This window comes from Pleuronectes platessa, chromosome 3 (genome assembly GCF_947347685.1).
Source record: "Pleuronectes platessa chromosome 3, fPlePla1.1, whole genome shotgun sequence".
Taxonomy (NCBI): Eukaryota; Metazoa; Chordata; class Actinopteri; order Pleuronectiformes; family Pleuronectidae; genus Pleuronectes; species Pleuronectes platessa.
Window position 1 is genome coordinate 26,552,058 of NC_070628.1, and position 144,179 is coordinate 26,696,236.

Genomic DNA, 144,179 nt, shown 5'->3' on the forward strand with positions numbered 1-144,179 from the left:
TGGTTTCCACTGTGAGTCCTGACGGAGGCACGGCATCAAGCGATGTGAAGAGGAAATGAAACCTTCTGACACTGACATCGAGGTGTTTGTTAGTGAGGTGGAGAGCGACTTAATGGGACAGCAGTGATGTCACTAATAAAGAAAATACACTGATACTCTGCCGCTGCTGCTGTGGATAACACAATGTGTGAGATCAGAAATCGCTAAACCCTAGCGTCCTCCTCATCCTTCCATTTACATGCACTAATCGTGTAGAACCCCGCACCGGTGTCACGGCAGTATTTATCTATTTAGAGCATCGGACCGATTCCCTCACTTGCACACATCGTGCACAGTGGCGGTTTTGGGCACGGGCGAACCGGGCAGCCGCCCGATGCGGCACCTTCTCATGTCACGTGGGGGGCGGCAGGAGCACTTGAAAAAAAAAAAAAAAGTCATCTGGCCAGTGAAGCGGTTTTCTATTATCTATTATATCACTGTGTGTGGAATTGGCAAATTGCGCCCCCTGCAACTGCAGCGCCCCAGTTCACCTCTGGGTCTCCCAAATGGAACGGACAAGGGGGGGATCCACTGTATAGAGCAGTGATTATCAAACTGTGTGGCGCACCCAATGTTTTAATGTCCGCATCTCTTTAACGGCGGAGCAGTAAACAAATCGCTGTTTCGCCGTAGACAGGGGTCTGCAACCCGCAGCTCTGAAGAGCAGCCCCTCTGCAGTGGCTTCCTGAACAGTGTTGTGTGTGTCGCGGACAGCACACACACAGGCGCCGGGGCTCCGCCCCCCGCTCCGCTCTCTCTCTCAGAGACACACATTTATTCATTATTCGTGTGCAAGTCGCTCCCAGCCACACATACAAACACACTCACAAGACCACGACGTTGCAATTACAACTTTATTAACATCACACACACTGTATCAGCAAACAAACACAACCATGGACAAGTTTCTGATTCGTAAAAGTCAGGCAACCGATGCGCCAGTTGCGAAGAAGCCAAAGCTTTGCAAATATGACGAGAGCTATTTGCAGTTTGGTTTCACCGTCACTGGCACGACTGAGCAACGTCCTCAGTGTTTTGTGCCAAGGTGCTGGCAAATGACAGCACCTCATGAGTCATTGAGTTCAGTCTCTTCATCGATGCAGAGTCCACATCGTGATACATCTGAATCGAGACATTTCCAGACCTCTAACTTCCTGTTTCATTCCCTAAATCACAATAAACCTAAATCACAACTACGACTCTATGATTAATGTGGAACGTGGTGAAACTGAAGCCTTTCAGGACCCTGAGTGCCAGAGTGTCTCCTTTGGCTCATTTTGCTGGTCCCAAGCCCGGATGAAGGAGGAGGGTTGGATGTAGAGCTAGCAATGCCGCCCCACTTAACAGTGCGGCGCACATCATCCTGCGGCGCACATCATCCTGCGGCTCACATCATCCTGCGGCGCAAATCATCCTGCGGAGCACATCATTGTGCGGTCATATCATCCTGTGGCGCACTTCATCCTTCAGCGCACATCATCTGCGGCACTTCATCCTGCAGCGCACATCATCCTGCAGTGCACATCATCGTGCAGCCCACGTCCTGTGGCGCACTTCATCCTTCGGCGCACATCACGGTGCAGCGCACTTCATCCTGCGGCGCATATCATCGTGCGGCGCACATCACCCTTCGGCGCACTTCATCCTGCCGCGCACATCATCCTGCGCCGCACATCATCACCGCACATCATCTTGCGGGGCAAATCATCCTGCAGCACACATCATCCTGGCGCACATCGTCCTGCAGCGCACATCATCCTGGGGCCACATCGGCGCACATGGCACGTCATCTTGCGGCGCACATCATCCTGGTTGCACTTCATCCTGCTGCGCACATCATCCTGGCGCACATCATCCTGCGGCGCACATCATCACCGCACATCATTGTGCGGCGCACATCATCCTGCAGTGCATATCATCACCGCACATCATCCTGCGGCGCACATCATCCTGGGGCGCACATCGGCGCACATCATTGTGCTGAGCACGTCCTGCAGCTCACATCATCTTCGTCCCGCAGTGCACATCCTCCTGCCGCACATCATCGTGCGGCGCACATCAAAGGAGGAGGGTTGGACCTAGAGCTAGAAGTTCCACCCTACATAACAGCCTTTTGATTAAATTTGATATTCTAACATTTAACAATACAGGACAAAATCTATTTATGTATGCGGGTCTAGATACAGCATTAAAGTCATGAAGTTATTTTGAGAAGTGATGGCCTATTTCAATGGCCAGATGAAAAAAAAAGAATCAACAGAAGAATACGGAAGCGTATTGCATTCACTTTTTTTATTTCACTGAGCTCTATGTGCGCTCTGCGCTCTCTGCGCTGTGCGCTCTCTGCGCTTTCTGTGCGCTTTGCGCTCTCTGCGCTCTGCGCTCTCTGCTCTCCGTGCTCTGCGCTCTCTCCTCTCCGCGCTCTGCGCTTCTCCGCTCTCCGCGCTCTGCGCTCTCTCCTCTCCGCGCTCTGCGCTCTCTGCACGCTTTGCGCTCTCTGCGCTCTCTGCGCTATCTGCGCAAAAAAAGCATAGTTCTGTGTTTCATTTATTTCAAAGTAGGCCTACACATGTATTGAGTTGTCCTCTTCATAAGAGTTTGGTGTTTTTTGTATAACAGTTAAATGTCAACCGTTTTTTTATTTTCGTTCTATAATTTAATAAATGCAACAAACTATAGTTTATATATATATTGTATAAATATATATATAACTTTATAATCTGTGTTATAAAATAAGGTTTGCGGCTCCAGATAGATTTAATTTGAGGGAAGAGGGGGCAAAATGGCTCTTTTGATATTAAAGGTTGCCTACCCCTGACCTATTGGAACGTTCACTAACATCTGCCTTCTAATTAACGGGACCTGACCACTCAGAGATGGCCCTCCACCCTCTCTTGTACTTGAACTGCCTCGGCCTTCAGGCGTGACTAGGGCTGGAGCCAACAACTGGAACATATACAGGTGGAGACCACTATGGTCTTCCACCACACTAATGCCCATTTCAGGGGATTCTGGAGGAAAAAAAGGCCTCCAATTATAAAAGCGCTCTGTGGCATAGGTGCCTTGACTCTCCATTGTGTTATGGCCTGAAGACGTCACTGACACTGACATCACGCCCTGCCTTCCTCCCTCAGTCTGGAGTGATGTGGAGGTCTGATTACCCAACACAGAGAATTCCTGGAGCCCAGTAACTTAAATAATAATTTGGTTGGTCACCTTAGCCTGAGAGATGAAAAGGCCACCTGTTTTATTTCTAACTTTTATTGTCACTACTGTTGGATATGAGTTAGTCAGGAAAGGGAAAATGCTGAGGCCTCCAAGCTGATTGGAAAATTTAATTGTTCCACCATGGAAATAAATTGTTAGTTCAATGAAAAAAAGCCCTGCCAACTCTAACATAACAATGCTCTTATGCTTCAGTACTTGTAACACAGAGGATTTGAGATGTGGCCTTGATAAATTTCTATTTCCTTCTTAGATTTCAATGAGTTGTAATTGCAGCTATTGGCCATTAGAGGTCTCTGCACATCCATTGAAAATGTTGTCAAGCCATAAAGTAGACTTTTTATTTTTCTGTTCAAACAGTATTTTTTTATGATCTACTCAGTTATTGATCCAATGTGGCATATCACTAAGATGCATGATCAATGGACCTCAGGCTCTTGATCACACTGATGGATTTGATTCTAGGACATCACAGTTACCTGGTATATGCTTTCAGCCTGGCCAGCCCACTACACACCCAACTTAATGGTGTCTTTGTTCTGTTCTCACTCGAGGAAGGTGACGTTTGCATCCTGATCCAATGAACAGCACACAACACAACGACCTTTTGCAGTGACCTGGATTGAATCTCAACCAAAGCAGCTGCTGCCACCTATTTCATGCTAAATCAGGGAATGGTGTATGACTTTGCTGCTATGGATTCACAATAGACCACATTCTCCATAAGCAAATTCTCCAGTCGATCATTATATGAACATACAATGACATGTGTAAGTATTTTTAATGAAACTTTTGAACTTTCACATTTGCTGTAGGGACAGACCTTGGTGTAAGCCATGAATTCAACTAGCATGCCCCTTGAAACATAATCCCCTTAATGCTATCATCCACCGCCATCGCTACTAAACCTCTTACATAATTAGGATGTGAGTATATTTAACTCTGAGAACTAAACCGAAGCTTATAGGCCACAGAAGTCCAGACATGTGAGATGACAAACAAAAAACTAATGTCCGGAACATATGAGCTGGAAAGATAATTTGTCAAAAACTTACTTAGGCTTATTAAAATGTGTTTTTCCTCTTTATTACCTCCACCAAGGATTACCCCAAAAGACCTGGATGGATAACCATGAAACATAGTAGAAGAAGAATGCAGTATAGGTCAGGAGTTAACCAACAAAATTTTTGTGCAGATCTGGATCAGGGGGCAGATCCAGGTTCTTCTTTCTATTCTGTCCCATTTATGGAGACAGAGTTTCTAGAAAATAATTTCAAAAGGATTCATTGATGTTATGCCACAAAAACGACATTAATGTGGATTGCTCTCGCTGTCATCGGGCTCCAGAAGATATTTGTCTTATATTTTTTGGTCTTGTCTCCACTAATTTTGCTTTTGGCAAGATATTTGTTTTATTTCCCGGCATATTGACTCTCCAACAAATCAAAGTAAAGTGATATAATTATTTGGAATATGCCACTTGCTAAATCACATATTCACAAATCTAAATATTGTAATAAGTCATTGATGATTACCTTTGACAATGAAATGAAATCAATGTAGGGAACAGTCATTTTTCTTAGAGGTACTCTGAGTTGTGCGACATTATAAATTATTACCATACTCCCCAGTGACCAGGCCTACTCATCAATCAATAACAAAATACCCCTGTGTAAGTGTGTGTATGCGCAGAGGCTTTGAATAAGCAGGATCAGTTCAAATCATCCCCATTTACTGTTAATGCACAATCTGATAGTGTATGTATCTGTTCTCCATTGCAAGATATCGAGCTTCTGCGGACAGGAAGACTGTAGGCATATGTTACCTCAGGCACAACAGACACTCAACACTGCACTGGAAACATGTGACAATCATCTGGTTTCGTTGAAAAAAACATAACAAATAATATTTGCATTGTGTCATATATGACTGCACTGGAATTCACATGAAATAGTTTGAAATAAATCCATAAAGGCTGCGAACAGAGGTCTACAGGTCTGATTTGACATGAATCATACCATTGCTCACTCTCCTCTGGTGTTCGTCATTCACCGAGCAGACGTGTTCTGTGAACGCAGCACTGCGCTGCTCTGAGAGGTAGAAAAGAACTGAGCTGTGGAAACTTGTGGAACTGGGGGAGGAGCGAGCGACGGCGTCACAGGCGCGAATACCCGGCGAGAGAGGAGGAGGTGACAGGCAGAGGGACTCAGTCCTCCTCCCGCGACACTGCTCCTGTGTTTGTGTGTACGATTACACGGTGAACGGTTCTGGATTTTCCGGTTATCCCTCTTACTATGCCAGTCATCGCCGGACTGTGAGCCTGCTTCGACGGTTGGCTTTGTAGCTACATGGCCAGCTAGCACGGCCACGCTAACTGTTGTTAGCAGCTGGCTTCATCTCTACACGGACCCGGCGAAGTGAAGAGCCGAGGAGCTGGAATGGCCAGAGTTCCCTCGGATACCTCTTTCAGAAGACAACGCGACTAAGCAGACGGAACAGATCCACATTTCTTTGGAGGTCCGAGTCACCGGTAAGCACGAGTTGTTCAATTTAGGTCAATTTAGCAGCGATCTGTAAAGTTAGCGCTAGCATGCTGGCTAGTCTCCGCTAGCCACTGTTGTGTAAGCTAACGTTAACAAGTCGGTGTGGCAAATGTTACTCACTAGGTGTTTGTGTTAAAACAGCAACAAGTGTTGGGATTTCCTTTCTAACTAGAAACGTAACACCTGCTGACAAAGTGTGATATTCCTCAGCTGTGGCTCAGCTCAGACTGTCACCACATCCTGTTCCATGGACACCATACCAGAACAGACCACAACAAATGCTAGAAATGAAAGCATTCAAAACATTGGCTGATATCTGCCGGGTCCAGTGGAAAGCGTGGTTAACCAATACTAACACAGACATTAAGCATAGACGTTGGAGAAGGATAAACCGATGTGATACTTTAATAGTTGTAGCCAATTACTTAGACTCGGAGAGACCCAGAAAGAGAGAGAGAGACTGCTGAATGGTGTGTTTGGAACCCTGTCATCCTCAGTCTCTTGATGAAGTAATTGTTTTGCTTTGACGTGTCTTTGTTGACGTTGCGGACAGATCCTGAAGCATGGCGGTAATTATGTGTTCATATATGTGTTGTTTAGTTATCAACACTGTGGCGACCTGTTTGTGTTCTGTCTGTGGATCCTACAGCCCGGTTATTATTAGTCCGCCTGCCCTGATCCCTCTCAAAGTAGTGCTGTGCCGGGACTAGGCTCACACCCCTCCTTGCAGCCTTGTTCCCACGGCATAGCAGTGTTTAGAAACGTGTATCAGCATGCTGACTGGAGATAAACTTCAAGCCAGAGGGTTTGCTTCATGAAAACACATGAACATTTGTCTTTTACAACTGGCACCTTTCAAACGACCAGAAGACTCCTTTCATTCTGCTTTCAGCTCAGATGCTTCGTTGGATCATTTCTTGTACGATTACATGAAGTGACTTGTATATACCTGTGACCTGAGCTCCTGCCGTGACTGTAGTTGGACTTAGTGGAATAAATCCCCAGTAGTTAGTAGTGAAATGCCTTTGCAGCGGGACAGTCCCTGATAAATGAGCATGTAGAACATTGAGATCCTCATCCATGGCTCCAAACACCCTCCTCGCTGCTCATCACTATTCATGCTTTTCTTGTTCTTAGGGCTGCTAGCCAACACACACACCCACACATACACCCCTGTGCCTGGCATCATACAAACATCAAGTCAGCCAAAACACACCTTTTATTAAATCACACACAGAGACTCCTATAATGGTGTAGTCCTGACACTCACTCACTCAGCAGCAGCACACAGATCTCGGGATGATGCCAAATTAAATGCAGCCCTAGATCAGGTTTGATTTATTACACAAAGATCATGACTCTTTCTTCTCTGATTGATTTATTCTTCAGGTTGTTGGTGTCAATCTAATCCCCATCATGGTGCAGAAGTACCAGTCCCCCGTGCGGGTGTACAAGCAACCCTTTGAGCTGGTGATGGAGGTAAGTGTCTCTACCTGTACACTGGTCAGCCCTGCATTGCACTCCATAGATTAGGAATGGGTGAGAATTGTCAAATGAATAAAAATCCAAACAATGACTCTAATTATTGTCTGCGAATGGTCAGTTTCTCAGTTATTAGCAAATGGTGTCTCTGCTTGCATCCTGATCACAGATGCAGCGTTATGTAATGCTGGTGGGTGGGCGCTTCAGGGGTCACCCTCAGAGGGTAGTCATTGAATTACACACCTTGCTTGTCATTTGTTCACATAATCAAAATGCTGTTGCTTAAGCTAGACTGCAGTGCAGGCAGTTTACTGCCAATGTTTCTGCATCTTCATTACACTGAGAGTGCTTTCTGAGCAGCTCTGTCAGCATACATTTTTGAATCAAATAAAACCGCCATCACAACTAAAGCGTTGAATTATAGGAACAGAGTTGAAGCTGATTTAGTGTGATCTGTGAACACACCGACCGTATCCGCATACTGGCAAGTGCTCTACTTGCTAGAGAGAGGTTATACCTCTACAATATACACCACTCTCTTATGTCATGTGGGTAACTCTTCACACACGCTGCCATGTGTTCTTAGCCCACCAGGCTCCAGTTGATCTTTTTTTTAAATAGAGTGTGAATTTGAATGTACCTATCTTTTTTCTTTGGTGTTTCTGTTAACATCTATGCTTTCTGTATGTGCATTTTTCCACTTATGTTAATTTTCATTTTGATGTCTGAGAAGCTGCACCGACTAAAAGCTTCAGAGGTTGCACATAGAGCACATAGAACACTTTGAGCCACTGATTCTCTGTCGGGTCACATCTGTGACATCTGTTTTATTTTTAACACTGAAGCTATAGCACATATACTAGGACCTATAATCAGGTCACACAGCAGATGGATGGTTTACTTGAAATGATTTGACCTCAGCTGCTTATTGTTGGTTATGTTGTGTTGGTGCATCCCTGCAGTCTTGGTCTTATTATGCAAACTAGGGATGGGCGTTCGATTAAATTGTCTTCGTCGATCGTCGGGAGAGTTAATGACGAATTTTCGATTAATCATTAATATTTTCAAGTTAAAAAATCCACTATTTATAAGCTACATTAAAATGCAGTGAAAAAAAAAAGCGTGTTTCCTCATTGAGATCTTTATTACAAGATGAACAAAATATGCGCTGCCGTAATCTTAAGCAGCGGAGCCGACAGCTAGAAGCCGGAGCTACCAAACACAACTGACCCCCGTTTTTTCCCCCTCTAAAATAAAATAATAATAATTTAAAAAAAGTAAAAACATAATGTTAAACAACAACTACAAATATATAATACTTAGGTCTGACAGGTTTTGCCAAATGTAACTCAAAACTATCAAACAAGGTACCGAGTCGAGAAAGCTTCATAAAAATAACCAGTAACTCACATACAACTTCAGCACCAGCCTACGGATTTGTGTTGAGAAAGATGAGCATGTTAACATGCTCTGGGATCAGACGCGAACGCAGCCTGGTGACCGTCAGTCCAGCCGCCGAAAAACCCGCTCTGAGGGGACTGACGTCGCCATGATACACAGGTAGCTCCGTGCTAACTTGGCTAGCCTGGCCGCGGCTCCGGTGTTTGCGCTCCCCTCGTCCGTGTCAGACAACGCAGGCTCCTCATCTCCCCCAGTCTCTGGGATAGCTTCGCAGTATTGGCAGTGAACCAAGTAATTTTTTAACTCAAAATGGTCCCATGCAACACTTCGCCGTGACCTCTTCATGTTTACTTTGGAAATGGAACTACACGATAACTCGCAGCCAGTCGCAGGTAACTGAGTAGGACTGTGGCGTTTTTTTCAAACACTGCCCCCCGTGGTCAAATGTGTAATTAGCGAATTTCTCGATGAAAAAATTATTTCATCGACGAAATTCTTAATGATCAATTAATCGATCGTCGATAAATTATGCCCATCCCTAATGCAAACTGTCTTTTAGTCAAACATTTGAACTAGCCAGAGGTCCATTATTTTTGTGCTGTTCCTTTCTCTGCTTCACTTGTTTAAATGACGTCAAATGAGGAAATTACTTATGTTACTTTTAGCTCTGCAGGTTCGAGACAGGTTCCGTTTTCTTTAATTGGAAATCAGCTTTGTACACCAGCCTGAAGGAGGGTGCAGAAGACTACATCTCCTTAGCACTGACTGGATTGAGCACTGGGCAAACTGATGGCTAGAAATAGAGGGCTGGTGCTGACACCTGGATCTACACATGAAGTCAAAGGGGGGAATATTAATAATACCAGGTCAGACCTGCATGGGCTTTATGGGTTAGAGTTACTTTTAAGAAAAACGACTGGAGTAGCTCTGAGTGCTTTAAACAAGGAAAGCAACAATACAGTGTAAGTCAGATTTTGTTGTAGAAATAAAGGTTTCCTTTGTATTGTATGACATAATGGGTGGGACACGAGCAACATGGTCAGAATCTATTGTAAAAAAATTACATTTTAGTTTTTTTTAAGCTGGGTTTGCGGCGTTCAGATTATTTCCCCCTTTTGTGACTTTCCTCTGCAGTGAGTGTTTCTGCAGACACTGCAGAGCAGACTTAATGGTGCGTCACAACCCTTGCTGGCTCTTTCTATTGAAAATCCAGTGAAATCTCTTCCCTCTCACTTCCTCTAAAGCAGGTCTTTCGTCATTGCAGCATAGCAATGTAACAACATCCTGCGTACTCGTTCTGTTTTGCTAAAAAGAACCAGCTGGTCATTTTGTAGAGTGGTTTAAAAGAAATGCACATGGCTATTTATGTGTAGTTCAACCATGTTATTTCTCTCTGCAGAGCCTCGGTCAGTGGTGTCTGAAATATCTGTCAGCAATGGCTTGTCCTTTTCGTCTGCTGGGGGATTATATTTTACATTTTGCTTTGAGGAATTTAGTGTTCTCGCTCTACTTGACTCTGTTGTTTGGATACTGTCAGTTCTTTTAAATACCAATTTATTCGGGTGAGGGTTAAATCCAAGGCTCTACATTCCTCCTTAAATGCATTCCTTTAGTCTAGATGAAATACAGCCTCTCCTGACTTTGCCTCAAGGAGCCACTCGGCTCATTGACAGGTGCAATCAAAGTATTTCAACCTCTCGTTAAAACTGCTGTGTCTTGCATGTGCGGTTACATAAGGCAGGCCAGGATCTCAGATCCCCTTCAGCTGTTTTTGTTCTGCAGTGTTTATTGTACCCACAATTGAAGATGTTATAATCTGTATTGTGGTTGCTAATAGCTATTTGGCAGATTTGACACTCTTCTTGTGAATTGAATTGAAAAGAGTCCAATGTGATAGTTTAACAATCTGTAAAAACAATTATGAAATAACTGCTTTAGAAAAGAATGTACTGATATAGCTCTGATTTAAATGACAATCAAGTTTGTGTTTAAGAATGTTACTTATCGTTGGGTATTGTAGTTTTCTAAGGATTTGGGCATATGGCTTTTGTGAAGTGCTTTTAGATTGCAACACTTATGAAGAGCTGTGCAAGTAATCTGAACAGGACTTGACTTGACTCTTAATTGAAGACTATATTTGATGATGTCTCACAAAGTGATTTATTGCAGAAACAATGTCAACTGAAGATTGACGCCTTCTCCTCAAAATACTGACAAGACACCAACGGTGCCAGAGTGAAAGACACCACGTCACCTTCAGTGTGTGCTCCTATAGGCAACTTCCTTTGTAGAACGACTGTATGTTAGAAAAGTAAACAACACAGCAACACTCTCATCCTTAACGACAGCTACAAGTGTAGTATTGAGTAGCTTGTTGCCTTCTTATCACTGCACAAAGTTGGCTTGTATTTGTTGAGGATCCCTTACTTTAGGCCCAGGAAGAGCAGTATTTTTTTAGTTTTGTTATATCACCTTCAGCCACAACGGTCCCTTGAGTCAACTGCGACATATCAATAACAGGAAATGTATTTGATGCTGTTGCTGCTGTTATCGCAGCAACTCAGTCTCAGAGCCCCTAGTCTATCCTTAGGGAGTCAGCGGAATGTCTAGAGAAAAACACATTACCCCCTCCTGTTGTTGTTTCAGGCCCAAAGGGACAGTTGCATCTGGCACATATCCAATAAAGAAGAATGACTTCAGTAGTCACCAGTGGAATAAAACCCTGACTGACCCTGTGATAGACACTAACTGCTAACTTCACGCTGTCATAGTTGATCTTGAAAGATAATGGCTTTCCCTAAAGTCCCCCAACTCTCAGATTAGCACAAATTCAACAGAGAGAGAGAGGGTATTAAGTGAGCCAAAGCTCAGCCCGCTCCTTGGAAACGTGCAGGTCTGTGGCTAATCCATGAGGACAAAGTGCTTCGGTCCTGCCCCTGTCCCAGTAGAGTTTCTAGGAAGGAACAGGATGTGCCATGCTAGCGTAATGCCACCATCAGGGAATGTTTCCTTCAAAATTTGATCCTCTATATCACACTCCAAGAAAGTGGTGGACTGAAACCTGTTGCTTATTTAAAAGCTAATTTACCTTTTCCACTCCCCCCAACTTTTGAGTAATAATGCCCAAAACTCCTTACCAAAATTAAGATGAGTGAATATATATGAGTGAGATCTTGCCTCCTGAAGATTTTTCATGAAAGGGTCATATGAGCAACTTCCCTGCCTGTGGCATTGTCTAGGCAGGTAAAGGACAGTATTAGAGTATAGCCAATCTATTAGTAAACACCTGTCTAGAATTTGAAGAAGTTAACAAAGTATAGCCATTCTACAGGGGTTTTTCATGACATAATCCAGTCAGATCTCCAAATGAATATTTGGAGACTGAGAAGGGCTTAGCCACATGCTAAGTTTGCACCGTATTGAGGATCATTTAAAATGCTTTAGGATCAGGACAGACGCACATTAAAGGTCCGGTCATCTTTTACCATGTCAGAATTCCTGTCTGGATGTCGTCACTCCGATTTCCCGTCAAACCGCGTTCACTTTACACTTTAACAATAAACATTAAATACACTTGAACACACAATACAATATGTACACAGCCAGGGCATCAGTATTAAAGTGAAAAATAGACAATGTATAGAAATAAAATTCTTTGATAAAGTATTTTGTAATTCGATAATAGTTTTCAGAATCAAATCTTGAGGTGCTTTGAGATTCCCAGACCTATTACATCAGTCAAAAATGGGTTTATAGTAAATCTCTTAACATTTCTGAAACGGCTAGTTCCATGCTTATGTAAAGCTTTTTTCCATTGAAATATGGCAACATCTTACTTTCCTGAATTTAGGCTGATCTTTTTTCAAAATACATAAGAAATGATAGAAAGCCAATGCTACTTAAGCAAAGACGAGAACTATCTGACTCTGTTGATTGTGACATCTTCTGTCTGCACACCATGTGGGAGTGGCTGCAGGGAATTTTTTCATTCTGAGCTTCCAATGTGCAAAACAGAAACATGAGCGTTTTATTGCAAAAAGCACACGTGCAGTAGATGCATATCTGTGATTGCCTGTCAGTAAGTTAGCTAACCAACACCGGCACCAAAACCTAACTGTTCAAGATATAAGTTGTCACATTGTTAATGCTACAAACATTAGAGTTTATGAAATTAGGTCAATCATACTTCAAACCTCAAACTTGATTGACTGTCAGGAGCACTAATTAACCATGTTCAGTCAGCCTAATCCCACAAGTAATCTGCACATGCATATGGTAAACATTTTTTTTTTGGGGGGGGGGTTTCTAGTTTGGTGCTGCAGTTCATATCCTGTGGTCTGTTAATTGTGTTATCTTTTGCCCCCTTATCTACTTAAAGTTCCTTGCTCATCCTCTAACTGTTTGTATGTGGGTCACCTGTAACAAGTTTGTCGAAGTGTCAGATTGCTAACACATTATTTTTGTGCCTATTTAGTGCAGCGCCAGCGTTTCTAAACGTGGCTCATCCCTCCTCTCCATGTCTAACCTGGCTCAGTGAAAAGCAGCCTTGCCAGGGTGACATCCTGTCCCACCATGTCCTGACCCACTTATGGCCAGGTCTGGTTAAGGCTTCGGCAGTCCAGTTCTCTAGCGCCTTACCATCACAGATTTACTATTTTAATCCGCCTGTGTCTCAGGCCGTGTCTAAAATTAAAAGTTTGATCCATCTGCCAATGAATGTAAAAATGTATGAAAGACACATGAGAGCTATTTTAATTCACATATTTCATTGATTTATTTTACTTAGCAAGTTTGTATGTGAAACTCACTCTTGTGTGGCACAACCAAGTCTTGAGTCCAGGGATGTTAGCCCATTAGGGGGCCATCCAGACTTCCAAAGTTCTCTCTCATCTCCTCTCTCTCGCTCTGAGCTCCAACTTTTATTCCAAATTCCTGTTTGCTCTGTGTCTATCGACGTATACAAAACAATATTGCAAGTTAATACAGATTAATTATGTTGTAGTGAAAGTCCACTGAAAAAGAACTAACCTATATTATGAGTCTGTAGCCGTGTGTGAGATAACATTTTGGGGCAGCCACATATAAGTGTATATCCCATTAGCGGTAGTCATGTTACTTTAGTCAGCCATGAAGTTGGTGCTGAGCTCAGGATAAGAGCTAAGTTAACCCAATTCTGACCTAAGAGAGTGAGGAGAGAGAGGTGTACTTAATGTATTCACAGGCTCACCAAAGCGTTGGATTAGATTAATGTTGTATATGTTACAGAACCACTGATAAGATACCGTTAATGTGCCGCCACATACTTACAGAATCTCTTAGCAGTTAGCCATAGCTCAACACAGTTTCCCCGGTTCTGAAAATGACATCATCTCATCTCTTGTGGCATACCATAGTGACAGTGAACAGTGAAAGGTCAGATAAAGAATTGTGAAAACTAGTGTCACAAGTATACTTACTCAAACATTACTGTATATGCCACTGTACATTATGTATATTGTATATTACACTATATCTGTATAGGAGAATAGAGCCTGTCTAATTCCACAGATACTCCCTTCTCTCTCCAAGCAGTACCCAAGGTAAGCTTATAGATAAAGGACCAACCAACAGTACATTGTTTTGTCTACGCTCATGGACTTTCATATCTAACTCAGTTACGCTGACAGAGAGACCCCATCTTTAACTCTTTTACATATTTCACCAGTGGAAAGACATGAGGACATAACGTGATTTAGGATTCATACTTTAGACTTAACTATTCAATAGAATGTGAACACCTACAGGTAACATAGATAGTGACAGCAATTCTAGCCATTCATGGATGTGCTGTTAGAATGGTTGACACAAGTAGAGGAAGATATACTGGGAAGCTGTGGGAGACATTCAGACTGTGGGGGTGACAATTGCTCATGTGACTCTGTTAGCGTTTGTATGTTGTTTCACCCTCTGGTCTCCTTGATGCATCCAGTCTACATTAAAACCTTCTGCATAAGACATCAGCTGCGACTTCCGGTTTGGTGAGCATGTGAGAGCGGTGTAGTCTCGGTCTCCCGTAACCCAACTTTGCAAAAACCCGAACTTTTCATATACCCTCAACGACCCAAGTAAGGACTGACGACCCATAAACCCTGTATAATACTGTGGAACCAGGAATAATGTCAAAAACAACGAAGCAGTCAAAGAAAAACGAAAATGAAGCTCCGAAGGCCTGCGCTAACACATGCTTAACTAGCATCGAAGATCTGCTGGAAAATCACAGAGCCAGCATGGCGATGGATCTTAAAAACTCCTTCGCTGCCCTGGAGTCAAGACTGGAGAAGATGCAGACCACTGTGGTAAATCATGGACAACGTATCAGCTCACTGGAAACCAGCGGCCTTCCAGAATCAATCGAGGGACCGGCACCCACTATGTTTTTCTCGAAGCTGCTGGTTGAACTACTCGGGGAGGAGATCTTAGATTCCCCTCCAGAGCTTGACCGGGCGCACAGGGCGCTAACTGCCAAGCCACAACCTGGATCGCGGCCGCGGCCGGTACTCATCCGCCTGCACCGCTACCGAATCAAGGATCTGATCATACGAGAGGCTCGCAAAAGAAGAGGAAAACTACAATATGAAGGAACTACTGTCCTGATCTTTGAAGACTACGCTCCAGAGGTGGTGGAAGAACGCGCAAAGTACCGGGCGGTGATGGCAGAATTGTACAACCTCGCTCTCAGGCCTGCACTACTCTTCCCGGCTCGCCTTCAGATTTCACTCAGCGATGGGGCGAGGAAGCGGTTCTCCTCCCCAGAGGAGGCTGCGGCGTTCGCCTCAAGATACAAACAGAGCCCGGGGCCTAACTAGCTTAGCCAGCCAGGCTATTCAGCTCCGGTAAGGCGTAAGATCACCGATAAGTATAATTCTGACCATTTATGCATAGCAGGCCAAAGGTATATGACTGTTGTTAAATCCTGTTTAATGACAATATGTGACTGAAGAGTATTTGCTCAGGGCTACTGATAGCCGATCATTGTGCTAGCCGGTGGCTAACGTGCCAGCTGTGTCTCTGCCTGGGGAACCAGGGGACTAAGCTGTCTCATTCAAAGACACTCTCTTGCAGTAAACTGAGTTAACTTTGCACTCGGACAATTTAATTTTTTGTAATTATTTTCACTCTATTTCATGTTTTACAGTTCTCATAATGATTATCTGGTTGTATGAGAACTAAATGTTCAGGAGTATACTGCAGAATTTTCTCTCTTTATTTACTTGAAACTGCAATTTCTACAGAGCCAGTAGTCTTTATTTAGATGTAGAAAAGCACAATAATTATAAGTTTTGACTAAGGTTGCGTTTAACTAAGCACAGGAGTTGGCCTGTTCTGCTTGGTTTCGAAGGCTTACTTAATATGGTAAGGGTAAATAATTATATTCAACACTGTACATGGGTCATAGTTCACTATGTAATAGCCCACATTCCACAGAATATTTTATTTTTTTATATGCTATCCACCTCATGTTGGGGGGGTATTCTGAAGTATTTTGTTAAAGGTTCAAAGGGATTATATAATACATTATAATACTTGTTCAGTTACGGGTTCTGAGATGATTCTTCGAGGAGAGATGCTTCAGAAAGGGAAGTATGAGCAAGTTAGTTTAGGAGTGGATGACATTCCTAGGGGCAGGGGGGGACATGGGAGGGAGCAAGAGCAGGAGACTAGGTCTCCTTGCAGATGGGGTTGGGGGGTGGGGGGAAGTGTGGGTAAAGAGACCTTTTTTGTGTGTTCAGTACTGACAAGCTTCACTGTTTTGTGGTTTATTAAGTTTTTGACATTATTTGTTATTATTTTACTCATCTCTTGCTGTCTGCGTCTTAGAATTGACCTGATACACTTTATACCTTTTGCTGTAATATGACTGGCTCACTAGATGGAGGGACCACCGGTGGGCAAGTGGTAAGGTTCACCTCTTTAAACACGGGGGGCTTAAATGCCGCATTAAAACGGACTAAGGTAATGACATATATCAAAAATCTGAATGCTGATGTGATTCTACTTCAAGAGACACACCTGCTAAAAACTGACCATAGAAAGTTGAACCGACCATGGATAGGACAAATCTTTCACTCTCAATTTAACTGCAAGACGAGAGGGACAGCCATATTAGTCAGGAAAAATGTTCAATTTACTTCCAGTAATATTATCACAGATCCAGAAGGACGTTATACAATTATCTCTGGTATGTTATACCAAAAGCCTGTAATATTGGCATCAATCTACGCCCCTAATTGGGATGACCAAAATTTCTTCAATTCAGTATTTTCTCTAATTCCTAATCTGGACTCTCATACTTTGATTTTTGGAGGGGATTTGAATTGTGTTATCGACCCAGTTCTTGACAGATCGAGCCACAGAATTATTCCGCCCTTAAAGATGTCACAAACCCTGTCTGCTATCATGGACCAGTTTGGCTATGTCGATCCCTGGAGATTTACGAACCCATCTTCTCGTCAATATTCCTTTTTCTCCCACGCCCATCGTTCTTTCTCCCGTATAGATTACTTCCTAGTGGATAAAACTCTTATCTCTTCTCTTATTGATGTTCAATACTTACCCATAACAGTTTCAGATCACTCAGCCTTAGTACTAGATCTCCGTTTCGACCTAAAACCCAAACATTTTAGAACCTGGCGTCTCGATCCTCTTTTACTTAGAGAAGAAAAATTTTGTAACCATATTTCTGACTCAATCTCAGTCTTCTGCGACACTAACAAAAATGAGGAAACCTCCCCATCATTGCTATGGGACACATTGAAGGCTTTTCTTAGAGGCAAGATAATTTCATATGCTTACTATGCAAATAAACAACGCAGAATGCGTAGGGAAGAACTAGACAGATTAATCGCAGACCTAGATAGATCGTTAGCAGTAACAAATACTCCGGACTTATATAAAGACAGACTTGGATTCAAGACAGAACTTGACTTGCTCCTTACAACAGACGCTGAACGACTACTTCTCCGTTCCTATGGATCACTATATGAACACGGCGACAAGGCTGGGCGTCTCCTTGCTCACCAGCTAAAGGCCAAACAAGCATCCAACCAAATCATTCAGATAAGAGATGAATCAGGCATGGTAGTGACCGACTCTATTAAAATGAATACCTCATTCAGTTTATTCTATCAACAACTGTATAAATCTGAATCCCCCGATGATGAAACCCATATAGACACTTTCTTTCAAAATCTAGATGTACCAAAAGTTTCGCGCTGGACGCTCCTTTAACACTCTCTGAGATTAAAGAAGCAATAAGCTCAATGAATAGTGGCAAATCACCGGGCCCTGACGGATATCCCGTTGACTTTTATAAACGGTTTTCTAATCAGCTAGCCCCTCTACTTTTGGAGATGTTTGACTATTCATACAGCCAGGGCTCTCTGCCACCCACCCTAATGCAAGCTTCCATTTCACTCATTTATAAAAAAGACAAGGACCCTCTAAACTGTGCATCATATGGGCCAATTTCACTACTACCTGTAGATGTGAAAATACTTTCGAAAATTTTAGCACGCCGTTTGGGGCCAATTATGCCTTCAGTCATCTCGGAGGACCAGACGGGGTTCATCAGCGGGAGGCACTCCTTTTCTAATGTCAGGAGACTTCTCGACATCATTCATACTCCATCCTCCTCTACAGATCCGGAGATGGTTATCTCACTTGATGCCGAGAAGGCCTTCGATAGAGTAGAATGGCCTTACCTTTTCTCTTCCTTGCAGCGATTCGGGTTTAGCGCACGTTTAGTGTCTTGGATCAAATTACTGTACTCATCCCCTCAGGCATTAGTATGCACAAACACACAGCGCTCCAATCCTTTCCCCCTCTTTCGTGGCACACGTCAAGGGTGCCCTCTCTCTCCACTGCTGTTTGCGCTTGCCATTGAGCCGTTGTCCATAGCATTGAAATCAGAAGGGGGATTGAAAGGAATAAGGAGACATGGAGAGGAACATAGGGTCTCATTGTATGCGGATGACCTACTCCTGTATGTAAGCGATCCCCTGTCAAGCCTTCCATCTATTCTCTCAATCCTGAACTCTTTTAGCATATTCTCCGGATATAAACTCAACATCTCCAAGAGTGAGTGGTTCCCAATAAACCAACTAGCTACAGAAATCCCAACTCATCTCATACCATTTAAGTCTTCTGTGGTTGGCATAAAATATCTAGGAATAATGATCACTCGATCTATGCGCACGCTGAAAGAACAAAACTTTTCGGTACTGACTGATGCAGTCAAACGGGATCTTCAGAGATGGAGCCGTTTGCAGCTGTCTTTAGCAGGTAGAGTGCAAACGGTAAAAATGAATATCTTGCCAAGGTACCTTTTACCTTTTTCAATGCTTACCAATCTACCTCCCCTGTTCACTTTTTAACCGTATCAATAGCATCATATCCACGTTCATTTGGGCAGGTAAACGAGCCAGAGCCAATAAATTCTTGCTCCAGAGGAGTAGATCGGAGGGTGGCCTAGGACTGCCCAATCTCCTTGGGTACTATTGGGCGGCTAATGCACAAAAGATTTTATTGTGGTTCACCTCTCCTCAACAGGGCTGGTGCCCATTGGAAGAGAGCTCATGTTCCACATCCCTTCAAGCACTAGTATGTAGTACCCTCCCCCTCTCTCTCACAAATTTCTCATCCAACCCCATTGTAATTAATACATTAAAAATCTGGACTCAAATCAGGAAACGGTTTGGATGGCTCTCCCTCCCTCAGGCTACACCTCTGCGTAATAACCACTTATTTATACCAGCCAAGATTGACTCCCGCTTTGCAACTCTAGAAAATAAAGGCCTGAGATGCCTGGGAAACTTGTACATGAACGAACTTTTTGCTAGTTTTAACCAACTATGTTTAACCTTCGGATTGGGTAATACAGACTTCTTTCGCTTCTTCCAACTTCGCGATTTTGCTCGAACCTACTCTTCTCAGTTTCCACAAGCCCCACCCCTCAGCGGCATGGATCTGGTTCTCCAGGCTAAGTCGTTGCCTAAGGGCCATGTCTCATATCTCTATAATCTCTTATCACCAACAAACGATTCATCTGTGAATAAGAGCAGGACCGGCTGGGAAACTGAGCTCCAGATAGGCATCTCCGATGCTCTTTGGAAAGGAGCGTTGAAAGCTGTTAACTCCTCTTCTAGCTGTGCCAGACTTTCTGTTATCCAATTTAAAGTACTTTTCAGGTTGCACTATAGCAAAGACAAACTCTTCAAACTTTACCCAGACAAGACATCTGAAATTTGTGATAGATGCTCTCAGACGCCATGCAATCTGACACATATGTTCTGATCATGCTCCAAGTTGGTAAATTATTGGCAATCAATCTTTAAAACTATCTCTGACATCCTAGGTATACCAGTTAGTCCTTCACCACAGATAGCTATTTTTGGAGTACCTCCGGATGAACTTGTAACCACATCCCTGCAGGAAAATGTTATAGCTTTTGCGTCCTTGATTGCACGTAGAAAAATTCTTCTCTTATGGAAATCTTCCCAGCCACCTTCCTTCAAATCCTGGCTACATGATTTATTATTTCTATTGAAACTGGAGAAAATCAAATTCAGCCTTAGAGGCCGCCCTGACAAGTTTTATTCGCACTGGAAATCACTCCTGGATTATGTCGATAAACTTCCTGCCACTGAAACGTCCCCCTGATCCTTTGTTCACACCTTGAATAGTCCGCCGACCCCCACCCCATTGGATATGACTCTTGGTACTCAATCTGACCCTGAATAATGGGCTGATCAGTTAAGCATGTAGAGACGCAGGCAGCAAACAACTTATATTACACCACCCTTCTTTATCTATTTTATGTTATTTTATTTATTTATTTTTATTACATTATTATTCTATTATTGTCATTGTTTATTATTTATTTATTTATCTTTTTCTGTATGTCGTGTTATCTAAAACTGATCTGGTATATTATGCTGTTGTTAAAATGTTTGAAGATCTCTGGGATGGGAGGGATGGGCATGGGGTTATACAAAATGGAAATGAAACTCTCTTTGATTGTACTGTCCACTGCAAATGTGAAATCAATAAAAATGTTTATAAAAAAAAAAAAAAAAAAAAAGACATCAGCTGCTGCCTGAGTTCTCCTTTCACCTGCTTCCAGAAAACTTCCATAACAGTAGTGATGAAAGTTATTAGGGAAGTAGGCCTATTTCAGCAACCGACCAATGGTCACTGACCTCATTTGTTGCAGGCTAACAATTTATCTAACATTAATTTGATTAATCCATAGATTTTGTGTTGTTGAGGTAATGTGTCCATTGAAAAATAGTGTGTTCAGGTTTAGTGTGCCTGCTCCAGTGACAAGTTTTACGATTTAGCGGTTCATGTTTGATTTTTTTCATCAGCTTTCCCAGTACTGTACCTGTCTATTCTGGTTCCGAAAATGTTTCAACCACTCTACTGAATGAATCTGTCAGAGCTGTGCCTGCAGTGACTGATTCACTTACTCAGCTAGATGCTTTCTGCTAAAAACAATGAAGAGTAACAGCCTTGGGCGAGGAGCTTATTGTCCGGTGTGTTGCTTTTAAAGGAGGACTGTACTGCCAGCACCACGTGACTTTGGGGGCCTGTGAGAAAGTTCTTTAGCGGATTTCATTCACCCATCACCAGTATATCCATTCAGTGTCTTTGCTGCTGCTGCAAGGTTGAGATGCTGCCCCAATAGCTCCCCTCCCCCACCCAGCTCTGCTCTGCAAGACACAGATGAATGTGTACGCACATACTCGCCCACAATGACCCTTTAGAGCATTTTAGCCTGCAATCATGCTGCAGTGGATAGTGACTCAGACCTATGCAGCAGCTATGTGACAGTCATAGGAACATGGGCAGTATATTGTAACAGTGTTAACATGTGTTTTTGTGTTTGCCATTGCATTTAGCTGCCAATACGTGGTAGCTAAATGCTAAATGCGTGGCGTATTTTCTGTTGGTTGACTTTCTTTCATTTCATCCTCAGCTTTAGTGTTTTGAAATGAGTAGCAAGATAACTTTGGTCTGAACTCTTTTAATACAGTTCTGTGTGAAGCTTTATTATCCTACCCTGTTTCTTATCTGTGTCTTTTCTCTTCCCATTTGTATGCATTCTCACATGCATACCATAGTCAAACACAGAAGCGTTCATTAATCTCTCAAGAGCAATGATCAGAAATCCCCAGGCGCTCTGTCCCTCTCTTCCCGCAGCTGTCAGTTGCAAGAAATCTGATGCTAGGGAAGTTTCAGCAGCATTTACTGTAAGCATCCAATTAGATCTTCATCACAGTTGATAAAATAACTGGACTTTGTATTAATGGTGTTGGAACAAGCAACACAACATGCTTTGCCAGCGGCTCTCTTTGGAGGAAGTCCTTAATGCTGCAGTTTTCCGTAACTTGTTGCTCATGAGGAACTACAGTAATTCATACTGTCATTCATTGTTTCAGCCGTTTTATGTAATAACCTGAGTTTAAGCTTTGACCGAGTAATGTCTTAGTAAGCCTTATAACAATGGAAATGTGTGTAATCCAGAATTTCTTGTTCTTACTCTGAGGACTTTTTGATGGTCGACAGATGGCCATCCTGCTGCCATCAGTTCCCTAATGTGCACACTTATCCAGTCATTTATACATAACCAAGTAGGCAAGCACTACAGTTAAGCATTTTGCACAGCCTACCAAATATTTAGGACTTGACATTTATATAAGGTCTGTGCATCATGCAGATTGTCCCCCTCCTCTCGAGGGAGGTCAGTGGAAGGAGAGAAGTGGGTGGTATGGCATGCAGAGACCAAAGGCTCTATTGTTGTCTTTTCAATCTGGAGATTGTTCTCTATCATATCCCACATCTAGTCTACACCTAAGCTCAAATGCTTTTGGAGCCGAGGGTGGAGAGACTTTGGCCAGTCTTGAGGTAGTGTTGCTATTACCCTCGTTGACCTCCGCCTGCTGCACCACTCCTCACCTAAGTTCTGGCTCACGTGTGAAAGGAAAACTGTGAGAAAGTCTGCTCCAAATTCTAGGGCTGCTCAATTAATCGAAATTTAATCGTGATTACGATTATGGGGTCAAACGATCTCCAAACTACTATAAGCGAGTTGAAACAATTATTCAGCATTTTTTTCGAAAGAGACGCGCATGCGCAATTCAGTCCTTCCCCCAAAGCATTCAGCGGCCCAGCTGACTAGCACTCACTCTCAAGCAGCTGTAAAGTGAAGGAGGCGAGTTGTGTGCGTGGTGATCGGCAGTTAAAAAAACAGCGCGAGTGGATAAGCAGGGAGGGCAGCAGCAGACCATGTAGCGGCCACGCCACGTACCGCTATTCTCAAGCGCGCTCCCGCCTGGCTGTTCAGACCGGTCACACCGGACCTGCATTTCTCCGCGCCGGTCATAGAGTGTTAGGGTTGCCATCATTAAGGGTTTGAATAACGGGGCACCAATATCCTGGTTTCACAATAAGACACGCAGCCGTCATCGGTGTTTACCGGAACCGGAAGTGATTACAAAAATAAAGCATAGACTTCAGAATAAGGGCACATATTAATAATCGTTTAAATAATCGTGATTTTGATCTTGTCCAAAATAATCTTGATTATGATTTTTTCCATAATCTAGCAGCCCTACCAAATTCCCTGGAGATCCTCTGCAGGACATGTCTGAAATGGCTATGGTAAATAAATCTCACAGAAAACCTTATTGGATCAAACCATGGTACTGCCAACTTTCTGTGGATCCTAAAATTTAATCACGGTTAAATTTTACTGATCAATAATGGATGTCAAGTAGACTCTCTAAATTGCACATAAATTTGCATTGTTACACAGCATATGCTCAAATATACAAACGACTCTAAATCTTCAAGGCACAGTCGCATACATTTTCACAATCTTCGAACACTGAAATAAAAGTATATAGCCAAGCTTTTGCAAGATAATTGTCATTTTGCAATTGAATGGGCAAGGAATAAATACCTAAATTAAAATAATTGCTGGGGTTTTTCTTGTTAGGTTTCCCGAGAAGATGCAGTAATGGTAAATACAATACAAGGAAATACAAATAAACGCATATCTTCACTTTTTCGTTTTGGCATCAAAGATGAGGGAGTTTCCATTATTATCTATCATCACCATTACCCTGATAAACCTGTCTGAAATGAAAACCTGATACTTCTCATGTAAAAAGATATTGCAACCACTTCACGCATGTGTTTTGTCCCATACTTTAATTTTGGATTTTGAGTTAGTTAGGAGCAAGACAGACTTCTCAGTAGCCTCCCTGCCTCCCCCCATTCATCATCAGTGACCTAGGTTGGAGTTTATAGCCTTGCTGTCAGAATTTATGTAAACGGATGCCAGCCAGGTTTTGTGCGTAAAGGCCGGTGCATGCTTCTGCGTTTTCACGGGCCCGCAAGCCCGCAAGCCCTTCCGTGCCCCTTACGTGCTTATGTATCTCTTCTTACGTGCGTCGCCCAATTTTTCTAACTAGACGGCAAAGCTCCGCAAGCCTCCCGCAGCCCGCAAGGATTTGATTGGTCTGCTAACTACATCCTTTCCGGAGTCGCATTTCCGGTTTCATGCCACATAATACTGGCAGAAACAACGAAAGATTTAGAAGAACGAATATGGACCAAATAGAAGAGCGGTTGGCAGAAGAGATCCGAAACTATGATCACTTGGATAACCTGTCACTGACTGGAGGATTTGTCCGCCAGAAAAAGGCTACGAGGAGCCGCAGTGGCTATGTAAATAAACAATCGACGAAGAAGAAAGAAGGCGTCTCTAAGGTCGTCTTCAGAAAAAAAACATTACTCCGCCTAGTGTTCTGGTGGGGAATTGCTTTATAAGATGCGCAGCGCTTGCGGAAGCTTGGGGAAGCATGAATGACAAAGAGTTCTGCGACACAGCTGCGTGAAAAGCCGCCGACGCAGTTGTAGAAGCATGGGCCGGCCTTCAGGCCATTATTGTCAGAAGTGGGTATTGTCTTAATGACAACCATCCTCAAAAGTTGTTGTGACTTTGATTGTCCACCACGCAGCACACTCGCATCCATTCAAGCCAAATAGTTGTGGTCATTCACATGGTCTACAATACCCAACATTGATCCAAATAGGTGACTGGCCAGCGTCTGATCTCAACCACTTTAGTGACGTCCTGAACAGGTCCCAGGATTGCCTGAGGAGGTATGTGGTAACTCATACTGATTTCTGTCAACTAACATTGGGTGAGTGACGTCATACCCTTATCAGTGGGCCTCACTCAGAGCCATGTTTTGTTTGTATGTGATGTCAACGCTGGTGTATAGTCATTAGTGTCATCCCTCTGGATTCTATTGCCCCTTTATCAGTGCGACTCATGTGTGAGACACAGAAAGGTCTTGAAAGGGTAGAAGGATAGTGTTTGTTTCTCAGGCAGCGCTTGCTTGCACATGCTGGTTATCCTTTTGTGTATTATACAGTTTTTGTATGCTCCTGGCTTCTGAGACAAAATGTCAGTCTCATTTGTGTGTCAGGCAAACAACAGGCACAGTTTGCTATTTACACATTACAATGAATGAACCCATGAATAGAACATCTCAACTCTTTACCATACTGCACTGTTAGTCATCTTCTTCCGTGAGTACTTAGATAACTCATCCATTTGCTGCATCCAGCCTTTGTGCACTCTGGGTGTTTTCGCCTCATCTCTAAGCATTCGTCATCAAATATCTTAATCTTAAGTGCACCCTACCAAAATGTTCCCATTTTCCCAGCCAGCAGGCTGTGGTCTCTATTACACAACAATTTTCATAAGCTCAAGAGACGTGATCCTACCACAGAGGAAGTGATGAGTGTTCTCCCCTCAGAGTTTTTCGGCTTCATCTAAGGAGACTGGCCTTTCTCTGACCTTCAGGTAGACTAGCTAAGCAAACAGCCCATTAAAGATCTAAGTAGTTCTGCTCCGTGTAACAAAAGCTGGTGGGATTTTATCCTTGGCTGTATTGAATTTCCTGTCAAGGCTTCATAAAACTTGTTTTATCAGAACATCTACGATCAAGTCTGTTGATGTCTTTCACAAGTTGCAGCTCGATCTATTTCTTGTGAACATCTGTAGATAATAACAACCATTTCATCAGATTGTGCATCAGTTGCTATGTTACAACAGCTTTGCCCGTGGGGTTTTCTTACTTTCCTACCAGGAAGAGGTACAGTTTTGTGTCAGCATATGTGCACTCTGGAGCCCTAAATGTACACATATAGTTAATGAGTCACGCACAAATATTCATATAAGCTAAGTATATGTACACACAAAGAGTGTGTACAACCTGTGTTGTACTAGCCATTGGGCCACTGGCAGAACCACTTGGCTCTCCTTTTCAGTCACGAAAAAAGAGAAAATTCGTTGGCCTTGTGTGACCCAAACAATTCTAATGACATTATTGTTAAAGGCCGGGAGCAGTGAATACAATTTATGATAGTTTTGCTACATGTTAGTGCTGTACATAAAATTGTATAGGAGATACTAATTCCTAGGAAGCAGCGTCAAAGCTCAGTGCAATTTCCTGTTTTTGTTAATGTTAATATGCATGTGTGACTACACATTTAAATGGCTCACATATCAGGTAGGAGGGCCCATGAGCAGAACTTGGTTTAAGGCCCTGAAGAACGTTTTTTGGGGTAGTTTTTCCTTACGCTTGTTGAGGGTTAAGGGCAAAGGATGTCACGCTGTATTAAGCCCTTTATGTGCTGTGTCCTAGTTAACTTTACCGGAATTTGTTTGCAGGTTTGTTATGCTTTAAGATCAAGATGGATAATGACTGGGCTGTCTGCCATCATTCCAGTAAATTAAAGGCGTATACGTGCATCTTGTAGTCCTTTGTATTCCGAAAGTGTTTTATGTATCCCCACGGAGCTACTGGATTTCCTGAATCTCCCTTCCTGAGCAGAAAAAGATCTAAGTTTCATACCTATGCCCTTATCCACACTGCCTGTGTTCCAAGGGGGAAATGTTTTCTGTGTAAGCAGGAAGGGTTTACGAAACCATGCATTGTTTTTGTATTTTCACTTATGTGACCCTGAAAAGCACGTAAAATCTCCAGCCATAATTCCATGACCATTACAAATGGATGACATGTTAAATGTGTCCTAACTTAGCTTATCATCATGGTGACCAGAAGACTCGGTTTTCCTGGTCTTTCTTATTCACGCACTGGGTTTTGAGCAAGTCTGGAAACTGGGAGTTTTTTTGGGTATATTTGCTTAAATTTTTTCAGTGGGCTGAAGTGTTCCAGCAAAGAGTTGAAGCAGGGGACAAATAATATTTATGTGATGGAGCTTGGTTACCATGGTGGTTGGCATTGATATGCTGTCAATGCTGTCTCCTTTTCGCAAAGACGGTCTAAATGAAAGGGCGGTGTCATGTATGCACATGATTGTTTGCTGTTAAAATTATGCTTTGGGCGCCGACTGAGAATTCCCATCTTGCATTGTTTAAATGAAAGATGGATGGAAACTGAACATCCTGGTGTCAGATTCATAGTGTATTGTTGTGCGGCTCTAGTTTTGTTTATTTTCAGCACACTTGACTTGTAATGCTGGATCCATTACCTGTTGTTGACTTCAATAGATTCAGCCGCAGGTTCAAGGGCTGTATCGCATCTTTGCAGTTATCTCTATGTAATATTGGGGAAAGTTAGTAAACAATGAAGAAAAAATAATTGTAAATTGTTATAAACTTCCACACTGTTTTCAAGAATACAGCCGTAGCATAGGTCAGTTTAGACTACTAATTATCTGGGTAAATACCAAATGACCTGGATATTGACAAAGTGTCATTTAAGTGACTTTAAGCTGTGTGTTTTGAGTAATGGCCGAGGACTTCAAAACATGATGACCGGTTCTCTGTAGTGTCAGACCACATGAATGTTAACATGACATACTGGAAAGATTAGCTTTCAAGGTATAACTAGATGCAACCGACCCCCGAAAAGTCGTAACTTTGTTACTTTGCTAAATTCAGTACAAGTCTGATGGTATGAAATCTGTATGATGGAGTGTATTATAATGATGATGGACCTACTTTCTCCATCATTGTTTTCAATTTTCAATATTACTATCATCTATTGTGCAAAAGTCTTATTATATATTTTCCTGATCGCAAGCATCAAATTCACACCAAAAAATGTTTGATTAATGTTTTGGTATCATAATGATTAAAGTGTTTTAGAGACTTTATTGGTGAAAGCTCATCAGTTGTGACCAGATTATGTCTTTGTGTTTAAAAAAAAAAAAAACAGCAGCAGCAGCATGCCCTTACTGACCTTCTGTGCACAAGGGACAGCTAAACATTGTGCTGTGTGTTTAGTCTGTTTTTCTCAAGCAAAACATTATTCTAGTTTTTTTGTTGTTCATATAGTGGTTGGTTATGACTGTTGCTCTATGCAAGTCTATTGTGTGAGTGAAAAGTAATGGTGTTTTTGACAGTACCTGGCATTCGTGGTTGTGTTTTTTTGTTGAGGTACGGTTGTTTTTAAAGGGTGAAACTAATGTTTACAGTCACTGCTGTTGTGCTGACGGAAGGACAAAGCCGGAACCACAGTGTTCCAGAGCATCAGGGCTGAAAAACAGTATTCACAATTCCCTCAGTGGACAGTAGGCAGCTGAGTGATTCAGTGGCCCTGGTAGTGTGGTATGCCAGGAGCTATGAACCCTACTGACTGCCTGATTGGACACAAAACAAACCTGTCTGAACCTACTCTCACGCTTGTTTCTTTATGTGAACATGTTCTGAATGTGGCAGGTTTATTCACACTAGTCGTACAAATGAACCATTTATATTGATAGTACATGCAAATTGGTCGGTAATTACAAATAGCTGCGATTAAGAGCAAATAATTGAATTTCAAGCCTCATCTTATTTCACACCCTCGCCTGTTCTCGTGGTTTTCACAGGACCTCAGACATATGGTGTGTCCTATGCTCCACAGAACACAGCACTTTTATCAGCAAGGTTCAGCTGACACTAATTCAGCCAACCGCAAAGGTCTTGTGAGAAGCACTCGTTCTTTCAGTTGGTCCTGCACAGTCTGTCTTCGCTCTTTGCACTTAAATCTCAATTGGCCCCCTCATTTTCAGGCATACTGTATATCTGCGGTCTATAAACCCGCTGATGAAGTGGTTGTATAGCAGCTGATAGCAATACACAATTTCCTACACGACTTCCTGTCTTCTTTTTCTTTCTATATTGATTGTCTTTGCTACCCTGATTTTATTTTAATGTAAAAATCATTCGCTCATGAATGCATTCCTTCACTTCCTGGAGACTCAAATTTCAGGGTTGATTGTCAAATGAGAAAACATGTTTTTTTACAGCGAGTTCACATAACGTAAGAGTCGCAGACCAGCTAAGTGTTATGACTACCTTTTATCACAAGCATCATTCAGTGTTTGAACTTGCCAGTTATGAAACCATGCCAGTCAGATCGAAGATGGGAGACTGGTGGCGATAAAAACAAAAGGGGAAAAAATAGGTGCTGCTGCACATTATACCAGCCACGACCTTGTTGCATAACTGCTGGCTGGCTGCTTTACAAGAGCCGAGTTTGCCTATGTTTTGCATTTGTGACAAAACGTAATTTAGAGACACACAGCTGAGCCTATAAGTTCTTCTACTTTGCAAAGGAGAGTTTGTTTGGTGTCTCACTTGTTTGGCTGCACTGTATTCAAAGATGTGTTCGTTATCAGTAAAGACCCATTGCAGTTATGTAGTTATGTGTTTTTATTTAACTCATTTACCCTGAACCTTCAGTAATTTTTATGGAAATAAAGCTAAGTTTAGTGGTGGAGCTATAGCCTGACTTATTTATATCCGCCGATATCCACATTACATAAAATAATCTCAATGATTCCTTAGATGTTGTTTTCAAGCCCTTTACGACAAAGAAAAAGTAATCGAGGCTAGATATTGTACATATTAACCATAATTTGTATCATAAATATAGAAAACAAGTTGAAAGTAAAAAGCTTTTATCAGACATTAACTTCGACATATCAGCCTGGCTTTACTGGAAATCTCGCCACACAAGAATTTTGTGTTGAGGGTTTAATAAAGTGTATGGTTCTCATTGGAAATGAGCAGCCACATGATGAAGTAAAGTCACCAGCCAGTTAGTTTTTTTTCTTCAACCAAACGTTTCCCCACAGAGTGTAAACTTATTACTACTGTGACTCTGAAGAGAGGATGGAAACTTTTATAAGACCCATTGTGTTAACTGACAATTCTCTTCCTCTTTCAGGCCTATGAGCGCAGATTCCCCACCTGTCACCTCATCCCCATGTTTGTGGCGAGTGACGTGTTGGTTGAGGAGACCAGCGAAGACGGTTCAACCAACAGAATTGAGCGCCGCTGTGCCCTGGACGTGGACGCTCCACGCCTGCTCAAACGGGTTTGCCATTTATTAGATTATGGGCATCTCATGTGCAGTGCCCTCATGGTTATTATGGTCCCCTCCTGCTTCAGAGGATCAAATCGTTTTTAACTACAACTGAAAACGATTAATTCGTTTTTTAATTTGTTCACAACCTTTCTTACACATACACAATAGGGGCTGCAATTGCGATTATTTTGAAAATCGAGTATTCATCAGGTAAAAAGACTAAAGCTACATTTGACCCTTTCCAGGAGTTTATTCGAAAAGCAACTTCATTTTCTGCTACAATTCTGTTTTTATATGTATTATAGACATCTGCAACTTAATTATGATGATAATTCCAGATTCAGTTATCTACAATTGAATTATGGCTATTCATAATCCAAGTTCAACGTATCTTTAATTTTCCTCAATTTATGATGCCTTAAACTAAGTTTGAACCTGTTGTATGTATATTATGTTGTATATGTCATGAACTTGAATTATGAATAGTCAGAATTCAATTGTAGATATCTAAAACTGGAATAAAAATATTAATTTAATGTTATTTTCTATAATATAATAATTCAACTGAATTGTAGATATCTATAATGATAAATAGGGAGTTTGCAGCTATAGTCTCTGAAGGTTTTAATGTAAAGTGATCCCACACTTTTGACGACTTGTCACTGCTGTGTCGAGAGCGATGCTCGTCTCTGCCATTTCTCAAATGTATATCCATAGAGGAGTCACATGAGCTAAACAAGGCACAGGATTGGCTCGTTTACTACCCCATCTCAGGAGGGATGTGTGTGTGCCAGGCATTATAACTGACCAGACGAATCGATTACCGAATGAGTTGCCAACTATTTTAATAATCGATTACAACTGATTTAAGTTAGTTTATTAGTTAGTTGTTGCAACCCTAATACACAATGTAATATATTTGGGTGTGTTCATTTTCAAGCTAATGTTAAAATGTTCTGCCTCATGTTAGTTTAGTGTCTTGTAACTTTTGTTGTTGTGTGTATGGTTTGCAGATCGCTGGTGTGGACTACGTCTATTTCAGCCAGAAAAACACTCTGAACAGAAAGGAGAGGACGCTGCACATTGAGTCCCATAATGAGACCTTCTCCAACAGGGTCATCATTCATGAGACCTGCTGTTATTCGGTCAGTAGAATACATTCCACCACAAATCTTGTAACACATGTGTGTGAGTTTGTTTTTTTAAAGCAAAGGTGAATGCAGGGTGAAAATCTAAATCAACCCATTGTGTTTTACTCAATCGCTTATCTACACACACAAACAAGTGAACACATTTTGTGAAGCTGCTCAACTGCTGAATGACGAGCTGTTGCCAGCACACCAATCTTGATATTTTTGCTTCCTCTAATCTCTGCCGTGCCTCCCTGCAGAATAAGCCAGGTTTAGACCAGTACTGAGCATATGGCCAGCTATCACATATCATTGGGGCAAAGATGTTTTTAAATAAACAATGGGAGAGACTTAGTTCTCTGTTTGGTCTTCACTGAGATCCAACAACCAGCACAGTCTGAGTTGCAATGCACTGTGTGCGTGCTTGCATCTGAGTTGCGAGTGTTTATATTTGGGAGATGCAGATGTAAAATATAGCTCGACAAATAAAGTTCATTATTATTTTATTTAACTAAATAATAATAGGAAGGGTAGGGGCAAAGGAAGAACCCATTAAAGTTTGAAGTGGATCTGGATAGATCTTGCTTAAACATTTCTTTAAAATGGTGAGATAGCCTTGGCGGAGGTATGTGCTGTCCAAGTCTGGAATGTTTCCTTCAATCATAGATTTCATGTTAAAAATATGTCATTATATTTTCTGTTTCGGGAAGAGACAAAGCAGATAGTGAGCCATAGATTCATAAAAAACATTAATCTACTAATCTAACAGATATTCGAGAAAAAAAAATCTCTGAAACCATTACCAGCTTTACTTTAGAGCTCTGCATTCAGATCCAGCAGTTCATGAATGGATGTGCTCTGAGTTAATGAGGTCAAGCACATTGAATTAGCCTCCAACCAACTAGCGTGCTAAATTTAGGTCCAAGGCCACAGAAGCTCTTATTGTGTGCTTAAGCACACTGTGCTAACAGTAACTGGGATGGACAGCTCAGTTGGATGGAGCTAATGGACCTTGCTAAAGCTGAAATATTTTGGTAGCCAAGGGTAACAAAGTTACCAGCACACTGCCCTCAGAAAGCATTTAGCGTTTGACTTCTTTTAAAAGTCTGAATGAAAAATTATTTAACTTTGTGGTATAGAGTGAGTTCTCTTTGGTCCAATAACAGAGAGCTGCGAGAGCTGCCCTCGCAGTGCTCAAATCAGCTGGAAGATGGATAGAAAATAATTGTGCTTAATAGTGATAATTGGTGTTAGTTTAACTGGGAATTGCTGATATGTAAAAGGACTGGCTAATTTTATATGGACAGAATGACACACACTCCCACTGGCAGTGCACAGTGTGAAAATTGTTCTCAGTGTTAGTCATCGTTGAATGACGCTGGGTGTGTGGTGACCATAGAAACATGCATGTGCATACAGTATAAAATATACTTAAAACATTTGATATGATTGCACAGGTTCATCCGGAGAATGAGGAGTGGACGTGCTTCGAGCAGACCGCCAGTCTGGACATCAAGTCATTCTTTGGCTTTGAGAGCACGGTGGAAAAGATTGCTATGAAGCAGTACGCCAGCAGTATCAACAAGGTGTGTGTGTTTCGGTTGTTACAACTAATTAATGATATGTTACGACCAAATTGGATAAGGTAAGGAGAAGCATACGTTAACAGCTTAATGGGTCCTGCTCTGATAAAACAGAACAAACATCAGTGTATTATGTAATTTTGCTATCAAGAGGTTTCTGCCGCACAAGTCTGTCAGTCCATCTCATGCTGTAACAGCAGAAAAAAGCTTGTATAATCTCTTTAGCCATTTTCATATATGAGCGACGCAAAATGTCTGTATAGTTGGGCTCAGACTTTCTGTTGACCTCATCTCGTGTTAGAAACATCATAAATTTGCATCTCATTCAGACTTTATTACCAGGGGGCTGGCAGGAGAAGCTCATAATCTCACATACAGACCCTCTGGAGAGGGTTATTACTCGGTTCAATACAGGTCTGAATGCAGCTCTAGAGTGGACAGGAGTCCACAGATATAGGTCCCTGTTAATGTTAATTTCCTTGAATTCACATTCACTTTTCCTCACAGGGAAAAGAAATAATCGAGTACTACCTGAAGGAGCTAGAAGATGAGGGGATCACGTGCGTACCCCGCTGGAGTTCCTCCTCCCATTCCCTGCCTCCCCCCAGGCCGACCAGCCTAATTACCAGCCCACCTGACCCCCCAAAGCTCGTGATCACGCCTGCTGTTTCTATTCCACTGCCTGCTAACGCCAAAGACAGCTCCTCCCAGGACACCAAGCAGGACTGCACCACTCTTCAGGCAGACAGCCTAACTGAGATTCTGGCCGGTACACCTGAAGGTCTGTTCCTGCAGATGCTTGAAAAATGAATGCTGCTTATCTTATATACACAAGTTATAATGGTGACAATCTTTGTAGCAAAGCAACATTTAAAAGTTATCCATCAAAGGCATAGAAATGGACAAATAAAGATGTAATGACTTTGGTTTCAGTAAAGCTGTGTGTCTCATTATGTTGGTCGCATTACCTTTGCCTGAACAATTTTAATCAGAGCTGTTGTGTTTTTGTGTTGCAGACAAGCTGGATGCAGACTATATCAAACGTTACCTAGGCGACCTGACCCCCCTGCAGGAGAGCTGTCTGATCAGACTTCGTAAATGGCTTCAGGAGTCACACAAGGGAAAGGTGATTAACACATTTCCCACTCTCACATTAAATTATTGTCATGGACCTGTACAGAGGAGAATAACACAAAAAGTCAAGTAGATCAATTCATTCGGACTCAGATGATTTTATACTGACCGCTATCAGCTACGTGTTACGTGTAACTCAGCAGTCAGTTTAAAATGATTTAAACTAGCAAACTTGCAGTGACACTGATAGTTATAGAAAATTCTTGTGATTTTTGTTTGTTTTCTCACAAAATAATCTACAGCTTAACACTCTCCCCATACTCCCTAGATCCCTAAGGACGAGCACATCCTGCGTTTCTTGCGGGCGAGGGACTTCAACATAGACAAGGCCCGTGAGATCCTGTGCCAGTCGCTGACCTGGAGGAAGCAACACCAGGTGGACTACCTGCTGGAGACCTGGAGTTCACCACAGGTCCTGCAGGACTACTACACCGGGGACTGGCACCACCATGACAGAGGTTGGTTTGCAACTGCAGACGAACAAACAAAAGTTGATCAAGTTTACGTGCTGCCGCCTCACTTGTGCTAGCATATGAAAACACGTGTTCACGTTTGATTTATGTTGACCGTCTTGAAGTTGGCTATGTTTGCACTGTCAACAGTTCTCCAGTTTCTCCCATTCTCAAGTTGCATGCTTGCACGCACACTAGTCATTCTCAGCAACCCACAGCCTTTAGCCATTGACTTGAATTAAATATGAAGCCAATTTTTTGGCTCAACTCAGTTACCCAACTAGCTTACGCAGTCACACACTCGCACAGTTGCATTTCAGTAGCTTTAAAGGGATAGTTCAAAATTTTTTAAAAAATGTACTCATTATCTACTCACCACTATGCTGATGGGGGGGTAAAGTGTTTGAGTCCACAAAACCCTTTGTATTTGTTCCAGATCAACAGAGGCAAAACATGAAAGTACTTCCCATTGTACACAGTCACTTACTGCTTTACGTAACAGAAGAGCAGAGATGCACATAATGCCGGCCTTTCCACTTAACTTTCGGTCTTGCAGAATGTAAACAGTGTGATGGGTCATATAAATATTTGTTTTGTTTGTCTAGATGGTCGTCCATTGTACATCCTGAGGCTGGGCCAGATGGACACTAAAGGACTGGTCCGGGCTCTGGGAGAGGAGTCTCTACTCAGACATGTACGTAACACAAGCTGCAACACACTCTGAGTTTGCATGTTTCAGTATGGGTTTATAGGACAGGCAGTAGGTAGTTGGATTACACATCAGGGAATGAATGTGCTGTGGCATGTCCTGACTGGTGTATTAACAACAGGATGTATACAGTACAGGCCATGTATAAATAGTCTGCTTATTTATAATGCTGCTCACACTGTACGTTGCTCTGGTTACAAATGTGAAAGCCGAACGCTCGACATGTAAAAGCAAAGAGCAATGAGTGTATATCGTGTCATTGTAGGTGCTGTCTATCAATGAGGAGGGTCTGAGACGCTGTGAGGAGAACACCAAGGTGTTTGGTCGACCCATCAGGTAAACCTTCAGTACTGATCAAAGTCCATCAAGTTGTCTAGTAAAATGTCAACTTTCTCTAGTTGTTTTTTTCCTCAGATTTGTGCATTTGTTATTTTACAAAGTTAAATATATATATATATATATATATATATATAATATTTTTTATTACATTTTCTCATCACACAAAACATACAGAACTGCTCAGACACGACACAAAAGGAAAAAAACAAATGTGGGTATGTGGGTACAGTAGATAGAAAATAATTAAGAAAATAAAAATAAATGACATTGGGCACATTTTCCAGCCCGGCCCCCCCCCCCCCCCCCCCCCCCCCCCCCACATCAAGACAAGGCAATACAGAGCATACAAACATAGCAAGGCCACAAGGTGCACATAACCACTCAAGACAAAGTCACAGAGACAGGCTAGGCTGATCTGGGAAGTTAAATATATTTTAATTGAATCTCTTTCGATTTTTAGACTGTTGGTTTAAAAAAAAAAAAAAGCAATTCAAAACTATCTGTGACTCCTGGAATGCGTGATGGGCATTTTGTAAAAAAAAAAATATCATAAGGTTGTATAATTCAGGTGAAATGTAGATTTCATTGTCTTAAGACTGTGATATAAAGACCAGAGTGCAATTAAGACTACAAACTAGACTAAGTAAAAACACTTAGAATTAACAATGATTAATCCAAAAAAAAGGAAATCAAAGATAATAGTATATTATAAGCTCTTTAAAAAAAAAATAACCATACAATTCAAGCTGTCTGGATTCAGTTCAGTAGTTGCAGCCTTGATAGTACACACTAAATCATTCACACACCCCATGAGTGAGTCCAGAGGAGTATTATCACTACCTAAATGGAAAGAATGCATGAGGCCCGTCTTTGAGTGCACTGATTCAATTGGAGAGACAGGGTGAGAGTGAAGGAACAGAGATGGAATCTGTCCTCTGTCAGCCCTCGCAAACAGGAGGAGGTGGCTAGGATAAGAGCCTCACAGGAAAGCCTGGGAAGCATGAATGGCTGGTACATCAAAGTTCCCATCTGGAGCGCATGGAGGGAAGACAAAAGTTGTGGAGATGGAGGAAGCATGGGGAGGGGCGAGAGCAGATCCCAGATTAGCAAGCATGGCCTTCACCACTTAAGCTTCAGTGACGGGTGCTAAGTGGTCAGAAAGATGCTGTTACCCAGTTGTGTGTGTGTGTGTGCACACTTATACACACTCTAATCCTCTCACTTCCTCCTCTGTAGCTGTTGGACTTGTCTGGTAGATCTGGAGGGGCTGAACATGCGTCACCTGTGGCGTCCGGGAGTCAAGGCGCTGCTGAGGATCATCGAGGTTGTGGAGGCCAACTACCCAGAGACTCTGGGACGGCTGCTTATACTAAGAGCTCCCAGAGTCTTCCCTGTCTTATGGACACTGGTGAGAACCAGGACAAAGTCACAGTAACTCGAAAAATAGAGTAGGAGGAAACAACATAAACATCACCATATCACAGCCCACAACAACAAGTATTGCCTTAAACATAACTAACTAGAAAATGCAAGCTTTACAAACTGGTAACTCCATGTGCATCCAAACAACACATGCACACATTCTTCTCTGATGTAGTTGTTGCTGTAAATTCACACATTTTGCCCATTTTACAACCAATTTGATAAAACTCACTTCTACCCCTGGCCTTAGGTGAGTCCATTCATTGATGAGAACACCCGCAAGAAGTTCCTCATCTATGCAGGCAATGACTACCAGGGTCCTGGAGGTCTGGTCGACTACATCGACAAAGATATCATCCCCGACTTCTTGGGAGGAGAGTGTATGGTGAGAATCTGATGAAGATTTTAACTCGTTTTTTTTATCAAAATTTTCCGGGACATGACACTATCTGAGATCTCAGGTGGTGTCGGGAGCAGATCCCTCAGATATGCTGACCCAGTTCCATGTGTGCTTCTGTCTCTGCATGTGTGAACATGCATTGCTTTTTCTCTGCAGTGCGAGGTACCAGAAGGCGGCCTGGTTCCCAAATCCATGTACCGCACAGCCGAGGAGGTGGAGAATGAGGAGATCCGCCTGTGGACGGAGACAATCTACCAAAGCGCCAGCATCTTCAAGGGAGCACCGCACGAGGTGAGACTGAACACAGAGCACCGACATGAGAAGTAAAGATGATAATCCTGTGATGATGTTTTACATGAATGTAGGGCAGGGCAATGTAGATCTGCATTAGGTCACAGATGCAAGTTTTGTTGAAAGTTCTGCCACCTAGTGGCTGTTACTTGTAGATGACTTCTTAATGGTTTCTGAGTTCAGATGTGGACCAAATGTTGAATCATAATCTGCTGTTACTGCCCCGTTATATAATTTATTCCAAAGGGAGGGATGCATCGTTGGGCATAATCAGCCTTCTGGAAGCAGTTTAGATTTCATGGTGATGAGCCTGTGACAATCACACCCAGATGTTCACTGATTCCTCTATTTTTTTATTTATCTTATTTTGGTAAGATTCTCAAATATGGAGCAACATGAACGAAGAGAACAGTATGAGATTAATTTCTTTATCGCAGCGCTGCCTTTAATGGCATTAAAAAAGAATGTGAGGAAAAATAAGAAACGAGAACTAGAGAGTTGTAAAATGTTTCTCAATGGTTTTGTTTGGTCCTTTTCTTTCTTTCCCGAGACATCACTGAATCACTTCTCTCCCTCTTCTCTTTCCTCCAACTAGCTGCTGATAGAAATCATCGACGCCTCCTCAGTCATTACCTGGGACTTTGACGTGTGCAAGGGCGACGTCGTTTTCAACATCTTCCACTCCAAGCGAGCCCCCCAGGCGCCACGCAAAGACGCCTTGGTGGCCCACGGCATCACTTCTCCAGTCGTCAACAACGTCCAGCTTATCGACAAGTCGTGGACGCTCGGGCAAGATTACAGCATGGTGGAGTCCCCACTTACCTGTAAAGAGGGAGAGAGCGTACAGGTGAGCATCCAGGATCATGAATAACATTTTAAGATTGAAAAACCATAAATGCTAACGTTTCTTTGCTTGTTGGTCATTGACGCTATCTGTATTCTGTCTTTAGGGCTCCCATATAACGCGATGGCCAGGCTTCTACATCCTCCAATGGAAGTTCCACAACATGCCGGCCTGCTCGGCCACTAACCTGCCCCGAGTGGACGATGTGCTGGCCAGCTTGCAGGTCTCCTCGCACAAGTGTAAAGTCATGTACTACACTGAAGTGTTGGGCTCCGAGGACTTCAGGTTTGTGAATGTGTCAGTGATTAACAGAAAAAAACAAGATTTTGTGTCCATTTTACATACATGTAGTTTGTATGTGTCCATATTTCTGCAGTTTTTCAGATGTTTAACCATGATGTATAGTTTGGATTTCAAACTTTTACTTTCCTTTATGTTTTCTCATTTCTCACTCCTGTCCTCTTTATGTTTTCCTTCTCTACAACCTACTACACATTTAATCTGTCATGTTCCTATAATTACCTTTTATGAAGTGCCTCAAGAGCATCAGGATTTTTTTGGCCAAGAGTATTAAAATGAGGATACTTCTCTCCCTTGGAAACTCTGTTAATCTTTTTCTGTCCAATCCACTCCTTTTTTGTCCCTCACAACCCCATCTTCGTCCTCCTTCTACCCCTTCTCTTCCTCCTCCTCGTCCTCCTTCTACTCTGTCTTCTTCCAATGAAGAACCGCTTGCTGTGATGTGGAGAGTTTGTAAGTGGCTCAGAGTTTGCCCCTTTTTTCTGAAGCACTAGATCCTTATCGTCATTGCTGCTAGCCTCAGTGAGAGTCAAGATTCTAATGCAGCAAAGAGATGCTTGATTGCATCTGTTTTTGCTCACAATTTAGAATTCTTTAGCGCTGGCTAACAGGACTTTGCTACTTTATTTCCGGTGGAGAAAGTGTCCTTGCACGGAACTAGTTTAGTTCACTTTAGCAGTGAACTAAACTAGAGTTTAGTTCACTGCTTCAGTCACCCTGCTTGCATGACTAACAATATCAGGAATCTAAGTTAAGTTCAGACTTGTTGTCAGTTTCGGTGTATCCAATCGCCCACACAACATTGTTTATCCACAGACAAATTAATTTCCTGGTATTTGTTATTCAATACTCATTCATGTTTACTACCCAACCTACTGAACCTCACTTTGCTTTCAGTTTCCCAGTTTTTTTCATTGAAACTTGCTGTCTAAAACTGACTTGATCACCATCTAACTCCTTTTAGTGGTATATAACAGGATGTTTTTCTAATGGATTACACACTTGGTTGAAATTTACATATGGAATTCAACCAGAACTAAGTGAATGTGAAATTTAGGTAATATTTTCAGTGATGTATTATGCCTAATTACCCTAACCCATTTTTTTTGGGGGGGGGGGGGGAAGTATCCTGTTTTTTGCTTATGACGCAGTGACACTTGACTTTAAAAGGTCAACATTAATATAGAATTGACTTTTTATCTACATTTTAAAGGTTTTTATGTAAGCACCTGGCAAACCGTTGGTTGCTCCTGGCCCCAAGGTTAGAATCGCTCCAATAGGATGGATGATAACAACAAAGCAATACAAAAGTGATCACAATACTACAACAAATTCATGTCATTTGTCAGAAGCAGTTAATGGTTTGAGTCATTTATGAAGCAAAAGTGTGATTCGTGGCTCCAGCTTTATTATTGTTTCCAATGGAAACAGCCTGGGTCGTCCTGCAGTGGTTTCATGTTGGGTTCTGACCCGACCCTTGGCTGCATGTTTTCTCTCTCTCTCTCTCTCTCTCTCTCTCTCTCTCTCTCTCTCTCTCTCTCTCTCTCTCTCTCTCTCACTCTCCTTGTTTTATGCTTGCAATCGCCTTTAGCACTTAATACCTTTTTAAGTTAAGATACAAATTACATATTCAACTATTATACTAGTAAAAAATTAAAATTGTCATATTTGACTTTTTTATGATTGTATGTATATTTCCGTTCAGCTGTTAATGCAAGTCATTCTATTGGATTATGATGTGTTCTGAAGGTTTACATACAGTTGTTATTTAGGTTATAGTGTTACAGTTTCAAGAGAGTAGTTCGTTGAACTTAACAATCGTCAGGCGGCTGTAGTCTGTGGCGCTGGTGATCTGTGTCCTATTGTGCAGAGAGCTCTTTGTGTTATTTAGCCTAACCTCTGTAGTATCACAGGGTAGGATGAAAATTGTGGCACAATTCAACAACACCATGAACTGCAGCAGACTATTAGACTGTATTAGTTTTAACTAGGTGCAGTAGAATGTTAATTAAAAAAGAGTAAACTGAGTTAATAGAAGCTTAATGACTCTTTGATCCAAACAAAAGCATCAAGCAGCTTCCTGCTGCATATACTTTGAATATATATGAAAGGTCTTAATTTAAAACATGTTTTGATATATTTATGCAGAATTTGATGAAAAAACAATCTGCAATTGCCAGTTCTTTTTATATCCACTAACACATCCTCATTGATTGTTACAGCCGTTTGTGGAACCTGAGAGATTTGAGCTAAACACTGTGGGTACACTTCCCTCCAGAAGGTGCAAGTTGTCTGCATGGTTCTGCATCACAAGCACGAGTTGTGCGCACAGACTGCTTTCAGTTAGTCACAGGCAGACTGGGGGCTGTTTAGGTGCTGCATAAATATCAGCTGAAATGAGCATCTCCTCACATGTTATCTGGCTCTCTCTCTTCTCTCAGGGGTTCGATGACCAGCCTGGAGTCGAGCCACAGCGGCTTCTCTCAGCTCAGCGCCGCCACCACCTCCTCCAGCCAATCACAATCCAGCTCGATGATCTCCAGGTAGAAAATGGAAGAAGAGGACTTAATTTCCGATAATCCCTCCCCCTGACTGACCTTACCATCAACATCGAAGCCATCACCCCCACCCCCACCTTCTTGTTTTGGACTCTGTTCCTATTGCACAGCCAGTCTCTATAGAACTGAAGCATGCAAGCTTGCACAAACAGAAGACAAAGAATACAAATAAATCTGAAGCAAAAAGGAGACTGTGCAAATTAAAGGGCTGATTTTTGCACAAAGGTCAAATATTTATTGTGCCTGGCGTCTCTGCTAGGTGGCAGTTTGAATCAGAATATTAGTGGTATGTTTGTTTGCATCACGTGCAGGGTGGGAAGGTTAAAAGTCAAGAATTGGGTCGAGGGGCCTTTGTGGCACTGGAAGCGGGAAGAAGCAATATTCTCACTCTGGGAGCGATGGGACGACGACACTGGAGGCGCTGTTACATATATGCACTTACTTATGTGTACATTCACATACACAGCACTGAGATGAGGAAGAGCTCATTCCTGTGCGATGGCTGAAAAGCCGGGATGTGCTGTTACATACATTAAACAACATGTTAACATACAAATGAGACGTTTGATGCAAAAAAGGGGTGTTTGCCATATTACCAGAGAGGTTTGTTTATATCTGGTGAACTGTTTATAGGTCAAGTGTGGGTGCTGTAAACTCTTAACTAGACCTGGGTCGAATATCAGCTGCATATAATGTTGTTTCTTTTCAAACAGTCTGGAGTTAACAGAGTGGGTGGAGCTCAGTGAATCATGACAATTCAGATGGAGTAAGCACAGTTTCCACTTGACAGGATAGTGTGATAACGTTTTCCTGCAGCTTTTTGGAGCCATTGTATTGTCACATGACGCAAAGCTTGCGCATCTGTCTCACGAGGGCTTTATCACACCTTGGAAAGCAGTTGACTATTTGACCTGGGTCTGACTCTCAGCGAAAAAATCCACTAGAAGCAATAATAGGATTTTGACTTTCTTCTGTGTGAAAAGTTTCTATTTATCATTTTGAGGTTTCAGGAGGATCATGGGTGCCGATTGCAGATCTTGCTGTGGACAGGCAGACAGACAGGCAAACTGAGCCAGTGAACGGCTAAATTCTTTGGCATCAGCATTATCACTTGTTGTCTCTGTTACCATTATGTCAGGAGAGAAGCAAAAAAACATGTCTTCCCAGATTTTCTCCTGGGCACCTTTTTTATTATCCTTTTTATTTCAGTAAACGTTACCTGGAAATGTCCATTGTTAGTTTGATTTATGTTCGTTCTGTGCACAGTTGAGGGATTGAGTCAGAATCAGGTCGTCAAGGTGACGCCTTGTCACTGATTTGTAAATGTGCTACTGATTGGTCAGCACTTGCTAACCAATGAAATGCCTGAATTTGGAAGGTTCTTGTGTCATTGGGCAGCACGGCCGTCATTCGATGTTTGTTTTTCCAGAGCGGTGTAGATTTCAGTGTGCATTAGGGATGAATGTTACTTTGTGGTTATCATTTGGAGGCATGTCAACATGTTGAAACTGTACATGTACTAGTGTTGGTTGGAGCTAAAATGTTACTGATATTTTGGGGTGAGTTTTTGATGAGGTGAAGCAGTGTGGTGTTTTTGCTGCATGGTCACGTGGTGATGGGTTTACAGATGCATTATATAAAAGTTAAGAAACCGCCATCTTAAGAGCCAAGTGTCAATAAATACCATTTTTAGCCTTTGTAAGAATCACTTAGAAACGTACCTCCTTTTTTTTCAAGGTCATCACTGTAATAGATGAGCGATTGTGAATTAAGAAACATTTCTAAATGCAACACATTCATGCCACAGTTTTTTAAATACACTATTTGGTTAATGAGCACTGATGACTTCACATAGATCCGACTGCCCGCAGAGGGCAGACACGATCCCCATGCCAGGAGTCATCAGGTGCTGTCGCCATGGTAACCGAATGCAGCTCACAGCAAAAAGAATCAGACTAAAAGAAACTAAAAACATGAGATGGAGGCTTCCTCCTGAAACTCCTGGCTCTGCCTGTTGTCGTTTTTGATACATGCTTGTTTGAAACTGTAAATGAAAGGTCAAGGGTTAACGTGTGATAACTATGTCATAACTGCAATAACATGAAATGCTTTAGTGAGAAAAAGGACCTCCTCAGGCTGAGGGGGATATTAGCTGTGAATAGTTGTGTAAAGGAGTAGAGGTTACAAACGGTGGCTTTTGAGAGAAGACTGTAAAATGTGTGTAAACTCTGACTCGGCCGCACAGAGCAAGTCTTTTTCCACTATCGAGTCCGGAGGAGCATATCTCCAATCACACAACTAACCTTCCTTTACCTGATATTTCTTCAGGAGACTAGATTTCCTTTCCTTCAACGGTTCAACTGATGAAACAAGTAGCATCAGTTCAATTAACTCCTCATATTTCCCTTTCTCCCTCTTTGTCTCTTGTACACTACAGTTTTACAGTTTTGCTTTCCAACACTCCATGGTGTGTATCTATTGAAATCAGAGTGGACCTTTTGATTGAAGCCATAGGGATAAACACTGAACCTGTTCATCAAGATCTCAATGACAAGTGAGGGCTATAACTGTTTGTCTTGACTGTTCAACACATTTGTCTGTCTCTGCTTCTTTTTCTGATATCGTTGCATATCTTCTCTTTATCTTCATGTGAGAAATAATGTAAAAAGTACATGTTTGGATTAATGTGACTATGGCGCCTTTACATGTTTTGAAAACATTAAACTTGAAATATGAGCAAATACACGTGTCAAATTAATTTGTTTTCCTGTGGCTGTGCAAGTTTTCATTGTGATCACGGAGCATGGTTACATTGTATGTAATGCATTGTGAATGAGCATGAGCATCTTTAATTATTTGCAGTGTCTATTGCAGCAAACTTGGTCAGTGGGTCTCCTGACCCTTTGTATTCACTGTGCCACTGACTGCATTCATTTTTTAATGACTTTAATTAATGAGAATTGGTGGCTCTCAGGTACTGTTAGAGCAGCTGTATGTAAGTGATTATAACAAACATCTCTGATTTGCCCAGAGGCAGGGATTTTTATGAGACAGATTTTCTAGCAGATAGGTAAGAAGCCTTGGATTCATGTTATTGTTGTGATTATTAATTAATAAAATCTGTTTAGCACGAAACTCATTCTAGCAGGAAAAGCAGGGGGCTGAGAACAGAGCCTTGAGGTACACCACATTTCCTATAAAATCTTGAAAAAATATACAATAAATGTTCCACAGGCAAATTAAGTTCTGCTTTTGTGTCATATTGTATTCAGTTGAGTCTGTTTCCAGTTACTGCAGTGGATGTGGAGGATGAGATCATATATCTGTGATCCATCACATTGCAATGTGTTGCAAATGGTCTGCTTGGGGGAACTGTTGAGTTTCTCTATACATTTTAATGTCTTGACTTTATTATATAATGATTTGATGTTTTAAATAGTACTGATTTGATTACCTTTTATTTCAGTTTATTCAGCTTTTTGACCTGGATTTTTTTGAGCACTTTGTAACCTTGTTTAGATAAGTGTTATACAAATACATGTATTATTAACATTATTTCATATATTTTAGTATTTTTTCCATTATGCCACTAGATGGCAGCATTTGCCCAGATAAAACCAATGTACTGTCTACGTCAAAGACTATACAGACTCTGATAACACCACATTCCTAGTCTCGTCATAGGCTCCGCCTCCCAGTGACGTCGCTACACGGAAGCAAAACAGCCTGTCTAGTCCTCACGTTGTTTCTGTCGGTTGAATTGTTCTGAATACATTTGATTTTTCCTATATATCATTCATATACATATTCAAACAAACGCAGATGTCTGCTCCGCCAGCAGAGGAGCTGGTCAAACAGTGGGAGAGGTGAGTCACACACCTGGATTCACACTGCATGTCTCTACAGACCTGAGGCAGGAGCCTGTCATAGAGCCGACTGCTCCATGCCACCTCCTCAGTGCTCTGTGGGTTTGGAATGAGACTCTCTCTCTCTCTCTCTCTCTCTCTCTCTCTCTCTCTCTCTCTCTCTCTCTCTCTCTGTGTCACTGTTTTCATTTTTTATTAAAAAAAAAACCTCAGACCTAAAAACTACTTGAAAAAAGTTTTGACCAGCCGTATACCAAACTGTACCAATCTCCAGAGTGAGAAAGTTTTTTTTTTCATTATACATTTTGATAAATTTCTCTATATTTAGGTGTAAGTGTAATGAATAAAATACTAAAGGCTTTTTTCCATATTCGTTTTATCCAAACTAGTTAAGTGCCTTTTGTCAACCTGGCTGTTCTCCTGTCCTGTGTTAAAGCTTTGGAGCCACTTCAGAATTATTCCTTGACATTAGTGAGTCTTCTTCGAACAGTTCTACAATATACCTTACTGTCTTTTTATTGTTTATGTTCTGGCCGTTGTGTGGAAAGCTTTTTATATACTGTTTAAGGTGCAGAGTGAAGTAAGAAAACTTTGTGTTCATCATTCACCATTAGTGTCAGCTATTTCAGAGGTCTGTTAATATACCGACACAATCTTCAGAACCAATTTCACAGCTTTTCAAGATAAAAGCTCTGTTATTTAGCTTGATATAAAGCATTGTTGCATCAAAACAAACGTTGCACTTTTACTTTGAATACAGATAACAAAGTCTAGAGCCAAAAACACAGGTAAAGGTCACACACAGCGATGAAACACCAGGAAACACACTGAAATTAATGAACACAAGGAAAACAGTGGACATGGAAGGAGCAGACTATATACAGAGGTTTATAGGCAGGAAAAACAGGGATAGGAAAGTGAGCAGCTAATAGGTATGTGTGTATGGGAACCAGGATCTAGAAAGAAAGGATATGTTAGTAATGCAGAAAATGAAAGAGGAAGTGGAGAAACTTAATTAGATGTAACAGCTACAGTATTTTTTACTTATTATTAAATAAAATCTACATGAAGTTTGTTTTTCAGGTGGTTTGTATAACTAATATTACAAATGCAAACAAATCTCAATATTGGCATGTCCTAAAATATGGACAGTTTACTGGAGAGACTGTCTAAAGGAGTAAAAACTCAATGATTCGCATGAGAGGGGGGTGATTATGTCATATTAGAATTTGCTAAATAAATATAAGCTTGTAAGTAAAGGGGTCATGTGGAAATATTTACAAATTAGACATTATATTGTAAATAATTAAAGATGGTGAGCTGCTGTATAACCAAGTACTTAGCATTACAGCGGTGACACCTGTAATTACACATGATCCAGCATGGTGACCAACACAAACCCTATTCTGGTGTGAAACATCTGAAATATTGGGGAGTTTGCAGGTTCAGCTCTACCATCACACCCATGGTTTTGTCTTCTCGGGACAAACCAATAATACCACATGCAAGGATTAGCAAATTCAGCTATAACTGCAAAACTCATTTACAAACCTGGAAAAATCCTACATGTCCCATGGCAAAATAATGAAATGATTAAAATTTGTTAGGTAATATGAATATTGGTGGAAATGTTACTGAGACGTAGAAACAATTCTGTCTTCATGTCCAGTTGAGCCTAAAATAAATTCTATAAAGAATGAGCATTTGAATTACAAAAAGATGTTCTCACATGTGTGTGCACGTCAGTCTCTGTTGAGGCTCCACAGCTCCACTGAGTGATGGTCTCTCTGTGCAGTGAGCAGGCTCGTCTGAGACAGCAGGTGGTGGAGGAGGACACTGAAGACTGGCAGAAGACTCCAGGCTTCTCTGGCCTGGAGAGAGTCGGTGGAGTGGACCTCTCCTTCATCAAAGGGGATGACGTCAATGCCTGCGCCCAGCTTGTAGTGCTCAGCTACCCCGACCTGGAGGTGAGCCGTTCCCTCGCTACACCCAATGATCACAGGGGAACAGCAGCAGTGTCGGTAACGCAGCCTCCCACCTCTCACAAAGCTCCACTTATTAGAAGAAGTCACAGCTAATTTTATTCACGCTCTCGATGATCTCTGATGTCACAGAAACACAGACAGATTGGCTCTGATGTCCTATAGTCCATAATTTCCTGACATGACTGACAATGATACATTTTAAAGATCACCTATGAACACTGATGTGTCTCTGTCATCAAATTATTGAGTTGTTGATAAACATCCGTTTTCATGCTAGTTCTAAGGATGTGAATTATTCAGGACACACAACTTTAAAACTAGACATATCATCTATATATTGAATGAGTTACTGTTTTTGTCTGTCCTTCAGCGAGTGTGAACATAAAAAGTTACAGCAAAAGCTCCGTAGAGCTGAAGGTAATTGCGAAGTTGAGAGACACCTTTCACTTTATGCCTGGTCTTTTGATCCATTGTTAACATAGAACTGTTGATGAAAGCAGCTTTGAGCCATTTTTTCCATCTTGTATAACTTGTATATTGCCACTCTATGAGGAGAATGGAAGGATCTTGTATTATTAGGATATAGAAAAAACACAGTATGTCCCGTACAATATCATGAAGGGATACAAATACTGCTAAATGATCTGTGAAATGTGGGAAATAAGTTATTTGTCAAACCTTTCAAAAGAACATCCAGATTTAAAAGGATGTTATTGTTTCATTTTGTGAAAATATCTTCTAATCACTAACCTGTTCCTCGTCCAATAACTGCAATGGTCTTGAACATTCTTTACAATGATGGACATCAGATCTTAATGAAAATTTCCAATACAACCTAAGCAGCCTGTTAAATTCTAGTAAGCACCATGAATAAACGGCCGGGCTTTGGTTTAATAAACAGCTCAAGGTTGAGTCCTGTTAAACTGAGCATTGTTAGAATGACCTTCAAAGTCCCTATTTTCGTTTCAATTACTTTTCCATGCAGCCTCTCACAGGCTCTCTCCTCTCCTGCTGTTGATCTCTGCATTAATAACGGCTGCCGTCACCTTCCTTACATACAGCCCATTATGATTAATGACGTTTTCCAGGGTACGTTGTTGATACATGGTCCCAACAAGGCTAATGAAATGGGGCTCAGAAATGCTGTCCAATAACGAGACCATGTTCCCTCTAAACCTGCAAAACTGCCCCCCCCGAAGGCCATTTGTGACGCAAAGTATGACGAGTATCATGATGCACAGTGAAACCACTGCTGCTGAGTTTTTTATTTTTATTGTGAAGGTTGCATTTAAATAAGTTTAGTCTAAAACTGGAGCTCAACATATTTTACACTATAAATAAGAACAAGTATGATTTAAATTTTAAACAGCTTCAGTTGTTGATAGACTCTTTTTATTATCGATGTAGGGGAATGAAGGTCAGTGCGGTCATGACAGATTCTGAAATGGAGCTGACATTTCTCATCTGACATTTCTATTCAGATGACATTGTTGTGTCAAGGAACCGTGGAATCATCATGGGAGATATGTTCACCTGCCATTGTGTAGCTCAAAATAGATCAGTGTAAGATAGAGAGACGCCCAAAGCCTGTCAATGTGTACTAACTGTAAAGTAACACATTACTGTAAATCTCAGTATAGGGAAAATCATCAGCTCATTAAGCCATCCAGAGCTCTAGTTAAGTCTTTCAGCTGCAGAGCCGTAACCTTAACTAACAGATTGTTTTTTAATTTTGCACAATAAAAGCTCTGTTTACTCTTGTCATCACCTCACAAAATGCATACTGACATACAGCTGGGCTGTGGACTGTCAGGGGAAAGGTACATGTTTCAGTGCAAACCAGCAAAGCAGACATAAAATGTGTGAGGTTTACCCTATTTGGCTCAGAAATTAGAAATAAGTATAATTATATATTTTAATGTTTGAGAACCTTCTGAACTAGTTTGTTGATAAGTTTCAAAACATCAGCATATATCAGGGATCACAAGCAGATATCAGGGATCACCAGTACATATCAGGGATCACCAGTAGATATCAGGGCTCACCAGTAGCTATCAGGGATCACAAGCAGATATCAGGGATCACCAGTACATATCAGGGATCACCAGTAGATATCAGGGCTCACCAGCAGCTATCAGGTACAACCATCAGATATCAGGGATCACCAGCGGATGTTAAAGACGTGTTGTCAGTTGTTTACCTTTGTGCCATTGGCTATTGTGATTTTTAATCACGAGACACCCTCTTCTAATGCAGGCTAGTCACAGGCTGACCAGACCTGGGGGTGTGTCTTTAACATCTGGCTGCCCTGTTGGGATCTTCCCTCCTTGTCCAGAGCCATTGGCTGCAGCGTTCTGCAGTTCCTGATGTTGCTTTAATGATCTGGTGCAGGGCAGCTGGAAGGTGGATGTTGGAATAAAGCTCCTGCAGCCAGCCTCCACTGGTGGACTTTTGCTCTGCAGCCTTGTTCCTCTGACTCAGATGCCTTTTCCCATCCTCCCAGGTTATGGGAAGTAGACAACATGCAGGGTTTTGGACCAAAGTACCAGACGCTGGTGGTGACAAATTATGATGGGACGATAAGCAACTGGCCTATATTCAGCAGCATTTCCCAGTCTCAGGCTCACTCCAACAGAACTTTGCTTGGTGGTCTGGAGGGCCAGATATTGGTAGCAGTTCTCATTGTTTCGAGTGTTGCTTCCAGGCATCTCAGTTCTTGGTTGGGTCTCCATGTGTACCTACCTCGGGACTACAACCAGTGAGAATGTGTCTGAGTGTAGCTGGAGTTGAGCATCGCAGGCAGGATGAATCTTTATTGAGCCACAGCTGGAGGTTTGGGAGGAAGGCTGTAGTGTCTTTGACAACTTATCTGCACTAGAAAAATAGTATCAAAATAGATTTAAAATGTGTTGTGAATATTTTGTAAATTTCTAAAAGGAAATAAAGAATAGATTGAAAATAGATTAAATTACAGAAATACTCCTTTAGACTTAAAGCCCTTCAGTGAGTGAGGTCATTGTGTGTGTTTGATTGACAGCTGAGCAGGTGGCAGTATGAAGGCACAATGGAATCAAACTTGTGTTGATTAACTGTAGCTTTATTTTAGCCTCAGTGGTCTTCAACGTAAATGACCACAGCCATCAGCATCACTTAACATCTAACCTGACTCGTGTCGATGAGTTCAAAATAGCTGTTCTCTGTGGTAACGAGTTCAGAAAGCTAAGGTGTAACACAAGGGTTGTGTGTCCCTGCTTTTAGATGAGGAGACATGTTTATGCAGTAGCAGGCAAAAAACTGTTTTATCGTGAATCTGTATAACCTTGATTTAACAGAATCCAGTTCCAACACAGCAGGTAAATCATGTATGAAAACTTTATGCAGTGTTCAGAATATGTCCAGAGCTGTTAAACAACAAGAAGGAGCAGATGTTTCATTTTGTACCAGATGGGGGGGTGTTAGGGATCATCTTGCACAGCCTGTGTGTGACAGTGGAGTGTGGACTCACACACACACTGGGCTGCACACGTTATTTTCTCTGAAGCCTGCAGCTCCTGAACCCTGACAGTGTGACTGTCTGAGCTCCACTCAACAACACACATTTTTCAGACTAACAATCAGTAGTGCACTACTTTATTGATCCTCCAGTGAAATTGGGTTTTGTTCCAGTTGCTCCAACCAAGAATAGAAGTATGTACAGATACAGAATTAGAATATGAATTTAAGTATGTAAAGAAATTAGAACTATATAAAAAAATATATGCATTACACTACAATTAGATATATTTGTAATTTGATTAAATTAAAGATAATATAAACAGCTGACACACTAATGATATTATACTTAAGAGAGAGGACAGACTACATGGCCTCTTTTAGCCATGGAGATCCAGCGAAGAATGTTTAATCCTCTATTCCTATGATCTGTTAAAGATTGACCACTGCAGATACTCACAACAGGAAGAACTGATATTTCTTAATCTCTGTTATATACAGTCCCTGACAAAAGTCTTGTCACTTATCCGTTTTGTAGAGACAACAGCTTATAACCTGACTTTTAATTAATCCATTGGTTTTAGAAATGGCTCATATGAAAGCTAAAACCCTCCCAAATTAGGTTTAATATACTAAAATAAATTTGCTTCACTGAAGAAAGATTGATCATTTAATTAACACAAAAAGGTCAGATTTTGGCAAGACAAAAGTTTTGTCGCCTACTGTGTAATGTAGGCGACAAAATGTGAATATTGAACAAATCATTTACTTCAAATACAAAAATATGTTCCATAACATCAGTGAATTAAGTAGTGGTGCTGCGAGATCCATATTTAATATCTTGTATGACTTCCATGAGCTTGAAGGAATGCATCCATGCGGTTCGACAATGATTCATACAATTTATTGATGAAGTCATCAGGAATAGTCTTACATGCCTCCCAGAGTTCATCAAGATTCTTTGGTTTCGTCTTCCATGCTTCCTCTTTCATTCTGTCCCAGACATGCTCAATGATGTTCATGTCTGGTGACTAGGCTGGCCACTCCTGGAGCACCTTGATCTTCTTCGCCTTTAGGAACTTTGATGTAGAGATGGAAGTATGCCATGGAGCACCATCCTGCTGCAAAATTTGACCCCTTTTATGGTTGGGAATGTAAGAGGTAGCTAATACTTCTTGATATTTTAGGCTATTGATATTGCGTTTCACCCTGCAAATCTCTCGCACACCCCCATACTGGATGTAACCCCAGACCACTTAACTTAACTGTTTTCTGGGTGAATCTCGGATCCATGCGGGCTCCGGTAGGTCTCCTGCAATATTTGCGGTGGCTGTGATGTAATTCAACCGAAGACTCATCTGAGAAATCCACCTTCTGCCACTTTTCCAGGATCCATCCTTTTAGCAAGCTGTGGATCTTGGCAAATGCCACAATTTTTTTTAATTGTCTTTAGTTTAGTACTGGTTTCTGGGCACTGATTTGACCATGGAAGCCATTTCGAGACCGAATTCTACAAACTGTCCTGGTTGACACAGGGACTTGAGGTGACCAGGCCTGGTGGAGCTCTGCTGCAGTGGAAAAGGGGCTGGCCTTGGATTTTCGAGCCAACAAACGGTCCTCCCGAGCAGTTGTCTTGCGGGGTCTGCTGGACCTGGGCTTGTCAAAAACATCTCCAGTCTCTTCAAATCTTTTTCTTATTCTTTGTACTTGACGCTGAGACACATTGAAGGTGTCAGCCACCTCAGAAGTGGATCTGGTCTTCAGCCTCTTGATAATCAACGCTTTGGTCTCCGGGTGAATCTTAGGCATGTTGTCAGAGGTCAAGTTGCAGTTGATGTGAAGGTCTGGTGAGCTGGGGTTCTTTTTATACACACCCACTAATTGATTGATCAATTATTGATCACAGGTGAGGCTGTAATCTAGGATTGGGTGCATCATATGACAAGGCGACAAGACTTTTGTCTTTGCAAAAACTGACTCAGTGGGCTTTACCAAGCTGTGAACGTTAGAATGCTTTTCAGCAGTTTCGTTTGGCACCAAAACATTATTTCAAAAGCTGTTGGGATTGAAATTAGCCATTTCTTGTAAAAAAAAATGTATTACATATATATTTGAGGGGCACTTAAGGTCAACTTGTATCCAAGCGACAAGACTTTTGTCAGGGACTGTACGTTGTAGCAAGCTCACCCCTCTTCTTACACACATCTACAAGAAGGATTAAACAGACATACAGTGCCTTGCATAAGTATTCACCCCCCTTGGACTTTTCCCCATTATGTACTGTTACTAACTGGAATTCAAATAGACTTAAATAAACTTTTTCCCGTTTGATCAACAAAACATGCATAGTACTTTGGAGGTGCAAAATACATTTTATTGTGACACAAACAATAATGAGAACAAAAAAGTTGACATCTGTTGGGTGCATAAGTATTCACCCCCCTGTGTCAATACTTGGTAGAACCCCCTTTCGCTGCAATTACAGCTGCAAGTCTTTTGGGGTATGTCTCTACCAGCTTTGCACATCTAGAGATGGAAAGGTTTGTCCATTCTTCTTGGCAAAAAAGATGAAGCTCAGTCAGATTGGATGGAGACCGTCTGTGAACCGCAATCTTCAAGTCTTGCCATAGATTCTCTATTGGATTGAGGTCTGGGCTTTGACTGGGCCATTTTAAGACATTAACATTCTTTAATCCAAACCATTCCTTTGTAGCTCTGGCTGTATGTTTAGGGTCATTGTCCTGCTGGAAGATGAACCTCCGCCCCAGTCTCAAGTCTTTTGCAGACTGCATCAGATTTTCTTCAAGGATTTCCCTGTATTTGGCTCCATCCATCTTTCCCTCTATTCTGACCAGTTTCCCTGTACCTGCTGAAGAGAAGCATCCCCACAGCATGATGCTACCACCACCATGTTTCACTGTTGGGATGGTGTGCTCAGGTTGATGGGCAGTGTTGGGTTTTCGCCACACATAGCGTTTTGCATTGAGGCCAAAAAGTTCAATTTTGGTCTCATCTGACCAGAGCACCTTCTTCCACATGTTTGCTGTGTCTCCCACATGGCTTCTGGCAAACTCCAAACGGGATTTGTTATGGATCCCTTTCAACAATGGCTTTCTTCTTGCCACTCTTCCATAAAGGCCAGATTTGTGGAGTAGACGACTAATAGTTGTCCTGTGGACAGATTCTCCCACCTCAGCTGTGGATCTCTGCAACTCCTCCAGAGTAGCCATGGGCCTCCTGGTTGCTTCTCTGATTAATTTTCTCCTTGTCCGACTCTTCAGTTTGGGTGGACGGCCTCCTCTTGGTAGGTTTGCGGTTGTGCCATATTCTTTCCATTTTCTTATGATGGATTTTATGGTGCTCAGAGAGATGTTCAAAGCTCTGGATATTTTTTTATAACCTAACCCTGCTTCATATTTCTCCACAACTTTATCCCTGACCTGTTTGGTGAGCTCCTTGGTCTTCATGATGCTGTTTGTTCAGTAATGATCTCCAACAAACTCTGAGTCCGTCACAGAACAGGTGTATTTATACTGAGATTAAATTGCAGACAGGTGGACCCTATTTACTAATTATGTGACTTGTAAATGCAATTGGTCGCACCAGATCTTTGTTAGGGGTTTCACAGTAAAGGGGGTGAATACATATGCACTCAACACTTTTCAGATTTTTATTTGTAAATAATTGTGAAATCCATGTAATATTTCCCCCCACTTCCAAACGATGCACTATTTTGTGTTGGTCCATTACATAAACTCACGATGAAATCAATTTTAATCTGTGGTTATACCATGACAAAATGTAGAAAAGTCCAAAGGGGGTGAATACTTATGCAAGGCACTTTACATGAGCTACAGAGGCAGCGTTCACTCTTTTGTTTTGTTTGGGGCGGCTGTGGCTCAGGAGGTTAGAGCAGTTTGATACCCATCTTATCTTGTTTGATAGAGAAAGGGCTGCACATAGAAACATATAAATACGGACCATTTAACATTTCTTTACTGCTGTTAACCATGACATCATACCGGATGTATTGCAAATCAACACTTTAGTGGTTACATGATGTAGTGGTTCAATCACTCAACACCATCCATCCATTATCTAAACCACTTATCCTTTGAGGGTGACATCATGGGAGAGGCGGGGCACAGCCTGGACAGGTCACCAGCGGATCACAGAGCCAACAAACAACCATTCACATGCACCCCTACTGTCATTAGAGTCTCCAGGTAACCTTACATCAATCTGCATGTGATTGGACTGTGGGAGGAGCCAGAGTACATGGGGAGAACATGCACAGTCCATGAAGGAAGAACACAACAGAATCAGGATCATCTTGGCGATAGTGCTAACCCTCGCACTACTGTGCTGCCCCCACTGACCGACTCATGGTATTAATCACTGTATGCATTGAAAGAGACCTATGTGTATAGATTTGAATAAGGGCTGAGTGGAAAGTCCCTTTTGGACATGAACATTTAACATTGTCCATACAGGAGCTTCATGCACTGATCAGACATAGGGATTTCAACTCCTCTTGACAATAGATGAGACTAAATGTTGATAATGTACAGTATAAATATAGTATTGATGCAGAGTAGTGCACAAGTCAGTTATTTTTACATTGTGTGCCATCCCAGTGCTGTTATATTACAACTGTGGATTGACCCGTGGATGGACCAGCTCTTTGTACACCTGAGTTTACAATCACGCAGCCACTGTGTTCACCCCCTCCTGCCAGGTGCTGTATGAGGACAGTCAGATGGTGACTCTGACAGCCCCCTACATAGCTGGTTTCCTGGCCTTCAGAGAAACCCCCTTCCTCCTGGAGGCTCTGCAGCGGCTGCAGAGGAAGCAGCCCACACTTCTCCCTCAGGTCAGCTTCTACACACACGCACGCACGCACACACACACACACATCATGACTTTGATGCTTTTTTAGTTTTTCTTCCCTAAGTGTCTGATGACTGGCGGCATGAGTGTACAAAAGAGAGGTAGAGACACGAGTCAGGAGAGCCTGAATGAATCTCGTGCAGCTGTGAAGAAATATCTTTTCGTTTTTGGGAAAGTATTGAAATTAGTTTTGATCAGTGTTGATGAGGACGTCAAACTAGTGGACCCATATGGACCAGACCACCTCCAAATGTTCTACCCTATCTGAGTGTATTCACACCTGTATCACACAAAACACATAATATCAGGTGTGTAAGGACCTCACTTTTCAGTGTGTGTGTGTGATGTAAAAGTTGACTCACAGGAAAACCAAAATTGGCAGATCGCTACTAGCAATGGGAAATGAGTTTTACCTGCGTACACCTGCTAATGTTGCGTAAAAGATGTATAAGCCATGGGAGTGTGACAGTGGACTGCATGCACAACACCACAACTCTAAAAATGAAACAGATAAATGGAATTGAGCCAACATTTCACCTTTGTTTTTCCTGCTGTGGCATGTCAAAATATCTGTTTTGAAATAGGCATATAGGAAACATTTCTCTATAATACACCCTTCATCTGTTCCCATGTGACTCATTGTATCATAGCTGTCAGGATGTTCCCCCAGAAAGACTTCTTGTCCATACTCTGTTAAGGGTTTCATTTCAAATGTCAAATGATATTTTACCTCCCCAGTGTGTTAACTTACCTTCTCCGCCCTGATGTCTCACACCTGTGCCACACTTCCTCGGCCCCCTGTGTGTATTTAGTCACGTGTTCCCCCTCACTCTGTAGATTCGTCTGTTCAGCTCCCCTGCGTTACCCAGTGCTTTTGCTCAGGTCCCTTGTGTTTGAATCACCTGTTTTGCATCTGGTTTGGAATCTCCCTGCCAGAGCATCTGAAGCATTGTTTTAGAATGAGAATCAGAATATCTTCACTGCTCCTATCTGCCTTCGCCTGTGTCTCTGTTTGGGTCCCTGAATCCTTAATGATGTGGCCCTCTTGTTTTATTTGCAGCGAAGTTCTTTTTAAATGTCAAAATATTTAAATATCGTTTTGAGTTGAGTTTTGGTGTGTGACTTGTTTCTGTATTATTTTGCATTTATTTTTTTATTTATTTTTGTGCTAAACCAATGCCCCAAAAGCACACACTAAGCTGGAGTGCTTATTACACATAAATTAATTAAAATAACTTTTTATTACTCTAAATTCAAGTTTTAGGAAATTTACGAATTTGCTTTCTTTCCGAGAGTGAAATGAGAAGATAAATATTCTTATGTCTTTGCGTAAACCTTTCTTTGTAAAAAATAAATAAAAAAAGCCATTTTTTGGAGTAAGTATATTTGTTAGGTGAAAAATGGCACCAAACATAGGCCCTGCTGTGAACTACTGTATATCAAGGTAGATTGTTTGTGTTAAAAAAGATCTCAGGTTCGATTATCGTACTTAAAATTACGCTTAATTGTACTAATTAGCCTTCAGTCAAGCTTGGCTCAGTTTTGCTTTGATTTCAATGCTAAAGGCAGCATTCTAACACACTTATGTTAGAATTAGTCATTATTATATGCTAACATAGAAGAGACGTGTTGAATTTGGTTTGATGTTAACACGCCATACGTTCAAATTTAGAAAAATTTGAATAAACAGGCGCTCTGTAGCAGTCAGTGGGGGCGGGGCAGTGTGCCTTCAGTCTGTGGACCAAGTTGAAAGAGTCTTCTTCTACTTCCTCGGAAGTTGCTCCGTAGGGATTACCACAAACAGCTCACATCGAAACAGGCAGGTTTAAAACTGGCATTGCACTTGTTAATCTGTGGAAGTTATGGAGCAGTTGAGTTCTAGATAATTAATTTTGTGAACCTTCCCCTCATTTCATGCATGTGGAAAAACCCTGAATGAGTTTCAGTTTCTGGGACAAAGCTCCCGTGTTCCATCTCTCACTGTTTCTCCAAACTTCAGCTCTGTTTTCCTCCTCAGCCGCACAGTCGTGTTTGTTCAGCCCACGTCCTCCCCTCACTCTGACTGTCTCTCTGTCACAGGAGCTAATGCAATCTCACTTTTGCACACGCACATTTTTACCTCCACTACAGTCCGTTAATATGCATATATCTTACTGTTCACTACAGCAAATAAAAAGTTTTGCATTTTAAGAATGTATTGGTGTGTTAGAGCTGGAGGAAGGAGAATATTGCTTTGAGGATCTTGTCTCTTTCTAACTTTAGTCTTTTGAAGCTCAGGATGAAGATGCTGGGCTTCCTCGCTCCACATCCGACAGTGTATCAGACAGAAACTGCAGTTGGGACGAAAGAATATAGATCATCATAATAAAAAGTTTCTCGGCAGGCATCTTGAACTTTTCATGTGAGAGGGTTCAGTCAGAGCTAATAAAATTAAAAATGCGTCTGCGATTCATATATTACTTGACATTTATGGTGTCTTAGAAATTAAACAGTATCAGCTGTAGCTTGTGTTGATCTCACACTGACCTAAGAAAATTATTTACCAGTTTAGAAACGATTTAAATTGTTCACACACAAATGAATTGAGTTCTATCTGATTTGAAGAAACATTATACAAACAAATTTTACCAGTTGAAGTATTTTCTGGTGTTGGTTGTGAATTTGTTGTGTCTTGTCTGCAGGTGGTGTTTGTGGATGGGAACGGTCTCTTCCACTACAGAGGTACGTCTACATGGTTTATTCTTCCCCGGTCAAAGTATTTCTTCCCCTGCCTGTGCTTTCTTTTTGATTTATGGATGGATATGTTTAGGTGAGACCTTTTTCTTCCATCAAACTCCTGTCACACTTGTGCTTTTCCTTCTCCCCACATGTCAAAATGTGTGCTGTGAAGGAGGTTTACTGCCTTCAGATCAACAGAGTGATTTATGGCAGGAGTTCACATTGTGTTAACAACCCTAGTGGCCTAGACAGTGGTCCTTTTTTATTTTAAGAAATGCACTCATTTACTTTGTTTCCGGGAGTGAGATGAAAAGATCAATATTAAATCTCATGAGTTTGTGTTAAGAACAGAGCTGGAGTTACTTAGCTTAAAGCCTGAGGAAAGACTTCAACTCCCTCTACAATCACAATGTGTTAGTTTACCTTTCTCTTAAGTTAAAAGGATATAACAGAGTAGAGGTGTAGAGGTTTCCTGTCTTCTTGCTAATCGAATCGAACTGTGTCCTGACTTGAACTCTGTACTTTCATCAGTAGCTGTATATATAAATGAAACAGAATAAGTGTATAAATAAATAGATAAAGAAATAGCCTTTTTCATAGCAAACTGTATTTATCTATTTACTCATTCACGTATTTGTTCCGTCACTTTTATCCTTCATATAAAAACCCACTAGTTATTTTGAGTCAATCCCACGTACACTGCCCCTGTGCCAGAGATCCTCACTAGAACAATGTGTATTAATGGGCAGCTGGAAATAGTCTCCAAGGAATTCACATCTGTTGTAGTTTAATAATTTTGACCAATCAAACTATAAACTTCAATCAAATGAAGTCTGAATGTATTTAGAGACAGATTAATGCAAATTAGGATTAGGACCTCTCAAAATGTTGAGCTGCTCCTTTTATAATATAGTATATTATATTATCTATTGTATAGTCAAATACTTATATTTATACCTCTACTATATATCATATCATATTATATCATACTCTTTGTATATTATTTGTATATATAAGTCTATATATACATATTTATACATGTGTACATGTTATTATTATTATTATTATATTTACTATATTTACTATTATTATTATATATACTGTTGCTGCCCTTATTACTATATACTGCTATTATATTGGTATAATTACTATCATATATAAATTAAGGCTGTCAACGTTAACGCGTTAACGCGTGCGATTAATCCGGAAACCTTAACGCCTTAATTTTTTTTAACGCAAATTAATCACATCACCAATTTTGACCACAATTTCCTGCCGTAGTCCTCCAGCGCGGATAGCGAAGAAGTAGCGAAGTGATGAGTGAAGAGACGGACCCCGGTGTGCTTAACGGCAAATTTAGATTAAAAAAGCTTCTGAATGGGATTTTAGATAACACCAGAGTTGTGTGTACATACTGCAGTGATGAACTGTCTTTCCACCGTAGTACAACGAGTCTGAAGTAACGTCGTCGTGCAAAGCACATCTTTGCTAACACAGACGCTAACACCGAGACGAGTTCAAGCCGTGCTCGTCAAGCTACACTGGCGGGGTGCAGCAGAGCCGTTGCTCTGTCAAAAAGACGATAACAACTAAGCTAACTAATGCTATCGCTAAATGGGTCGCAATAGACTGCAGACCCATCAACATAGTTGAAGACAAGGGGCTTCGAGACATTATCCAGATCGCCTCAGGGGACTCATCCTCATCATCATACAAAACGCCATCGAGGGGAACTATTGTCACAAGAATCCATGAACTCTATGGAAGTGAAAAGGAAACGAAAGTGGAGCAGCTGGCACGAGCTTCATTTATTGCACTGACAGGAGACCACTGGGCATCAGTAAGCACCCATAACTACCTCGGCATAACAGCTCATCTAATAGATAAAGTTCACAAGTATCAAATAATGTTATTCATTGTAGAGTTTGAAAAGGGACTTTTTATTTTGTCTCTTCAAAGACACCATGGCATTCATTTTCTTTTTAAACGTTAAGCCTATGTTAAAGTCATGAGGGTAATATGTCATTTTACAAATTATTTACAGGTAAGCAGTTATTCTTGTACTTGATGTGGTTGTCTGCCTAATAAATTAGCATTTTATAGGTTGTTGCTCAGTGAATAAAGATATTGTAATTGCCTGAGATGTAAAATAAAGTTTAGAAAAGCCCTAACCAGTTTGTTATACATTATTTTATTCAAACACCGTACTTGAAAATAGTATTAAATAATATTTAAGTGTGTCATTAATCATGATTAATCACAGCCTATAGACGTGATTAACTTGATTAATTTTTTTAATCGATTAACGACACTAATATAAATATATATTATGTTATATTATATACTATATATACTGTACTATTTTTATATACTGTCTAACAATAACATTACCAGCATATCATCAGTACTACTACCATCATCTTGCCACTGCACCTTATCTACCTATTTATCTTGTGTTTCTTTTTTTATTCTTTCTACCTCAATATTTTAATTTTATTCTATTGTATTGTATTTTATTGTATTCAAATGTACCGGCTGCTATGACGACTTAATTTCCCTTCGGGGATGAATAAAGTAATCTATCTATCTAAACAGTTTTCCAACACGGAGACTTTTTGCCAGAGACTCCTGAAAAACATTTTATTTTAGTGATGTAAATACATTAATTCCCACATTGAAATTCAGGATAACTTGAATTCAGCGGCTGAGGGGGTAGACCGCTCTACCCGGTCAAACTGTAAACAGAAGATCGGCGGTTCGACTCCCATCTTCCCCATCCTAATGCCAAAGTGTCCTTGGGCAAGATACTGAACCCAAATCTGCCCCTCATAGTAAAAGTGCTGCCCACAGATGACCTGTTCTGTAAAGTGCTTTGAGTGGACATCAAGACTAACATTACTGATTCATCAATTATGATTTATTAATTGTTCTCTGTATATTCTGTGCATTACAATGGGCTATTTGGGGAGTTGCAGCTCATATTCACTCGAACCACCATTACTCCTCAGCAGGGACATTTTGATCTCAGTAAGTTTTTTCCCATTGAATTTGTCGTATTTCTTTCATTTAAAAAATATTTTGGGATTTCATTTTCAATATATCTACCCTTGCTCTCAAAGATAAAGGTGCAGTTGTCCATCATTTTACATCATCTTTTTGAATCATCTTTTGAATGGTTCATAATGACCTTGAACGATTGGATTTGAAAATGATTATTTATCATTGGTCCAAGTCTATTTCATTCATTCATCTTTCCAGAGGTAAGGGACTGTGCCTAATTAAACTGAACAAGTAGAATCTTTCACAGCTTCACTTATATTCCAGTTTATGTTATATTCTTAAAAGGAAACAAATAGTTTGATTAAATCCAGCACATTCTGATATAGAGGTCAGAGGATCGGATTGTGACAATAAGTAATTATGTCCGCCCACTGAGGTGGTGAATATTTCTGGATATACATGAATGACACAGGCTTAAATAAATATGAAGGATATTGGGCCTCCTGCTGTGTCGCACTATAGAGAAGGCAAGGGTCAGAAATAATGTAATTGCTTCTGACTGGTTAATTGTAGAATCCTCTGAACCAATTCATACAGACAGGAACAAAACAGAATATTTCGAAAATACTATATATGGTCTTCCTATCCTGTCGAAGGCTTTCTCTGCATCCAGTGCTTATTTCATCATGGGGTGAGAATAAAGCCACGAAGAGCTGACATGACCTGAAGCAGCCTCTTCATATCAGGAGGGGAATGACACAAAGCTTGGAATCCCACCTGGTCAACCTTCATTAGAGACTGAATAGCTTTCTCCAGACAGAGAGGAATGACCTTACCATCTAGTGGCCAGTGCTTTCAAATCATGGGATGTGTTTTGTGGGCTATGTGGTGTATAATTGTCTGATCATGTCTGCAAAGTTTTGCCTGCAAAGTTGGAAATTAGCTGGTTTTTGAAGACACATTATTGTGGTGGCACAACTTAACCAGCAGTGGAGACAGCATTTCCATTTATAGTAGCATTTATAAGATTTGATATTGAAGCTGTCATGTCTCGTGTGGGTCATCAGGTACAATGGGAGTTCCAAGAAATTATCCAAGCTCTACTTTTTAACTGTGCAAACTTTGGATATATGGTGAGTAACTTTGGGATCAACCTTGGTCTCAATACAGTAGAGTAAGCAGAGTCTACATTGATGATTAAATATATTTTTTATTTTGAACTCAGGAGATAAAAGTATTGATTTAACTGAATTATTCAATCTTTATTCTTTAGAGTCGTTTCTGTAAGGAATTATTCGGTGAAAAGTAATTGGCAAGGGGTCATGATCTCATATTACTATACAATATGTTTCAGTGTTAAATACATGTTCAATAAGAGGGTCAGATGTTAAGAGGCAGTTATGCACCAAATAATAGAATGTTTATTCAGCAGTGGGGTGAATCTAGGCAGCTTTTGACCTTTGTTATATAACATTGAAGTTAAAAAAACTCTGTGTTGTATGATAAACTGCTGTAACGACTTCTCGCCCTTCTGCAGCCTGTGTGTGCATGACCGTCTCTGTCAGTCGCAAAAACTGATAACCACATGTATTCGGTTATTAATCGATAGTGGTCGCTCCAGTCACTTTAACCCTGATGTCCAGACTGTGCCTGTCTCGTGTTGTGTGCAGCTGGGGAACTTGCATGAGTGTTTGAATACATTCCTCATAAACTTGTTTGCTGCAGTTTGGGATTATTGTATATTTTACCACCAACAAACTACACCATCGGAAACATTTGGGACCACCAGACGGTTTTACAATCGTCTGTCTGTCATTTCTGTCTGTGAAATTCAATGGATTGCACACAAGCCATTGAATTTCACATACAGAAATGAATATTGTACAGTTAAAAATTCCATAGGTGTGTGTGGTTGACTGGGAGAAGAGCTGGTTGTGTAGTGTTACTGCTGCAGAACGGAACGACCTGTGATACCGCTCCGTCAGACACTTATGGTGGATCAGTCTGTCGCTGAAGGAGCTTCTCTGTGATGTGATGGTGTCCTGCAGGGGGGGGGGGGGGGGGGGGCTGTTGTCCATGAGAGAAGACATTGTGTTGGCAATTTCTGAGCATCTAGCACAAAGTCAAACACTTGTCTTTCTGTAAGTTTCATTCAGCATCTGCAGATGGACTCACAGTACAGGTCTATGTTCCTATAGAGATACCATAATGTTGAGGCCTCAAGAGGCCATAAAGTTAAAATCTCTGAGCGATAATCGTAAACCTAAAGTTGCCCTTTTAGATAATCTATTTGGTCAATCTTCCACGTACATGTCTGCTCATGCAATATCACATACACAGAAGACAACATTTCCATTCCAACATCTTCGCCATCCTCCTCCTCTTCTGTCCCACCACCTCCACTGGGTCAAGGGGTTATCCCAGGACTGAGCTGGCCCTCCTTATCAGTCTATCCAGTCACTTCCTGTCAGCAGTTGAAATGCTCACAGCGCCTGCGGGAATCTGCCACTGGTTTCCCCCGCGTTGATCTGGAGGCCCTGTCCCGTGTCCGTCCTTTGTATTCTGTCAAAATGGGAAAAAATATCTCTAACTGAGCTAGTGCTGCTGTAACACACTGCTCCTAGGGATGCAACATCTTACCAACTGTAAATGTGAGTTTTCAAAATAAAATGGGCAACATGCAGTATAAAAAGTAACTTTAACTAACTCAGGTCTTGTCACTGTTTGCACCCTGCAGAGTTCGGCCTGGCGTGTCATCTGGGAGTGCTATCAGGGTTGCCGTGTGTGGGCGTGGCCAAGAACCTGCTGCAGGTGCAGGGGGTGAACAAGGATGAGGAGCACCAGTCGCAGGTGAGATTATAGCCCCTTTGAAGGTTTTATATATAATGTATAGGTGATGTTGGAGCAGGCTCAGCCTCATGAGTTTAAAACTAAACATTTGGTTTGGCTGTCGTTCCGGAATTACAGCGGGTCCTTCACTAATCAGAACCAGGCCGGTTTGATCCCTGACTCCACCATTCTGCGTGCCGCGATACTGGCAAGATGCAGAACCCCAAGTTACTCCTGACCGCTGTGCTGGCAGTGTTTGAGTGTTTGAGAGAGGAAGTGCTGGTTATTTAGTGACTTACAGGACGACACCCTCTTCATTTCCTCGCCTTCGCCTTGACAACTAGGACAGGAGGCCACCTGTTACTCTCCTAGTCCACAAGCTCCATGGTTAAGTTGATATCGACCTTCGATAAAGAGAGATAGATAAAGATCTAGGTGAAGAAAACTAATTCATTCCCCCCAAAATAAATACTTAATATCTTAATATCGGAGAGGTGGTGGACTAGTGGCAAAAACTTGGACTATGGGCAGAAAAGGTCTCTGGTTCGTCTCTGGTTCGACTCCACGGAGAAACAACAAAAAGATGAACCTGGATTGATCTGTCCAAAAATCCAAGAGGATTCTCCCTACCCTGTCTAGTGCCCCTGAGCAAGGCACCTTACTCCCCCAACATCTGCTCCCCGGGCGCTGACATGGCTGCTCACTGCTCTGTGTGTCCTCCACCAGATGGGTCAAAAGCAGAGGTTACATTTCCCTACCTGCATGAGTGTGCCTGTGCATGTCTGTGCATGTGTTTGGGACGAATAAATGCATCTTAATCTTAATCTTATATTGAATTATCATAGTCAAGGAGAACTCTTAACTACATATATTAAAAGACAGCTGGCAATACCATTTCCTTTAAATGTGTACATATGCCTTGTAGAGGAGATGCAAAGTCAAGTCCATAGATGTTTTATTTGAGTTTTCAAAGTGAAAGTCACCTTTTTCTGTTGTGTTTACAGCTCACTGGATTCTAAAAAAAACAAATGTCAGAGGGACGAAGGACAGAATCCTCAATTGCTTTTCAATGTGCGTCTGTGTGTGCATGTGAACTCACACTTGCAAGTCTATTTGTATGCTTGTGCACGTGTGCGTTGGTTTCTACAGTGTGACTTTTAATACAAGCCAAGGCCTCCTTGTGTAGCTAATGCTAAGGCGACATTTTGAATACAAATCAAGCTGGAATAAATGGTCAAAGTATACCTGCGGGACAGCAGAATGTGGATGTCATTAATATGCAAATGTTCACTTTGCTCCTCAGTAACCTGTTGAGGAAAAAAACAAAACCAGCTGAAGTTAGGTTTGTCTGATGAACTGATCTGATGGGAGCGGCAATACAAGAACAAACATAGAAAGATCTTGTCATTATGTAGAAGGATTTAGGGTGAATTGGGATAATCTGAGACATTGGTTCATGTGGGACACTTAAACACTGCCACACACACCAATTCTGAACAGGATTCTGATTTATAAATCACATTATCTGATAAGATTTGTACATTTGAATAACTTATTTGTGTGGACTGTTATACAGACTGCTGCTGTATACACCTGGTGTCAGAAGAATTGGAAAAAGTTCCCAACTGGGACATTTCTAGTGAACACCGTCTCAAGTTGAAACAACTCATAATTTTACTATCAGCTCTAAATCGAAGCTTTAATTGTTAAGTTTATAAACGTTTGCCACTTGCAAACTGTGTTCCTCTTTCACAAGCTTCATATATCAAACTTTTTAGCCAATACAGATGCGTTTATGATTAATGTGCATACATTTTAAATCATAATATGCATATGCACCATCTGATCCTTGTTCTCTCCTATTAAATATAATGCAAATAGGTGGCTATGTGATGTTTAAAAGCTCTGAAGCTCTGAAATGCATGAATAATACACATTTTGTTTACATCGTCCATGTTTTTGACACATTCCAAAAGCACATCATTTAAGTTGAGTGATTTCACAACACGGGAAATTGGACCGTCAGATGAGCATGCACGTGAATGCACACTGTGTTTTTAATGCATGCCATCCCCATTGGTGGGGTGGTTAAAACAGGATCCTGAGTGATTCAGGGAGCACAACCTGATTCAAACCAAAACAGACATGAGAAGAACACGCAGAGCTCTGATGTGACAGTGATAATAAATGAGCTCTCTCTTTGGGGAAAATGTCAAGATGCAAATTCTTCGTAGATGATGTTAATCTGTGTCAGATCAGCGACGGGCATTTCCTGTGATGCTGCCGACAAGTGCTTTTCAAAATGGAACCTGAGTGCACGGCTGTAGCATTCGTCTGCTACACTGTTAACTCAATTATCTGGCATTACTCTGTTTGTAGCCTCAGACATCCTCACGCAGTGGTGCTACATGCTCATCCAATTCTCTGTAGGAGCATATCGATCTCCCTTGATAAGTGTTAGTGGCGTTAATAGTCCAGAAAATGTCGGTTTCTATCTGCTGTGGGAAGCAGAGCCACCTCCTGAGTATGCAGTCACCCACATCCTCTGATACAATCTGTGGCTCGGACATGTTCATTTTAGGTATCAGGTATCATCTGCATCACACGCCCATGCCACCGCGTCTTTGGGCTCAAGCGATAAGATTTGGCTCAGTGGCAGTGCAGGAAACTTTAGATCTCCCCTCCCGTCCATGCTGATCTAATTGTCACTCCCTGGGGCTCGGTCTAATTTGTCCACAGTCACGCACATTATTGTGAGGCCTTGAGTCAACACCAGCTTTGCCGTTTCATCGCTTGGTTGGAAATTAGCTTTGAAGTAATCTGTGAAACACGAGCCATATCAGGCTCCCGACCAAACTTCAGAAAATTAGCCATTAAGAAATACGATTATCCATTACTGGCTCTACACGATCACCGCCACGTACCATTGACAAGCAATATGCTGCCATACTCAATTAAATGTTATAGAGCGTGTCCAAAAACATTTCCAGCACTCTGAGAGCTTTCAACAAGCAATATGCAGTTTGAGAAGTGTCTCTGAAGGTTCCAGACAGAACTCTGTCTCTGTTACACAAATTAAATCTGCAGGTCTTGTGTGTGTGTGTGTGTGTGTGTGTGTGTGTGTGTGTGTGTGTGTGTGTGTGTGTGTGTGTGTGTGTGTGTGTGTGTGTGTGTGTGTGTGTGTGTGTGTGTGTGTGTGTGTGTGTGTGTGTGTGTGTGTGTGTGTGTGTGTGTGCGTACACACATACTAAATATGTAAAAAAAATACTAGCAAAAGTGTTATGTAGTTATATTTCAAATACACAATTGGTTACAGGATGTAGTTAGATTGTTACAGATACATAATAATCATAACTGCTAGTTTACACACTCAACTTTTTTCCTGACTTTGGAATATAAAAGCTATTCTACCTCCCCTGCAGACCAAATTAATAAATCTTGTGATATTACAAATTGGGAGTATATCATCACGAGTGAATGTGACTAGGTTCTTTTAAATTAGTTGAATTAGTTGCATTGATATGGCACTTTATTTAAATTAAGCTGTCCCTTCCTTTTGCTGAAACTCTTCGCCAAATGTTAAATAATGAAACTGTTAAAATTTGCTAATAATTGTGAGTTGTTTTTCCAACTCATAGTAAACCTTTAAATCAAGAAAAAAAATCTAGCAGTAGTATGAGAACTTTGTTATTCCAGTCTGATATAGACATTTTTACTTTTTTTCACCCTTCACCATTAAATAATAGTCCCACTGATTTGATTAGTCGAGAGTCTTTGCAGTGTAGTCCCCTCAGTAGTCCATTAAAAGACATTCTATACACGCATCCTATTGACGTGTTGTTGAACAAAACCCTCCATCGCTCCCTGCTCTCTAGCTGCTCTGTAGCTTGCAGCTGAATTTCCACAGGATGTAACAATGTTTCTGTGCTCGAACAGAACCAGGGGAGTGCGGTGTGTTCTTATCTGAAACAAGAGATATGAAAGAGGAGAGAAAATGTTTCCTTTCTCCTGTTTTGTTCTTGATTTGGAAAATGATATCCCTGTCGGAAGTTCCCCATTGCTCAGCTCTCTTCTGATCTCACCTCTCTCTCTACCTCCACCTTGCTCGCCTCCTCTCTTACTTCGTTCCCTTTTGTCCCCTTTCCTCCCTTCTCATCTCCTTTTCTTGTCCCCCCCCCGCTTTGTCTCTGTTATTTTTTCACATTGATAGCCTGGCTGTAACTCAAACTAGTGTGTTATTGATGACTTACGCTGTCTTTCTGCTGCACTTGCTTCGTAAGGGCCAAATCTCTTGCTAACACACACACACACACACACACACACAGACACACACACACACACACACACACACACATACACACACACACACACACACACACACACACACACACATGCCGCTGGCCACATCCCAGCTGGGATTGGAGGCCCTGTGTGGCCCCTCCTGTCTCCCTGCTGGCTGCTTGCTGTAATCATTCATAGTAGAGTGGACACGCCATCCATCATGGTGGCTAAGCTCCCTTCATGGCCCTGGCCCATAACCCACCGCACACCTGTCAACAACAGACAACATCACTGTGTCTGACTTTGCTCCGTCTCCTCGACTGTGAGAGCAAAACTTTTGTTCTATGAAGGGAAATGAGGAGGTTGTTTTTAAAATGCAGTTACCCTGATGTCTCACAATCTCCACTAACTCATTAGATATCAAAGTCTGTGCATCAAGTTTTATTAAACTGATATATTGTGTAGGTTATTTTTCTTTGTATGATTTTAATACCAGATTAATATATGAACCCACTGATGTGAGAAGAGAGCCAAAAACGTAGGAGTCGGTTTGGACATCACCAGATATTTATGGGTGGCTACTGGCTTATTATAGATTCATTACAATTACATTGAATCAGAGTCTGCCATAGACATTGTGTCCATAGAGTTTAAAGATATAACATATCTATTCATTCAAATATATACATATATATATATATATATATATATATATTTTGTTGTTTATAGCTTCATTCATATATATATATATATATATGAATGAAGCTATATATATATATATATATATATATATATATATAAATGTATCTGAATGAAGCTATAAACAACAAAAAAAGATAAAATTGCATATCCAGAGTGAAGGCAGTCATACAACTTTTAATACAACTTTAAAATCACATATACTGTATTTCTGGGTTTGCAATGATGTAATCTCTGTGGAGTGAAATGGAATTGGGGAAGAAAATTTGTATTGGCTTCTGTGTGTCTGTAGGATTCACACAGTGGCTGACAAACTTTACACAAGGCAGCATTAAGTGTCAGTTTAGGTCTGAGTCCCACCTCTGTCTGTATTGATATAAACATGGGGGACCTCCATCCATCCACGACAGTCATGGAAGAGAAGCAGCTTTTACTCTCACACTGTTCCTCTTCAGTCATTAATGACTAAGTGTGTATACATGACCATCGGCATCTTCAGAAGTTGTACATGTACATATAGACTTGGTTGTTTTTAATCAAGATATTTCACCTCTCATCCAGGAAGCTTCTTCAGCTCTGTCTTATTAATGTGAGGACTCAGACAAAATCCCTTTAGTACATGAACTCATACAAGAGCTTTGTGGAATGAATATATGTTGAATACTGTAATTATTAACTTAGGTTTATGAGTAAAAGTAAAATTATTATTGAGTATATTTGAGTAACTTTGCTCTTCTTCAACTGGTTTCTTCATGGTTTTAAATCATTGCAGTCATCTTGTCTTCTTTAGTGTGTCACTGTTTATCATCATGTTGTGTTCTTTTTTTTAATCCTTATTGTTGCTCTCAGCATGAACAGTTTTTGGTTAATCTTTATTTTTACCCTGACTTATTTACACCCTGATTTTGTGTTAAGACACCAAACAGAACAGTAGTTTGACAAAAAGAATGTCAAGAAATTATGAAAGTTGATAATTTGCTTTAATTGATTCTTATACCCCCCCCCCCCCCCCCAAGAAACACTATTTCGTCAGCCACAGACAAATTTGCTGCAGATGTTTGCCTTTTGTTTTATTTGAAGAGTTGTTTTACAATCTGATATACTTCACTGATGCTACATGTTCAGCATGTTGAAGGCATGAGTCACACTTAAAGAGGCTTTTGCGCAACTTTATTCTCCAAATAATGTGTGTGAGTTTTGCTCAGTGAGTGTTCAGGCAGGTGAATTAGACTCTGGACTTTTCAATGACCGTAGTGTTTTTTTTAAATATTTTGTTTGATAGAATCATGAAACGGCTTCAATTGGACATGAAAGCCAAGACACTCTGAGGTTACAGATAAAGCTTGTGAATCCTCTCCAGAGGGTTAATAGTTTGTCTCAGTTTGATGCAGTTTGCTCTGGCATGCTGTACATCCTTCTCTGACTTTGATTTTTTGTTCCTTTCCCTCCGCAGATCGCTGCTCTGCAGAAAGGAGGAGACAGCTTCCCACTCACTGCTGCCTCAGGCAAAGTGCTCGGAAAGGTGCGGCGAAGGACAAATGCACACTAATAGAAACAAATAGTTTTCGCCAAGGTGTTGTTTTTCTGCTGCTGCCTTCAGAGAACACACACCCTGCTAGAAGTCAAACTCAAGAAAGTGTGTATGACGACCACAGTCATGAAGAGAGGTGAATGTTGAACAGTAACTCTGTGTGCAGGCGCTGCGTAGCTCTGATAAGAGCTCCAAGCCAGTTTACGTGTCCGTGGGCCACAAGATCAGCCTGGACACAGCTGTACGCCTCACACACGCCTGCTGCCGCTACCGGGTCCCCGAGCCCATCAGACAGGTACACACAGATACACAGACACACAGACACACACAAACACAAACACACACACACACAAAAGCACTCAGTCAATAGGGAATTCTGTAGCAGAGTGACAGAAAGAAGTCACCAGATATACTGTACATTGACTTTGGTTGGTGTGCATTGTACATGGTATTCACTTGGGTATAAAATACCAGATCCACAGCACTAAGTGGTTTCAGCATTCTGCTAGGGTCTCTTCTATTCTATGGAGATTATCATTATCTTTCTTGGGACTTTCTTCCTCTTTCATGTTTCCAGTTTCCAGAAGCGTAGAGGCATCAGTTTGATGTCATTTTAAAATGTACGACATTGACAGAAGGAATCGATAAACTTGGTGGTATTGGATTCCAATGGTTTAGACATCTTAGAACCAGTCATCAAGTGGAACTTGTCGATTCTCATAACTACAAATACATATCCATACACATCATAAAAGGTAACTCCTACAATTTGATCCATTTTATAACATCACAACAGGTCTTTGGGGAGTAGAACTGCATGTGTGACAACATTTTTATAAAGCCAGTTGTGACTAATACATGTCTTCAGGTAATGTCACTTGGGGCTGGAGTTGATACGTTTTTAAAGCAACTGCTACTATTACACACCTGAACCTTGCATTGTGGGTAATTTGAACACCAGGTTTTGACAAGTCAGAAAAGTGGTTGAAAAAAAAATATTTGCATCAGTGTTTCATTCTTTAAAACATACAGTGCTTTGCCAAATTGGTGAACTTCTCTTTTAATAGGAATTAATGTGAAAACAGGTCTAAGCGGAGGGTGGACAAGAAGATATCCTTAAACCTTTAAGTAACTGACTTTGAATAAAACAAAATGGAGAAGAGACTGTATCCTGACATGGGTTATTGATTATGTTGATAATCACATCTCATGAACATGCACCACCTCATGCTCAAACCTTATAACAAAGCACAAAAATGTAAGAGGTTTAGTGAACAAATATTATGTTGTTCATACAGTATTTATTTGTGTTTCCAACTGTCAGTGTTTATTATATCATCCTCTGCATTAGACAATATAATAAATTGAATGAAATCTTTGCCCAGAGATGGTAATTAAGATCACTAATAATTACCAGGATAAGTGGGCAAAGGAAATGAATGTCCCAGAGGATTATTTTACAGCTTTAATGAGTCCTGTCATACAGCAATAGTTATAGTTTTGACTGCATTCTGCATTTTCTGTTGAAAAAAGGGTCATAAAAAGTTCAGTCTTAAAACATAAAAACACCCACTGACTGTCATTTTGGGGAAGAAAGGAAGACAAAAAACCTGACCTGGTTTGATCCCTCCTCCACCCTCAGGCTCTTTTTCTTTCTTCCACTAGGCTGTGCTGTGCTTCTGCTGCTCAGCAGGATTTCACCTTCACCGAACAGAAAACACACTTTCAGACCCATGAGCGCACACACGCCTCTCAAAATCAGTTTTTCACCAAGAGAGCTGCAGTTGCAGCGGCTTACTGTCCCCTCCTGTGTGTGTGTTTATTTCATCAAAGTGTGAATGTGATGTGTTTAGCTGGTGAGACGAGGAGGAAGCAGCCGGGTCTGAGTGTGGACATCAGACAGAACCAGGGACACTCTCACCCTCTCACTCTGTCCAATCACTGACATCTCTGTCTCACTGTCCGACCTTTCTCTGAAGTCCACGTTCTCCTTTTTTCTGTCTGTCTCTTGCTTTTGCCTTGTGTTCTCTATCTCTATCTGTCCCACTGATATTTTCTATTCTGTTTACTGCTGACATCACAGAAACAAGCCCCTCACAGATCCAGTTTTGGAGAGTGTCATGTTCAGAGCTGAACCCAGACGATAAAAGTCAAGCTCCTGTATCCTCCCCTTTGACAGACACGTGCATTGGACAACAAGATGGCCCAAACAGGACACACAGATGTCAAATTATTGGTTTGAAAATATGTAATTTGTCCAGAGTCTTGTATATCAATAGCAATGTCGGTTGTTCACGCTTAGCCGCACTCAGCTGCAGCTAAAGGTTGCCAGTGTCTCTGTGGCAGATGTCGAGCTGTGGTTCATTCAGAGCAGTGTTGGGTTTCGCCAGAAAAGGGCACAGTCTATGTTTATATTCAGGAGAGAAACATTGTTTCCTGGCATCAGCAGCATATTGGAGGAACCGGTCAAGAGCAGATATAACAACAGGCTGGACAGACGGGTAGAGAACAGAATATATTTACCTACTAATTCCATAAAAGTCTGTGTTTATGTGGATCAAATATCTCAGAAATAGGTCATCTAATCAACTACCTGAGAAATTGCAGTGCCAAAATTTGGTTCTATTTTAATACGCAATTCGTCAAATATTTATAAACATTTTATAAATAGGCAACCGGCACTGTGTAGCAGTTATTAGGGGCCGGGCAGTGGACAGAGCTCAACATGTCTTCTTCTATGACATTTGATAATGTTATTATGTTTATTTCTCCATATTAGACTGACACATTCACCGGAGTCCTGGATGCTGATCTCTGTCATGCCAACAACATGTTTAGAATCACTTCCTTTCCATTTAGACGTCACAGTAAGGGCAAAACGTTTGTTTTGTTGCTGTTATGCTTTCTTTCGAGCTGAAATACAGAGCTTTTATTATGAAAAGTTGTGAACTTGGGACTGAAGGTTATGTCAATGAAAAAATGACAGCAGTTCAAGAACTCCTTCAAACTTATACTTATATAAAACTCAAATAAAACTTATGGAATGACGAATAATGAGGAATAATTCTGAAGTAGCTCAGCATCAATTAGTTTTTCACAGTGCTGAGCTGATACACGCTTCATGTACAGACGAGTGACAAATTAAATTAAAGAGTAACTGGAGCAGTTCATGTAGAAAATGAGCTTGTCATTAGGGCTAATTGCTCGGTCTGCATTAATCCAGCTACTCCCCTTCTCACGGGTATCAACCAAAAGACACTTCTCTTCCCTGCAGGGCCTTGAGCAAATATACCAGTCGTGAAACAGCTGTCTCCTCCTGAGTCCTCCTGAGTCCTCCATTTGTAATAATTTGTGGTTTTCACAGTGCAACTTTATATAATGTCACTACTGATATGACATTGTCATTCTTTATGGTGTCACAGTTGCAATATTTCATAATGTCAAACTCCTCAGACACAATCCATGACAAGATAAGGATTTCATTGAACCCCCTCAGTTTAATGGTTGCGCAGGGTTTATACAGATTTTTCTTTTTTGTCTGTTAGCAGAAAAACTCAAAAGCTAGAGGACAGATTACCTCAACACTTGAAAGAATGTGCAATGGGTCAGGAAAGAACTTGTTGAATTTTGGGTCAGATCAAGATCAGGCGTCAGCTCCAGAATTTTCCGCTCTAACATTGCACGATAGAAAGTTTATCCACTTTTTCATTGATTTCTCGCAGTTGAATTTGTCGATCATGATGAAAATAACTGGCCCGTTTAGGGGACTTATATTTATGAATTTGTAGCTCCGGATAAAAATAGCATTTAGTGAATTTACATTTTCGTTATAAGGGGACTGTTGGGGCCTTGGCGAAGGTATGCTCTCTACACCCGGCTTTGGCTGAGGGGGTAGAGAAGAATGACCCCTTTCATGCCAAAGACCATATGGATACTTCAGTTCAGAAAGTTCTACTGGACTTGGCTGTCTAGAGCACACCAGTGTAATTAACCCTGAAGAATTACTGGGTCCCGGAGCTATTCCAGCAGCTCTTGCAGTGCTACTTGGACAAGTTCAATATGCATTTCACCTGCGGGAACTTCACCACAGACTGGCAGAGGCTGGAGATGAGCTGTGTCACTGGCTGCACAATCTTAGTGATTCTGTTTCCGCAGTGATGAACCTTCCGGTTAGGTCAGCAGAGAAGTTGCGTCGAGGTGCAGTACTGGCATGCGGAATCCAACAGGCATCCATCAGGGCATTTATTGATGATTTCCCCACCACAGCTAAATCATTCCTTGAAGGGAGATGGATTTTGGAGGACTTGGTTTAGCTCACCGATTGGGCAAGGATAGAGTTCAAACCTGCAGTATCCAGAAGCCTGGTGCTGAAGAGGGGCCTTGTCCCGGATTGGTTCTATCTTAAAATCGGAGAGGGCATCTTCCTAACTGTCTAAGAGTCCCTGAAGAGCTTGGGGAAGTGGTACACGGCCAAACTCAATGACAAGCAGAGTCTGAAAGGGGTTCTCATTCAAGCTGAAACCTGGATGACATTGCTTTTTTACAAGTTACCTGTCTCAACTATTGAAGGGATGGAGAGGAGATGGCTAGGCGTTCCGAGAAGTTTCTGCTCAATTAGCCTATACTGCACAGGCAGCAAGGTGCTGCTGCCAGGATCATCTGTGGTTGAGGAGTATAAGACAACAAAAACACAGCATTCCATGATGTTGTGAGACGGTAAAGATAGAAAAGTACGCCAGGCAGACATTCAGGTCAGAACAGGTTGCAAGTGGCCAGCCAGCAGAGTGCTGAGGGAGGCTGAGGATCGCCTACATCATGCTGACAGACATCTGGTCAGTAGCCTAGAGCAGGCTAGGTCTGGATTGCGTCAGCAGTACAAGCTGGAACAAAACTAGACCGAAAGAGCGGCGTGGCATGGTGCAGAGGGAGGTCCACAAGGCAGTGGAGGAAAACGGACACGTAAAGGCAGTAGCCATAAACAAGCTGCGCTGCTGAACAAGTTGGGAAGGTGTGCAAGGAGGGCACTGACCTGGCATGGAAGGACACCGGATTAAGTTTCTGTTGTGTTCAGTGTATGATGTCCTGCCTTTTCCATCAAACTTCCACATGAGGGTTAGCAGAGAGCTCCACCTGCACACTCTGACAAAGGCCTGCCAACCTTGAGCCTGTCCTCTCCTCATGTTGATCAAGTTCGGCAGATGGTTGCAACACGACCAGATCTAGCACAGTTGGCTGACGATGTGAAGCAGGCAAGAAAGAAGGCAAGACCGCTTCCTAATGGCCCTCGTTTCATCCACTTTCCCAGGCCAGGGGAGAGTGCAACAACAGAGATGAGGAGCAAAGGGGCCCTGTCCAATTGGGAAATGCAGGAAGACCTTAAGATAAAGCTTAAATTATCTTAGGAATCAGCCCGCAGAATCTCAGGAGACCTGATATCGCCATATGGTCTAAGGTTACCAAGCAGGTGGTGCTTATCGAGCTAACAGTACCCTGGGAAGAGAGGATAGAAGAGGCCTAAAGCTAAAGAAATATCAGGACCTCATCCTTGAGAAACAACACAATGGATAGAAGGCCTGGAACCTGCCTGTGGAAATCGGCTGTAGAGCTTTGCAGGGCAGTAACTCTGGAGAGCCCCTGGAATGCCTTGACTGGAAGGTCCAGCTAGAAGGCGGCTAGTAGCCACTAATACCAGCCAGGCAGAGGCGGCATCTCTGCGGAGATATGGAAGGAGTGGTGTCAGAGCCAAACTGGAAACAGGCCAATAATATCACAGGGTTGAGTGGTGGAAGCAGGCATAGTACCAGGACACTGGTGCTACTGTTGAGCTCCCGGAGATGTCATGGGCTTAAATTGATGAACCATTGAAAAGGGGGTTGCCCATCTGAGAACTTCAAGAAGCCACTCAACTAAGGCCCAGTTTAGAGAGATGCAATGGAAAGGAAATTAAGGAGATAGTTATGCCACTGTCTCACAGATGGTGCAGGGGCACAGATGGTGCATTGGTAGTTACCTGTAAAGCTGAGCAAGTTGCGATAACCCCTATTGTATTTTGCATATTGTTTAGAGCAAAAGCATTGGATTTTTGTTTCTTGTAGTTTTAAAACCTATGACTGACGGTAGTGATCAACTGTCTCCTCAGTGTCTCAGCACTAAAAATGAACCCTTAACTCTGCTCTTTATTTTTCTCATATCCTCCACCATTAAGATCCTCTTACTTTATATGACAAGTAAAATTAATCTCTCCATCCACAGTTTGAAATTCCAAGAGAGGAAGATGAAAGGTGACATCATGTTTGGCTCCTGCAATGAAGGCTGATGTGTGGATGCACTGACGCATAATCTTATGTCCCACAATGACACAGTCACATACATAGTCTCTCTCACACACACATATATATACACGCACACACAAGCACAGAATGTTTCACAATCCATCTCAGTCGTTTTTTTATAAACCATTATATTTTCACCCTCATGCATCCCACACCTATTGAGTTTCTTTCCCATCTTTACTAAGGAGCGTGAACTTTCATTTAGTGTGCATTACTTCTTCATTTCACATTTTGTTATATCGAAGCTTTTCCTATATCCTCTCATAAAAATCCCCTGCTCACATGTCAATCTGCTCCTTCTAAAAACGTGTAAACAGATGTAAAGTTCCTGCCGGTGTTTTTCAGTTTCAGTCCTGCTCCTCACACTCATGAAACTTTTTTCTATTGTCTAAACTAGAGTGGCACTCACTAGAGTGTATACCTCCACCAAGCAACTCTACTAATGAAACCACATGATGAATAAATGTGTGACATACCCATTCATACTGTGGTGCCTCATGTTCAACCAAGTCCAGCCGAAGGCAAAGTAAAATAAGTCATTTCAAATCTGGACATATAATGAAACAAAAAGTATCTCAAAATGAAAGACCTCACTTTTAACAGCTCCAGGGAACATTTGATGTGAAGTAGTCTGACATCTTCCTCGAGTCATGGTCTCTGTTTTTACTTTGCGGTCACTGTGACAGTGAGAGAGGGACAACCAGAGGTCAGAGAGCGGAAGCTGACTCATCAGGAAGATGTTGCATTAGTGACCAGACCATCCATCCATTAGTGTTGCCACTTATTCTTTTGAGGGTCGTAGGGGGCTGGAGCCAATTCCAGCTGACAGTCGAGTACACACTGGACAGGTCCCCGGTTTAACACACAGAGACAAATCTAACCCCTGTAGAAATATTAAGTTGGTTTTAGTTCATTCTCTTCTAGGAACTCAGAACTCTTGAGTTACTCAGTCATCCTTGTTTTTACTGGCATCCTGCCATCATGTGAGGTGGGACTGACTCTGGTTTTGATTGATACTAATTCTGTCTAGAAAAGTTGAATTCAAGCTTGAAGCAGTGTTAAAATACATGACTTCATATAAGCAGAGCCTCCAAATGAAAAAACAGCAGGAGAACTACAAGAAAGTTAATGACATACTGAGAGTTCCTTATGCGAGTGCAGTATAGAATTAATCTGGAATCAGAAAAGAAAAGATGGGAATCAAACCTTCCACACCCACATGTTCAATATTGAAACATGTAGCCCTCTGGTTAGAAGCTCTCTCCTCTGACCTCTCAACTCAGACTGTAGCCTGCATAGAAAACCTCGAAAATTCAAACTTGTGGAAACTTACATTTCAAAGCTTTGACCTTTTTGATAAACCTATGAGGCTTCATGGATGAGTGACAAAACACCATCAAGACAGTAAATGATGTGGCCACTGAATCATCACCTATACTACCTGCATCTGTCATTGTATATATATATATATAATTCTAGTTTTCTCTCAACAGGTTTGGGTATATATTGTTGTTTCATGTGTATAGTCTTAGCCCATATTTGGTCCATTGGTCATTATCTCCAGGCTAAAATCCATTACTCACGATAGTCAACCCCCTAAACCTCATCCTCCACATACACTAATGGGAAGACATCCACTGGTAATGGGACTCTGAGGAGCGGGCTGAGACGTACAGTAACAGCTTATCTCCAGACCTCTCCTCTCTGTCTGAGTGCTTTGCACCGAGCGGAAGTCACTAATTACGATCCCTCTCTTATTGCAGTCACCTGTACACCGCTGACTCGCCCAGTGCTGCCCTGTGCGCCTTTTCAGTTCTGTAATATCAGTTCATACAGGACTGTAAAACATTAGTGTGTCGTCTAAAGTTTATCTGTTTGTTTTTCTGGCAAATAGTTTCCTGGAGGTATCAGAGGGGTTGAACTTGTATTTCAGGTTTCCTGACATTTATATCTTATTACATAAAAGGGTCTCCTCAGAGCACCTACACTAAAACGTCCTCCTTTAGACCACGAGGCTTTTTGGATATCGGATGTATAAACTTTCTTATTAAGGGGGAATAAATGTGGATCTTCGCTCCACTCTCCATTTTGGGTTTCCATACATCCCTCCGCTGTGCCGGGCAGGAAGACGGGAAATGTAAAAGCTGTACAGCTGCACTCCCAGATTGCAAAAACAGATGGAATTTCAATGTGAGTGATAAGCGGTGGGGAGGCTGCATGCATAGAATAAAAGAGATTGAGAGAGGTTTTGTGCGTTTGTGGGTACCGGGATAGAAGGTGTGTCTGTGTGTGTGTGTCACAGAGAGAGACAGAGAGAGATGTGTGTTTTTATGCGGATTTTGAAGGAAAGGTTGTATTTATGTAAGAAGCAAGATTTCTTTTTTTAAAGTCTCCAGGTCCAAGAATTCATCCAGTGCAACCCATAACAAAACATATGTTTCTGTGTGTGTGTGTGTGTTTGTGTGTGTGTGTGTGTGTGTGTGTGTGTGTGTGTGTGTGTGTGTGTGTGTGCGTGTGCGTGTGCGTGTGTGTGTGTGTGTGTGTGTGTGTGTGAGTGTGTGTGTGAGTGTGTGTGTGTGTGTGTGTGTGTGTGTCTTGCATTTGATGAGGCCCCACTCCGACTTTTTCAACTTTCTCTCTTAACTCCCAGCCTCCTTGGTCTCCTCGACTTTATTCGTCCTAACTGTACTCTTCTCTCTCCGACATCTTTCATCCATGGATCTCCTCCCCCAGCCCCCACTGCGTCTTCTCCACTCTGTGAATAATTCAGGCCTGCAGTGCTAGTATAGTTTTGGTTGTTGTCACCTCTGCAGTAACACAAACACAACCCATACCAGTAAGCTTGCCCGCATACATACACACACACACACACACATACAGCCAACCAACAAAGCTCTTTGACGACACCAAAATAGCACCAGAGACTGAGACTCGCCAACTACGAATAATTATCCTTACAGGGTCTTTACACCATCTGTCATGTTCAACAGTCATTTTATCCTTTGTTAAAATAAAGACATTGATCAGTGCAGTTTAAAGAAATCACAGAATACAGCTGATATAATCCATCAACTGACTATAATGCTTATCGCTTACATAATGAGACAAACAACCGTTCGCGCTCACGTTTACACCAATGGCTCAGTCTCCAGTTAAATTATCAAGTTGGAAACACACAAACCCAACTGGATTTTGTTGTTGTTTTTGGACAACTAAGCAGCCGCATGTCATCAGCACTTCAACCAATCCACATATTTTCATATTTTTTGTTTTTGTTTTTGTATATTTATTCTCTGTTACTTTTCTTTCACTGCAATGTTGACATGCTGATGTTTAGCCATAGCGTTTATTTGTTCAGCATCTTAGTTTACCAAATATATCAGGTGAACAATTGCTTATTAGCTGTAATCACAAAGTAAAGCTACGGCTGCTTGGACTGTCATTAATTTTGCACAAGTTTGGCTCCAAAGTCAGTATTGATCAAACTTTGATCTGCTGGAAAAAAACTGCAGAATGGTCAAGAGATCCAAGTCATTATGATTCTTCTGTCGACCAGATTCTATGTTGATTCATCCAATATTAATGGATATATTTCAGTCTGGAGCTTGGTGCTGGAGCCACTGTTTGGCTGACCGACTTGGTCCTTGGCTCTCAAATGTGAGGATGCACATACATCTTTTCTCTCTTTGATAATTGAACATCTTTGGGTTTTAGATTGTTGGTCAGATGAACACAAAGAAAAATGTAAATGTGATTTCTAAAATGTTCACTCGCAAGATTTTATAGTCAATCAAAACAATCACCAGATAAATGAATAATATGAATAACTGCAAACCCTGTGGATAGCAATGGCCCACATCACTTCCCCATTTGTTCCTCTTTTCAAACCAAATCCTATGTTGAGCAGCTAGAGCATCACTTTGATGGAAACAATGTGTTTCATTGAGTTTGAAAGGAATAGATGAGAGACAGAGAAGCTTACACAGCCATAAAACAGTCCTGTTGGACAAGTGGCCGGCTGGAGCGTCTGTGAGGGAGACACCAGTGCTCTGCTGGTGGCAGCCAGTGGAACTTTTCTGAAAGTGTCGAGAGGCTGTGACTGATTTAAAGTGGAGCACCCCTCTGGGGCTCGGGGCTGTCTAAATGTTAATATATGTCTGTCTGACATTCTGCTGCTGCAGCCACTGGACTCTGGACCTCCACCGAGAGATTGGTGTAGAGAGAGATGGAAGCGCTGCCCTGAGGTGGAAATGAGAGAGAAGTGTAGATGAGAGGTGAAACAGAGGTTTGAGGAGAGTGAGGGAGGGAGGGAGATCTGGAGGAAAACCGTTTGGTAATCAGGGTGATAAAAAGGAATTTAAGTGAGGGAAGGTGGATTCCAGGGAGAAGGAGAAATATAAAAATCGTTTTGAAAAACTGAAGGAGGGATGTAGAAAGGAAGAATGGGTCGAGCAGACTGCCATAGCTGCAGGGCTTCAGGGGCTTTGGGGGACCAGAGGATAAAAACCTGCCCCGGGCCACTGGACCAAAGCCATGACTCTGACACCTCTGTGTGTGTGTGTGTGTGTGTGTGTGTGTGTGTGTGTGTGTGTGTGTGTGTGTGTGTGTGTGTGTGTGTGTGTGTGTGTGTGTGTGTGTGTGTGTGTGTGTGTGTGTGTGTGTGTGTGTGTGTGTGTGTGTGTGTGTGTGTGTCAGTGTGTGTGTTTGTGTGGCCCTAGCAGAGAGCCAGCAGGCCACATCTGTTCACCTGTGCAGTCCCACCCTGGCAGGGACTGTGGCGAGAGAAAAACCAGCTCTAAACTGATACAAATTCAGGCGTGGGTTTTCTTTGCTCCGCAGCAATCTCTTCAGTTTCCCTCAGTCATTCTTCCTCCTCTCTCTCTTCTTCTGGTGAGCACAGTGTGATCTCTTGTGGGGTTAAAAAACCAGAGTGGAAAAACTGCATTTTCAAATGGTTTGTTTTTAGGTTCATGCCAACTAATTATAAATGGATTCTCAAACCATTAATTTTGGTCTGTAAAAAAAAAATACAGGAGCTGAGAGGTGGATGGTTAATTGGACAGTTTCTATCACTCTGCTAGGTTTGAGTATTAGTGACACGATGAGTCTAAACACTTGGGTTTCATGTTTTGGGATTTTTCTTGTTAATGGCCGGTGAAGTGCAGAATCTAATCTGGGGCGATTTAGACATACGACCAGAGCTCTGCAGCACCTGTGGCTGGGACTCATCAACGTGAGTAACTTGGGCATGGACTGAGTCGAATGTGTCCAAACTTCGTATAAACATGTGAACAGCTCTTTGTGCAGCAGGAGCTTTCGGGCTCTGTGGACTGAGTCCTCCAGCAGGTCAAGGGTTAACTACTGCTGATCACTTTTACAGTGTAAGGAAGAAAACTGCAAACATCATTCACACAAAGCAAGCAAGCAAAACATACATAACAATGGGGGTGTTTACTGTAATTTAAAGGAAGATCTAAGCTATAAAGCATAATTTCAAACTGTAATGCATTAATATAGATATAACTGCAGGAAAAATCTGACATTGTGGAGAACAAAATCTTCACATAAACTAGTTGAGACTAAGCGGGAAGGTGATTGTCCATTTGCTGAAGCCTCTCCAAAGCTTTGAAGACAATTATCCATTTAGAATGAAGCGTTCACCATCTTTATATCTTTTTAAAGGTAAGTTGAAAACCCACTTGTTTCCTCAAGCTTTTTCATGTCCTAAATTTAATATAAACTTTTTTTATTTTATTTGAATTGATTTTATTTATTATTTTTCTTGTCTTTGATTTAAATGCACTTTAAAAATAATCTTGACTGAATTAGTTTTGGGGTATATTTTTAATTTGGTCATAAATCTGTATTAAATTACATTTCATCACTGGGGTTATAACACTCCTGAGGGAACATGACTATCTACCATCTGTCATTTCATCCGGTCGACCAAATGATGAAGGCCCTGGGGTGCTGTTGTATCTGCTCCGCTTTGTGTGTCTGTATTTGAGTGCATCTCAAGCATCTATGAAGAATTGTTCTGTGGGGTTCTATTGAAATGTAGAATGTCAAACATGATGTTCTGTTCTGTTCCTTTTTTGGTTTTCAACATTTCTAGATGTGCCTCTCAACTAAAGTTGCCTATTTTTACTCACTAGGCAGGAAGCAGCGATCTGAGCCGGCACACAAGACACTCCAACAAGTTAGCCACTGCAGAAATAAGTTTGCAACAACATCTCAGATCCCGACAGATACTTCATTTGAAAAGCATGGAAGAAATAGACTGCATCATGATCATTATTGAAGGTTTTTGGTCAGAGAAGAGCTGATACTTAGTTTTTTCTTCAAGCTTACAGCTTTAAGTCCCTGTATATTAGACTCCTTCCTCCAGTTTCATTGATTGATTTATATATGGCTTCAAAACACACAAATCCAAAGTGAGAAGACTAATTTCTTATTTGGTCAAGAGTTGGTTACGGAACATGTAACAAAAATTCCATAAAGTAATTTTACCATTCTATAGATTCTCTCAGACATTTCTCTTTTATTATTGTTAACTAATATTAAATGAAACACAGTTTACAGTTTGGCATCAGCATACAAAAAGAGCACTTGACTATACAAGCTATTATAATTGGGCACAGTTTGGCCATGGTGTAACTGTTATCTGTGAATGCAAATATTCAGGGTCAAGCCTACTGATGATATTGAACATGTGATGCAGCTTCTGTCGTTCTTCCCAGAGCTTTACAGACAGCTCTTTTCTTACCTCCCGCTACCAGCGGGAGTTTGACTAGATGTATTCCATAAATACTCAGTTAAGTCATTTTGCATCACCGACTATTAGATGGTGAATTCGTCATGTAAAGTGTAACAGGCCTAATCAAAATGGCTCGGTGTTAATGAGAAGATTCTCAGTAGAAATAGAAAATGAAATGTTTTGTTCTGTAGTGCTGGATATTCCATTTACCGGCACTCATAGAAAGTCCTGTATTATTCCTTAATGTGTAGCAGATGTCTGAAATACAATATCTTCACTGTGACTCCAACTGCACATAGAGCTAATTATTGATGAGTCACCCTCCTACACATTCTACAATGAGAGGGATCTCAGTCTTATTCAAATTTATCAGAAACTTACTGCAGTAAAAGATGTACAACACTGATCAGTCTCTGATCCTGTATTACCCCCCTTTGTGTGATATGTCTTGAGATGTAATTTCCGTTCTCTGCCACAAAATGTTTCACATCATCAAATGAGAGAATAATACAATCCTCAATGAGTAGTACTACATACACTAAATGTGCCCTGGAAGCTTTGTAATTTAAGTGCCAGATAATATGGTGATGGCAGGAAAAAAAGACCAGAGGTGGATGATGTGAATTAAAGTTGAAATAGACAATTAGCGATTAAAAGACAAGTGCCGTCGGGGGCAGCAGTGGATTTCTGCTGGCCGATGTTGACAAAGGCTCCAGGATTGTCAAAGCTGCTTTATTTGTAATATATAAAGAATCAGAGAAGCCCTTATGTTGAGCCTTGAGGCATCCCACAAGTGAAGCTTAATGTAAGTTCAATCAGGAAGTCTACTTGTGTGTCCAATTCATTCACTACTCTGCCGGCTTTTCCTTTCCTTCTTCTTATCAGATGACTGAGTGTGTATGGTAATCCAATCCAATTTTGCCATAATCTCAATCAGCCAGTCACGTTGTTGCTGTTCATTTTAAATCTGTTCATCTGCTGTCATTTCAGCGTTTTACTGCAACCCTCCTCCTCCTCCCCAGTTACCTCCACTTTCCTTATTCCGTGTCCACTCATCTCATTCAGATCATTATTTAGATCCCTTCAACCACCACCAGTGACTCTATCTCTAACCTTAATGACATCCCAAGGGGTCTAATGGACTCTCGTTTATATCACTTTCATCTCTTTCTGTGCACGGAAATGCATTTGGCTCACTTTCCAGTTGCAGTCTCTCCTGATTGAAATGTCCTTATGCTCTGACATTGTACCAGCCCCACAAGCCATGAATAATGGTACAAATCAAAATTGTAGTAAGTTCTTGAGATGTCAGCTGATTGGATTATGAACGCCAAATGGGAGGGTTAATGTGAGTAGTTTACCTGATTAAACTACATTTTGTCACATACACCGTCTCAACTTTTGTATCACGTTGCCTTGATGGAGTCTCACAATTTTGTATCTGTAATGAGGGACATAGCCTGTGGGAAGGAGCAGCACGGTAAATAAGTGGTGGATTTCTGTCATTTGTGGAGCTTAAGAGGACATCCTAAAAAAGAATACTTAAATGATGGGACCGGAGAAGCAGTGCTGTAATATCCTAATGATGTTTAGATGAAGATGCTGCCTCAGAGACATTTGTACAACAACTGATTTGTCAGATAATGATTTGTGATGTTTGTCAGATTTGGCAGCAAACACACAGGCTCAGTTTGCTCTGTGTGTGAAGTCAGCATCAAGGCACTTAATATTAATCTCAGACTTCAGACGAACGTGTTCGGTGATCAAGGACGTTCCTGCTCAGCTTTGAGAAGCTGACAAATTGCAAACGCTGTGTGGAATATTGTTAAATGTGGAACCTCTCCCTCTTTTTCACTTCTTTTTTCCCTGTCTCCCCCACCACCTGTGTTCCTCCTCTCCTCTTCCACAGGCCGACTGTCGCTCCAGAGAATACCTACGCATACACTTCTCACCTGCAGACACAGAAATCAAAGAATGAGGTAAGTGACAAAGTCTTCATCATGCACGTCTGTGTTCTCACTTTCCTGTGCGCACATTCACACGTGCAACTTTTGCGTGTGTTACCTTGGCGCATGGTGAGAGGAGTAATTTATACAGTCTTAAAATAGGATTAAAAGCCACAGCAGTGAGTCACTGAAGAATTCCCCCTAATCCTACAGTAAACCCAGGTTGTTAAAAAGCCAAAACAGTCTCATCTACTTTGCTGTATAAATTAAACAAATTAGGTGTCGAGGAGGATAAATGCTGGTGTCATCAGAAAACTGTTAAATGTACACAAGAAGAATGCTCAATTTGCACAAGATAAGATTAAACCTGTGAAATTAAACATATACTATATGTAACCATTCTTTATATAAAATGTCCAAAAACAATTACACCTATGTTATACGTTTTGATGACTTCTGTATATACATCCAAATTATTCCCTCCTTCAAACCCAAGGAAATCCTGAACTTTATTTAAGGGAACAAGCCATTTACTATTGGTTGCCATTTAATGCATTACATTTACTCTTGGCTCCGTCTCTACAATAACTTTGACGTATGACAAACTAAAAACACACAGTGGTCACTCATAATGGATCATGGTAAATGATCTGTATTAAAGAGCTTTTCTTGATGACCACTCATAGAGCTTTACAGTACAGTTTTTGCCTTTCACCCATTCACACACAGATTCTTACAGTGCATCTATCACTTTTCTCTATGGTATTGTGGGGTAGTTTACTTTGGATGGGGAAGATGGGGATCAAACCACCGACCCTCTGGTTAGAGGACGACAACTCTAACAATGATCCACAGCCCCATCCTGATGATTTATTGTTCTTTCTACCATAACATGACTAAAACTTTTGTTGTGTTGGCGCCCATCGTTTCATGTCCTCTGTCAGCAGGGAGGTCAAAGGTCATGTAAAAACAACCATTCAGCTGCTGGAGTCTTACTGTTGTTTTAAGAGTGGGGCTGTAACCCTGGCTTCCTGTTCGGTGACAGTGTACAACTCTATTCTGCAGCACGAGAGGTGGAAAGTTCGGGAGTTTAATCTCCTCCGACAGGTTCTCTGCATTTTGGGAGGGGTGTGCATGGGGCAGAGGTGAGGCAAGGACGCTCGAGGTTAGGCAGAGATGCAAAGGCAGAGAGAGAGAAGCAGCGACGAGGAGAGAAACACGGCTTTGATCCTGTGACTCTCATCTGAAATAACAGGCAGCGCCGCTCGGTTCGGCCCAGCCTTCTCATTACCGATCAAAGCTGAGGACCGTTAGCACGACTCAGATACTTCGAAAACCAAATCATCATTCACCCCTTAGTATTTTCAAACATGCACAGATTGAACATTGGGGATCCAGATGCAGCGCCTCATGTTCACTCACACTCATATGTTTATATGTGCACTCACACTTGTTCACACGAGGATGTGTGCACACTCCCATCCCTCAGCGAGCCCCAGTGGGAAGCATAATGGGGTGTCCACGTTGATCCGCTCAGCAGCTCCCTGATGTGGTGAATCCTCTGAGTGCACTGCTCGCTTTGATCAGCCTCTCCACAAAGAGACTGAGACAGGAAGAGAGGCTTTGTGCTGAGTAGGCAGGGCTGCAGCAGGTTCCTCCAGGCCCTAACCCAGCACTACCCTCTCACTCACTCACTCCCTCACTCAACAGGCTGCACACACGTTGGATCAGACGTCCTGTACAGTAGCAACAGAAGCATGTGGGCTATACATGTGATCCTGTGATTTCTCATACTAGTGCAGTGCCTGCTCTAAACCGGCCGTCCACCCATTCACACACACATGCATAAAGTGCAGCACTGTGCCAGCTGAGATTGCTGGACCATCAATGTTCTGTTTGAATTTATATTTGTTACTTGATGAAGAATAAAAAATGCTGAAAAGCAACTGTTATATCTCTGGCTCTGTTTGGGAGACCCCAGTGGCATCATCTATTGCCACAAAAAAGTTGTGCTCATCCTACCTGGTTTATCTGCAAGTAAGATTTCATAGTCAATGTTTTTTTAATGAAAGTGAGTTTTTGAATTTTTTATTAAGTGGGTGGTTTTATGAAATTCAAGGGCGTAGGTTATTGTGCTTAATTTCTTGACTTGTAACTATTGAAACTTAAGGAACCCTGCAGTAAATCATTATACTTTTGTTCATGAAATTAAAAAAAAATTTAAAAATGTAATTCAAGGTGGAGGCAAAAATGTAAACACTTATTATTTTTTGGGAGTGATCTCCAGTCACGTTCACTGCAGCGATTTTACACACATAAACAAACTGTATGCAAACTAAAGTCGGACTTGATGATACACACACAGTGTTAACAGTTCACAGTCTGAAGACATTATTTAAAAACTATTAATGACTCAGCTCTTTAACTCCGCTGTTTAATGGAATGGTAATGGGATTTTTATGCTGTTTTATATCTTTTTCAATTTAGGGTTCATATGGCGAGCACGACTCACCCTGTTGTTTAGTGATAAAGTGGATCCAGAATCTGGCTTCAGTTCCCCACCTCACGTCTGCATCATCTTTTTACCATCTACAAAATGTCCGTATGCATGGGTCAGAGTTACAACAAGTCTGTTTTTATCCCAACGTTTACGTGATAAGAGGCAAACGCATTTTTCAGACCCCTGTTTTGTGCCTACGCAACAGTTATAAATGAGGCCACCTTGCCGTAGAATTACAAACGATGAGGATGCTATCAACAGTGCTTCTGCTTGTTGCTCATAATTGTGATAATCAATGAGTCGTTACATGAATGCAGTAAAATCCCTGGGCACGATTTTAGATACTTTCCAATCATTAGTTATTCTCAGCTAATCAGAGCGTTTTTTTCCGTCTGTCACTGTATATATATTTTTCACGCAGGTCCATATTCACTTCCAGATGAAATGCTTCTCAACTTTTTCTTTTATTAAGGCTTTGTGTGATGTGTGGCCTTGACGGACGCTTGTCTCTGAATGCTTTTTAGTTTTCATGTATTGTTGTGATGGTGATGTTTTTAGAGATGTTCAAGCCTCCAGCACCCGAAGAAAATGAGTTTGTTACAAAAGGAGTGAAATGATTTTTAAGGGAGGATATTGTGGAGTTGCCTCATTACATTCCTGACGGGGTTTGGAAAATAGCTTTGCAAGGAGAAACAGTTTTCTATGAAAACTGTGTGATCTTTGTTTTCTTTGTAAATCATTGAAATGTTTCTTAAAATCCATCAAATGTCTTTTGCTTTGGAGTTTCCTCCTGAGCTCTCTATATGCTACCAGTTAATGATTGTTGACGTGTCAATACACAAATTGTTGTGTCTCTTCAAGGTGTCTTTAATGAAGTCCCTGTTTTGGAAACATTCTCCTCCAAGACATGGGTTAGGGTCTTCCCAGTTTTCCCCTGCACACAGGCCCTGGGGGTCGAGCTGACTGTGGTTCCGTGTCCCAGGGAGGCAGATTCTCTGTCTCTGTCAAAGAGAGAGGAGAAAGACATGAAAGATGGAGCAGCAGGCGAGGAGATGAAGAGATCCGAACAGAGGATGGAATCAACAGGGGTGCGGAGGGAGGAAGGGAACGAGCAACGAGCATGGAAAAATCAATGCCTGTGAGAGAGAGAAAAAGAGGAGTGAAGACATCAGTGGCTAGTGACAGAGTGATATGCTGGTCGTTCCTGGATTTAATAGCTGCAAAAGTCATTTTGCTGTAAAGAATAAATAAATTTCAGATTACCCATTAAAAAGCAAAGAAATCATTTGAATCAACAGATTAAATTTAATACCAGAATATAAACGCAATATTAAGTTGTTTATCAACAAAGTATTTTGAACAGAAATTGTCATTTCTTCTCTTTTGTATTTTAAAAGAACTATTTGTGGTATCCATATGTTGCTGGGACCTTTGACCACTGAAATGAAATCACTTTATCCAAGTTTAGTCCAAGCGACAACTGATCAAATGTCGAAGAAATTATCTTTAGCCGTCTTGAGATATCACATCCAAGAAACCGGAAACAAGTTAAAATTAAGATTAAGATTAGTTCTTTGAGGCCACCTTGACCTTTGACCACCGAAATCTGATTAATCAGTCTGTCCAAGTGAACATGTGTACCAAATCCTTATCAGGCCATTTAGTCAAAGTGAGTTTTGCCAGATGTAAGGAAATTCGTTGGTTAGTCAATAACATTCACAGGAACATGAGGTCAGGTCAAGTTCAAGTGAATCTTTGTGCCAAATGTGGTTTGCGTCAAGGCGTTCCGGAGTTATCACATTCACATGATACAAAATGTGCTTTGAGAAGTCACAGGGTCCTTGACCTCTGATTTCGACCTCCGAATTCTATTAGATCATCCTAGAGTCCAAATGAATGTTTGTGCAACATGTAATGACATTTTCTTTGGGAATTCCTGATTTAACGAGACCAAAGCAACGCAAGGTCTTGTGACCTTGACCTTTTTACCTTTGACCAGAAACATTTTATCACTTCATCTTTGAGTCTAAGTTAATGTTTGTACTAAATTTGAAGACATTCCCTCAAGGTTATTTTAAGATATCACAGATTTGACCTTTGACCAGCAAAATCAAATCACCATAAAAAGGCTTAAAGGCATAAAAAAAAGAAGTGCAGGATGTGATCTTATATAAGATCCTCACATTAACTTAAATTCTCCCTTTCTTAACAATTATCAGTGTCTGTGAGTTGTCTTCGTGGTTTATTGTGGCAGATCTTTAAATCCCATATTAACAGTTATCTCAAACCATCAAGTAACCATCCAGTGTCAACTATGGGGATTGTATTAATTCAATTCATGCTGTAGTACAAACTTGACTGCCCTTTTCAAAAACATTTCTAAAATGTCATGGAACGTGTTGTGGAGGCACTCGGCCCAAGGCGGCTCTCATTAAAAAGTAATAGTGGTACAAGGACATTGCTTGTTGCTGTAGGATCTACTCAGCCTCAGTATTAACTGATGGACTGAGGTGCAATCAGTGTTTCTTCCCCTTCCTCTGTCTCATTCTTCCACCTCAGAGACACCATATCCAGTGTCAGCCTGACATTTATAAATACCATCACCTCACCTCGAGATGGACCGATTCGGATGAACCTGTTAAGGTTGAATTATCTCCTTATCGGGCCGCCATGTGTGAAGGTGTGTGCACATGTGTTTTTGTCACAGGTCATGTCGGTTTAGACTTTTGGTTGGTCAGACAGGAAAAAGGTTAATGTCTCCAGTTTGATTCCCACTAAATCTGACAGGTGTCAGGAGTTTTCTTAAGACTCTAATGGAAATCTGTGTCAATTGACCTTCTAATTCCCCAAATGTCTGTCTGTTTTGACACGTTTTGGAACGTTCCATATTATTAAACTTAGAATAAACCAGGACCAGGGCTCTGTTGCAGTCAGTGGGGGAGGGATGTCTTTCATACCAAATCATTTAGATAATTCCATTATTTGTATTTCAACAGACTTTTATAAAGAAGCTCTGTGCACAACATCCAGCAGACAGACAATACAAAGTAACAGTATATTGGAGCTTTAACACAAGGCAAGAGAACTGTCTGAGGAACAGGGCGGGTTTATATCCATTTGAATCGGGATACTGTGGGTGTTCACAGGTAACCTTTGCTGCACAGTGACACTTGTGGCTGGAAGTGTCGAGTCCGATGATGCTAAAAGTTAAAATGTGGTTCAACATCAGCCCAGTAAGAGTCATAAAGTTAGAGATCTCACTCAGCAGGGTTATACCCATACTAGACAAAGTAAGCCTGTAGCAGTAATACCCCTGAGTGTGATGAATTAAGCAAAGGGTCCATTTTATGACACCCCATGCATATAAAGCAGAGGGGTAGTGATCAGCATGGCTGTCTGTCTGTAATCACTTAGTTTCAGAAATGTTCAGTTCTGGTGATCAGGCAGTAACGTTTAGCCTTTTGATCGTTAATTGAAAATTAGATTTTTTTTCCATGACAATTAATTTAACTTGCGAAAATTGAGAGGAAGCTTTTAACTCTGCTGTTTCTCCAATAGAGCAGAAAGATTAATTAATCTTAATCTTTCCACATTCACTGGAAGACATTGAAAAGTCCTTATAAGGATAGCTTCACAATCCTGCGTGTGTGTGTTTGTGTGTGTGTGTTTGTGTGTGTTTGTGTGTGTTTGTGTGTGTGTGTGTGTGTGTCCTGAAGGACTACAGTCTTTTGCAGTGTGTACCAGGTGGTCGCCCCAGACTGACCCAGTCCGTGAAGTAAACAGCTCTGATGCCAACTCTGCTTCTAAGGGACGACAAATAAAACATGTTAAGGTGACTCAGGGGCACAAAGCTTTAATGATATTTTTTTGTCCTCTCGGTCTGTCCCCAGCCCTCTGTTCTTTCTCTCTTGTTTTTTCGCTCTCATGCAGACACACTAAGTGAATTCAGGAAATAAATTGTGAAATATGATATGAGAGATTCCTTCTATCTTCTAGTGCATTCACACTGACCTTTGCATTTTTCGTTTGTTTTTTACTACTAAAGAATAACGTTATTTACTGAGTTCTGGGAACAAGACAACAGAATAAAAGCAACACAAAGTTCTGGTTAGCCAGAATCACTTGGAAACAAAAGGCATGTATAAATGTGTGTGTGTTTGTGTGTGTGTGTGTGTGTGTGTGTGTGTGTGTGTGTGTGTGTGTGTGTGTGTGTGTGTGTGTGTGTGTGTGTGTGTGTGTGTGTGTGTGTGTGTGTGTGTGTGTGTGTGTGTGTGTGTGTGTGTGTGTGTGTGTGAGAGAGAGAGAGAGAGAGAGTTTGGTCACCTGTCTGTTTTCTGCATGCAGCAAGAAACACAGAACAATACTGCTTTAAACAAGATTCTAAACAAAGACAAGTTGGACAGGGTGTTAGATGCGTTTTCGCCCTCTCCTCCTCATCCTCCCTCATCTTCCACTGTTCAATAGTTGTTGAAATTAAGGCTACGTTTATGATTGAGACATTCTCCTCCACTTTACAGCCCCCCAGAGTGTTTCTTCTATTTTTGTCCATTTTACTCGTGTTGGTCCTTGTTTCACCAACCCCACCTATTGTTTCCTCACTCGTTATGGTTTTACTGGCTAAGCTCCACAGCGATTTATGTGTTTATACTGTATCTGTATCTATATTTGTGTGTTTATGCAATGATAGATAGGAGGGATGAGATAAATTGCGAAAAAAGTTCAGAAAGTGTTATTGTGCAGGGGCTTGTGCGTGTGTGTGTGTGTGTGTGTGTGTGTGTGTGTGTGTGTGTGTGTGTGTGTGTGTGTGTGTGTGTGTGTGTGTGTGTCTGTGTGTGTCTGTATGTGTGTGCGTGTTAACATGCTGATTCAGGGGGTAGGGAGCAGAGATGACAGGGAGGGAGATAAATCAAGAAATGGTTTGAAAGTTAAAGGGTGGGTGAGAGCAAGAGGAGGAGATGCAGATATGGCCTCATTGGACTGTGACAGAGTTTCATTCAGTTTTTATTGGTATTCTTTCATCTGTTTCCATGCCAACAGAGATACAAATTGCATAGGAATAAGACAAAGGTAAAAAGTGCACATTGCACATTTATAGAGCACACCTTTGAAGACTGCCTGAGTGGAGGAAGGTTGTGAAGGGGATGATGTGGAGGGAGTTGCAGGGGGAGAAAAGCAGCTGCGTGATGTGGAGACCTGCAGAGAAAAGACTATTCCCTCTTCCCTCCCCTCCCCCTTCCTCCTCCTCTCTTTATCCATCCTCCCTGCTGTCTGTCTGATGCAGCGGAGGAGAAACCGCATCCATTTCATCATGCCCGGCCTCACAACGAAAAACCTTCAGTGTCGCGTTAAGCGCCGCCTCGCCTCTCTCTGCCAGAACGCCACCAAGCGCTGCTCAAGTGTTGATGAATTGCCACCACCTGCCTCATTTTTCACCACTGCCACCTCGTCATCAAACACACTGACACAAAACCCTGTGCACTCCTCAGCGATAACAAGAACAATCGCTGAGCCCCAGGAATGAGAGATGGGAAGACAGAGGGAAAGGGCAAATGAGCGGGGGATATGTGGATGGGGTCTGGGGAGGGGGCAGAAAACGAGCTGTAGCAAACATCTCTCCATTTGGTTTCTGATCGACAGGGAGGGGCGCAGTTTGCCAATGACAACAAACAAATTTCTAAAGAGCATACTTTTATTTGAGTTAAACACAAGCACTGTTAAATTGTTCGCATTGTCACTTGGCTGTTCTGAATCCCCGCCACCTACCCTAATTGCTTCAGGAGGATTCGGAGAAGCACTGAGTCAGTGTGTTAGAAAAATCCCTTTCGCTGCTCAGCAGCTGTGAATCTTAACAGTGTCACTGCATCAGGATGCACACAAACAATTAAGTTACCCACCAACCCCCTGTCGTAACATAACACTGTCTATTACAGCAGCTGCATGACTGTAAATCACAGCCTGAGCCGGTTGACTTGTGGAGGGTGAGCCGCGCCACAGACTGATGCAGCAAACTGCTGCGTTCAGAGACGCTACCGCAGAAGAACGGACCGGAGGCCGGGGAGAGACACATTCAGACGATTGAATCAATAGAATATTCACTTGTCTGTTTCTCATTGCACTCGTTATGCTTTGACCTTTTCCTGTGACTGTGTGTACTCCTGGTAGATGATGTTAGTGAGTGGTCTGGAGCTTTACACATTGAACTGTGTGGAAAGAGCTTGTTTGTGTGTTTAGTAGTAAACGCATGAAGGCAGGAGCATTTTTACTTCATATGTTTCGACCAGCTTGTGCACATTTTCAAGCTGAATCGAACAAAACCAAGGGATAAATAAGATGGAAGATTGCAAAGTCTTTACGCCTGGCTGAGATGGAAGATGAGATAACAGATTTTTCAAAAAACACCTTGGCGTTTCGGTCCATGCTTCTGCTTCCTGCACCGCAGACACATCCTTCATGTCGTCCTGTCACTCACTGTTACCTGCCTTCACTCGTACAGAGAGTGCTGACTGTGAAGAATCAAATACAAACACAGGTCAGCTGTGTCTGTAAAATAGTAGCTGACAAGAACAACACGCAAAGTGACAAAATCATTACACCGAACACAAATGGATTGTCTTGATGAATCAGAGTTGGTTTTTGATGTCACTTCTTGAAAACGATTGTTAAAAGAAAAGTTTATAGAAATCCACCTTTGCTGACATTAAGCACGTACATGTAAACCTAACTAAAGAAAACATGAATATGAAAAAGTCGGTTTAATAGATTGTATGCACTGGTGGTACAATTATTGTTTTGAGTTTAAGGCTGTAAGTAAAGATTCTTATTTTCAAGCAATTAAAGGTTCTGTGCCTAGGATTTAGTGAGACCTAGTGGTGATGTTCGATATTACAACAAACCCATACCCTCCCTTTCATATGGTGGCATTGAGGTAAACTTTAAATAAGACCCTTACTGGAGATAGTGTTTGGTCTACATGCTCCTCATTATATGTAGATATAAAGGTTCAATATTAGCTAACTAAAATACAATGATTTTTACTTCCAGGTGATTACACACAACTGAAAACATAATTAGAATCATAAAATCTTTGCTCAAATATCCTGTACATTTGACGCACTGGTCCTTTAATTAGTAAATTACTGTCTTGATTTGCTTGTTTAAGATGAGGTCGTGAAATGAAAAGTGTTTTGTCTGTCACAGTCTAAATTCTAAAATCACTCAATCAATTTTAACGATAAACCAAGAATAATTCTAAGGAGCTTAATGACCTATTGTTAAAATGTAAGCCAATTATTTTTCTGACAGTCCACTAACTACTAAATCATTTACAGTTTATTTAATCTTCAGAAGGCTCATTTCCTGTAAAGAGTTCTGCATTATGAAGTACATTTAAAGCAATATTTAATCATTAGTTAAATAAATACAACGGCCCAGCTGATGTTTACTATGCAAATTGCAGTTTTCATGGACATAGATGATCTTTTATTTTTTTTAATGAAAGTTATTAAACGTCAGAGGTAAAAGACCTTGAACCTTGACCTCCAAAATCGAATCCGTTCATCCTTGAGTCCAAGTTAATATGTTTCCCTCAGACAGATGAAAGCATCATGCCTCTGGCCACTACTGTGGCAAGTACGGAGACAAAAAAATAAAATTTTCGGGGAAACTGGCTCCTGTGATTTTAAAGGTAATTTTCTTGCCACTGAAAGTCCTGCTCTGGCTGTGGACATAGTGTCTCCTGATATGATGTCATCAGGGTTATCTTGAAGGGTATTAAAGCTAGGGTTGTTATTCCAGGAAAAAATATAGAAAAAGCAGGCTACATTTTGAGAAAATGCAACTTATGAATACCACCCTCCTACTCACTGACTGACAACTGCTAGAAGCCGACGTTTCGGCGAGGCGCTTGCTAACTTGTGTCTTTCGTCTCTGGTTCATTGGTGTGCGCCTCCCCAGACATGGGCAGGGATCACAAAGGCAGTCATTTGGATAAAAAGTGTTTCAGATACAAATTAGCAACCCTTTAGTCATAGATTGTCTCTTAGTCCTTAAAGTGATCAAACACTGACAGAAAAGCTGTATTTTGAACTGAGTTTGATTCTTGAGGACATTTTAGAGCCAGGGGAGTTTTAATGAAACTTTACATCAAGTTTCATTACAGGAATTGTTGGATTCAAGATTCAGGAAGCTTGACTCATACATTTCAAATTTGTAATTTATTCATTTTCTCTCACTGTGTATCTTCAATACAAGCTTTTTAAAGCATTAAATCACATTTAAGTTTGTGGACAATTGTAATTGGTAACTTTGATTGGAGATTAAAAAGTTCTGTTGTTTCAATTCACCGTGGTCAAAAGAATCAGCTCATTGTAAATGTAAACTGAATCACATTCAAAGAAGAATAATGTGATTTCTCTTTTAACTTTACCACAGACAGCAGCCTCATTGCCTCGTTGTGTGTGTGTGGGGGGGGTGGGTGTGTGGTAGGGTGTGTGTGTGTTTGGGGGGGGGTGGGGGGGGTGTGAGAGAGAGAGAGAGATTGATAGATGAGTGGACCAACATCTCCTGGCACTTGAGTTAAAATGACAGGTGAGCTGCTGCAGTATCAGATAAATGTCCTTGTTTATCTCCAGTAGAAGCGCTGGCACGGAGCACACACATTCACTCACACATTCACAAACACACATTCATACACACACACTTACTCACACCAGGATCACATGAACATGCCTGTACGATCTACCTTTGGACACACTCACTTGTACAAGCCGTCCAGGTGTCTTGCCTTCCACTTCACCCCACGCACAAACTTTTCCCATGCCTCTGCTGTAAACCAGAAAATCAATTCGGCCTCTCTTTTTTCCCTGAGGCTTCTAAAGACAAATCAATTGAGGCCAATGTATTGTAATAAGGATGCGTCAGCCTTGGACGAGGCAGAGGAGATGCTGCGAACATCGGTTATTAGATTTTCCGGCAAGGGGAAGAGAGGCTCAGCAGACGGGGCCTCGGCTTTTGTTTTCATTGAGTGGCTGTTATGTGAAGTCCACCCCTGCTTAGCAACTCCATGGTCGCTGCCAGCGGGCTGCTGTGCTCCCCCATGTAAGGTTCTTCAGTCAGCAACAAGGCTCGACTTCGTCAGTATTGGGATTAACACTCTCAGAAGCCTTTCCCACTGACAGCAGCCTTTAGACTTTAATGAGATTCTCACCTGAACTCTGCTGTTTAGCAATGAACTGTGTGTTAAAGTATTCAGGAATCTTTACCACATGTCCAGTGGGACTTTATTGCCCTATTTACATTGGGTTTGCTGTTTCTTTGTGATTTTTTTCATAAAGATTTACAAGAAAAGGCATTTATCCGATACACACACATACACACACACACACACACACACACACACTCTCATACCCATGGAGACACCACTCAAGGAACTTTCCCATTCACCAATTCACACACACACAGCACTTTCTCTATCACATGTCTATCACGCTCCACCAGTAGGGGTAATTTGGAGTTCAGTATCTCGGCCAAGGGCACTTGACAAGCAGAATGGAGGAAATGGGATTGAACCTCAAACCATTGGTGAGTGGACGCACTACTTCCACACAAGAGCTACAAATTAAGAAAATAAATTTGTCGCAAAAGGACAGATCATATTTGATAACATATGAATACAAATGTGGTTAATCAAGGTATCACAAAAAAAGACATATTTTTATTGTAACCTGCTCAATGTTTTGGGTTACATCAATATCTTCCCATTGGCTGGTTCAGTCCACTAGGAAGTGTGTGTGAAGAAAGGAACATTTTAAATGATTCAGACATGTTGCATGTTGGCGTCTTCAAAATCAAGTTTACTCTCCCTTTATTGTTTTATTAATCAGCTTCTCCTTTAATTCAAAAGCTGTGAGAGTGTCGAGATCTCTAAAACCTGGAAAGTTTTATCGTTGGTTTAACTGAGCACACAGTTGAGTCTCATTGTGTATTGGCTCAGTTGTTTGCAGATGCTGATAAATATTAATAATCTGAGTGGGAGCGTTGGATAGACAGCGCTCAGAGCAACTCATCACCATGAACTCAGCCAAGCATCACTCAGTGAATGGACTGAATCTGTTCGTCTATTCCTCTAGTTTATTCTTCTATTCTCCTAAATAGTTACTTTTCTATTAGAGTTTTAAAAAACATCTCTGAATTCTGTTGACTAGTGACTTTCGATGACTCACAGGATCCTGATTGGTCCGAACCACTGTGGTCAAGCCACATGCAAATTTCTCAGAGCCTGGCAAGATGGATTCTCTGCTTTGCAAGGTTAATGAAAGTTATGCTGAATGAAAGATTGCATTGCAGAAGCAGGTGGAATAGAGGCTATAGCCCAGACGTGATGTCATGACATCCATCTGACTGTGTCTGCACAGCTATTATTTAAATCTGTCAGGCCGTAGCGACATTTGAGGACACTGAGCAGGTCATGGTTTTTTCGGGCTTTAGCAACAACGGTCAGGTTGACATTCCTCATTAATTCACAGGCGTATTCCAGTATTAGCCATATTTTGTAGTATTGATGAATGATATATATAAATAATTACATACAAATGTACATCAATTGTGTTATAGAGGAAGAAGTAGAAAGGGATTCAGTATGCCCTGGGGTTCCTTGCCAGAATTGTATTCCTGACTGTGCTGAAGGTTTAGAGTATATAAGGCTGAATGGGCATTAAAACAATATCAATAATCATCACAACATTAATTTCATCAATAGCAATATAACAAAAGTCCAATCCAATATATATGTATATAATGCTTCTGCATCGTGTAAGCACAGTGGGGAGACATAACACAGTATTGATGGACCTCAGATCTGTACATTTAGTTGCTTTTTATCAAATGTTTGTCGTTCTCTGCTCATAAACAAGACTTCAAAGCCACAACCTTCACTCAGGAGAAAAAAATATCAAAAAATAATGTGACATTTATTGTGATAATAACTGATATTTACTGATCTTTTTTGTTTGAAGTTTTGTAGTTTTATTTTTATATGATTTCTGACCATATCTCCAAGCACTACTTGAAAACATCACTTGTGACCTTGTTGGGAAATTAAACCAAACAGTCAACTATGTAGATAAGGTTTTTTTAATGCTTTATTTTAAGTGTCAGGACCTGTGAGCTGAACTCACAATTGATCAGAAGACATTGCTGCATTGTCCAGCTGTCTAGCTCTTCAATAAAACTGTGTGTTGTATTAATTCACAGATACTCCCACACACTTTACCGCGTACATTGTTTCTTTCTATTATTCATACATGCACACACTTATGCTCAAAAGCACTCGTCCTAAACCCTGAGGAAATAATGGACGCAGCTCACAGGTTCAAGCCCCTGAGATAATCACATGCTGATCTGAAGCATCAGCCTCTCATCTCGGCCCTGGTCTCCTCAGCAGCTCCAGTGTCGTTAACCCGCTCACGTGTGCGCCTATTTGCTCACATTTCACTCTGCTCCCCGGAGATCCTCTCCGCATGCTACCCTCTGTGTTTGTGCTCACGACTTTGTGGCTTTTTCATATTCGTAATACGCCATCAAGCTCTCTCGTTACGGGGGGAAAACCGTCAACTACCACGCACCCACACCATGCACACAGCACGCTCACTCGCACACATCATAACTCACTCTAAAGAACCCGTGGCCTATGGGCTCTTTCACCGCAGCCCAGGGTAAAGCCTCGTCTCCCGGGCCATTCATAAGCCGTATAACGCACATGCTGGTGCTGGAGTAGATCAACATGAGTGGTGGCGGCTTGCATCGGCTGAAGACACCACATCCACGTCCATGCATCACAGCCACTACAGCTCATTTGCATCAGAGTGTAATGTGGTGTTTTTACTGCAGGCGAGGCAACAGTGTGATTTGTTGGCGAGATGAGCAGTGAATCAATGATGTTGATATTTTGCTTCAGCTCAAATGTCAAAGGAGTGTATGTGTTTTTCCTCTGTGCACACATCAGCTATAGGTTTATGCATTTATTAATGACATGCAGGCATACTATGCTACATAGTTGCAGAACATAGAGTACACAGGGAGCGTGGTGGTAAATCATGGCTGTTGAAGGGCAGTGGTGCAGATTGTTTGCTACAGATTGTACTATTCGTTATTTCGATTCTCCTCTCTGACGGAGAGTAACAGAGACCCCTCATTTCTCCTCCCCATCCCACCCCTCAGTGACAAACCTCAGCTGCCTCGTAGCCGACACTCTGAGCTTTAATATCAGACATGCGGCTTTAAACATCCTGTCTTTTCTCACCCCGGTCTCTGAGCATTCCTATTTTCTAGCTTTCCATTCTCCTCTCTTCCCCTTCACCATTTTCTGTTCTCACACCTCGCTCTTTTTTTTTTATTCATCTGTCTCGAGCTACCTCTTCCTCATCTCTCCCACCTAGGCCGTCTCTCTGACTCTGCCTCCCCTCCATCAACACGGTCTCTGGTGCACAGCTGTCAGACATTGCAGTGCATCTTATCACACTGACCCAATCAGAATTCAGCGTAGCGGGGCATGTCTTCAAAGCCACTGCTGGCCATTGGTAAGCAGCTGCTTTGGAGCTGAAACCAAGGCAAGACAGACTGGCAGACGGACAGACAAAGAAGACAGGCAGAGAGAGAAGGACAAATATCAGGTCTCGACTTCTCACTGATTTTTTTTCACTGCTCTTAATCTCTGATGCTGTAGGTGTTTGTAACGGAGCGGTTCACTCAAATGAAACAGCGCAACGGTGAAATATGTGGATGCCATTGATTAAATTTCTCTGAGAAATGCTTGACAGCAGGAGGATAATGTTCTGCAAAGATTCAGATCAAGGTTCAGGTCGTGTGAACCTCTGGAAAAATCCATGATATTACTTACTGACTACTAGTGCACCACTTTTACACTACCATTGAGCAAATTCTCTTGAATGCAATGTGATGCATCTGTCACGTTCCAGCAGGAGGACCTCAATGCAGGCAAAATGCAATCAAAAGCTGGTGAAGGAGGATTTAAAACAAACCAACACAAAACAGGCTAGCAGTGGCAGAAGGGATACAAAAAAAAAGGAGCAAACAAGACCGGACCACCGACCTGACAAAGACAAAGGGAAGCACAGAGACTCGAGCTGTGTCTCAAAACTCGCAGGCTCCATTAAATGCTCCTTCTACCCCCCGAGAAACAAAGGCTCCAGCAGGTGGATCCTTCTTGGCCCAACATATCCCATTCACTGCACTTCAGTCATGAACCATTTTTCAAAGTTATAATGGCACCGGTGAACGACCGGAAGTCCAATTCTTGAGTATCACGCTGATAATCGTAGTCTTCTTGACCTCCCGATTGAGAAAAAGCTTATATGCAAAAGGGAGCCAGGGTTAACTTTCCACAGGAGAAACACACTAGGACAGGTGGAGGAAAACAGTTCCAAAATAAGACAGGAAACAGAGAAGTCACAGAACAAACAAATAACTAAACACAGGTCACAACTCTAGAAATCCAAATACACGGAGAACAAGGTAAACGACCATAACATAAGTCCACACAACAGAAAATCTTTTAAAAAGGTCCATAAAATAAACACTCTTATAATTCCTCTGACTCCTCCTCCTGTGCAAAAAATGAAATTAATCATTTATGTATAAATATCTCAGGGTTATGCACACATTCATTTCAGGAGACTAATTCTAGAACCAACGCAATTTGACACAAGATTGTCCAACAGCAGCACAAACCTTTAAAATCTCTGGATCTCTCTAAGTTAAGGTAGATTCATCTTAAACAGGGCCTTATTTCAGAGAATGTATGTTTTTTTATATATAAGTTATGAATATGCAGTTGTATAAGTTGCTCAAAAATAAAATACACAAATAGGTCAACTATAGGTATCTGCTACAGAACTAAGGTTGTACTTCTATTGCTAACACAAATATCACTCTGACTATAAGTGTCTGTGATAAATATCTGGTAAAAATGTCACCCTCTATGAAATATGCTGGGGATGACATTTTGAATCATGAAGGCACACCTCTGATCTTGAGTTGCAGCCCGTCACTGCAGTGCAGATCTCGACCCCATAAATTACGGTGATTCTGTTTTGGTTTCGAAGTCGGTCAGCAGTTTACGTAGGCAGTGAACATCTCCTGGGGACAAGCAGCAGGTGTCTCTGTCACAGTGCCATGTCCTTATCCGTCAGGTCACTGCTAACGTCACACAGTGTAGCACTGAGACCTGTTAATGCTACATCTCATACACTTCAACTACTGTTTTATTATAGATGACCTCTCTCGAGTTCCCTGCGTTTTATCTGCGTCCATATTTATTTCAAAGGTGTGACCAATCCAGAGTATTAAGCCCTCGGCCTCCTCACACAGTCATGAATAAACCAACATTATGTGTGATGTTGTTCAGAGACCCAACTAAGATTAAAAAAAATATTTTACATATGTGGGAAAGTATAATTTTCAGGCCAAATGAACCATCTGCATTTTTTCTGTTTCATCACACACCGCCATGAGAGAATAGTGAGCACAGGAGGAACTAAGTGGAAACTTTGATTATGGAAAGCTTTTGGAGTTATGTAAACTACAAAGACCTTGAGGCCAAATCTTGTCGTATGTGCACATTTTAGAGGTTTAGATGAAAAAAGGCTCATTCAGCCACATGAATGCAAATATGCATCTGCATCTTTTTCAACCTCCACTTAAAAATGAGCCCAGATGTACTAAAATGCACATGTGAAGCATAACCACGGTTTGGTTTATATGCTTATTGAGCGTGGCTCATTAAACCTGTCATGCTGTTCATGTGAAAAGTAACAAGAGGTGATGTGATAGGAAAACTGTTAAAATGGTGTTTATTCCTTTCTGATGGAACACATGCATCTATATCTTCAACATGAATAGATTTTTATTATTTTTAGCAGTAGATTTGTGATGTTGATACTTTACCACTTCCTTACATATAATAATCTTTAAATTATAAATGTATTTTTAGTAGCTGTTCTGCATGGGGCGATGCAACAACACATGCAGGTAAAGGTACTGTACAGATCTGAGAGTGGCATCAATCTTCTTTTGGAACTCTCAGCAAAAATGTAAATAAGCATATTTCCCGAAATATCAAACTATTCTTTCCTGCTGTTTACTGTAGGTCTACCCCCCAAATTATTATTATGATTTTATATATCTAAATAAATCACCTGTTATGGAAATGGGAAGAATGTGCCTGTGAGAGACCACAATATTTATAAAAATGTCAAGTTTTCAACTGTTCACTAATTATCTGTTAATGTATATTTGAGTCAGGCTCTCAGCTCAGCACCTTTTATCTGCCGACTATATCTGAACAGGATCCTTGGCCTCCCTCTGCCCCTGTGAACACACAAACACACACACAAACACACACACACATGCATACATGCACACACCAAAAGAGCGTAACAGCCAGCCTTCACGTGGCATATCAATGCCTCCTTGGCTCTCCCACACACACTGACCCCATCCACCATGATTCATCTCCCTGGCAGAGTGAAGTGTAAAGAAGATTATTACTAGTGAAGGGCTCAGCCCCCTGAAAGATCTACTGCTTTCCCGTCTGCCCTGCAGAGGAAATGGGAAAATATTGCTAATGTTTACAGCCCTGAAAGCGTGTGATTGTGTGCGTGCGTGTGTGTGTGTGTGTGTGTGTGTGTGTGTGTGTGTGTGTGTGTGTGTGTGTGTGTGTGTGTGTGTGTGTGTGTGTGTGTGTGTGTGTGTGTGTGTGTGTGTGTGTGTGTGTGTGTTCATGTTCATGTTATGTGCACTAGTAATGCCTGAAGCCTGACCAGCATGGCTAAGCAGCTCCCACCCTGGTTTACCATCTATAAATGTGCTGACTTCAGGAGGTTTCGTGTGAGCAAATGTTTCTGTTTACGTTTGCCGAAGTACCTGTGAATGTGTGTGTGTTTGTGTGTGTGTGGCCATAGGAATGTCATTGTGCGTTAATGCATACATTTTTGCACAGCAGTAAAGCCAGGAGCCAGCTGTTGTTGCAGCCTGTACAGTATGTTGTACAGTGTTGTACAGTGTTGTACAGTGTTTCTTTCTTCATCTTTCTCTGTTTCAGTTGTAACCAGAACAGGACAGAGACCTGTTAAACTGTACAGTCCCAAACAGGGACACCATCATGATACTCTGAGCAGTAACTCGGATTAGTGCATGGAAGCTGACTCATATGCACGTCGAAAAAAGAAAACCTATTAGCACACATCATGTAAATTATAGGTCAGTCTCATTATTTCTTAATGATTTGTAGGGTGGGGGCACATATATATCCAGAGTGCGCCCAGTTCACCCAGCTCCTTGAATTAGCATAGATATATTGAACCAGGTACCAAGAGAACTTGCCATGATTGCAGTGTGTGTGCATGCAAATGGTGAAAGCAGGAATGTGCAGAGTGCTCGCTTCCAGGGCGTTAATGTCACAGATTTGCATAAATTCTTAAAGATGAAATCTGATGCACGTAATGCACCAAAACTGTGGAAGTCTCCCTCCTAATGAAATCTTACTGAACACAGAAATTAATATGACATCCCCTTTTTACCACCTGCAAAGTGATAGGAGAATTTAACTGTAACATTTGATTTGTGTCATGGTAACCATATATAAAAAAGCTAATCATTAAAAAAGAATTAAACACTAAAACAAACAAAATTAAATAAGACTTTGAGGCTAAACTTTGAGCTAAATGGTAACAGTTATATTATTGGTGCAAGGTGTTAAGGTTGTAATTTATAGTTGAGGGTGGGACTTTATGATCAGGCTGTGTCAGGATTTATATTTCCCCGTGGAGGCTGATTTTACATTTTTCATTTAGCCCGTGATGCAGAGCAATGGTGAGTTACACACAAATGTAGTTACCTTGAGTTACATGCAGGTAGCACAGTGTCGTATTTTACTGCGCCTCATTACAGAAGAGGAGGCTGCCACGACTGTGATAGCTTTTGTTATTTCTTTGCTTTGTTAGTGAAAAGAAGAGGACTACTTTCTATGAGAGTCTGTCTTTAACTTTAACAACTTGTCTTCATTGTCACCAAACTGCTCTGCTTTCCGAAACATCCTGAGGAAAACACAAGTAGCCTTAAAGCGTCACAATGCAAGATTTGCTCTCTACTGTACTCGCGCTGCCCCCTACAGGTGGGATCCGTAATTCACTGTTGTAAATAAAAGTTGCTCTTTGACCCTCCCCATAAACGCACCTGCATACACCTGCATTTGTTGATGAGCTGACGGAGAAAAAAAATGGCAACCTCAAAGGCCAAAGAATGACAAGGGAGAGATCTTACACTAGTAGGACAGTTTTATTTGTTGAGACATTAAAGATGAAAGTTATATAACAGAGAGAATGAGAGGAATTACAGAGTTTAAGTTCAGCTGAAACACAGCAAGCAAGCAGCCGAGACAGTTACCAACGTCTGAGCATGATTTGTATTAATCACATAAGATAGTTTGGCTAATTTGCTGATCCTCCATTGAAACAGGTTTAGCTGGTTTCTGATGATAAGTGAGTGAGCAAATAGCTTCACTTACAGTACACAGCCCAACATCAAGCAAAGGTGATGTCTTAATTCTCCAATAACAACAACAATGCCAGGTCGGCATCTGTCCTGCATCTTTTGGCCTGAAAAGTATGAACTACTTAATGTAGCTTCAACACGGTAGTACAACTCTAGGATTGTGTTCACCTAAATGGCAAAAATCAACAAAGTCAGTCGGATTCATCCTGATGGAACCATGAATGTACAGTGTTTGGAGCCTGTCCATCCAATAGGGTAATTACTGTATTTCAGTCTGGACCAAAGCATTGGACTGACTTCACTACTCCTACACCCATGCGCAATGATAAAGATAAATGATTAAACTTAGGGGGAATAACTGATTAAAAATGGCTCAATATATATGTATATAATATATGTATTTATATATATTGATTATATTATTATGAACCTAAAAATAAATAAAAGAGCATTTTAAAGTCTCCAGTCTTAAAGTAAATCTTTCATATGGAACAGATCCCCCTTGCTCTCTCGCTTCCTGCCCCTCGCTCTCTGTTATATGTCCACGTTGGGTGTCTGACCGACAGCTTGACTGTGGCAGGCCAATGAAAGCAGCACAGACCTTGGCTGTCGAGCACAGACACTCGGGTCAGACAGGTTAGCAGAGATGATGCTACACTTTGCTGCTCAAGGTCGAAAGTCAGTCCATCCATCTTTTTCTCTCCCTCCCAGAGAGACATCAGGAGTTAGATCTAATCCTCCAAATATCTGTTAACACAACCTTTAATATACAATTATTAATATAAAATAAAGCTTAAGTAAGTTTATGGAACACCATGATACAAATGCAGCTCAAGGATTATCAGAGTGCAAAAAATACTGGACCAAAAAGAGGAGAAAACAGGCATCATAATAATCCCAAGACGTTAAAACACAATTCATTTCATAAAAAGGATAATTTTTAAAAGAACAAATTTGACATAAGACAAAATGAAAAGCTCTGTGGAGGACAGATCTGGGGTCAGATTTATAACCGTTGCGTACGCACAAAATGGGGCCTGAAACGTGCGTACGCCACTTCTCACGCCAAAGTTGGGATTTATAAAAACGAACTTGACGAGAAAATTTGCGTATTTCTAAGCAAACTCTGACCCATGCGTACGAACGTTTTGGAGACGGGAAAGTGGCGATGCAGACATGAGGTGTTGAATTGAAGCAGATTATTGATCCACTTCATCATTTACATTAAAACCAACATCTTAGTTTTGCTCGCGCAACATATCTGCTCCACCCGAGCCTTTTAATTTAAAAATATATAAAACAACTTACAGCAAATTACTTTCAGGCTCTATTTAACAGTTGCGTTACAGAGCCGAGTCATTAATAGTTTTTAATAATATCATCTAACACTGTGCGTGTATCATCATATCGCTGCAGTGAACCTGACCGTGCCACAGAGCGCACAGAGCGCATGGAGCACAGAGCGCACAGGATATCACTTATAAGAAATGAAGAAACTTTCCAAATAATATCCCAGAGTGGAGGCAAGGATCCACTGATGTGAGGGAATCGGTCCGATGCTCTAAATGGATAAATACTGCCGTGACACCGGTGCGGGGTTCTGCTCGATGTGTGCATGCGAATGGAAGGATGAGGAGGAAGCGAGGGTTCAGCGATTTCTGATCTCACACATTGTGTTATCCACAGCAGCAGCGGCAGAGTATCAGTGTATTTTCTTTATTAGTGACATCACTGCTGTCCCATTAAGTCGCTCTTCACCTCCACCTCACTAACAAACACCTCGATGTCAGTGTCAGAAAGTTTCACTTCCTCTTCACATCGCTTGATGCCGTGCCTCCGTCAGGACTCACGGTGGAAACCCATTGGTCAGCGGCATCATTTAATGTTCGTGATGTGCTTTGCATTGACCATTCATGGTTGAAGGTGGGCGTGTGGAGGGCGGATTTGGAGGCAGATCCACGTATGAATGTTTCCAAGTGGACTGTGAACATTGCGTTCAGGTGTGCGTACGTACACTTTTAGTAAGAATCCTATGCACTCTTTTATAAATCCGACCCCTGAGCCTTGTGTTTGATTGGGACAAAATTAACATGCTAGTAAATCTAGCTGCAATGAGTTTGTGTTCCTGCCACGTAGTCTCACCATTACAGACATGTGCAGTGTAAAACCATCAGCCCAGTCAATGTGACCGACCCGATACCAAACATTATTTAAAACATTTGGTCTGAGCCCCGCCCGTCATGTCAAGTCCTGTCAGGCTCAGGTCAAGTATCCACAGATGCTCAACTGAGGGTTCACCTGCAGTGCTGAGCTCCCAATGATGCGCTGCTCCTGCTCAGTCTGCCCCCCCCCCCCCCCCCCCCCCCCCCCTACTTTCATTTTCCCCTATCCCCCTCCGTTCAGGCAATAGTTCTATAGTTTTCAAATTTTTGATCAAATTATGTCTTTTTACTTTAACTGTGTGACTTTTTCATGTCACAGCTTTCACTGAATGTTTGACTGCATATTGTCGGCATTTTATATCCACTACTGACATTAGAAAAAAACGTTTTTTTAATGTTTTGTGTCCAGTGTGCCACCATCTTTAGATTTTTCTTTAGACTTTCTTGACTTCTTAAATTTTCTTGACTTCTAAAATAAACTTTTCAGTTTCTTTGATTTTGTCTCTGCACACAGGACTGCAGTTTAATGCCCTTTTATGTGCATTGATGGGGCGTTTGCATGGCCTTCATCAATATAAGAGCATAGATGTGAACCATTCTGCAGTTTAAGAACATTTCATGAATCTGAAATAGAGTTTTCTTAAGGAACTTCTTTAGAACCAATTTAAATTCTTCAGAAGATATTGGTGAATGAGGCCAATGGTGATTGACTTATCAACGAGCACTGTCAATCACTGGGCGAGCAGCGACGGATGTATTTGAAGATTCGCAATTGCCTCTCTTTTCATATTTGTGCCCCGAAGTATTTGGGCACAGTGTACTAGGAGTTATCAACTGCTTGGAGGTAAGGAATACATAATGGGGGTTGGTCTTCTTTCTTTTTGTGTTTATGTCTCCATCCACAGTGGACAAACTCCTATTCCTCATACACAGGAAGCAAACTAATTTGATCCTTCGAAACGGCTCTCCTTGAGAAAATGGGAGACATGAGGCATTTAAATAATGCCTGTTGAAATCTCACTGTTTTAGGGGCATGAATGCTAAGTGTTCTCAGCGGTTTTGGAGAAAGCTCTTTGTGAATTGAGAGGTCTGACAGGTTTGAAATAAAGCCTGTCTGACCTGTGGTGCGTAGACAGATCATTAAGAGCTTTGGACACAATGAAGAGGATCTTAAATTGAATTGCATTCTGAACATAGAAAGTAACAAGTAGCTTACTCAGGTGTCTGAGAATAACTCTAAATGAGCTGGAGCAAATAAGTGGTTTCAGTCGGAAAACCAATAGAGGGAATGCAGCCTATTCATTACAGGCATTGTGCTTTCAGCCAGACGAGAAGAGAAAACATGGAAACCTCTGGTCTTTAGAAATATCTCTCGTCGGCGATGCTGTTAATGTGATTATAAGAGATCAGTTCAGGATTCATACCAGATGTGAAATTTTTAGGGGTGAGGGGTTACCCATCATCCCTGTTTGTCACCACCCAGCATCTGAAACAGCAACCAGAGATGTATTAGTTGATCGGAGTCTGTGGGATTTTTGTCAGTATATGAGATAGCAAAAAGAAAAGTTGAAAGATGTGAGCAGAGTAAGCAAGTGCAGCCAAGCGTTAGCACGTTTGTTGAAGTTTTTTAGTGTATCAGGCAAACTTCAGTATTCTTTGAACTGGCAGTTTGTCATAGTCAGGCAGTGTGGCGGTGATTCCACACCTGCTCTTCAAAACTGAGGTGTTTCGGTCACTGATGACCTCCCCACTTGCCCTCTCACTACTGCCCCGGCCTTTATGTGCGTATTGCGACTTGTGTATGCATCTTGTTAACTTTGAGGTCGACACAACCTGCGCACCAAACGGATGCAGAATATGTGAACCAGCCATCTAGCCTTAGTTGACAGCTGGTGTGTTCTGATCCTAAGTTTCTACGGGTGTTGGCATCAACAGCTGCTGAATCCAGTGCAGAACGCTCCCTGCAGGGAGTGTGCAGCATCACATCCTATTTATCAGAATACAAGTCAAGTTTAACTTTACTTAGGGGTAAAGAAAATAAAGCCGACTCCTTTAATATAAGCCTGTTCCATTCCACTTTCCAAACGAAGCTTGGCATTTTGCTGGTGATTGTGTTCTTTTTTTCTTTTTGATTTATTAGGCAGAGAACATTTTGCAGCATTTTTTTTTGTTGCAAATGAATCAACCATAACAAAGCTGTGGTTTTGAAGATTAGTCAATTTAGAGGGAGTTTTGCATTATTGGACCTCTGCCACAACCATGTGACCCAGCTGTTTGGTATGTTTCCATCACTCATTCACTCTGAGGTTTTATCCTTTATCTTTTACCTGCACCATCAATAATTCTGGACTCAGTAGATTTGCGGACATCCTTCAAAGATCCAGGGGATGTCCTTTCTGAAGGGGACACGCAGGTCATGTCCAGTTTGACAGCAGAGCGAGTGGGACAGGGAGCAGAGAAACCTCCGACTTTAGACTGAATCTGAACGCCAGTCACTTTGTAACCGAAAGACACCTCAGTCTAACTCACACTCAGGTTTGTGTGTTTGTATATACACACTGTTTGAGTATATTAATATAAATAAAAAATTTCCCTTTTTATAATTAGTTCTACATCCCTGTTATCTCCCCCTCATGTATCATCATGTCTTATATCTAATTAGAAAATATGCATAAAAGCCTTTTAGATTAACATTACCCGACTCTAATTGCCTAAGTCATAAGCCATCGCAGCCCCACTGTACATTATCAAAAGGTGTTAGTTCCACAGAACAACACTCATCATATGTCTTTTATCAACAAAAACCTTTTAGCGGAAACACACAATGACAACATGTGCTGCAGTGTGTTAAGAAGAATGAGGCCATACTCGACAGGGAGGATATTTTTAATGTGTGTATTTTAAGAAAGACCAGATGGGAAAATGAAACTAGAAATGGGAATGGATGGTTTCTAATATTTTTCCCCTTCTCAGAGTCATTATCTAAACTGCACATTAAGAAGCACTGATTTGCAACATGGCATGCCTGGTCTGTTGCAGCAGTTCTCACCTGTGTTCACATAGTGGTTCAACATGCTACTATATTAATCCTGTTCCATTGACCACATGTTTTTTTGTAATATCTAAATACATTCTATATCATGTTGACTCTTTTATTAGAGGAAGAGCAGGGAATGTTCCTCAGTACCTCCTCTTCTCATTACTAAACTCTCAAGTCAGTTAAAAATTATATTAAGACCTTAACATGAACTACTAAATAGGATCAATTATTTTACATCTATTTGCAGATGATGTGGTTCTTTTGGCTTTTCAAACCGAGGTTTACAGCTCCGACTGAAATTGGTGGATTGCTCTTGGGATGGGATGGAGACAGATTCTGCCCAGAATTCAGTTAAAATCTACTTTATTTTATATAGCGCCAAATAATAATATACATTGTCTCAGATACCTTTACATAGAAGTTTGAGACCAAAAGGAAGGGAAAGCTCTCAATGTATCTTCCTTCCAGCCCTCATCTATGGCCCTGAGCTTTGGGTGGTGGATAGCTGAGCTCGGTCTGGGTAAGGAGCTCTGATATCTAAGGGGAGCTCAGAGCTAAGCTGCTTTGAGGAAAGGAATCAGTTAAGTTGTGTCGAGCATCTGATTAAGCCTCCTGGGCGCCTTCAGCTGGAGGTTTTATGAGCACATCCAACTCGGAGGAGACCCCCGGGTCGACTCAGTGCATGCTGGAGATATTACATATCTCATATTTTCAAAAATTGCCTCAGGATTCCCCGAAGTGAGGTGGTAAACATTGCTAGGCAGAGGGACATTTGGACTACTTTGCTTGACATGGTGCTACTACAAACTGACCCTGGATAATTAATAATAAAACGTGGATGAGACATCCAAAATCTCACTTAAATGTTTTCATCAGGACTGTGTGGGAGTGGTCTAATCAGTGGCGGCTGGTTAATACAAGGCGCTTGGGCACCGCCACCTCCAACATCCTGAGGCAAAATAGCCTCTATAAAAATGTTTAACATTATTTAATTATATTATAATGTGTTACTGGTACAATGCTCCTGGTTGACCGTAAGCACCTGTGAGCATTCAATTTAAGTTGTTTTCGTATTGTATTTGTATATTTTCTGTTTAAATACATAATAATTCCTGTAAAATGTTGTGTTCATGTGAAGTTCAGAAAAAGTTAAACAAGAAACTGTTTAAGTGCCTTCGTAAAGAGGTCCAGTCTAATCAGTTTGCAAGAAAAAGCTCGTCAAAAGTGTGCTCTGTTTACAATCTGTCTGACCGTCTGCTCATGTTTCTTGCCCCATCTGATTTCCACATTTAACACATCTGATTAGTTACCCTTAGAACCTTCATTATTACTGATAGAATTAGAAAGCTACAAAATTAAGACCCAGGTTGCTCTAAAACAGAATTATCTTTTAATCCTGGCAGTGATAGTACCCAGATCTACCTACTGAGGTGCATGGTTACACAGTAAAACAGTACTAATTACAATACTTGTTGAAAACTTTATTGTTTTTCCCTGAAGGGCTACTTCTGAAAGAAAGAGGAGAAACAAGCCCTCCTACTTCATGTTGTGTACCCAGGGGTGCTGTGTGTGTTTAATAGATGTCCAATCGCAAACACAGTTACAGAAAGCAATATGGATGTTGAGTCATCAAACACACAGGCACACACTCACATGCACATTAAATCCCACTAATAAAACTAATGATAGCTCTGTTTACACACCGGCCGTGACATAATGTCTACATAATATGTGCTGCAGTATATTAACCTCAGGCCCACTGAGGACACAGTGGGGGCCTCATCCTCTTTTCTCTAACACTGACCCTGCGTCAGCCTAATGTAATATTACATTTCAAATCTGTTACGATGTCCTTGTTTGGCCATTTAGCACTTTGACCAACTGAACACATAATACCATCATACCACACAGAACTTAACACATAATACCACTGCTTGTTACAACCAGTGGTATTATGACTAGATTGTGTTCTGGCAAGAAGGGAAAGGCATTTTGTGAATACTTGATGATAGAAAAGCTTAATACTTAAGTAAATCATAATACTCATAATAAGTTCCATAATTATAACAGGAAAACTATTTTAATAGGATATAATATCTTATTATTTGTTATGCAGGCTGATCCAAGTAGCAGCTCCGGTTAGGATGCACTGTAGAAATGTTTCTATTGTTATGATGCATCACCCCAGAATGACTTTACAGAAAACATCTAATTATGGTGTGCCACAGTCCACGGAGAATATGCAACATGCCTAGGGATGAGAACAGAGTGGACTTATCTAATAACTATTAATGTTTAACTTCAAAGATGAAACTTTCTCAAAGCCACTCATGTCTTTGTTGACATGGTGATTTGGAAATTAGACCTGGCATCATATTTTTGCATGTAGAACCTTGGTAGTCCACCTTACATGTAAAACATTCCTGTACTAGAATAGTACTCATCCTCTCATTGTCTGAATTAGACCACTGTCCAATTGGTAGCTCACCTTAGCTGTCAGGGAACACAAGTCCTAATACTTTCTACCTTGAGCTCTGAGTGTTGTAAAAAAGCAATGTCCCCCCCCCCCACAGAGGAGTAGTACTCACAGTAAGTGGAGGACATTTCACAAGTTACTCTCAGGGGAAGAGTGTTTTTTGTCCTGGGGGAGGTTTCAATGCAAATCCGAGCATAGACTCTGAGATGCCTGGTGAATATATGTAGACTCAGGCTGGATGTTGTGTATCTCTGGTGTTTTGATCTGTTTGGGCCGAGAGCAGCTGCTGAATGTGAATGGCATGTTATTTAAACCATCTTTTATCTCTTTTTCTCTTGTTACAGGTTGATGACAGAAAGGATCTCAAGAACGTTAACACCAGCATCTGCAGCAGCATTGTGATGCTTCCATTAATGTGTGTGTGTTTGTGTGTGTGTGTGTGTGTGTGTGTGTGTGTGTGTGTGTGTTTGTGTGTGCGTGTGTGCGTGTGTGTGTGTGTGTGCGTGTGTGCGTGTGTGCGTGTGTGCGTGTGTGCGTGTGTGTGTGTGTGTGTGTGTGTGTGTGTGTGTGTGTTCTTTCTGACCCCTCTTTAATGAAATGTGGTTAAGACTTGGTTTTAGGTTTAGTTTTAGGTTTAGGTTTGGGTTAGGGTAAGAGTTAGAAATTTAGATGTGATGGTTATGGTTAGGGTTAGGGGCTAGGGAATGAATAATGCCAATTGGTGTCCTCACTAGGATAAAAGTACAAACTTGTGTGTATGTGGTGTGTGTTTGTGTGTGTGAGACAGAAAAAGTACTTTGTCAATCATATGCTTTTAAAACCACTGCTATTTTAGTCTGGGCCAGAAGACACTATCAGATTAATTGAACCTTTTTAAGCACTCGCCCCATATCTAAACTGGATATGGGTCAGATTGGCTCTTTTTATATACTGTTCTCATTACATTTTTGGGTCACTCAGCTTTTTAAACTGGGAGCCTTGTGAATAAATCATAATTGTCCCTGACCTGCTTCAGAGTGGTCGTCTGTTAATATCCGAGAGGTGTGTGAGTGGTGCTTCTTGTTCAGTTATACAGAGAGCTTTCCCCATGTGGCCCGGTGTGGGAGCAGCAAACACAGTAACACAAAATCAGTCACGGGCCTTGTGTATGATGTGTCACTGCGTGTGTCTCTTTAAAATGAGTCAGACCTAGCAGCAGGTGCTGCTGTGCCAGGCTGGTCCCGGCGAGGCGGCGAGCGGAAGAGAAGAGCAGGGGGTTAGGGGGCTGACTCTGCACGATGCTGTCCAGGAATAGAAGTGGTCAGATGGGGCAGTATTGATCAGCACGAGGGGTCAGAAGATCAGCTGTCGGAGACCGCAGGCTGATCTCGCGTCAGAGCGATGTATAGTGTGGGACACGAGGAACATAATGTATTTACAGTATGAACAGATTGTGACCATTGGGAAGAGAGTGCAGATTATTACTCACTCCATAAATCAGTGTTTTGTTAGTGCTCAACCAATCAGGAGTCAGTGTCAGGGGTCAATCATGATGTTTCCCGCTGTTTTTTATTGCAACAGTTATTAACAACATTTTCATTAGAGTAGTGAACACTGGAACATACATCGGTGTGATAAGAACTAATAAGAAGAAGAATAAGAAGTCCTTTATTAGTCCCGCAATGCGGAAAATTTGCAATGTTACAGCAGCAGTAGACATCACATGCAGTAACATGCAGTACTTGGGTGAGGGAATATAAAGAAATGGAAATAGACAACAATATATATCTAAAAAAAATACATGTTATATAACCAATTGTGATCAAACTACCTAATAGGACAAACAATCATCTTTAAAAAATGTAGTTAACATTTATTTAGATTTTAAATATTTTGACTAACATGGAGTGGCCAGGGGTTTAAGATCAAACGGCAGCCAGCCACTTGGTTTCTTGCAGGGTGCTCTTCCATGTCGTCCATCTTTAAATACACTTTTAATCTTCCCTGAGTGAGCCAAAAGTTTGTTTTTTGGGGGGTTTTGAAGATACAATTTCATAATTTGTATGGAAGTTTAATTGTCAAAACTCACTTTCATGCCTGAACTTATCTTTAAGTTGCAGGTCCAATCTCCACACACCACAAGTCATGAAAAGCTCAGCATTAAGGAGTATTAATGTCACCGGATTTTACATAGTGATATATAACCTCTTCATTAGACATCTTCTTTAATAGTCTTTGTGAAGAACTGACACTCAAACAAAGAATCTGACGGCTTCCTCCTCTTCCGTTTTCCCATTGTGTGATCCCACCATCTTCTCTTCCATCTCTGCTCTCCCTCTCTGAGTCTCAGTGGCCCTGAGCAGTAAAATCTTGCTGGACATCTTTGCTCCTTCGTTATCTCGAGGCTGAAGACTTTGACAGAGGGCAGTGATCCTGCCGTCCTCTCCCACAGCTCTGCCACTGTTCTCTCGGGTCTCCTCCATTCTCTCCCTCGTTATTTTAGTTTGTCTCAGCTTTAACATTTTATGATTTGCTCATTGCGTCCCTGATTTCTGTCACTTGCTGTGAAACCGACTAAGCTCATTCCATTCTGCATTAGGTCAGAGATTGGACATCGAGACACAAGAAAAGAAAAATACATAAGACACAGAAACAAAGAAGTTTGCTGTTTTCAAGAAGAAATTGTTATTGACAGAAGCAATGACGTTTATGAAGGCACTTGCACTTCTCTGTGAGGTGGGGAGCAGTGACATCTCCTCCACATGTCAAAGTGGAGTTAAAACCAAAACCATCATGAGTGAAAACCAAAACCATCCTGAGTGAAAACCAAAACCATCATTAGTGAAAACCAAAACCATCATGAGTGAAAACCAAACCTTAACGAGGAATAAAAAAATACAAAAGCTGAAATCTTTGCGACAAACTCTACTGACACACTACTGAAGTTAAGCCAAACAAAGGAGGGTGAGCAAGAAAGTGGTGTCAGGCAGCTGTGTTAATCTGTAAAGAGAGGGGTTCATGTCTCTTTTGATTGGATTCTACCACTTCCACAGTCTGCAGAGGCCAAGTCTGACTAACGGGATGTGGGCTACAGGGACATGAGCCTGCCATCGATCACGTCTCACCCCACACTCTCCTCCCCTTCTGCTTTGTGACCTGTCAACTGTCCATAATCCCCACCGCTACTGGGGTCTAAAACATCTGAGCGAGTAGTCTACTCTCTGAAAATGGATGGACAAAGATTTGGATTGTTCGATCGCACGGTGGATATATGTCTCTTACTGTTCCGCTGTTAGATAAATACAAACCAGCCATATGATGTTTTCCCAGTTTCAGAACGGTAACGTGTGCAGCCAGACCGGTCTTACACAACGATGTGGAGGTAGATCTGTGATTCAATACTCTTTGAAAATAAACACGAAGGAGAGGTTAAAAGAAATCCTCCACAAAGGTGAATTGCCTGAAGTTATATTGGAATCAATTTTTTTCACTTTATTTACTTTGTGTATTAACGTCATCTATTCCTGCATCAGTCTTACATTTCCCACAATGCACTGAAAGTTGGTCCAGAAACATATTGGTAATGTGTATCTACAAGCGCACACCACAAATGCAACACTTTCACATTCATCTTAAGATGCGTCTCATATTGTTTTTTATGCCTGTTACCACATGGGGTTCATGTTCATGTTAATCAGAGCCACTGAAACTTGTCTGCACTTTGGTTCACTGTTCTGTTCCTCATTAATGTCAACTTTTTTAAATTAAATCAATAAGGATTTATATAATTTAGCACCCAAATAAATGGTTTCAAATCCAATCTATTTAAGTCAAGTCCAAAGTCAACCAACAGGACAAGTAAGTTGATGAAGTTCTGCTTAATGGACACTATGTTTGACTATGGTGTCCATTTGCCTTCTTTACACCAAGGTATTTGTAGCTGTCCTCGACATCTGAACTCTGATGAGTTCTGGTTCAGTTGTTATCATCTTGCTGACTTGTAGCCTTCCAACAGTTCCCTGAATGTTGTGTTCTAGTAGCTCACTTCTCATCAGGATGTCCTGGTTCCCCAGCACCTGACACAGACCCCATGTTGAGCTGATATTTATCTGCCTTAATATACAGGGCTCAAACTAGAACCTCGGCCTGTTGTAGCTGCGCAAAACTGTGCCTGCGTGTGCCCGTACATGCATGCATGCGTGTGTCTGTGTGAGTGTATCCGTGTGTACCTCATTGTGATTAAAATTTAATTCAAGCTTGAGTCTCTATAGTTTATTTTTAACACAGTGCCAAACATTCAAGCCTTTTGAATTGTGCAGCGGTTGGGATTTTTCTGTTTGTCGCTTGGTTTAATATGTTTGTACAGAACACAAACAAACAGGGCACCCTTGACATGTTGGTGAGTATAAGCACACTCTCTGTCACAGATGACTGCACAGAAACACAGGGACTGGGTACAGATTTACTCTTCGCTTGTTCTGTGGTCCACAACGATCTTCCATTCTCTCAGATGAATGACTTCCAAGAGAAAGTAGTGATAATGTTCTTTCAGTCCCTTTTATCCTCTCACTACTTGGTTTAACCATCAAACGGGGTTTCCTGTGGTACCTAGCTAGTTGGGAGCGTAAGATTCTCTGCAGACATGAAATATTAAGCGCCTGTCTGTCTGTGTCTCCCTCCTGGAGTTGCTACAATATACCTACGCTTCGTGGTGGTTTGCAACTGGCTGCAGATTAAAGGGGCCGAGACAGAAATCATGTCATTCACAGCTACAGAGAAGATGAAGAGAGAGAACACGCCTCGTCCCTTTTGTGCATTCTTGACTGAAGGTAACACTTTCATGAATTAGGCACATGTTGTACTTCTGTGTGGGTAAACTTGTGTTTGTATGTATACGTGTGTGTGTGTGCTGGCAGCAAGGTGGTAGCGTGCAGGAGGAAATTCTGATTCGGTTTAGTTTCATCTACACTGGTCTGACTCTGTCATCTGCCTGCCAGTGTCCTGGTGGTCTCCTTCTTCACCTCGGTACCTCTGCCATGCTGGTGATAGAGCAGAACTACTGTTTGGATATACCACTGTGGTAATTTCTCATAATTATTTATTCACTAATTCCAAAAGTAGTGTCTGACCAACTGCAACAAGTCCTCGTCATTTGGAAATGCCCTCTGATGCCTTGGTTTGAAGGACAATATATTTTGACCCTCCCCAGTATCATTAGTAATGATATCCATATTGAATTCTGCACCTCATGATTTGTATCCAAGAGAGGAAGAGGTCTGTCTTTTTTTTTTCCTTTTTTTATTTGAGGACATAATTTTGTCTATTTATCACCTCTATATGTTTATTGACATGTTTCACATACATTATATCTAATATCATCCTTGACTTGTTTTTATCCCGCTTTCTTATTGCACATATTGCTTAGTGTTTGTCTTTCTTGGGAATCATGCACGCTCCACTAGTTTCTGCCCCTCCGCTCTGAGCGCATTCAGCTGCAAAGTACATTTTCTCTGCCAACACAGTACATGACAATGTGTCTCAAAGTGAGGTGAATACCTTCATGAGGAGACTGTGTTTGCTGTTCATCTTTGTGAAGGTCAGTCTGGGGCCCAGTTAAGTGGAAAAAAGACAAGAGGAGATTCTCCGAAGTCTCTTAGGGGAGACGTTCACATGAAAGAAGACCAGAGCAAGGGTTTTTAATGAGTCTGTGAGCTACCTGTGTGTGGTTAGAGGGCAGCGAGGGCTTTTTAGAGCTTCAGGTGTCTTTCTTTGGGACGTCGGAGCTGGAATTGCTGAGGGTGACTGGAATACACCATCAGGGAATTGTTGGCTCTTACTCCACATGGAGCTGTCTCCAGTTCACAAGGTCGTATTCAGCTGCAGGACTTCAACACACATCCTCGTTCCCTAAAGGACAACTGCAACATGACTGGATGCTTTTGCTCTTTTTTTAGGTTTCTAGTGCCTTTTAACCTGAGCTGAGTACTTACAACACAAACAAACATTGGTTTTGACAACATCGGTTCCTACCGAAGATGTAACATTTGTGTAACTAAGTGGTGAGTTTGAGTAGTTTTTAATTAATAAACTCTGTTACAAGGAGTTAGTTATATTAGTCATTTATTGTTTTATTGTTGTTTTGGTCTTTTCACAAGATTTGTTCACATTTAGCTTGATGTTGTGGTGAGGACTTTGTTCAAAGGGATCAGGATGAAGTGCTTTGATAGATGAAATATACCACTGATTGACACAGGCATCTTGAAATCAATTTACTTTGGGTACAGTGATGTATCTGTAAAGAATTAGGGGAATATAGCAAACCTATCTGTAATAGTCCTGTAATTATTTCTCTTTCAATCACTGGATTGATTAATGCTCTCGTGGCTTCTCTCTTTGCTTAAATCCAGTTCTCATCAATGTGATGGCGTCAATATCATTGTCTATACAGTAAAAGAGATTGGTGAGCAGATGATATTCGACACACACCATATGGATAATCTTGTCTTGTATTCTGCTTCTTTGACTCTCTTTTGTCCCTCTTCCTCATCCCTGCATTCCTCATCTTCTCCCAGTCTCTCAGCATAAAACTCATTAGTCGGAGGTGAATCCAGGTCCTCTTTGTCCTGCTTGCCTTTGAAATGTTCCTCTCTATGTCATCGTCAGCCTCACAGCCACATGGCTTCTGCTTGGCTTTCGCTCAGTTGCTGAATCACCACTTTTATTCCCATCTTTGTGTCAGTCTCGCTCCGTCATCTGCCAGCTCTCAATCCCCTGCCGCAGATACAAGAAAAAGTTTCTCTGTGTTATGTAATTCCAACTTATTTAAATGTTAGGGAAGGCTATTGTTCTAGTAGCCTAATTCAAAACACTAACTGTGGCAGTAAGGCTTAATGCAGACATGAATCGTGTTGAACTAAACAGTGTAGCAGTGACTAATTAGTGGCAATGTGTCGGTTATTACCATGCAGACGTTAGTTTAGCTCTCTTGGACTTTGCCGTCTTGATTTAACTTTGCTCGTATGCACTCAGAATTTTAGCATAGCTCATTCAGCCGCTGACATTTTGCCTAATTGTTGGCTCTGCATTACCATTAAAAAACAACAGATGCAGCCACGATGTTGCTGCACAGTTTAATGCTGCACCTCCTGTTCAGTTTCAGTAAGGGCTCCTATGCAGTAAGTTAATGAAAAAAACAATCTGACTTAGTGTCAGATTACTTCATGTACTAAAGTCTGGTCCCGTGTGGAAGAGGAAAAAGGAAACGAAATTATGGAAAAAATACTTTTTATTTCCAGATGCATCTATAGTGTTTTCTAAAATACACACTTCAGAATGTTTAAAGATACATATAGGGATTTTGTAGGGGTTGGGTTGAAGACACCTTTAGAGCAGCTAAAATATTTACCACTGTGTGAGAGAGCACAGGCCAGAGAGGTTGATGCTTTTTGCAGAGCAAAGTCAATTGACTTTAGTTCTCTTGTCCAGGTCTCTGGTGAATTGTACATGAACATCCCCTCTGTCACTGTGGGGTTGAAGGAGCAGTTATTTAAGTTGAATGACTGAAGAGCAGTGCACTGTTACAGCATTGCAGCGTCAAAAGATCACTGTGTGTTCAATGTGTCCAGCTTTGGTGTTCATTTATTTGTATAAACCCAAGCCTAGATACAATCTTTGGGGGACATATTATTGGCGACACACAGTAAACATTACGTCACAGCCTCGGCCCCTTACATAAGTTGTCATCCGTCAGAGAAACCAGGTCCAAATATAAGAATCTATTAGAAATACATGTCCACCCGCTGTTTTTCAGATCTGGCAACATCTATAGAGCCTATCCTTTGCCGTTAGCCAATCCCCAAATTCCACAGTGGTCCAGAGGCAGGGTTCACATATGGCAGATTATCACAGGGCTGACAGAAACAAACATAGACACTTTAATAAACTCTTTTCAAAAAGAACTGCAATATCTGTATTGATGGCTTGACTTTACATTTTGTGCCATCATCAGGTCAAATTTTGACAGTCCCATAAATTCTGTTGATGAAAAACTGAATTAAACCCTGGCCATGGTAAACACGTTACAGCTTGTTAGTGTAGTCAGTGGGAGCATGGTAGGGTTTCATGTTAGCTTTAAGAACAGCCACGAACATGGAAGTCAACTCTTACACTATGAGAGCAGCACAGATGAATGACTGATAACTTTCCCCTGCAAGGCTAAAACTTTAAGGAGGTGTAGTTCTAAATAGTTTTTTACCTTTGAAGACTTGTGGGCCACTTTTTCTTTTCAGTATGTTTGTGTGTGTTTGTCTGTTTGTGTACTGCATACCTGTAAATATGCATCAAACAATACACAGTTGCCGCAATTACTCTGAACATCCGTTGGCAGTGTTCCCAGATGGAGGTAAGGTGAGTGGGCAGGTGTGTGACTGTGTGTGTTTGTGTGAGAGAGAGAAGGAACTAGCTTAATATGTCACTTATGTTCCTTCTCTCCTGGGGGGGCCACATGGAGGGGCGAGGAACCGGCCCCACTGAATGGCAGATTTGGGCCAATTAGGCTGGAACTGGAGCATTTGTCACAAATATATAGACACACAAAAACACGCCGGACACACAAACACATGCTGCAGCTCGAGCTCTGACCGGACCTGACATCATCCTGTGTGTACACCATCCTCCTCTTTCAGACACATACACACGTTTTCCCCTTCGGTTCCACAGCTCAGGTACTCAGCCTGTTTTCTGTCCACACACACACACACACACACACACACACACACACAGAAACACAAACAGTGCAGCACTTCCGTCTCCCCTTTCCTCTCACATACAACACACACAGAAACACATCTACTGCAGTATACTTCTTACTTTTGTCCCCATGTGTTTTTTTTTTCTTCCCATGGGGATAATGTCTTCAACCGATCCTGCACACATTCCCGTCCAGTAGAAATCTGAGTGGGAATATTCCTATCAAACGTTGCTGGTTCTGTCTCGCCTTCAGGCTCCGAGTCTGAACATCAGCTCAGTGTCATACAAGGCTCTGAAAGGCTCCTGTACATCTGTAGCTGAATATTCTGCTTTACTCAAATCCCCACTGTGAGATGGCGAACACGGGCTACTTATTCCGAATGCAAGTTCTAACCTTGTGCGTGTAGACAGTGTGTGTGTTCTTGTGTCTTCAAGGGTACTCTCACATTTATATACTGACGCAAACAAGACGGTCAGTCATTGTGTTTGTGTTTGTGTTTGTGCTTGTGGGTGTTGTTTTGTTTTTGTCATGAACGCCTGCCTGCAGCAGCAGCGGACACAACCGCAACAGAAATTCTTTATCCCGATTCAGGCTTGTTCAATTATTCATAGTGCTATTGCGGTGCTCTGGCACAGAGAGAGAGGGAGGGAGAGGGATGGAGGAGAGAGGTAGTGAACGAGGGAGGGAGGGAGGGAGAGAGAAGGAGAGTGAAGTGAGGGGTGGGGAGTTGGTGTTAAGAAAAGCAGCTTCAGAGATGGAATATGTATAGTATGTATACCCAGTTGCAGCAACTCCTCTGTTCCACTGTCGTCAGCCTCGTCCAGCTTTGCCTCTCATCCCCCCTCCTTTCTCTTCTTTCTTCTCCTTGTCTTTATATCCTCCTCTTTTTGCTCCATTTGCTCCATTTTTCTCTTTCACATCTCCTTTTTCTATCTCTCCTCCCCTCACAGTCTCTTTCCTGTACACCTCATCTGTCGCTCTCTATCCACTTTGTTGCCTGCTCCCTCTTCCGCTTTCTCTCCCTCCTTGTGACACTGTATCTTCCATCCCTCCTCAAGGCCATGATCCCAGGATGAGTCCCACCATTAGATCCCCCAAAACTCAAGGGAGAGCTGCGGCGATAATCTCTGTCAGGATGCAAACTCCCGCTCATATAGCTGACCTTAAATATGCGATCACTCCATATACTTAACCCCCTGTGGGAGGTAACATCATCCCATTCACAGGTCATCCTACACTGCACTGACCCCTGTGGAGGGGAGCTACTTATGACAAGTCCAGGGCCTATGTTTGGCCTGAAGGGTTTCTCAAACCTTTTGACCGTCTCGTCTCATAGTGACTAATTTTCTTCCTATTTTCCTCCTCTTGTCCTCTTCTGTTTCATCCCTCCCATGATATTCTTGCCCACTCGTCTTTTGAGCACCCTCCCCCCATTGTGGAAATCACTGGCCTCCTCTGGTGGATGTCCTGTTTCTGTGAGATGTGGGCTGTAACTGCTTCCCTAGAGAGAACGCGAGAAAGAGAACATGGGGAGAGAGAGTAAAAAGAACTTGAGGGACGGTGAACATGCAGGAAGGGTAAAATGAGTTAAGAGCATACGGCTGCTTTGTGTTCAGAGAAATTAAATTTATGAAGGAGGCGGAGGAGGAGACTGGAGGGGAAAACGAGAGCGACGGGCATATAAACTCTGAGAGTACAAGGAACCAACAGTACTGTCAGTGGACTCATTACACTTTTAATTCAAAGTTCCTGTAACACATTCATATAAGCCAATATAAGCTTCGCTCATTCTTTTTGGATCAATTATAAAACTTTGTAGCCCCTCGTGACATAGTTTAAAATCTATGTCATATGGGTGTATGGAGGTAGATATATATCATCAGGAACAACATTTATCTAACTTTGTCAGACAATACACTGGCTTGAAAATATGTTTTCAGGGCTTTTGGTATGAGCAACCTTTTGGGTTGCCAAGTGGTGAAGAATTAGGTTTCTTTCTTTTTTATATAGACTACAGTAGAGTAGAAAAGAACACAATAGAATGCCCTTAAAGGGTCTACTTCTGGCAAATTGCTAATTTATAAAAAGCTGTTTGGAATCTAACAAATGACACAAAACCAATAAATATAAGACGAATACATAAAAGTACTGTTTAATGATTTAATGTATACACAATGCAAAATAAATGCATATGAAATATTTTGTAAAACATCAGACTTGCTGATATGAAAAGAAGACACTCTCTAATGACTTCCTTAAAAGCAGTGTTGATTCAATTACTAGAAAAAACAATCCTTTGCACAAAGGTTGCTCTCATTAATGGTTCATATGTAACAAAAAGCAAACAATCTATAACCATTGTTAACAACATATCAATGCTAACTATATAAAAATGGGACATGGTTGAAAGCCCTTGTGTTGCCGTGTCTAATGCCTAAGCTCTGGGGCTCCACCTTCAAGTCAACATTTGGTGAGAAGAATAAATTGTGTTGACCCTGTCCTTTACTGTGAATGCACTTGTGACTTGTTTATTTAGATCAGACCATTCAATATGAGCAGTGGACAAAACACAGTAACTTTGCACATTAACACATAAAGTACAAATAAATTGAAAGTTTCTGCTGCAAGTTTTGTTCCATTATCTCTTCCTTAGGTGCTGCCGGCTGGCACACAAAAAAGGTTGAGACCCAAATTCTTCTAATAATTTCCCGAAAGATCAAGTTATAGGCAGTGTCGCAGGGAAACTGATAAAGTAGAGTATTCATTTGTTTCCATTTGATTTGAAAAAAATAAAAAATCCAATGCAAACCAGCTCTGTATCTATCTTCTGCTCTGATAAATCCCTGCTCTGTCATTTTCATCTGCCTCACAGATTCCTTTTTCCATGGGGGAGTTCAACCGAGACGACCTTTTAAATGAGATCAGGACTCCTGGTGATGACGGCTCCGCTCCTTGCACCCTCCCCAATGGGCCTCCAGCTTCCTGCTTGACTTCCTGTTGTCGTGCGTCAGACATTCATATTTCATTGAGGATTCAGCAGGGGGTAAGTGGTGGTAGGTTAGGGCTAGGCACATTAATAAATCAAAGCGGATCGGAAGTGGAATGGTGGGAGTGAGACTGAGTATGACTGAGATTTAACTCGTGTATGTTTGTTTTATGAATCTTAAACATGATAATAAACCTGAAGTAAATGTCAATATTCATAGATATACCCAGAGCTCCACAGGAAACCAGGGATCACCTGAGAGAAAGTCATCGCACACAGAGGGAGGAAACACCTGAGAGGCCCAAGAACCACAGGCGAGAGAACCCATCTGTTGAGAGCTCAGATCAAACGCACACTTCAAAAGGCTTCCGCATCTCAAACAACAGGCCGATTGTCAGGGTTGTCCGGCCTTGTTTGGGATTCAAGCAAGCTCACACAGACACTGGCTCGGGTTGAGGGCTCGTGGGCAATGGGTTGTTACATGAGACAGTCTGGGACAATCCCTAACACTGGAATGAAATGTGTTACAGAGCAAAAACACAATCAACTTGATGCAATAATGTGAAGCGTGAAATTCAATCACAACAAACACAGATAAACACACAGATTTGGCTCTTTCTTAGTTGTGTTTTTAAATTACATTTTGATTCATGCCATGTTTAGCTCATCAGTGTGTGTCCCAGTGTAAGGCCTGTGGTCTGATCACTACCTCCTCGAGAGAATGCCTCTTTGCCTCATCGTATTGTACGTCAGACGTCCATTTAATGACCCATACCGCATTAGTCCACAAGTGTCGTGGCTACCCATCCAGTAGTTTTTGCATAATCTTGCTTATAAACAAACAAACAGACATGGCTGAAATCATTATCCCTACTAGAGGTGTCTAAAGTAGCTAGTTCTAGGTTTTGACTCCAAATTTCCACAAAATACTTCTTAGGTTTGGATTGTCCCGTTATGGTGTCAGATCAGTGATACATTTGCATCTAATGAAATAAGAAATGTGAAACAAGGGCTTTTCAGGCCTTTAAAGGATGTGGGCTCCTTGCACACTTTGCCCAATTGGTAACCCAGCCTTGGGGATGAATGTTTTTTATTTTTTAAATTGATTAAAAGCAGAGTTCTAGGTGTTAATTGTCGGGGAGTTATTGGGCAACAACAGATACAGTCAGTGCTCAGCAAACTAATGAGCCGAAGGCAATCATTCAGTCTTTGCTCTCACTGTCTTATTCATCATAACAGTGGATGAGACAAGACAATCAATGGAATCTAATGGCACAGTAGAGGCTGATTATCTGATTCCCATCTCTTTTAGCACACACCCACACACACACACACACACATACACTGCTCAGTACTTTTACTACTTCTACCCAAAGGCAACGGCTCATTCTCATGTGAAGAAAATCATTTGGGTCACTGTTGATTTGAATTAAGCCCAGCAATTACTCACAGGTATTAGCTCAGAGGTATATCACCTTCAAAGAGAGCCTGCAGCCTTTAGATGTTTATGCTTGAAATCTGGTATTATCTGTTAACGGAACTGTTACTGTTTTTAAAGTGGCACTTTAAAAACAGCTTTCATGTTTCATACTTTCAGGGGATTACATGAATACTTGGAAATGAAAGGAATAATAAGCCCATTGATCCACTCTGCTCCATCAAGAATTTTAGTATCTTTTAGGCCATTGTTTTGATTTCATGACCTTAATAACTTTTCTGTGTTGTAGGGTTATCATCAGTACTGACTCCAGGCCCAGCTTGTAGCTGTATTCAGTGAAGCACCATATACCTGCCTAAGACCAGACAACATACAGCATGTGCACATGTGCATCCAGCAGCAAAAGGAATTCATGGAAATAATATTGGACTTAACCCAACTTGCATGATGGAATAATAGTGCTCTGTATCTGCTTTATGTGAAAATAAGAATACGTAAATAACTATTTGCTGACATGTTTGTCATATCAATTTAAAACCTTGTGAGTCACATTCAATTATTAAAACTTGTCACACTAACCTCTATGATACAATGGCTAGAAATGCTCCTCCTTATTGGCGAGGTGTCAGATGGTATTGATGTTGGTGCTACCCACAGTTGGTTTTAGCCAAACGACTTGCTCAAACAACCTAATCCCATTCATGAAAATGAGTTTAACAGTATTTGTTATACCGGTTGTTTCATCCCAGACCAGAACAATTAGGACAACCCTAGCGGTGTTCCTAAATATCTTGAGACATATCAGGAATCTGCTTTGTGGCAGTTTATCGTGACATTTCGACATTGTTCGGTTAACAGCAGCAACAAGACAAACAATTCTCCTTCTGTTTCAGGTTTTAAGCCATTGTCAGAATGTGGTCATTATACAGTAGTGGGCTTATTAGGGTTCGGTTTAGATTGCGATCTATTGCCATTTGTAAATCTATTCAAATTTGTTTCTGTTCTCTGCCATCACCTCTTCCCACCTTTAGTTTCTCCCGGATCAGAGGAGGTGATTTCTCTCTTTGATTTGTTTCTCCCAGGACGTCTCCTATAGTCAAACAAATGTGCTGAGCTATTTTCAGAGGTAAATTTGTCTTTGTCATCTTTAAGTTTAGAACTGTTTGTGTTGTGGGTCTGTGAAGCCCACTGAGACTTGTGTGATGTTCAGGCTATATATGGAGAGAAATAAAAGCTTAGTTTTTTTCAAAGTAGCTGGCTGAAACGGAGTGGGACGTCTCCGCCAGTCTTCATTTAGTGGAGAGTTTTGTCCCACAGTGAGTCTTGACCAGTAAAGCAGACTCCCGGCATGGCCTACATTCACCTTGATCCCAGTCTGCACAGGAAGCCTCATTATCCTCCCTGCAGCCTTCCTGGAAGCTTCTGCTGATCAGTAAATGCCACGAGTCTCACTCCCTGCTGTCTCTCTGAGCCCCCACCAGGAGAACGAAGAGGAGGAGAAACGAAAAAGAGAACAAGGTTCTCGTTCTCTCTGTCTCCCAGCCGTGTGAGGAGAAAGACAGAAATGTTGGCACTCCACTTTGAGGTATCTACTCCGAGTCAAATCCCTCAGACCGTTTCAAATCTTGAAGCTCCACATGAAGTTGCCCCACAGCTGAAATAGGCAGGTTGTCGATTGTTTGAACACTTCACCATTTTGCTGCTATTTGAAGGAACACAGCAGACATTATTTGAAGTTTTATTTGTTGAACACAGCGCCCCCAAAACTCTCATTACATGGCATCACTTTTGTCACCCCAATATTAACAAGAGGAATTGCTGCAGTTCTGAAACGAAGCATTATTCCTGTCTTGCCTCTGCCATGGGGGACAGCTTATGAATTAATGAGATGTCAGCAGAGATGTCACGTCTTTATCCACTCAATCTCTCCAAAAGAAAAAACAACCTCCATGGAGGAATTGATATAATGCAGCACCATGAATCTTGTCTGTCTCAGGTTGCTTGACTCAAGGGGCCTCATCTTTAAAAATGCTGCATGGCTCCTTCTATTTTATTATGACAGTTTTACGTTTTACTCAAATAAAATGGACTAAATCAATGGAACACACTCATTTTGGCACAGAAATCAAATTAATCACTGATTCAGACTGGATTTGTTATAATATCTATTTGTGCAAAAGCTCATTATATAGTTTTTTATGTCTTGTGTTGTAATTTCAGCAATCATCTGAATGTGGATAGAAAACCAGGTGTACAGCATTGGTTGTTTTTGTGAGTGCTGCATGGTGTGTTTGTATGATTGGTGGTCCCAAAGTCAGCAGCAGGACCGGCCTGGCTCTGTCTTCAAATAAATGAAAGTCTTTATCAGAATCTCTGAAGCAAATTCTTTCATTTGTACAACAACAACAAAAAAATAATTTTAAACAGGTGTTTGTAGAAATAAAGATACTATATGCTAGTTAATAAAAAAATTGCCTTCTGCCACTGACTAGACTTCTAGCCATCCATCCATCTATCCATTTATTCATGCATTGTCTCCAGACTCAGGATGCAGAGGGAACCAGCCAAGTAGGGTATCCTAGACACCTTTCCCTAGCTACACTTTCCAGCTCTTCCTGGAGGGTCCCAAGGCATTCCCAGGCCAGATGGAATGCGTTATCCCTCCAGTGATTTCTAGGTCTTGCCTGGGGTCTTCTCCCTGGCCAACATCGCTCGGAATAGGAATATAGCGCCCCCTCCTGAATGCAGACCTGGGAAGGGAGGTCCCTGGTGAGCGTGTGGTGGCTGGGCCTTGGCCCATGGGCCCCACCAACATGTGGACCAGCCACTTGCCTGAACGGGCACTGGAGAACAGTGCTGTGTAAGCTGGGTAGAAGGCAGAAGTGCTGGACTTTAGGAGCCCCAGAATTGCAGACAAGCTTACGCCAACTGGACTTCCTGAATCATATATTCATGTCTTACCAGGGCCTTAGAGTTTAAGGCCCTGGTGAGACAACAGATTCCCACTAAGGCTTAGACAACACATTCCCATTGATATAGCCCCTGCTCTGTTTAAACACAGGGCGGTTTTAGGTCTTAATTGTGCATACTCTTAACATGATGTATTCCCTAAAGGTACATTTTTGAAAGGCACTTTACCAAAGAGACAGAGTGGTCTTTAAAAGTAAATTAGGCCACCTTCTCATCTCCTACTGTACATGAAGCATCTGTTTACATGGCCAGGTGAGGAGGTGTCCTAGAATATGTGCTCCACCAGCAGAACATTTAGTAATGTACTGTACCTTCGAAGTAGAAAAAGACTTACGACACTCCAGAAGTTGAACACATCGTTCTCAAGTCATGTGGCGTCCTCAGTCCTTATGTGAAGGGAAGGTAGGTGATAGGCTGTCAGCACAGCCCTTTCATCATGTAATGCTGTTAATGCTGAGATTGAGGTCACGTAAGAAGTGGCTTGATCAGTGTGTCTTATGTATACAAGATGTAAGATCATCTGCCTGGATCTATTTGAGTCCATCTGCTTTCAATTCTGCACAACGCTGAAGCACAAATGCAATTGCACTGCAGAGCTGTGTTCTGTCGGCACTTCCAAAGGGTATTAGCTGAGTGTAGTAATCAGACCCAGTGTGTATGATTGTGGGCCCATTAATGGGTGCTGTGTTTGGCATTAAGCATCCCCTTATTATTTAGTACCCCTTCATAACATTCATCAAAACACCTGAACATAAAAGTCTTGTTTACTCTGTTCTTTCCTAAAAACCTTGAGTAAGTATTTTGGTTTCCAAGGAAGGGGGCAAACTTCCAGTGAAATCTTGTGTATGGTTGGAAAGTTGTTCCACAGTGACAGCCACTTTGGCCAGTGCCCAGTCATCTTTTAGCAGCCTGGTATTTTCTATAAATGTAATTGGCTGATAAACCCAAGTGTTTTGGGATCCATCTGTCAGAGTGGCTAAGGGACAGCATAAATTGTTTTCTGCCCTGTTTGTATGTGTGTGTGTGTGTGTGTGTGTGTGTATGTTTAATGTCGCGACAGGGAAATGCTGCTTGTATTAATGCCTTGTCATTGTTTTAACAGGTTCTTGACCCTGGCTTATGGCTGCCTTGTGTCATGGGAGATTAAAGGTGATGCTGATTCCCCCTCAGCTCAAGAAAATCCACTTGAAGGTCAAGGTTGAGCCAAAATTTATTGAACAAAAATCTCTCTGAGGACCTACAAGTTTGTCTTTCCCCAATAATGTTTCAGTCGGGGCTCGATGAATTCATTCATGAGCTCACCCCACACTGAGGATTGAAACTTCAAACCGCTGACATGCTGAAAAAAGTTTGACGTGTCTGTTGATGTTTGCTAGTATACAAACCTGCCCTTTTACCTCCCTCTGGAAAGCTTGCCTTTTTTCTGAGTTGATTTTTTCTGAATAGATAATAATTTTTCTCTATATGTAATCTGTTGGCACTATCACTAAAATAATGATCTCTTCTATGGAGAGCTGGTGTGAGATGGAAATGGAGGCAAGAGGCAGCCATTCAGCCACAGTGTATCAGCAGTATTAAGATGAGCGCTGCAAATGAGGATTTTATTCAGAGGACTATGTCAGAGCTGGTCTGTCTCACATGTACAAGCGAGGAGAATTTACAGAAATACATAATAATTTGTTTAGGACTTATCGTGGCATAACTGCCTTGTTAATGTGTTGAACCAACCTCAGTCATGGATTTGTTTGAGATACTTTTCAGACTTATAATCCTTTGTCTTTTGATCAGTCTGGGCCCCTGGGCATCCTCTGCACATCCTATTTTTAAAACTTGTTGAATATATTTTGGTTAATTATCTAAGTTCGAGGAAGACTGAAGAGTTCTGAGCTGAGCAGAGAGGCCCTTTGAACGTGTGTTGATGAGTAGATTTTTATGTTAGTTGAAGTGTTGAATTATCAGTTGAACATATTTAAAAAAAATCAAGCTTAAAGGCACTTTAAACAGTGTAAGTGTTGGCTGAATTTAAAGCCTTGAAAAGGTTTGAGATGAAAGAGGTGAAAGTCATCTCTAGTCAAGTTTTAATTTGGAGTTTAAGCCATGTAGTCCGATGAGAGTTCCGTTGGTATGTAGGAAAAGCTTGAGGAAGTCTCCTTTAATGTCAGGCTGGACCGGAAATAATTCAACTTGTGACATGTTAAAGAAAAATAACAGCTGTCCTCTGTGAAGAGCCTCTCAGACCTGTCTCATGGTGGTTTGATAAAACAAATGCTAGTCTGATGTATCACTCTCGCCACTTGATGCAGAAGTAACAGATGAAGTGTCTACTTGAAAATCAAGTCACAGTCACCAGTGGCGTCTCTTCATTTTAAATGTTTGGAGCCACAGCAACAGGTCATCTGAGTGAATCCATAATCAAAGTCAAGCCTTTAGTGCTGCAGTCTGAGCTTAGGCTGCACTCACTTGAACTCAGCCACTGAAAGGCTGATATGACGAGGCACTTTCCCCCCCCCTCCGAGAGCCTTGCTGTCTTTAGCGCAGGCACCGCAGCTCACAGCAGGAACAACAAAGCAGCGAGTGGGTTATCCTCTGCAGTCAACTTGAATAGAAACACACAGACACCCACGCAGTTTCATTTCTCGTCCGAAGCCCTGTCTTGGTGACCTTGACTCATCCTGCGAGGAGCTTCCCCAGCTCTTCACTCTGCGTGACATGGTAGAAAAGTTAGATTCGATCAGCGATTCTGTCGCCTCACCTCACACTCCTTTCCCTCTGTCGTGATCCCACCTTCTGAGGCATGTAAGCAAAGGCAGGAGTGCACTGTGACATTAAGTATCACAATTTTATTACAAAAATTAAATTCTTCATCTCTCAGTTTTGCCATGCTTGGAGCATATAACAATACAGTAAAAAACCCAGACCCAGAGAAGATAGTAAAGCAGATTTCAACAATGCTTTCACAGCACTCTGTCATTCATGCTGTTACTATACAGAAACTGTAACATTCCTAATACAGAGTAGTACAAACACCTGCCGAAACACATCATGTCAGATAACAAACTGTAATTAAATTACATTTACCAGAGGAACAACAAACTCAAACCAGCTCGGGGAAACAAAATAAAACAGAAACACTGAATTTGCAACTGAAAACATACTGAATGTGCTGAATATTTTCACCAGCCCAAGGCACCCAGGCTTTGTAGCAATGTTGGCGAGTTAACGACATTCTTACAGATTCACTTGAAGCGAAACAATGATCACAAATTGTACCACAGTCTTGACTTTGCAGTGTCCTTCAGCGTACCCTCCTCTCCTGGCGTTCCTTTTCGTCAGTCACAGTGCAAGTTCCGGAGGGGTGGGGGCAGAGTGGGTGGGGGAGGTGGAGGTGGTGGGGGAGGGCGGGAGGTCGGGGCTCGCAGTGAGCGGTGCCGCATCAAATGCCACGTCACGGCGTCAAACACGGACAAGGAGTGGATGGACAGCATAATCTCCCGCTCTCCAGGGGGAAAGGGGTGGGGGCGGTTATGTAATTCCTCTCTTGGATCGTGAATTGTCCAAACATAAGGCGCAGATTGCCAGCTGCCAGTCCAAAGGCAAAATAAGCCAAAACCAAAAGCTTAGGTGTGCTTTTTTAATGAACGTCCGTGGGGAGTGAAAAAAAAAAAAAAAAGGAGCAACGGATACCAATACTTTCTCTGAGGTTCCCAAGACGAGTAAGATTTTTTTTTCCTCAAGATGAAAAGTGTTGTTTTGCACATAAATACTTAAGAATGATAGAAATCCCAGATTTAAGCTTACCAACAACTCAAGTAGTCTCTAACAAACTTCAAATGAAGACAAGAACGACAAAAGCTCAGAAATACAGAGAGGCCTTTTTTTTAACGGTGAAGTTGCAGTTCAGTTGAGGGAGCGGCAAGGCTCAAAGGTCCATTTGGTCGCTCCGCCAAATATTTCAATGTTGCTCTCCGTCCAGGAGAAGACGTTGCCAGCCGGTGCTTTGCTGTTGCAGGTCGCCAAGTTGTAGATCTCAGCAATGGAAAGTTTCCTATTCCAGATATTTAAGTTTGCCAGCTCTCCAACGTAGGCTTGTGTTGCATCGAAGCCTCCTCCCAGTGAGTCCTATGGAAGGAGACAGTGTTCAACATCAGTGTTAGATGAGAACAATGAAGTTGGTGTTGAGTAGAAGCTCACAATCCCAATTTATAAGGTGAAATAAAAAAATTCACAATTTTTCTTGTGAAGATAAAATGTATATGTCTTTGAGCATAAGATCACATGTCATGACAGAATGAGTTTTATCTGAGAGGACTGTTGATATTGTATTCTTATATATTCATCCTGAACTTAAACTGTCTGTATAAAACATACAGAGAAGCAAAAATGTACTTTCTGTAAGCATCATCTCCATTTCATCAAGATATCAACCAATAATCTTTGCCTAAAATAAAAGCCATAATTGGCCGAGATTATTTCAAAGTGCATTATGGTTGTGGTCAGTTATTCTAAACTGTGCACCCACCTGCTCTTGTCCCAGGACCAGCACTCCCTCTGGTTTGATGGGGTGGTATGGTGCCAGATTTTCCCCGCTGCCCCGCATCACTCCATCCTGGAAGGCCTCCCACATCCCATCACGGGTGGTCCACGTGATGCAGAGGTGATGCCATTTTCCATCGTTGATGAGGAACGGCAGCTTCGCGACCTGCAACAGCAGCAGAGACGCCTCATAAGTCGTGTCTCTCTCTCCACTCAACAATCCCCTTTTTACACTTCAGAAGCAGAGGCACTCCCCACACCTTCTCTCCTTCCTGCTGAATCAATTCCTCCATCACATATCTGTTGCTCTATAAAAAGACCTTCTGCTGCTCGCATTAGCACCTATTTTTATTCCATTTCCAGTTCTGGCACTGAAGAGATGTTAGGTCAAAATAGACTCGCTCTTTCCTATTGTGTAAATCACTGCGAGTTCTTTTACACAGTTGGATGATGTGTATGAATGCGAAAAGGCCACAGCTAAGCACCGAAGATATAAAATATGAGTTAAACTGTTGAGTTTGTCATTACCTTGTCATTAATGAGAATTTCCATGGGGTTGTTCCCCCACTCGATTAAGACCAGCTCGTTGGCCTGGCCCGGCACGGCATAGGAGAAGGGTGTTCCCACTCCAGGGGAGGCGTTGGACTTGATCCACAGACACACACTGAACGTGTACATCTCAGGAAGGCTCCTCTTGGCTTTGGCGTACATGTAGTTGGTTCTCAGAGGGAAGGTGAGCTGGAACTTATCTGTTGGCCGGGTCTCTTTACCTGTGAAGGACATGCATGTACGTATTTTTTTCTGCCCAATTCAGATAAATCCATGCATAGTGAGTATTTTCCAGCATTTCCATACACATATTGAAATTTTCATAAAACCTCATATTAATAACCATGAACTTTTAATAAAGAGGAAGGCATTTATATCTATTTCCCATCTGATTGTGTATGAAAAGCTGTTTCTCTTCCCTTCTCTCTCTCTCTCCCTCCCATGCATCATACGCACGCTCATTTCCACGGGTTGAGGAGCAGAACAAGCATTCGCTATTTGCTCCTAAACGCGCCAGAGTGGGGCGCAACCTGCAAACTTCCCCCTGCATCCTGCATCTGACCTCTCCCAAAACGCAAAGGACCCATCGCCTGCCCTAATGCCAGTGGGACAGCCCTGGTTTGGTTGTGAGAAACACAAACTGAGAGGATCAAAAGTGCTGCGAGCTGTTGAAATATGCAAAGCAATGCAGCTCTCCCCTCCGCGCTCACACGAACTGTGCGCAGCGACATGGATGCGGCACCGTGAGCGCTTTCTCATCGGAGCTTTAATACCGAACATTTCCTTTCTCTAAAGGCGGAGGCACCCCTCGAAATTTAAATAAAACAATTAAATCACACAACAATAATCGTTGCGGAATTTCCACAGAGTAACATTGAAAGCAACACGGAGCCGCTCTGTGCTTTGCGCTCCCTGCTCCCAGACGCACCTTTCTCCAAGTCGTTAATCCGGTGGTGCAGCGAGGTGAGCGTGGTCTCCACTCGGTTCCGCTGGTCGGTGTCGTTCCTGGCGCCCGGCTTGGGATCCTCTAACGTGTTGACCCGGGACAGCACCTGCTTCTCCATGTCATCGATCTTGTTTTGCAGCAGGTCTTTCAGGCTGTTGGCTTGCACGGTGTTGTTCCCTCGGCTGTACTGCTGCATCGGACAGAGGGAGACAGACACTGGGTTAGAGGGGGGGACATGGGACACTTTCTCTGGCGCTAAACTCTGGGCGCATGCTCCCTCTGCCCTGCCCAAGCTGCTGCTTCACTGTTAAGGTTTAAAAGTCAGCTATCTGCAACTTGCTTTACTTCTCTGGCTGCCTTTTAAAAAAATATGCAGGCTTCTGAAACACATGTGGCCTCAGCAGAGACTGTACAGAATAAAACTGCAGCACTTCATTCAAACACTCATCCTTAGAAAGGACCAGATCAGCCCATCTACTTAACTTGCCCCTCGCTCTCCTGCGCTCCTCCGCTTGCCTACCTCTAGATTCTCCAGTCTCTGTTTGAGCGTCTGTAAAGTCTGTCCCAGCTGTGCCAGGGTGTCCGTGGTTCCCCGGGACACATCCCCCATCGTGTTCTTCGACCCCGGCCGCCTCCCGCCGGGTCCCGCCGCCGCGGGGAGGCTCTGGCTCTCGCAGCGGCTCAACTTGGAGGTGAGCTCCCTGATCGTCTCCTTCTGGTTCATGATGGTCTCCTTCTGCTGCAGCACGGTCTCCCGCAGCTGCATGACCGTGGTCTTCAGGTCCTCCGCCGGCCCGCTGTTCTGCATCGTCGCCGAGCACAAGTCCATATCCTTGGGCACCGACGTGCAAATAAACTGCGTCTGTCCGAAGTCTTGCGCGCAGCCCTCCATAGCAAGCAGGCAGGAAAGTAGAAAAAGTTTCCACGAGAAGCCGTCCATGGTTCCAGTCATCGCGGGTGAGTGGGAGTGGGCGAGCGGTGTCTCGGAGGTGTCAGCACCACGGAGCTGTGCGCGCTGGTAGCTCTGAGCTCTTTATATAGAGGAGACAGGCGGCACATCCTCTGCATCAGTGAGGGAGGCAGCGCTTTCACTGAGCACACCGCCCTGCCCCTTAGTTAAGGTCGTACGTCATTCGTACCGGAGCGAAGCGCGTGTGGACGCTCGACAGTTCAAGGAAAGAGTGAACTATGAGATGATGCCTGGCAGGATCAGATCCCTTCTCTGTTCCACGTGTGTGACTCATTTCAGCTCAGATCTTTGTTCCCAGTAAGGCACTAATGGTAAAAGAAAAGGTCCTCCAAATCGACATCAGCCAGTTTTAACCGGAATAGTTTTTCAGTTAGGCCGAGTAGACTTGTTCAAGACATTAAACAGATTTTCCATCTTTACACTGTACAGTATTTACTCTGTGTATCATAAAATGACTCAAGAAACTGCATAATATTCGAGAAGCTGATGGTACTTTTTAAATTGTATACATATATGCAGATTCCGATTTATTTGCCATGTCATAATATCACCCTGTTGCCTCATCCAGAATGGCATACTCCACAAATCAGGGTGCAGAACACATTTAAATAAACAGTAAGACACTCTAATACACATTATCCATGTTACAATAAAAAAAAATTAAAAAAGCGAATTATAAAGTATTTCCATTTGAAAAGTAGTGGAGTAGAAGAGGCCCTTTTAAGGAACACACATATTTAAAAAAAAAAAAAGTCAAAATCAAACTGTGTGAAAGACAACACATTTTACAAATTAAAATGTTATATTGATCAGCTCAGGACAATCTATGGCCTCATGTCATGTGATCTGGTATGACCCGCAGCTAATGGCAGCTAACATGAATGAAATCTGTGTATTGTTCTGTTGTTGAGTCAGTTCTATGGTTTCAAAAGACTCTTATTGTGCGACTACTGTCATGTTTTATCATAATTTATTCACCATCAATCCAAAAGAGAGAAACCACTCTTTGAAGTAGCCTGTAAGCTTCATCAGTCGATTTTATGAACCATTGAGTCAGGTTGGGTTTATCATACTCTCTTATGTTTAAGGAAGAGATCTGGAGCCTTTCGAAGCAAAGATTTGGTCCACCTTAAATGAAAGCTTCTCTCCAGTCTTCGAAGGAGTCTGTCCCACAGTTAGGAGTCCCCAACACCACCTCTAATTTCCCCTCCCACTCATTTTCTCTCTGGCTCTCACAACTTAATCATACATGCTCGTGCTGGAAATGTGGTTGACAGTGTGTCAGGCTGCTCCTTACAGATCTTCTACAATAGGATGTTGATTAGAACCTATTCCTCAATGGGGAAGGCTCGTGTTTGGATGTTTCCTGGAGGCAGCAGTGACGAGAAACAGGCACAAGTGTCAATAAACCAGCTCAGCAAGAAGAGTCAGTGCCGCAGTAGGACAGAGTCTGATGGAGATGCTTACTGGCCCCTCTGATGTGCTGATCCCTCCACCACCATGAGACAGAGGCGCTAAAAGTGAAGTGAAATGTTTGCAAATAATTGAACAGACAGTTATGTAACTAAGCCCCTGTGGCTCTGGCATGAATAAATAAGATACACAGCTCAGGGAAGAGCTACAACACTCTGACTCCGATTAGGATTGGATAACAATTGACAACTGGGAGCAAACAGCTTGACCCGAACTGCAGCCAACTGTACTGCCCTTTTCAACTTTTAACAGCATTAAGCTGGAAAAGACTGTTCCATATCAATGGGTAATTATCTCTAAAATAACTTGCGCGAGGGACCAACGTTTCCCCTCTGAGCAACGCCTCAGAATAACAACAATACAATAAATTTATTTCTGCAAACAAGTCGTTTCCACCCAAGTTTGGGTGAATCCTTCGTGAAAGCTTGACAGTTTACTTCTTCAAGGCTTCTGCGCTGTTAAACTGAAAACAACGTGGGAAGGAGTCGACACAAATTATTCATTGTGAAGCTCCACTTTGAACCTGAAAACTGCAAGGAAATATGTGGCATCTTTTTCTTTTCAACCGCAGCTTTCAAACTTGGCACATGGAGAGACAGTTCCTAATAGGAGAAGGCCTGAATGTAGCAGAGGTCCAGGGTTTGTTAGAAATCCTGCTCTGATTATAAAAGTCTTGTAGACGAGTGTGCTGCATAAAGTGTGTGTCTATGTGCTGTATGTGTGTGTCAGAAAAGATATTTATTGGAAAATGTGAGCAGCTACATTTCAGTTCATTTTGATTGTATTCTTTACAATTGATTGTATTCTTCTTACTTAACCTTCAACCCATAAGTGCTGCATGCAGACTGTAGGATTCAGGTCAAATCCACACTACCACGTTTTAGTTTGAAACCACACGACTGTGGTACGGATACGCCTGGCGACCACACTACTGCAAAGCTTTGGAGCCGCCAAACAGATCAGCCTACTGCTGGCCCCATTTTAGTCTGATAACTCTGTGTTTTAGTCTGCACAGGCAGAAACAGAGATGTTTGGAAACAATGACGTAGACGCTCTAACAGCTGTTGTGCAGTCAATATTCTGCATTTTATTATGATACAACAGTTTTTTCATTCATAGAAGCCATTCCTATACACACCGAAGCAAGCATGTCCAGTGTATGTGGGTGGTAGCCATAGTGATAACCTGGCATACGTGTTCCGGCGTGTTAGTATGGACGGGGATTAAAACTGACACAGAGCCTAAATGCTTGAGTGAACAGAGATTGTTTTAATTTGTAAAGATCGTTTTCAAACAAAAATGGAGTATTGATGTATCCTTAGTCTCTTCAGATTCAGCCTCACCCACTAATGGTGAGTGGACCACACCGTCTTTTCCAACCTCTCATCAGGTGGACTATCGCAGGGAGGAATAGAGACTTCAAGCGTATGCTGAAGAATTACCGCCTGCTCTGAAATAAAGGACTTCTCCCTCTCTGTCGCCTCAGCGTGGCGGGGCGCTGCACAAAACAGTGCCATCACACAACAAACAGTTAATTAATCTTGCTCTGCTGCATTACAACAGGCTCGGTTTTTCTACTTCAGACTCGCTCATGACGTAACGGCAGCAGCTGGCTGAGATGGGATGAAAATTGACCTTGCAGTCCGATTTAATCTGTTTAATTAGGCTATTGATCCAACGCGTTGTAATCAGCAAGGTGCCAAGCTGTAGGCGAGAAACAGCGGATATAACAAATGGTCAATGGCAAAGTCTAATTGCAGGGGGCCCAGGATAGGCATGGGCCGAGTTCTCCTTACCTCAGCACATCCACTTTAAAGACCAGGCACTGCTCGCTATTAGAGCCGTGAGTGTGAGCGGCTGAACGGATCAACAAGTAACACTCCATTCTTCCTGAACAGACCAGCAGCAACACATTACCTGTTTACTAAATGGTAGCAAATGGAGAAGATTACAATGTTTTGATGTGTAAGATTTTATGTTGATGATGAAGCTGAGCTTCTGCTGAGACACAGCCCACCTCTAGTACAGTCAGGTTACAGTAAGCAATGAGCAGCTTGCCACTTAAATCTATTCAATATTCATCTCCTATCCCACGCATAAAAAAGTGTGCAGCGCCATATGTTCCACCATGTTTTCTCTTATTCTCACCATGTGCCTGCCTCTTAGTCTGCTGTAGCACTGAGTGAAATTACATTAGATGTCAATCAGACTTCATGGAGCTTTCCAGAGAGTGAAACTAATCTCATTTGTTGCCAGGAACTTTGGAAACTGGAGCAGTCATGCCGGCTTTTTGGTCATGCAAGGTCAATTTTTTTATTTTACCAAGCCGTTCTGTCTTTCTCGAAGCAAAGTATGCTGGTGAGACTTAATGTCTTGCAGTCAGATTTTGGTGCGTTCTTCCTGTTTGGCTGATAAAAAGCACAGTCTGGAGTTGACCCCGTCCCCTTTACCACTCCAGCAGTCCACAGTGTTCACAGCACAAGGTCATAAATGCGCATGCATCAGCCGGTAGGCCAAGTTAGACCCCAGGGGCTGTGTGGAAAAGGGCTGAAATCCATAATGATCAGTCTTTCAGGCACACTGAATAATGCAAAGCTTTATAATAGAACCCACTCTCTAATGGCAGAGATAGATAAGAACCATTTCACACACTGGCAGCAAAATGCTTGCTTATTTATCCAGCATCTGCAACAGTAGAGAGAGAGGAAATATAAGGGGGGGGGGGGGGGGGGGGGGGGGAGAGAGAGACTGTAAAACTGACAACACAAATAATACATGAAAGCAAGAGGTGTTCTTGTAGTGAGGGCAGGGGCAACATGTTGGATCTGATACACTTTGTCTTGAGATGAAAAACTTGTTGTTTTTTATCTGCACTTCTGTAGCACATTCCAACCCACTGCGCAGTTGTTGTCTGATAACAACCCCTCTTTGTTGTCTTTTTACAGCTCAAGGGAACTGTAAATTTAACTGGTAACTCACTTTCTGTGTTTGTTCTGTCCAGACTCCTCAAAGTAAGCTTTACCTTCCCTCTGTGCACACTCCACTGCTTCACGTCTGACTGCCGAGAATTAAGACGTGCTGCCAGGTAACTGAAGCCGCCGAGCAGCAGCTCCCCTGTCTCTTCCGCACTGACATCTCCATTTCCACCATCCCACAGAGCGGGGAGATGAAGGGGGAGTCAGGAGGGAGCCGCCGTCCAATGGGACGCATGCACAGTGGAGCACTCTACTGCCGTGCATGCATTCCCACCGGGGGCAGAGTGGGAAGGGTGGAGGAATAGAGCAAAGGACAGAAAAAATTCACACAGACTTAACACAGACTGTCTTCCAGTCGTAGCAGCAGTCGTTTTAAGTCATGCACCCACCCACACCCACACCCACTAAACGTTTCCCCATTATCTCTTTCTGTGTGTCCATGCATGTAGATTAGTCACTGGCCTCGACCTTCAGCTCGATTCACCAATTACTCATAAGTTGTCAGACAGGAACCTAGTTTTATGGATTCCAGCCACACCACAGAGTCTTTCAGTAACTTATTTCCTTCTTATTAAAACCCAAAGTGACACAAACAAATACTGGTGGTATTATGCACTCCACTAGGCTCGAAGCTAACCTCATCATAATTCTCCAAAGCCTACACATTAACGCTTTTGCTCCGACAGCACTGTTCATCAAGCGGCTCCTGTTGGCCTTGTTGGAGTCCCTCCAGAAACAACACTTTCCCCATTAGGCCTTCTCCTCAACCATTTTGTGGCCAAAATGTGTCCAGGAGAGGAAGTGGTTTTAGTCTCTCTGACTGAAATGATGATTCTGTTTTTCAGCGGACTCGTGTGAAAGATACATGGGAAAGAAAAGGAAGTATTAGTCGCCTGAAGCACTTATGTTTACTATGCTTAAGATTTAGGGAAGAGGAATAACAGTGTGTCATGTTCTTAGATTGATGGTGTAGAAGGAGTCAGACAGTATCTACTACAGGTCTGATTATAGTAAAGGTCTCAGTGTGCCTCAAACAAATTAGGTCCTAATGGGTTTATTGTTTGACCATTAGTAAACAGCATTGTCAGGGAAAAGTTAGTTGAAAAATGTTATCAATTATTCACTGGAACAGTAATCACATTACGTTACTAATTATTCAAAAGGAAAGCTATTAGGTCTTTTGGTACTGTACTTTCATTACTCATCTCACAAAGCACACGCAACGTCTGCTGTATTTAACACACAGAAGTACAAATCGTATTTTAGTGTCACAACTCTGTGATTTTTCTTATAGTTAGTGCTGTCTCTCTCTTTCTCTCTCTGTCTCATTCCATCACCCCCTCTCTGACGCGCTGTACAGATAAATTATTTCTTGATTATTTTGGGTATATAGGTCACGGACCCGGGACCAATATACAGTCTATGCCCGGGACCGGAGCACTCGCTACACACACACACACACACACACACACACACACACACACACACACACACACACACACACACACACACACACACACACACACACACACACACACACACACACACACACACACACACACTCGCCCATTCCTGGTATTTCATGATGGCCTGATACGGTGATGTACGTGACGTTCACTCACGTTCACGTCACATCGTTACATTCACGTTAATAATATGAAAACTGATTCGTTAAGTTCAGCGTTCGATTATTTTCACTGTGTTGTTATTCTGGCTGGTTATTCTGGTTTTCAGTTTTTCTGCTTTTGTTTTCTTATTGATGTCTCTTGAACCCTATTGGGCTGGGCATGTCTAATGCATGACACAATACAAAAATTAAAGGTATCTCTGACTCAAAAGCTGCAGGGTCAAGATCTGACACTCGTCAACAACAACTACAAGATTTATTATTATGGTTGCTTGTATTAATAACAAAATAACATCTACTGGTCTCTCTCTGTTTCCTCCCCATCTCTCTCGTCTCTCCCCTCTTTTCCACTCACCTCTCCTTTCTTTCCAATTTCTTCCCGCTCACTGCAACCGGTCAAGGCAGAGGTCCCCGCCCACATTGAGTCTGGTTCTGCCACAGGTTTCTTCATTGTCTTTAAGTGTTGTAGGAACAGTTGGATTCCTCTATAATTTTTCTGGGTTTCAACCTTCTGATGTAAAGTGCCTTGAAATAATGCATGCTGGGATTTGGCCCTGTACAAATGAAATTGAATTGGAATTGAATCACACAGGAAGACAATTCTACACTTGGCCATAAACAAAAGGAAATGGAAGTCACGTTGAGAACCAAACAGACAAGATAAAGCCTTACTAGTATACACCCCTGTACAATAGTTGCAATAGTGTTCAAGGTTGTTAGATTGTCTGTATGGAAAAGTCACAAAAAACGGCCACAAGAAATAGGCTTCAGAAACTGTAAAATGATCCAACAAGCTCTTCATATGAAGCCATACACTTTAGACTAACTGCTGAGACATCAATTACTTTTAGTATAATTAACTCCCTATGGTTTTCATCGTTTTCATGCTCTATGTAGATCCGCACATGACTGAACAGGGATTATAGAACTCTATAGATATCTAGTTTTATTGCAGTGATGCTTTCTTTCATCAAAATAATTATTCCTCAAAGCAGCACCACGAGAATGGTTTGCAGCTTCAGCATAATTTTTATTTATTTATTATTTGTAATGTAAAGTAAGGAGAAACAGTGACGGGTTGTAGAAACAAATGATTTACTGTACATACAATTACAGCCGGAGTGAATTTTCAACAGTAGTCCTTTAAAGGATCAAACAATCATTAAAATTATGTATTGCAGTTTAAAACCAGTGTCTATATCAGTGCATATAAAATCATTCCATACAGTAAAAGAAAGAAAGAAGTTCAAATATTTAAAGATGGGCCCTAACACTTTCACCTAACTTTTTGATATAACCCTAACCCTAACCCATGATAACCCTGTACTCATCTTCTAGCCTCACTTTAAATGTGGTTGTGATCTGGAATAGCACATAAAGACAGTATCTTTTTAACATTCAGTGTGAGACAGGAAGTGCCTAGCCCTTGTGATACCTTGCCTATGCAGTCTGTTAGTTTGGCTGCAGATACAGATGGTGTTTTGCTGCCACAAATAAAACTGTGTTGTCAGAGGGTTGTAGGCCAATTCTTGTGCGACATTCAATAACCTTAAGTAAAAAAAAAAGGCTAAACAACATAGTGCAAGAACTAATCGTTGTAGGATGCCTATATTCAGATTA

The 144,179-nt window shown here is 41.7% G+C and overlaps 3 protein-coding genes across 7 annotated transcripts; 2 read left to right on the forward strand and 1 right to left on the reverse strand.

Moving 5' to 3' along the window:
- Positions 1-5,416: 5,416 nt before the first annotated feature.
- On the forward strand, positions 5,417-44,033 carry si:dkey-237i9.1 (SEC14-like protein 1). Its single transcript, XM_053418388.1, has 16 exons — positions 5,417-5,794; positions 7,197-7,286; positions 29,990-30,139; positions 31,144-31,275; positions 32,718-32,846; positions 33,351-33,624; positions 33,860-33,969; positions 34,246-34,435; positions 35,035-35,123; positions 35,404-35,474; positions 36,714-36,885; positions 37,150-37,284; positions 37,456-37,590; positions 38,186-38,437; positions 38,541-38,719; positions 41,176-44,033. The coding sequence occupies exons 2-16, from the start codon at positions 7,224-7,226 to the stop codon at positions 41,279-41,281; spliced, it is 2,187 nt and encodes a 728-aa protein (XP_053274363.1). The 5' UTR covers positions 5,417-5,794; positions 7,197-7,223; the 3' UTR covers positions 41,282-44,033.
- A 958-nt stretch (positions 44,034-44,991) lies between these two features.
- On the forward strand, positions 44,992-114,369 carry LOC128437142 (endonuclease V). Of its 5 annotated transcripts, none has more exons than XM_053419175.1 (9): positions 44,992-45,158; positions 46,954-47,179; positions 55,374-55,508; positions 58,207-58,246; positions 63,981-64,093; positions 70,506-70,574; positions 70,750-70,878; positions 85,582-85,651; positions 113,709-114,369. In XM_053419175.1, exons 1-8 carry the CDS (start codon positions 45,115-45,117, stop codon positions 85,648-85,650), a joined length of 825 nt encoding a protein of 274 aa, XP_053275150.1. In that variant the 5' UTR covers positions 44,992-45,114; the 3' UTR covers position 85,651; positions 113,709-114,369. The 5 variants fall into 5 exon arrangements, with proteins under 5 accessions (XP_053275150.1, XP_053275154.1, XP_053275151.1 ...); XM_053419179.1 differs by having other exon boundaries at positions 46,954-47,125; XM_053419176.1 differs by lacking the exon at positions 113,709-114,369 and adding an exon at positions 91,835-92,928.
- Positions 114,370-132,903: 18,534 nt separating this feature from the next.
- Positions 132,904-136,497, reverse strand: LOC128436883 (neuronal pentraxin-1). The gene is made up of 5 exons (XM_053418792.1): positions 136,035-136,497; positions 135,497-135,704; positions 134,548-134,789; positions 134,006-134,185; positions 132,904-133,605 (listed from the first exon to the last, which is right to left on the reverse strand). Exons 1-5 carry the CDS (start codon positions 136,464-136,466, stop codon positions 133,384-133,386), a joined length of 1,284 nt encoding a protein of 427 aa, XP_053274767.1. The 5' UTR covers positions 136,467-136,497; the 3' UTR covers positions 132,904-133,383.
- Positions 136,498-144,179: the final 7,682 nt, after the last annotated feature.

What these genes read in the sequence shown, in the direction of transcription:
- LOC128436883 (XM_053418792.1), bottom strand. Translation starts at nt 136,466, where the DNA reads ATGACTGGAACCATGGACGGCTTCTCGTGGAAACTTTTTCTACTTTCC. An exon ending in AGAGACTGGAGAATCTAGAG is followed by an intron (nt 135,705 to 136,034) that starts GTAGGCAAGCGG and finishes TGTCCGATGCAG; the next exon opens with CAGTACAGCCGAGGGAACAA. An exon ending in TGGTCCTGGGACAAGAGCAG is followed by an intron (nt 133,606 to 134,005) that starts GTGGGTGCACAG and finishes CTCCTTCCATAG; the next exon opens with GACTCACTGGGAGGAGGCTT.
- LOC128437142 (XM_053419175.1), top strand. Translation starts at nt 45,115, where the DNA reads ATGTCTGCTCCGCCAGCAGAGGAGCTGGTCAAACAGTGGGAGAG. An exon ending in CTGGTCAAACAGTGGGAGAG is followed by an intron (nt 45,159 to 46,953) that starts GTGAGTCACACA and finishes CTCTCTGTGCAG; the next exon opens with TGAGCAGGCTCGTCTGAGAC. An exon ending in ATGAGGAGCACCAGTCGCAG is followed by an intron (nt 64,094 to 70,505) that starts GTGAGATTATAG and finishes TTCCCTCCGCAG; the next exon opens with ATCGCTGCTCTGCAGAAAGG.
- si:dkey-237i9.1 (XM_053418388.1), top strand. Translation starts at nt 7,224, where the DNA reads ATGGTGCAGAAGTACCAGTCCCCCGTGCGGGTGTACAAGCAACCCTTT. An exon ending in ATGAGACCTGCTGTTATTCG is followed by an intron (nt 31,276 to 32,717) that starts GTCAGTAGAATA and finishes ATGATTGCACAG; the next exon opens with GTTCATCCGGAGAATGAGGA. An exon ending in AAGAGGGAGAGAGCGTACAG is followed by an intron (nt 38,438 to 38,540) that starts GTGAGCATCCAG and finishes TTCTGTCTTTAG; the next exon opens with GGCTCCCATATAACGCGATG.